This window comes from Dunckerocampus dactyliophorus, chromosome 15, assembly GCF_027744805.1.
Source record: "Dunckerocampus dactyliophorus isolate RoL2022-P2 chromosome 15, RoL_Ddac_1.1, whole genome shotgun sequence".
NCBI classification, from domain to species: Eukaryota; Metazoa; Chordata; class Actinopteri; order Syngnathiformes; family Syngnathidae; genus Dunckerocampus; species Dunckerocampus dactyliophorus.
In genome coordinates this window covers 4,161,125-4,274,931 of record NC_072833.1, presented here as the reverse complement: position 1 = coordinate 4,274,931, position 113,807 = coordinate 4,161,125, and the positions used below count along the sequence as shown (strand labels likewise).

The following is a 113,807-nucleotide window of genomic DNA, read 5'->3' as shown; positions in this document are numbered from 1 at the left end:
AATCAGAAAGGGGGTTCAGGTGTCCATTGCCTGTGTCTTTTTCAGCATACCAGTCTGTCCCTGATGTTTTTCCTGGAGAGAACTGGCTTCTATGTGCCCTTCTTGACAGCAGGCCATGTTCCAAAAGTCTTCACCTCATTGTGCGTGCTGATGCACTCACACCTCACAGCTACAATTCCTGAGCAAGCGCTGCACTTGTGGTGCCCGATCCCACAGCTGAATCAACTTTTGGAGGCGGTCCAGATGCTTGCTGGACTTTCTTGGCCGCTCTGAAGTCTTCTTCACAACAACTGAACCTTGAAGTTCTTAATGATCTGATAAATGGTTGGTTTAGGTGCCATCCTACAAGCAGCAATATCCTTGCCTGTAAAAGGCTTTTTCTGCTAAGCAATGATGACTGCATGTGTTTCTTTGCAGGTAACCAAGGTTAACAGAGGAAAAACAAAGATTTAAAGCTTCCAGTCTGTTATTGTCACTCCACCAGGATGACAGAGCCATCTCCTGCCTTTGTCTTTGTCAACACGCTCACCTATGTTAACCAGAGAATCACTAACATGATGCCAGCTGGTCCGTCTGTGGCAGGGCTGCAATGCAGTGGAAATGTTTTTGGGGGATTAAGTTCATTTTCATGGCAAAGAGGGACTTTGCAAGTAATTTCCTTTCATCTTGTCACTCTTCATCACTCTTCACTCTTCATCCTGAAGTATATGCAAATTGCCATCATGAAAAATGAGGTAGCAGACTATGTGAAAATTAATATTTGTATCATTCTCAAAACTTTTCGCCGTGACTGTACACGAACCAAAGGCAAAAATGACAAAATGTCAACACTAAGTAAACAACACCAAAGTGTGCACCAAGTATCTTTTTTGTTCTTGTGCAAGACCAGAGTAGCAAGCCAAGTGAACACAGCCTTATGATACGCTAACAAAATGGCAGATTTCAGCATGAAAAGAAAGTAGTCCACAACCACTGGGGTATCTTCCAACACAACATTGTGTATTCACAAAGGATTTAGCTCACTTTCTCAACAGCCCTAAGTGGTTCTCTATTCCCTCCCTTCTGCTGCTGTTCTCCCCGAGCTCCGGGGTGCATTGTTCTTGGAGACGAGCATCATACTGGAGATTTAGAACTTGGTGGATTAAAGCAGACAGTGTAGTCCCTGGTGGCTCGTGCCTTTTGTGGAGTAGTCCCAAAAATAAAGGTCCAAAGCCACTTGAGGATACAGGCAACAATTCATCATGCAGTGGTCAGTTGAACTGGGAAAAATGCACATACAGTATCGCCTGAACATGGGATAAACACACTAGACTAGGCTTTATAAAGACAAGTCCATCGCCATTTTTCTCCACTAAAATGTCAAGGTGACATACTCACCTTGGAGAATACGGCTGCTTGTATGTCACCGTGTTTGGTGCACGAGGCACACTGTATGTGCTAGCATGACATTTATCTCCTGTTTTTATGTAGCTGAGTGCTTGTTATATTCCAAAATGCCACACACACACACGCAAGTACACACACACACACACACACAGGTGGTGGTGGTGCGGCTAAAAAAAGAAAAGACCCTCACACTCCTCCATCACAGCATCCCAGCTGATCATGCCACCGCAAGCTGTTAAAATGCAAACAACAACACTGAGCACCTACAGACACGCATGTTCCACAAATAATGGTGTCTTGATTAAGATGCACAATAGTGTGAATGTCCTAGCGTTTACACAAAACAGTCTCTCAGCAAGTGTACAGCACATTCTGGATACTATAGCATGTTTAGATGCTTGTTTTTCAGAATGTATACAATGAAAAGATTCATCCATCATAGTTTGGATGTACAGGTCTATCCAAAGTGCGACACGGGGGCCATTTGCAGAACATTCTAAAAACATAATTTAACAAAAGCCTAAGAAAAACCCAAAAAACAAAAGCATTTTTTTTTTATCTAACAAGAAAATTCGGAATTTTATGAGAACAACATAATATTATTCGAAAAAATAACATCATTTCAGTAGCATAAAATCAAAACATTAAAGACAAAATATGTTCAATCAAAATATTAAGAGAAAAAAAGTCATACTCTAATGAGAATTAAAGCTGCAATTTTATGGGAATAAACGTTTAACATTGAGAAAATATAATGTCCACAAAATGTGGACATTTTCATGCTTGTCTCACAGCATTCACACACACCATATTATGGAATGCTTTTCCATCAGCATTTACACAAGAAAAACATCCAACAGCCTCAGCATTCATACAAACTATATTGGACGTAGTGTAGCATGCTTGTCTTTCAGCATTCACGCAACACATGTTGGACATACTATATCTTTTCTACACACAACATCTTTTCTGCGTACTATATAGCATGTTTGAATGCTTGTTTCGCAGTATTTTCACAACAAAACATTCTCAAAAGTCTCTCAGCACGCACACAACATATTTTCGACGTACTATAGCATGATGGAATGCTCGTTTCGCAGCATTTTCACAATAGAAGCATCCTCAAAAGTCTCTCAGCAGCCACACAACATATTTTCTACGCACTACAGCATGTTTGAATGCTTGTTTTGCAGTATTTTCAACACAAAAGCATCTTCAAAAGTCTCTCAGTATTCACACAATACATGTTTTGACCACAAAAAAAAGCTTCAATGCTTGTCTGTTAGTCTACGCACTGAAAATGCGACATGGAGCAAAAGTCCAAAGTGAAGCTGCACCATTACCGCAGTATTTCAACATTGGAGACATTCCACCTAAAGACTACTTAGAGTACCCTGTCATCTTGTGTATCCTGTAAGTAAGCTGCTTTCCTGCAGTAGTAAGGGATTAGGCATTTTGCTTCAGGCCTCTTCAACATATGACTTTGGTTATGGTTATTACTTTGGAGGCAGAGAATATTACTCATTTATTTTTCAGGGTATATATAAAAAAGGCAATCTTCCAGTGTTTTTTTCCTCATAAAAACCTAGTGGACTTTTTTAGATACCCAATCTAATTCATCTTTTTTTTTTTTTTACATCACAGTAAACGCAACATCTTTCAAGCTTTTCCCGTCGTTTGTGTCTGCACAAAAGCAAAAAACAGGAAGCGACTGCTTTCTGGTGCCAGCCGCACGCAGAGAGGCGCACGCAAATATGCAAACAAACACAGGCCAAAACAACTTGAGGTGGCAGACCGCGCACCGCAGGAAATGTAAGCACTATTCGCAGGGGACCCCGTCACTCAAAGTGGCATGAACCGAAAGAGAATAACACTTGAGCTCGCACAGATACATCCGACCACGGCAAACGCCGACCCGCACTTCCTGATGATGCTTACCCCTGCAAAGAGAGTGGAGGGCGAAGAAAATGGGAGGTAGTTGGAAGCAGAATGGGGCTGAGTAATGCATGCTGAAGGCTGTCTTTGGAAGCCCTTGGAAGGATGGATGTGTGGCAGCTTGGAGCTCGCCGATCTGTCTTGCACTGTCGAGGTTTGTAAATACCTGACATGTGACTGGGAGGACAGCAGGCTGGATGCTAAGCACGCCTGACTTGCACAACAAAGCACTTGGGATACAACCAGAACACACACTTTGAGACCAAAAAAATACACAAAATGAAAGCATTACCGTATGTTCTACAAAACAAGACTCACCATAGAACCGCTACATGTTTACTCAAGTTACCTCTGTTGTGTTTAAGGACCCGCTGCAGTAGTTCGCAGTTATTTTCCTGAAAGGTCATGAATGAGTAACTGGCAAAACGCAAGCCATCGCCCGCCAAGAAAGCACGCAACTTGCGGAAGCAGGGAAAGACTCAAGGTACTTGGAGCACGGCAAAATCTAAATCAAGCTAAGGTCCTGTCCAGCAGAGCAGTGAAGCGTACTGTACAAGCGTATTCACGGGTCAAAATGCATGCAGTGCAAAAATGCAGAGTACAAAAAGTTCGTACAAGTTGGCAGGTCTGCACTCATAATAAAAGTCCCCCTGCCTCTCTATTTGAGATGCACTGACCTACTGCAAAAAACGCTAGTCCAACTTCTGACAGGATTACTCTGATTTTTAAACAGGAGCTCCTGCTCATCAAAGATCCTCTATATCACAGCTCTCTACTGTTTTTAAAAATCCATCCATCCAACTTCTATGCCGCTTATCCTCACGAGGGTCGCAGGGCACATATAGACAAACAACCATTCACTCTCACATTCATACCTATGGACAATTTAGAGTCTCCAATGAACCTAACATGCATGTTTTTGGAATGTGGGAGGAAACCGGAGTACCCGGAGAAAACCCACGCACACACGGGGAGATGCCCAACTGAGATTCAAACCCTTCCCTGACTGTGTGGCCAACTTGTGGCCACCTTGCGGCCTGCTTTTAAAAGTGTGCTACAATAATGGTAGTCTCAGTAACGCTCCCAAGTTATGAACAGAACTTAAGGGACGGTCTGAGGTCATTCCTGGGTTGGATTTGGCAAGCGGGATATGTTTATGTTATGTTGGTTGTAGTTATACATTTGTCCCTCATTTATCATGGTTAATTGGCTCCAGACCTGACTGCAATAAGTGAATTCCTGCAAAGTAGAATTCAGTATTAATAAATGGAATATTTTTGTAGTAAGAGCATAGAAAACCTGTTTAGGACTTTCTAATTTTTAGCATTATTAGAGCCTTGTAGACATTAAATAACACCCCTATAGTCACCTTTACACTTGCATTACCAAATATAGTAAACATCATAGAAAATAAGCCATTTTAGGCATAAATAAGATAATATACTGTAGACTCACATGTTGGCATTGATAGCTTACTTCCTGGCGGCTATTGTCTCATCAATGTAACGTTACTGACTCCTTGAGACCAGCGTAGAATACTACTCTACTCCCGCTGTTTGTGGTTAAGGAGAGACTCACGATGCAATTCAGTTGCTTTGTTAAGAAGCAGAACACATGCAGTGAACATTCACACAGGAGCTGCTGTCGGCCACTCTCTACACTCCTAACCTGCTGCTAGCACTCAATCGTTCATGGTGTTAGATTTGTAAATAAATTGTTATTTTCATGTAAAACAACCCATTTTTGTGTTGTTTATGTTGGTATAGTTGTTTAGATATTCGAGCTGTTACAAAAAGCTGGTTTTCTCCCTTTTCTAGTCGGGAACTGATATTTTCCTGAAAGGGGCCGTCCTTTGAAAAATGGCTGGGATTGAAAGAGTTGGTGTTAAAAATCTCGTCTCGTGGAGCCAATCTCCTGCATCACCTCATCTCATGAGTTGGGTGTCTTGTGACACCCCTAGTAAAAACCTAAACAAGTCACGTGTTCCACTTTTACAGTACAAGTGAGAGTTTTAAGCCACACCAGTCAGTTGGATTGAATGGGCCTCAAATTAAAAGAGATAATTAGCCTCGCATGTTGCTCTCAATGTGTCAACGCGGTGGCCTAATTGCCACATCATGTCATTATGACGTCGACGTGCGGGGCGGGAGAGACGTTAGGTGTGCTAAAATAACTAATAGCTCGCTACACGATGGTGCCAAAATATCCCGAAACACCATCAGACCGCTCGACAACAACATACGGAGCCTCGACGCTTGACTGGTCGGATTAATGCAACGGGGAAGATTTTTCCTTCTGATTTGTGCACATGTCCCCAAAGTGGTTCCAAAACATTTCCAAGTTTTGCCGGAAATTAAAAAGCTGATTAAACCGACGGCGGGCAATTAAAATGCACAGCTGATAGTGAAAATTACATCAGCTCATTTAATACTTCACAATGTTTCTGTCCATTTTCACCCCTGTATTTTTTTATATATTCTTTATTACGGAATAAGCCATCTACAAACTTTATTAACTTTATTATGACAAATTCTTATCTTTTTTCTTCCCTCAATAAGAAGCTGAGAGATGGAGAAGGGGTGCTTCTTCCTCCTCCTTTTCAGACATGTTGAATTGTGCAAGAAAATACATGTGATGTACATTAAACACAAGAAAACGATGCTCAGTCTCTTTAAAATTAATAACATAGAAAAGGTTGCTTTTAATAAGTGATTCAGTGTTGCTGCTTTGCTTTAGCACGTCTCCACGCCATCTGTAGCTTCGCATGTGTTAAGGATGTGTTAGGATGAGTGCGTTTCACAAAATCTATAACCTGATATCTGCTCCTTTTAGACATTTTCTGTCATTTCATCACTCATGAGTGCTATTCGGCAATAGCTGTTAATGCTATTTGCGGTGGGGCGATATTTGGTGAGAAATGTTGCTGTTTAAAAGTAATGGTTACAGTTTAGTTCAGGGGTGTCCAAAGTGCTGCCCAGGGACCATTTGTGGCCCACGGCTGTTTATTTATTGGCCTGCGGCACATTCTAAAAATATATTTTAATGAGAAAAATAAAAAATAAAAAAACAAGAGCAAAATTTTTTAAAAATCAGCAGTAATTTTGCAAGAACAAAGAAAAAAGCGGTAATCAAAAAAGGAAAAGAAATTACAAGAATAATGTTATACTATAAGGAAAAATAATATAATTTTTGTGGCACAAAGTTGAAATATTTAAAATATATGTATAGCTTTTTTTCAAGTCATAATATAATGAAAACAAACAAAACAAAAAAATGTAACTCATTTTTGGAACATTCGGTTGAGGAAAAAAGTTATGTTACAAAAATAAAGTCAAAATATTATGGGAATAAAGTCATATTTATGAGAAGAACAGTGACAAAAAGAAAGTTTAAATACATGGAAAATTTTTAAAAAAAGCAACAGCAGCAGAAAGAGAAAAAAAACAGCTGTAATTTTACGAGAATAAAGACAACATTAAGAGCAAATATAGATATTTTTCTGAAACTTAGCTATGTTCTACTGCTGAACGGAAAAAAGAACGGAATAAGGTAGAAACTAAATTGTTTTTTTTTATGAAAGTCTAATCTTTCTTTTGGTGTAGTCCATGTTTAGATAGCCATAAAACACAATATTCTGTGTGCCTTGAAAAATCTGTCAAAATAGTCTAAAAGGCCCGTACTGAAGGGGTGAAATTTTGAAAAATGGCTGGGATTGAATGAGTCAAGAAGAAAGTTGAAATTAATTAAAAAAAAAATTCAAAGAAACAGTAAAAATGGAAAAAAAGAGCAAAGGCCAAAGTTCATACTAATAATATGCCTTCCCAACTATATCACACAGATGACATGCATTTTTTTCTTGAAATATATATAATGTTTTAGCATATCTACATGTTACAAAATATCAAAGTGGCCCTTTCATCCTTTCATTTTTCACTCTGTGGCTCTCGCTGGAAAAAGTTTGGCCACCCCTGCTTTAGTTTACTTCAAACATGCTTAAGACAGTCAGAGTACATGAAGGAACCTCACGTTTACACGTTTACACGTGCACGATTCAACATCTCCAAAAAGCAGTGGGAAGAAGAGCAGCTTATACGTCATATCCAGTGCGTAGAAAAGATATTTGTTGTCATTTTATCAGCCAGGAGCACACTTACAATACCTGTTCATGCTCTTGCTAAGTAAAAGTAGCACAATGTGGAGAAATTGATAGAAAACACATCAAAGACCCCCCCTTCTTTGTTGCAAGAACATGCTCCTCCCACATTTAGAATCATGCAAAGCCTGATCCAAACTAAAATAGGTTATTAACACTGCATGGTGCTAATTAACCTGACATTAGCACTAAACTGTCTGCATGCACGTGGCATGCACACGCATCCGCCATCTTTTCTTTAAGGACCAGCAGAAATGTATGTACACACGGGCCCCCAGGTATTAAATATTTGATAGGGGATAAACATTGCAGCGAAAGGCGTCAGGCTGAGTCAGAGAAAGAGAGAAGGAAAGGGGAAAGAAATAGAAGAGAGACGATATGGATTGTCATGTTTTACAGTAATCGAGGTTCAGAGGTCATCGCATGCTTGAAGTGAGAACACTCTCATTCAGCACATCGGGGGCCGGTGTTGGTCTTAACGAGGCCCTTTGACTCGTAATGCTCGCCGCGGCAATCAGGAGAGCCAACAAAAGCGGCTTGACTTAATCCACAGTCAATCTATGGAAGAGAACACTGCTTTGTAACGCTACCAACGGCCATCGCCTTCTATTACAGTACAATCATCTTATCAAGCCAAGAGGTCCTTGAATGCAACTGCGGTCATTCTAAAGCTGGGCGTCGTATTTTCTTTTTTATTTAATAGTGCAGATTTATGCAGGATGAATGGGAATAATAACCCAACAGGATGCCTTTTTAAATAGCATTTGCATTCATATGCGAGTCGTCCTCGAGTGGCTGATCACAATTAAAATTTTAATGAATTCTTTAACGCAGATAAGCGCTTCTGTACGAGGCTGATAAGAAATACAAAAAAGTGGTGGAAACATCCATCATGAAGGATTTGTTTTTTTTTTTAACAAAGGGGGCCCACATCTCAAATATTATTTTATATATTTCTGGCATTTTTTTTATTGTTTACCTGAATTGAATGTATTTTTTTTTATTTTGGATTGGATTGTAGTTTAGTTTATTTCAAATACCAAAAGGTGACTACTAGAAACACATAATGATTAATAATGCTATGCTGTGGTAGGACACACTAATCTAGCACACATGGGTGTCTAAAGTGTGGCTCGGGAGCCATTTGCGGCCCACGGCTGTCTTTTTTTTCCCACAATCTAAAAATATAATTTCACACAAAAACTGAAAAAAAAAAACATGAAAAAAAATCATTTTACAAAAATAAAGTCAATATATTAATAGAAAAAAGTTACAATCGAACAAGAAAAAGTTGCAATTTTACAAGAATAACGTCGTAGCAATATGCAGAAAAACAACACCATTTTCGTAGCATAAAGTTGTTAAAGCATAAAAATGTTTGGGTTTTTTTACAGTTGTTATATGAGATACGAACAAAACAAAATAAAGTTGTCTTTTTTGGAAAACTAGGCTGGGGAAACAGTTACAATATAATGGGATTAAAGTAGGGATGCACGATAATTATCGGTCTGATATCAGGGAATTATGAGGTCACACCGATAAATCTGAAACTTTAAAAATAGCTCTGATAACCGATAAAACAAACACTCCAATGAGGCGAGGTTACCCGTAGTGCGTGTGTGAGCAAATCAAGTACTCCTGTTTTGTTATCGTAACTTCCCCTGAGCTCACTCGTATACAAACATTCACTTTAAGAGGAACGACGTTGCACCAAATGCTCCGCAATGAGGGGGGAAAATACCGCTTTGAGCGCAAACCAAACCTTATCAGCCGCCTGAAACACCAGCCCTGCAGCGCTTGAAAAGTGCAAGAGGTTTTCCAGAGACCTCCGTGGCCTCACACCAGCTGCTCGGAGCATGTGTCCGAATATAGTTGACTTTGCTGGGCCACAGCAGGTGGCTCCCTCCGCTCGAGACTCTGGTTCTCCCGATAGTAGTGATGTGGTGGTGGTAATGTGATGATATTTGATTGGGACAAATCAACGGGTGCAGTTGGTCAAATTCTAATTTGTTGAAGTCCTTCTTACCTCCAGGTGTGCACAAACTACAGTTAAATCAAAATTTTAAAAAAGTAGATATAAAAAAAGTGATCGGTTATCAGTATCATATCGGTCTTGAGAAGCAGTTATCAGTTATCAGTATCGGTTTGGAAAAAAAAAAGATATTGTGCATCTCTAGGATAAAGCTAAAATATTATGAGAATAAAGTCATAATATCACAATAAATACATTTGCAAAACTTATTTAAGAAGAAAGTTTAAATATTTGGAAAATTTAAAAAAACCAGCAAAAACGGGGAAAAAAGAGCAAAGACTGAAGTTGATGCTAATAAAATACTTTTTCACCTATACAGTATCACAAAGCTAAGATACAGTTTGGGTTTTTTTCTTGAAATACAGCATATACTGTACGTATAACTTAACATATCTTACAAAATATCAAAGCGGCCCGTGCATCCTTTTATTTGTCAGCATGTGGCCCTCACTGGAAACAGTTTGGACACCCCTGCCGTATAATATCGACTATATAATATAGAAAATAATTTCCACTAATCAACCCATGGCTAATTTGCCACCTTAAAACACACAGTAGGTGCATATTTTGGTTTTGCATTAAAACACATGGTAGGAAGAAATAACAAGGATAAAAGGATGCTTAATTCACTCCATTCAGAGTTGTATTATCATAATGGCATATTTTAAGACTAAATATTTAACTATGCAACACTCTTTGAGACCAGAAAGGCTAATAAACAGTAAATAAAACACTATGAGCTTATTATCTTGGCGGGTAGAGTACTTTCCCTCAGGCGTGTTTACTATTTGTATGTGTAAAAAACACAATATAAATCAAATAAACAGCAAGACCTTACTTTTCTCAAACAGTGTCGTCTATTATTGGCATCGCCAACCCCTTTGAATTCATTCAAGGTAGAGACTTTTTTTTGAATCATGGTGATAGTATTCCTTGTTGTGAGCTAGGCTAAGGTAGTAGTATATTAAACTCATGCTATAGTTAACGGTTTTTTATTTTTATTTTGAATATGCTTCACATTTACACTTGTACTATACAGGGAGGAAGAAACGGGGCGTATTTTATCCTGCCCCAGCAAAGTTGATAAAAACATTGGCATGTCATTTTTATACTATAAATTTAGGATACCAGTCAAGAAATGTGACGCAAGTACGGTAGAAATGGATTGTACCACGTTATTGTCAAGACAGAGGGGTGTTTATTTAGCATTGTTATCATCGCGCGGGTAGAGTAGCTAAACTTTTTTCAATTTTGACTTGTATGGAACGCCCTCTCTTACAATCCTACCTCATAACAGCATCCTCCTGGTGATCAGTTGGTCTATCAATCCCTTCACACAAGATCCTGGACTAGCTTTTAGTGTACTGTCAATTGCGGAGCGGCCCAATCGATGGGGACTTCCTTACAGCTACCAGATGATGAAGCGTACAGTGGCTACATTTGATTTGTGCGTCCGTGTTAATATTTTATTTTCTGCTCGGGCACAGATAAAACAAGAAGTTGAGAGAGAGAGAGAGAGAGAGAGAGAGAGAGAATTAATTATTAATAAGCTCTTTATGTCCAGTCAAATCACAAAGCCTTTGTGAAACATAAAGGCTTTTTTGTAGGCTGCATGCAAACTAGACACAAAAAGACACAAAAAGTAGTGGGAGTCAATCAGCACTATGTGGAGCTCTTGACTGGAGCTCCTTAAAAACAGCAGGGCCCTCCTGTCATATACAAAATCTTTGAGTAGCGTTTTGGCAGTAGATCCTTAAAATCAGCAGAGCGCTCCTGTCGAATAGAGGATCTTTGACTTGTGTTTTGTTTTGCAGTATGTGCCTAAAAACAGCACAGCGCTAATGTTACATGCAGGATCTTTGAGCAGCATTAAGGCAGTAGGTCCCTAAATATAGCAAAGTGTTCCTGTCATATAGCATAGAGGATATTTGACTAGAGTTTTGGCAGTTGGTGCTTAAAAACAGCGATGTCCTGTCATATACGTAGAGCCTAGGTTCACAAAGGGGAACGCAGATTACCAACGGGCTGGTTTTGGCAACCTTTCGCATCAAGTGAGCCACTTTGCCTCTTCCAGTAAAGAGAAATGGTCTGGAGACGCATAACATGACACAGCATGATTCAACTTTTATGACTTTGAATCTTTTCAATTATGTTACAACAACATAATTGAACTAACAGAAGTGCAGAGTGCATGCTCTTATGGTATGGTTCAGTCAGACAGGATGTCTTTAGCTTTATGAAAATGTATTCCTCGGAAGAATTATGCTGAATAGTCCCGGGCCAAGATAAGAAGTGCATTATAGTGCCTAACAGCCACCTTGTTGTATCATCCATCTTCATGTGTATAACAAGGGCTTGAATCAAACACCGATTGGAGTGTTTTCTTATGTTTTGTGTGTGTGTGTGCAAGCAACCTGCACGCATGTGTTTACACAAGTGTGTGTGTGTGTGTGTGTGTGTGTGTGTGTGTGTGTGTGTGTGCGTGTTCATGTGTGGCCAGTCCACCTGACAGATGAGAAAAAGAAGGCCGACCGGGAACCAATTTCCCCCAGTCTGTTCCCAAAGCCTGTTCATTACCACAAGCAGCAGAGAACAATACTCCATAGCCCGCCAACTTCATTTGCTGCCATTTTCTCTCATTCTCTCCCTCGTGAAGCAACAACAGTGCGCCACCGTGACTCCCCGCAGTGCGCCAGCGAGAGCCTGCGAAGGAGAGATTGGTTGAAGCGAGCACGCCGCCGTTTCAGAGCTTCAAAAATGCTGCCCGGAATGTTTTCTCCCTGCCTCTATTTTTTTTTTTTTTTTCATCTGTCATGTTTCTAAAAGGGGGGAAAATGAGCCAGAAAACTTCACGTCTTTACTTTGTTGTTGCAAAAGCATGGCAACTCTGAAAGTTTGTCACAGAATAAACTCATTTGATGAGTGCTAATGCGCTAAAATTGTTTCGGATGAAAGGACTCACTTTTGCGACTAAAAAGCTTGTGTGAAAATGTCCTACATGTTTGAAATTAAAATTACCTTGTGATTGCCTGGATGCCAGTCTAAGGTGCACGCCCACTCTCGTCTCAGATGGGCTCCGGCTCGTCCTCTGTGACCCTGAATAGGATAAGTAGTAGAACATGAGTGAATATGCAAATTGAATGCGTATGTATGTGAAAATGTAATAGGTTGATGTAATAGGCCTGATTGCAAACAAAACAAAAATAAATCCTGCTTTCGTAGCAGCGCACATGTCATTTACATTCCCACAGAGACTAAAATAGATGCGAAGTGTGCAACCATAGTGCTGTAGTCTGCCTTGCTTGCATGAAACATGCATGTCTCATTTGGCATGACATGCATGTTTGTTCGGACTACAAACAAACAGATGCATCACGCGGAAAATGATCTTTTGCACGGATTCCTTTTCGGAGCTCACAGCTGGGTGAGTCACAGTGGCGGTATGTGGAATAAACCAGGCTTGTAATGGCCCCTGCTGCAAGCATTACCACAGCGAAGCATTGACTGGCCATTGTTTGTTTTCATGACTGTGCATAATTGCAATATGCACAAGAAACAAACATATCAGAAGTCTATCTATGTGATGTGTGTTTACTTTGCTACCACCTGGCTTGACTTGAATGGCAGATTTGCGAGGCTAATGCGCATCAGCAGCATTAGTATGCCTCAGGGGAACTGTGTGCACTTTGTCAAGAGGAGAGGTGATGTAAGGAGGGGGAATAAATGTTTGCCGTTTCCCCACTGACCTGGAGCTCACCATCCACCCCCCCAAACAGTGACACAGTGCCCCCTCTGGGCTGGAAGTGAAAGCTTATACTGTACAGCACACGGCACTCATTTCAATGTACCGTACACAATAATAGTTGGGAATCTACATTTGAAAAATGCTTATTTACCTTACACTACAAATAATGATGGTATATTTCATTTATTGCGTCTTTACCTATGTAAGCATACTCCTAAAGAGTGTTTGTACTAGACGGCCACATTATAAGCTACTCCTGCACAATATAAGCGACATTCACAGTGACTCAAATGTTCTACAGTTAAGAAAACTGTCAAGACAGATTTAGCATTTTCTTCTAGTGAGTTTCTGCGTGAGTTTGCGCAGGTGAGTGAATGCTGCCTTTTGACTTATATTTTCTCTAGCAGCGGGATTTGTTTCCAATATTACACAGCCTCTCTGACCTTTTCAGGTATTAAGCAACTTAATGACATCTCCTCATGTGTAGTTTGATTTAAAAGCTAATTATGACAGATTATGAGTAGTAAATAAATACAAATGTGAGCTGTCAAGCCCGCAGATGAATACAAGTCATCTCCAGATATGGGAAATGTTAGCACAGTGGATTTGATTCTTTTGTTAGAACAGGAAGAAAACAAAGTCTCCGTGTTATAAAGTAAACACTCCTTGGAATAGATCAAGCTTCTTTGGATAAGATTTGAACCGAGAAGAAAGGGAAAACAATTGGCGCTATCTTGTTTGGATAGACTGATAGTTACACAGCGGCTTTGCTCCAATATTTAAATGAGGCCTTTTTTCCTGGGAGAAATGCAATATTCGGCAGCACTTGCATCCATGAGATTATGTCTAAATTGCTGGACTGCATATAAAAATATATACAGTAGATGTAGATTGTGATGTTATCCTCAGGGTCCCTTTTGCGTCAATAGTTTATGTCCCCTACTTGGCAGAGTGCACCTGACCCCTAGGGACCCACATTGTGTGTGTGAACAAGCGTGTGCACGCACGTGTGTATGCGTTTGTGTCACCCCAGCTGTCTCCTCTCATCCATCCACCCTGTGATGACTGAACTTCACAGTGGATCTCTCTGAGCCGATACCTTCAGGGCTCCACCCAAACGGACATTTCAAACAATGCTTCCTGGCACTGGAACCACAGAAGATCTGCACAATGAGCAAAGGAAAGAAATCAAGTCAAATAAGAGCGGATGGCGCGCGTGGGTGTGCGCATGGCCACGCATGCAAAAAAAAAGAGCCTGCAGTTTGATACTAAGTAGTCAACAATCAGACACCACTTACACTGATTGTGCGCAATTCTGCTGTTGTGCACTCAAGTCATCACAAATAGTTGCTGTCAAGTGAAGCAGCGCTTTCACACAAAATGCATTGAAAATGACTACATTTGAGTACTGGTTTTTCCTGAGTAAGAGTTGCACTTTTTTCATAGTTTGGCTGATCCTGTGACTTAGTCATATATCAATAAATACATTTAATTTAACACTGTGGTGGTGGTTGTTTTTTGTTTGGAGACACCTAGTGGCTGCAATAATTCATTGAGTTGAGCTTGTGACGCAGTTAAGCAAACAAATTGAATGATACAGAGCATGCCGTGAGACAATGTGTCTGTAAGTAATGTGCAACTATGATTGCTGTGTGGATTGAGATTTTTTTTTTTTTTTTGACAGCACCAGCTGGAGAGCAGCAGGGTATGTTTATGCTTTTCCTAGAGAAGGATAGGGTCCATAAGCTTCATTTACAGACAAGGTAGGAACAAGGAAGGTAAGAACAATACAGTTTTTCAGTTTATAAAAAATAAATAAATAGGACTAACAACTATTTGAAACAAATTTGAAAACATTTTTTAACCAAAGTGAATTATTATTTTCTGTTTAGAAAATGGCTGGATGGATGGATGTTGCTTGTTATCTTCTAAATGAGCAACCTACATTACCACACACGTCACTGCTCGGTACCAAGTCAAATGTGCAGAAAAAAACATTGCATTCATGTCACACAGTTTGCAGAGAAAGTGTTTCAAGAATGCCATTTAAAGCCATCCTTTGACGTTTTCTAGTAGAAGATACTGGCTGTGCTCAAGCTAGGTGCAAAAGTATGCTTGAGTACGCTACGTGCACACCCTACTGGAGGTGTGTCTTACTGTCAACAATTCTTTCCACTGGTGATGATAAACACCAGAAATAACTAATCCGCACTGAAGCATGGTACAATAGAAGTGGCTTGATTGGACCTTGGAAACATTTCCAGGTAACATTAAGGCTTTCTCCACAGGAGATGGGAGATTTTGCATATTTAATGTGCTCATAAGCTCACAGGCGCTGTGTGTTCTCCGCACACAACAGCTCACCAAGTGTGAACCTATAACTTCCCAGACCTTTTAGATTGTTCTTGTAAAGGAAGTGTTGACAGCGCGCAACAATGCACAGCCGCAGTGGGTTTATTAACAACCCCCGTTCTCAGCTTCCCCCGAGGTGCCTTGGCGGGTTGCGGGAGGCGTGTATCTATGCTGAGAAATCTTGTCATGCATATGCATCAACGCACGACTATGGCTCTTTAAGTGGCTTGGTGTGCACCATAAATTACAAGGCAATATTCTCTACTGTATAAAGGTCTCTTGCACCATTTAAATGGTTTGTGCATCATTGATTTTTGCCGCAAGACTTTGTGTTTTACTGTATGAATGCTACTGCTGACATTAATGAATTCAATTCCTAGAGGTCACCCAATTGGTGCGGTGACTAATTACAACCACAATGCATTGACAGCATCTTCGCCCACAGCCTCGACATTAATTGGCCACCCGTCACGAGAACACAAATACAACACATCCCTGCATTTGCACTAATGACACCGCTCCTGGTGGATTTTTCCAAGCCGCGTAGGTGAAACTTGGTGCATTTGACTCGTCTCTGGCGTCTAATTGGAACAATCCAGCGCTCTCACGCGAGTTCAACATGTTGCTGCATCGCCTGATCCTGACGAGCGAGCGGCAAAACAACAATCAGCAGAACTCTATAATGAAAAGGAACTTATTCCATTTAATTAGGCAGCACCTCGCGGGTGTCTTATTACGCTGTTGAGGTCTAATCGTGAACACTCTCGCCACTGATGTTGCGTTTTCCGACGACGTGAATGAATTCTGAGTGGTTGGAGTCCATTAGGCATTAGGGACTATTTATAACCAGAATTACTTGCGTACTGGATCGTTGTGCGGTGCATAATTTACATTCAATCTAAAGCGGTACAGCCCGGTTTTGTACAGATGCAGAATTGAATACGTGGCTTTGAGGCCTTTCTATTCATTTCATGGCCGAAAACATTATCAGCTATCAGCCATTGCTTCTTCTGTTTTGTATGAACTCTCTAATAGTGCTTGCTTTTGAAATGTGTTCTTAACCTGTTAGGACCAGAAGCGTGGCGCGTCTGAGTGACGTAACCAAAAGAAATCACAGGACTGCTTCACAGCTGACAGGCATCTGGTCAAAGTGCATCATCCTGGTCATTATTGATAAGGTAAGACCAGTCAGGTAGGGTGAAGTTCATTGCCGGAGAGCCACTGACTCCTTTGGAGTTTGTTTTTGAAATGTTAATACAGGTTGCTCATGAAGAGGATAACAAGGAACAGAAGAGAATAATTCACTTTTGTTCAACATTTTGTTTTCAAATACTTCTTAATCCCTTTGATTATTTTGCTTATTAACTGAAAAACATGTGTGGTCTTACCTTCTATAGACATATGAAGGACATTTGCCCTATCCTCTTCCATGATTAAGTAACCTTCTGGTGAGCTTGGATATATCATATTTCCTTTCCATGGAAGGACGCAGTGACAAGCACCTTCCAGCTCACACACACACCCCTGCCCCTTCAGGATGAGGTGGAGTCGTGCGCTGCCTCTGAGTATGACGTTCCTCTGTATTTTAGTGTCCGATTAGCAGGAATAATAATGCCACACTTGCACTGAAGACATTACACGGGTTGTACAAAGTCATGGTGTATAAGAAATGTTTCTGTAACAACATACAGTATTATTGGCACCATGCAGTTCGTCAACTGCCAGAAACTGACAGGTGCCATGATCCAACTCACTCAGTCGGCAGGCTGGGCTTGCACACGAAGATAAGAGACACTCCTTAGGTTTCTGCACTGTATTTGATCAGGACATGTGCAGACATTCAGTGATTTTTACTTCAGAAAATGATTGGAATTATACAGACAGTACATTTATAATACAGTTCAATGGATGAATTGGAATATTTTTTTTATGTTATCGTCTCACCTGTCTCCCTGATCACACGTCACTGGGTAAGACCACAGATAGTATAATTCCAGTGTCAGTAACACTGGCACTGTTTTCGTGACTGCGTTCAAACACAATTGTTAAATAAACAAAGAGCCAAAACAACATTTTTTTTCTGTGTTTCTGTCGATTCATTTGCATATAAGTGGTTTTAAAATATGACTTGGTAAGTAGCAGTGCAGTAAAAGCACACTGAAGGATGCTAAGATGCTCAAACAGCACTGTGGGGGTGGTTTGGTTGTGACGCACCAACACATCCCTACAGTGACTGTTTCAGGCACCAAAACGCGTTGTTCTTCTATATTGTGTTTCTGCAAAGCAGATGCGCTACGACTGATCATCTCTGACACATACCACTCACGGCTCCACCAATTTCCTCTCACATTACCCTCCCCAATGGAGTTTACCAATCTTTAAAACAGGGGAGATGAGCCCGGTTGTGAATTAAGGATGGGATAAATCTTCTCTGCAGCCACATGCAGTGTGATATGATGGGTCTTTCATTTCTTGCCAGGAATCAAGATTTAAGAGGGGAGGAAATGGCAATAAGCAACACAACTGGTCACAGCGTGGGGAACAAGCGCAGGAAATGCTGCTTCAACTGCAAATACTACACAAGTACTACTACTACTACATTGAAAAGTATAATAAATCAACTAATTGGAAGAGAGAGACAATTTTACTTGAACATTTAGACATTTAGATGGTACAGCGGCTTGTAAGGAAGATTTGCATCTGTTACTGCCATGGCAACACAGCATCGCCTTCTTCTCTACACGTCACAATTGTCTAGGGAGGAATGCAATATAAATCAAAAGTTTAACAACAGCTATATTTAAGCGCTACGTCAACATAAGAGTACACCAATTAACATTTTAAAAGGTTAGCGCTTTCTCCATTGAGAACATGCACACACGTTACTCACGCTCTTCCATTCTTTATCTCGCTTTTGTTTACCGCACATCTTTGACAGCGTTTAAGATGGCGGGATTGTCTCATGGCGTGAAAGGGAGGTGAAAACGAAATGAAAAAGCCAGCAACAACAAAGCAAAGCGGCGTTTCGTCAAGGTTTCAGCATACAGTAGGTAGCAGAGCTCAATCAACGGGAGCGGGAAGAAGAAGACTCTTTAAAGCCTGAGCCAACAACGACTTCATCTAATTGCAGTCAAATGCTTCCAATAAGAACAAAGATATGCCAAGAAATAAAGGGATGATTCACTGTCTGAATTGTCATTACAGCGGATCCCCCGCATATTTGTGATTTAGCATTCAAAAATATATTCTTTACATTTTTTATTCATTTATTTTTCACCAAAAATGGGCAGTTTATTCCACAGAAAACATGTCATTCACCCTAAATAGGTAGTCATTCATAAATGCCAGGGGTGTCGCGAGACGAAAAAGACGAGACGAGATCCAATCCATGAGATTCGGTCTACGTTTAAGAAAAGTACAATGCAGAAATATATGACATTATATTGCAATATACTAATTATTAGAATCTACGTCACACTGTTCTGCACTCTGTGTGTATGCTAGTGGCCCCTCCTCCTCCCACCGAGACAAAGAGACTGTATGACAAAGGGGCTCACTCCGTTCATGCCGTTGTTTGATGGAACAAATGCACCAAGGGGCTGAAATGAATGCACAGAGTGAACTCTCTTTGGGCCTTTTTGGAGGCAAGAGACAAGGAAAACAGACACGCATGCACATGACAATATATTATCCATCCATCCATTTTCTATGTCACTTACCCTGATTAGAGTCGTGGGGGTATGCTGGAGCCGATCCCAGCTCATTTTATGCAAGAGGCAGGTTACATCCTGGACTGGTCGGCAGTCAATCGCAGGGCACATATAGACAAACAATCATTCACGCTATGGACAATCTAGAGTCGCTAATCAACCTGACACGCATGTTTTTGGAATGTGGGGGGAAACCGGAGTAGCCGGAGAAAACCCACGCACGCACGGGGGGGGGACATGAAAACTCCACACAGAAATGCTCAAGCGGAGTTTCGAACCCTGGTCTTCCCGATCTCCTGACTGTGTGGCCAACACGCTAACCACTAGACCACCGCGCGGCCGGCAACATATTAAGGCCGGCAAAATTATCAAGTCCATTTTTATTTACGGTGTGATTAATTAAATAATTTATTATCGTCCCAGGCCTCGTGCCTTTTCTGAACGAGAAATCTTGTCACGTTTTAATCTCGCAAGAGCCTGTGACACCCCTGTTGAAGACGCCATAATAGAGCATAAAATGTACGGGACGTTTGGCTAGCCTGACGACCAGGCTAAAGGCTACACCGTGACTCAGATTCATCTTTCATGATCAGTCATTGGTGGTGAAGGCCTATACATTTTAGCATCTTAAATGCGATAGATTATAAGAAGCGAGATTATAAGAACATGATGAAAAAGCCAGTAACAAAAAAGCGAAGGGGCGTTTCGTCAGGGTTTCATCATGCGGTAGGTAGGAGAGCTCAATCAACTGGAGCGGGGAGAAAAAGAAAAAGACTCTTTAATGCCTGAGCCAACAGCGATTTCATCTAATTGCAGTCAGGTGCTTGCAAAAAGAACAAAGATATGTCAACAAATAAAGGTATCATTCGCTGTCTGAATTCGGCCAAATTGTCATTAGAGTGGATCCCCCGCATGTTTAGGATTCAGCATTCACAACCCCACAAATGCACACATTTTTGATGAACTCATTCAATCCCTGCATTTTTCAAAAGACAACCCTTTCAGCACTGGCCATTTGAGTCAATTTGGACTGATATTTCAAGGGCCACAGAATATAGTCTTCTACGGCAAAATAAACATGGAACCTACCTAAACCTACCTAAAAGTCTCTTTCATTGCAAATGTTGATGAGATCGGAAAACGCCAACGCCAACGCCAACGCCAACGCCAAGCTGGCAGGAGAGTTTGGAGTGGGAGCCGTGTGCCAAAAACAAGACTTTTTCATGGGCTGCGGTGGTTTCGGAAGCTCCAATCCACACCAATACTGAACACCCGGGGGCGGGCGGTTCAATCCAAATATTGATAATATCAATACCACGTGGAGTATCAGTATTGGATTGATACTGGCATGATTTTTCCACAAATATATGTGCGCTATTTGTTGCGTTTGTCATGTTATTTTGTTGACAAGCTCCTTGGACACAAAGGGAGGGCTTGAAAGGATCTGAATGGGAGCCAATGGTGGTATTTGCTTATGTTTAGTTATTTTGCACTACTGACTTGATTTCACTCAAACAATTGTATGTAATAAAAGTGAATTGTTAGTCTTATTTTCTTTATGTCTTGTTAACTTGTTTACAAATATGTTTTGGTTTTTTTGTTGCCTAAAAGGCAAAAACACAAACTCATTCAATGATCAGCATCAGTATTGACAATACCCAATACCCTGTGTTTACTTGGTGTCAGATCAATACTAAAATTTGCAGTCTCGCCCACCCCTTCTATGCACCACTAATTAGGTAATACCGTATAAGGATGCCACAGCAATCACTGAGACGCTATTTCCCTCATTAAAATCCATTGGTATGAGGTTATTGTGTGATACGCGTTAGCATATACTGGCAGGGAATATAGAACATAGCATGACCACACACAAACACCTGTGTCCCTTCGTCTCCTGGTTGAAGTCAAGATGGCTGAACGGGACGTTTTCTTTCAGCGGCCTGCCAAAACATGTGTCACTGCAGCACCGGCATCACACATTGTGCCTCATTGTTGTGCGGCTGCCAGCGCTGGAGTGCTTTTTACTCTCATCTCCAAGCTGTTGAAAACATTCAGACACCCGCAGCACATGAAAGCTTTCTTATTCCCTGACACGGAGGAAGACTAAGCTTGGAAAATGTGGAGAAAAGAAGCCATTTAGCCCGGAATTGATTTCAATAGGAAGGCCTCCTGGCTAGCATCTTATTCAATAGAAGGCGACTGATTATAAGAGGGCAATTAGTGTCTGGCCATGCACAGGAGCAGCTCGCATCCAGTCCATTCCAGTAGTGATGTGCGATACCACTGATTTCCTTCCAATGCGATACTGAGTATAATTCAGGCTGGTATTGGCGATATTGGTACTTTGTACAACTACACCTAAAGTGTCTTGCGTCCTTTCATTTTTCAGTACACGGCCCTCACTGGACACCACTGCACAACAACAATAGATTCAAGTGTCTCACATGTGCATCACGTCCACGTTTTGGTCATTTTGAGCCTTCCAACGTACGAGCATCGTGGAAATCTACAAGCAGAGCGAGCCTATCCAGCGTGTCTCTACTGTAAATATGTCCTGCTCGATGGGAATCAGCGTAGAAGGCAGTTAGCAGCTGGTGCTTAGCGGGTTTCTGGCCAGCACACCCCCCGGCTCACTGATGAAGACAGATGGATCGGGCCACAATCCTGACGCAGGATGCCACAGACACCCCCCACTCACTCTCCTACCGTCCTCCAGAACCGCCACCACCACCACCACCACCACCTCTCTCATGGGCAGGCAGATTAGAGCCAAGCTTCCGATGATAGGAGCCTGCAGAGGGAGCAGCAGGCAGATAGGCAGGCATTTTCACGTGCACTTTTGAACCCGGTAGTAAACCATGTCAGGAGTGATAACAAAACACGAAGCCTGCATCCTCATGCAGCAATCAGCCTACGCTGGTTCACCACGCCTTATCATTCCCACGCCTCTCCCATCTCCACACTCCCAGGCAAACCATGGCCGAACTTTTCCAAAAGTCGGTTTTCATTTTCACTTTTGCGGAGGATCAAATGGGACAGAAGCAAATAAATAAATCAGGACTTCAATGTGTCCATAATTCAATAAATTAATGAATGAATTCCGTTAATTCATGAAATAAGGAATAATGACTCAAATGTGTCATTAATTCATGAATACACCAGTTCATTGAATGCAAACTTTTTCCACACACGTAGTGAAAAATGACATTTTTGTTGTATATTTCAAGGAAAAACTGCATCTCTGCTTTGTGATACAGGTGAAAAAGCTAATTATTAGCATCAACTTCGGTCTTTGCTCTTTTTTCCCCCATTTTTGCCTTTTTTTCCCAAATATTGAAACTTTCTCCTAAAATAATCTTTGTAAATTTTCTTCTCATAATATTATTCCCATAATATTTTGACTTTATTCCCACAATAATTTTTTCTCGTTGGAATATGACTTTTTTCTCATAATGCTTTTCTTTTTAACTTTCTTGTAAAATTACAGCAGTTTTTTTTCCCATTTCTGCTGTTGCTTTTTGTAACTTTCCAACTATTTCAACTTTCGTTTTGTAAATTGCCTTCTCGCGACTATGACTTTATTCCCAAAATAGTTTGACTTCATTCTCGTAACGTTATGACTTTTTGTACAGCCTAATTTTCCAAAAATTACAACTTTATTCGTTGTTTCATTTGTTTTTCATAATATTACATAGATAACTTTTTTTTTTTTTTACAACAGAATATCAGGGCCACACTGAAAAAAAATCAGAGATTTCGAGAATGAAGTCATAATCAATAGTCAAAATATTGATGTAATACTGAAGGGGTTGTCTTTTGAAAAACGTCTGGGATTGAATGAGTTAATATTAATCAACGTCTCTCAATTCCATTCACACCGTGTTGCAAACCAAAAGCCTGAACCGCGCCTGACACCGAAAGGCGCATTCGTTTCTAAAATGGCGTTCGCATCCTCTAAGCCATTCACGCAACAGCATTTCCCTCATGCCTTTTTTTCTCGTCTCATTCCGCTTTCAAAGCACTCCAAACCCGGCTGTCATCTCCCCCGTTCGATGGCAGGCGTCCTCCGAGGACGGCGCCAGTCAAAAAATTAAACTTCACTCATGACGCCACTAAAAACAAGCTGTAGCCTTTGAAGCCGCCAGGTGAAAAATCCCTAATAAAACTACGAGAAGACACAATATATGGGAATAGAGCAGGGAGATGAAAACGCTCTTCTTTTTTCTTTTTTTGGAAAAAAAAGCTTCCATTCTCCCTGGAGAGATTTGCAGAGCGAGACAAACACCTTTGGGTTTCTCTGTGGCTGTGTGTTCTCCAAAATTCACCCCAGGCAGCACAGCATTAATACCCAGCACCGCTCCTGATAATTCTGTATCATTACCGGTGAATGCTATAAATGGAGGATGTTTAGTGCTTGTATAATGGGGCTAAACGTGCTCTGCAGAAAGCCCGCGCTGGATGTAATGAATGCCCCAAGAAAAGTGCTGAATGTGTTTACAATTACAGCAGCTCATAATATTTACCTGCTCTTACAAGTGCATGCCTTCCAGCTATAGTATTCTTTTTTTACCTGCTGTTTTTACCTCTTGTTTAGGCCTTTGTTCTATGCAACTGCAGCCATCCCTCCATAATCTCTCCATTTGGAATAGATGATTCTACAAGGAGACTGTACAATTAACATGCGACGCTTTCCTGACATGATAATTGTTGCTAAATTACAGCCAAGCGTGTGTAATTATGATGAGTTGCAAGAGAGATACACAATTTACAAAGCAACACAATTCTAAAGCTTTGAAAGGCAAATTAAATGTACTGTAATTAGACGCAGTGGAATACAACGGACACTAAACTACTGTATGCGGCTAACACAAAAAACAAACACAAGTAGTCCAGCTTTGCAGTTACAAGATGGACGCCACAAAACACGTTAAAAACCACCAAAATGGCAAAATGTAGCTAGCGTGAAGCTAGTATGACTGCAGCTGAAATAAGACTGGATGTACCTGTTATGTATTCATTGAGTCCAAGTGTAAATAAAGTAATTTAAAAGGTAAACAAGTAGCAGGTGTCTTCAGTTATTTTACAACACCTCACAATTTACTTTGTTTCTAGTCAGGACAGGAAGTGAGTACATGGTGGCCATTTTGCAATGGAGAATCTGTGCCCACCTCATTGTTGACCTTTCATTTGCTGTTATCTGCTTCATGTACCTGTTGTTACTTGACATAAATAGTGGTTTTGTGGTAATTATCGCCGATTGCAAAATGCAGCATAGCAGGGATTCTCAAATGGTGGGTCGCGGGGTCTTTGAAAAAAAATTGTAGTGACCCGATGTCCATGAACGCACCTCATGTCTGGGCTATTCGCTTGCTACGCCTCAACGAAGTGCGTGCTTTGTTCATGGGCGAGTTGGTCAAGCTTGACCGGGAGGAGAAGATCGAGTGTGGACTTAAGGCGCCGTCTCACCGACACGCAGCTAGATACTGTAGCTACATATCGGAAAGCTCACGCTGTGTTACGCGGGGAAATTCCGCCCACAATGAAGACTACCAGGTACAGTCTGCTGCCGTTATTACATTTACCCTACTGAGTGTTGAATCTATGGAAGCCCGTTTCCGTCACTGGAAAAAAAAAATCCCAGTGGTAAATCAGAATTATGAAATAAAAAGTCGAAATGATGAGATAAAAAGTTTAAATTAAGATAGTCATAATTATGAAATAAAAAGTCAAAATGATGAGACAAAAAAGTCAAAATTATGAGATAAAAAATTGAAATTATGAGATTAAAAAAAAGTCTATGAGAAAAAATTATGATACAAAGTGCGCATGTGATGAAGGCTCCAGTGTGACTTTTTATCTCATTAATATGACCTTTTTAACTCAGTTTTTACTTATCTCATAATTATGATATTTAATCTCATAATTTGTAGTTTTTAAACTCAGAATTATGACTTTCTTATCTCATAATTATGGTTTACCATTGGGATATATTTTTCTTTCAGTGGCAGAAATGGGCTTTCATGCACTATAAATCAGAGAAACTGGACTCGGTTGATTTTTAACTTGTTTCACTTCTCGTCCAGGTCCATGTGCAAACGCTCTGATTCAACTCCCCAGAGATAACGTGGACTGAAAACTTTCACACACACACTTTTTTTCAAAAAACTTCGGAAAAGGTATTGTTGCAGAACTGATCATGCAACTTGTTTAGTGCTGGCAGGCCGTGTTATTTCGCACTACGTCAAATCCATACAGCGCTTTAAAGTGCTCGTGGCACCAAAACGCCGCAAAAAATAAAAATGCATATTTCCTGTGCTAGACGTGTGCTAGAGTGTTTAAATATTTACCTTTTTTTTTTTTTTTTTTTACAATTTTCGTCACTTTTTGCGGGAGGAGGAGGAGATTTCCACAATTTGGGTGGCCACTGAAGGGTGATGGTGGGAGATGATGGTGAAACCACTGGCATACAGCATTTTACAACTCCATTTCTTGTTATCGCCTTCATACCGTGATATTAAGCGCAATTTTTTTTACATACAAATCATATTCAACAGTAATTAGCTTTGATGCTAGCACTAACAGAACACAAGATAACATAATGTGATTTTATATCAATCTGAATAAAGATCTAATAACGCAAACACATCGTCTACATTGGACAGTTTATTGAACTTGTAAATGTGTTAGGACGCCATTTATGTATGACCTTTGTTTTTCTACACTCACAAAAACCATCAAACATTTACAATAATAATAATAATCATCATCATTTGCTGCGTCAACATTACATTCAAAGCTGTAAATTGTTATAACTACATTGTTTGTTCTTTTGTCGTTAAAAACACACTATTTACATAAATTGCAATACACATTTTTTTTCTCTTTTATATTTGGCTTACTTACATTAATCTTATGGCATAATTTACAGGTTCTCCAGAACTGATTCATGTGAAAATAAACATTCACAACCCCCCCCCCAAAAAAGAGACATACAAACAATACTAGAGCGCCCACTAATCCCACCTTTCTCAAAAATGCAGGCTGCTAAAATTCAGACTTGACAATATGATGCCGTTTGCTTACAAAAGTGAAACTGTACACATGTGACCGATGCATTTTTAAACTCCAATTGTCCAATAGAGAATACATAACAGTACTTGTCGAGAATGATAGACTTGTGCTTTAAATTACAGCAGATTAGAGCATTTTGGGGGTTCCTTGGCACCAATTTAAAAGGAGAATCTTGCTTTAAATTGTGCATTTTCCTTTGGCACAATACTTTAGTAGTAACCCGCCCCTTTAAGGTCATGCAGGCTCTGAAGCATGCAGAAAAAAGCTGATATTTGCGTTTTTGTTTGGTCCTGTTACGAAAAGTGCAAAAGTCTACGGGGGGGAGTGGGGGGGCCCAGATACCCTGAAACGTTGTCGCTGTAAAGTAAAAAGATTGTGAGCCGTTGCTAGTGTGGATATGACGAGAGCACGTTACTACACTTGAGTCAAAGTGCATGCTCCTCCTCAAGCACCATACAGTGTAGAAATGTACAAAAAAAACGTGCAAGATTCCCAATTAAGGCAAAACCAATCCAGTATATCCTCCTATACATATATTTCCCATGATGACACCTATCAAAAGTGTGTTGGTCAATAGAAAAACTAAAGAAAAAGCAGGTGAGTGCCCTAAAAGTGCAAATAATGCCAGTGTGTTCCGTCTTCCCAGCACCTAAAGCTGAGACACCTTCCGCGGTAGAGGCCTCGGTCGGGGCACCCGAGGGTCCGAGGTTCCGTCCAGCTTCATGCTGCCCGTGCGCAGCTGGTGAGGTTTGGGAGGCAGGGCTGGAGCGTCCGTCTGCGGGGGGATGGAGAGACTGTGAGGCAGCGGTACGGGCCGGCGGGGGTTGTTCCTCTCGTAGACGCTGTAAGGGGGCGGCGTCTTGTTCTCCCTGCGGATGGGCTCGTCGGGGGCCGAGTTGGGGGTGGTGGCCGGCTGCGCGGGCAGGTCGCCGACGGCGGGTAACTCGTTGCCCGACGCCTCGGAGACGCTGCAGCGGCTGAGGGAGGAGATGCCGCTGCTGTAGCTGCCGGAGAGGACGGGCGAGTTGGAGACCAGGCTGGACGAATGGCACTCGGTGGGCGAAGGGGTGAAGGGGGGCACGGTGGTCTACAAACGCAGACAACCGTTAGCTTTGCATTGCGGTGGGTCCTTAAAAACCGGATGGTTATGTCATATACAGAATCTTTGACTTGTGTTTTTGTAGTAGAACCCCAAAAATTGAGGATGATTTTGTCACATAAGGATCTTTGACTGGCATTTTTGCAGTAGGTCCTTAAAAACAGCGTATGATTTTGTCATGTAAAGGATCTTTGACTAGCATTTGTGAGGTAGATCCTTAAAAATGATCTTGACTAGCATTTTTATAGTAGGTCCTTAAAAACAGTGTATGGTTTTGTCAAAAAAGTGACTGGCATGTTTGCAGTAGGTCCTTAAAAACAAGAATTTTGTCATATAAAGGATCTTTGACTGGCACTTTTGCAGTAGGTCCTTAAAAACAAGAATTTTGTCATATAAAGGATCTTTGACTAGCATTTTTTAAGTAGGTACTTTAAAACAGAATATGATTTTGTCATATAAAGGATCTTTGACTAGCATTTTTTAAGTAGGTCCTTTAAAACAGAGTATGATTTTGTCATATAAAGGATCTTTGACTGGCATTTTTGCAGTAGGTCCTTATAAACGAGACAATTTTGTCATATAACAGATCTTTGACTAACATTTTTGAAATAGATCCTTAAAAAGGATCTGAAAAACGAGAGACAAATTTGTCATATAACGGCTCTTTGACTAGTATTTTTCCAGTCGGTCCTTAAAAACGACACAATTTTGTCATAAAACGGATCTTTGACTAGCATTTTGAAGTAGATCCTTAAAAAGGATCTTTGGCTCGTATTTTTGCAATAGGTTCTTTAAAAACATGCGATGATTTTTGTCATATATAGGATCTTTGACTAGCATTTTCGCAGTCGATTGTTAAAAAAGGTGTGATTTTGACACATAAAGGATCTTTGACTAGCATTTTTGCAGTACGCCCTTTAAAACGGGCTGACTTTGTGATAAAAAGGATCTTTCACTAGCAGACCACTCCTGTCATTTGAAGGATCTTTGACTAGCATGAATGATGCACTGACTAGACTACACGTGCGCTCTGCAAAGCTACGCACACACCCACACACACGCACACGCACACGCACGCACGCAACTACAAGTGTGACTGACAGTGCCGAGCTGCCACTCACACTTTCCGCAGCTTGTTTCCTTTTTCTTTTTTTCTATTTTGCTTTTTCACGCGAGCTGTCACCTGCGACCAAAAGCGGGAAGCTTTACACTTGTCGCTCGCAGAAGAAAAGCCTCATTTAGCCTCATTAAGGACTCCGTCTGCACTTCATAAACCTTTTTATATCACCTGAGAACACGCCTTCTCTTTTTGACAAGAAAATCCCCAAACCGACCTTTTGCGGCGACCTGGACATGAGGACGGGCGACTGGGACCTCATGTTTTTCGCCGCAGAGCCTGAATGAGATGGAGAAGAAGAAGGCGTAAAGTCAGATCTTTTCCTTGCTCATCCTTTGACCAGCAGCAGCTCCTCAAACACAGCACAGCAATCCCGTCAAACAGAGGATGAGCATGCAGTGTGACGCCCCTCATGTATGGAATACCTGCGTACGGTGGCCTGGGAGGGATGGGAGGGCATAGCAGCTTGCCGACAGGGTCAGAGAAGGACATGACGCCCTCTTTGACGCTGTCGAGGCTCCAGCTACTGGGCGTGGCTCGCACTTGACAGCACACAGGAGACACATGACGAGTCACAACACAAACAAGATGGACGATGCATGCACAAACACAAGGACGACTCATGCGGGTCTGTGATGAGCCGAGTAACGTAACTGTGTACACAATACAATCTGATATCGCCGTATCCTGCCATACTGTATAATACCTCCAACTGAAGTCAAAACAAAGTATTACAATTCACATAAGTAACTTCAATTGTGCACAACAATACTACCACTACTGCTACCTACAATAACATATTTGACATTACTATGAATATACATTTATTTATTATATATGAAGTACAAATGACACCAGAACACTATTACCAATAATACATTTTGTTCAATAATAAAGTTACACGTGTACATAATAATATCAATAACAAATACATATTATAAATTAGGAATAAATATATCTTAATACTAAAGTGAAAATGACCAAGAAAGAAAGTAGTGCACAATACTACGACTAATCATACATTTAGTTAAAAAAGAAACTATATTATAAAATAATACATTATAATATAATACTTATGATACCAATAAATATTATAAATAATACATTTTATAGTAAGATTACACAAGAAAGTAAGTAGTGCTACTAATAATACATTTTGTTACAAATAAAAATATAATAAAATAATCTGATAAATAATACATATATATATATATACATATATATATATATGATATGGTATAAATAAATATGTATTAATATTAAAGTGAAAATTACACAAGAAAGTAAGCTAATAAATGTAGTTAAAATAAAATATATATTCTAAAATATGTAATAATATAAGAAAGAATAAATGTACATTATAAATGAAATATATATTTATAGTAAAGTCAACATGACACAATAAAGCAAGTAGTGAGGAATACTACTACTATGTCATTATTATTAGTAGTAGTATTTCTCACCACTAATATGATGTTATATTATGAGTAGAATTAGAGCTTAATACTACTCATAATATGACATTATATTACGCAAGTTGAAAAATATACTTTTTACTTTTTGAGTGCCCCTCATTATTACTATTTCAAGCTCACTTTGGCGCAATGTGATGGGAAGCAAGTTGAATTCAGGTGGGCTACACTTGACAATGGAGATATGAGATGACGCCAGTGATGGATGTGTCATGTGTGTACATAAAGCATCTACGTTAAAATGTCTGCATTGCATTTGCAGCTTCTCCGTGAGTAAGTCGCGCGTTCTAGTTTTCCATACATACAGAACATGCAGATATACCATTACAGCGACAGCACAGTGTCGCTAAAGGTGTCAGGTTAGCATACTGTTCGCCGACATCTCGCTGCATTATTTTTGCATGCATTATCACATCGGAGACGGTGAGGACGAAGCGCTTCTTCCGCCGTTAACGCTAATTATCTCGCGGGAACGCTGTTCTTTTGTGCGCGCGGTTCTTCTATTTTCTGCACAGGAACGCTCCCGCTGAGCCGAAAGACGACGATTTCATGTTTATGAATGTCACATCACATGCATGAATCACCATCTAATGAGATCTTCCTTCCGATACGGTTTACACTGTCACACATTTGATGAAGAAATACCACAAATACAAGCGTGTGTGTGTGTGTGTGTTTTACCTTTGTCAGGAGCTGAGAGGTTGGGGTCACTGCGGGGTAAAGTGGCATCACCTATATGATGAGGAGCAGCCCTCTGCAGACACACAAAGAAAACGTAAATGCGCCTCGTCAATGACAAAAATAATTCTAATTCCCCTAAACGCTGAACCGGAGTGCCTTTAAAATCAATTTTACATTAGTAGCTAACTGTCAACAACAGAGGGAAAAAAAAATAACCTCTCGTGCTTCAAACAGCAGGTGAAGTGCGGGGGAGATGAATAGCCTTGAGAAGCAAACGTACATTTATTTATTTTTTCTCTATTCAGAGCTCAAGTGTGCACGGCCGCCCTCCACACGGAGCACAATCATTGTTCTGGAACATTTTCTGTCGCTCTGGTGAAGGCTATCCTTCATAAAACAGATCCATGTGCGCGTCTCAGCACGGAATGTCCTCCTTTACTAGCATGTTTTGTAGCCAACAAGCTGGCAATCTAGTATAATTATATAATAAACAGTTATTTATAGGGATGTCCGATATTGTCCAACTCTCAGTTTCCAATACTGATATCAGCCGATACCGATATGTGTGAGGAGATCTGTGATGTACATCACATATCTCCTGTGGTGATACACATGCCGTATCCATGGTGAAGCTAATGGATACTGTGACGTTTGTTTTAAAAGTCCACAGAGGAGCCATTTAGTACATTGTTTTGATCATCAAAAAGTCCAGGGAAGAAAATCAAGTGTCATAATTTTCATGTGGGCCTAGAACTCGCTGTATCGGGTTTCCACGTCACACTACAAATTGCATGTACACGGGAATTCCGGGGCCAAAATTAACATATTTCAGATTTGAATGGAATTTCATCTGCAGATTGATATTAAAGTGAATTTATATCCTACATAGCTTTTATCTTGTCCTGAAGCTCCGATCCATGAGTTTGAAAGGCTTACAGTAAAGCTGGACTTAACTCTCAAAGCACTGACTCGAGGCGGTCCAACACTATGTGTGGAAATCCGATGCAAAACTGAAGAGGAAGAAGCGATCTACTTAACAAACATGCATATGAATGAAAATACACCCGATATCGTATGAAAAAGGACACAGCGTCAGATTTTACCATCGAATCGTTACATTCCTGCTCGTGAGCATAGGCGCCATATTCAGAAAATGGATGGATGGAAGGAGCAAGCTAGCTTGCTATTAGCCAACGACGTCTGTTTACATGCTTGAGAGGCTGTTTGATGAGGTCATCATTTGCGTGCCGGCAAATATGGGAGCCCATAAATACGGGAGCTCTATGCAGCATTTCGTTTATCACCGGCTTCATTTTAGGGAAAACTTCCGATAGCGATATTCCATTTTTATACCAATCGGTGGGCCGATAATGTCGGACATCCCTAGTTATTTATCATATATTGTCTATGATTTCAATAAATAATAAGGTATAATAAAACCACTTTTAATATTTATACAGCTTAATAACTAGCGACTGTTTCATTTAATTCTTTGACTTAATTTTTTCATTTCTGTATTTTCACTGCTCACCTGCGTGGGGTCCAGAGGGTTGGGGAAGATGGCGCTGACGGGCCTCTCTCTGGGAGACAGGCAGGCGTTTTCTCTGGAATGCTTGTGTTTCTCCGCCATCTGCGGCGAACCTGCAGCAAGTGGGCGGCCGTGAGTCACCCACAGCGAGAAGATACTACAGAGCAGCGTGGAGGCGAGAGACTGTTTAGACCCGGCGACGGACGCCGAGGCAAGCCTCGCTCGCCTGCGAGGAGGAGTGGACACTCACAATGGATGGTGAACACAAAGAGAGCATTTCACAGCATCATGTGATGACACACGGCTGGCTCGGCTCCAGATAAGAACACACAAGCAGTAAGTCACCGTGGGCTTTAATGGCGAGCCAGAGGCCGCCAGCTGCTTTCAAAAAGGGCAGCGTCTACGCGTCCATAAACGTCGCCATATATTCGTACTTTTTATGACTTAGATCGGGCAGAAATATAGCGCGATAAGAGCGGGGCCGAGAGAAGAGAGCACTGTAATGAGGTCCGAGAGGTACAACGCCGCCGCACTCCAATCTTGCATCGGGCTCACTTTGTATTCACTGCATTTCTCAGCACCCAACTTTTCATTCTCGGTCCTCGTTGTCGTATTTCATGTGCCACCTGTATGGCAAGATGTCAATCTCCCCTCTAACTTTAACAGACGGGACCATGTGGAGGTTTAAAGGGTTCCTGTTTCCTGCACGTGGCTTGAAAGACAAGAAGTGAGGGTTTTTTTCCCCTCAGACGTTTTGCATTAAATTCACACAAATTTGGTCGTATTTTGTTTTGTGTTCCATTGAGGTGAAGATCAGGATACGGATGCAAATTAGTGGATTTATTGTTACTTTTGAGCATTACAGTCAGCTTGTATCGGGGCCAAGTGATGCTTTAAGAAGCCTGAAGGACAAGAAGTGAGGCCAATATTCTTAAAACAGACGTTTTTTCTATGGGGTTTTGCATTCAATTCACATTAGTTTGGATGTGTTTGTGTATTGTGTTACATTTTGGTGCAGGTCCAAATAAAGGCACAGTTTGGTGAATGTATTGCTACTTTTGAGCGTAACAGTCAGCTTGTACCGGGGCCGAGTGATGCTTTGAGCAGCTGCTGTTTCTTGCACGTGTTGAGAAAGACAAAAAGTGAGGTATTATTTTTTAAAAACAGATGTGTTTCTATGGAGTTTTGCATTGAAATCACATGAGTTGGAGTTTGGTTTTGTTCATGGAATTATTTTGATGATTTTTTTCATTATTTAGGCCGTTTTGTCAATGTTAAGTCACGGTATTGATGTTCTGGAGCAACTATAAGTCAATATCAGTCAATATTTCATTGTTTTTTTTTACTCAATTTGCATTATTGCCTATGACAACTTAGTAGCTGGTTAGCTAGTGCTCTTGTCAGCTTGTATCGGGACCAAGTGGGGGCAGTGACCCTCCAAATCTAGCAAAGCGAGCTGCGATCAAGTTCGGCAGTTGAGGCAGACTTTCTTGTGTTGTTATTGATGTTCTGAAGTGACTCTCTTCTGATTGGCTAAAATGGCCTCAGTGTACATTGAAACACAGATGTGATGGCGGTGATCCTTACCTCGGGCACTAGAGGGCGCTGAGCTGGTGACGTTGGGCGAGGCAGAGTGGTTGGAGCTCAGGCTCGAGGTAGATGGGCTGGGCTGGAAGGGGGATAACGCATCAAGCGTTACAGCTATACAGCTATTCCCCACATTCATGGAGTGAAATCAAAATATTGGTAGTCTCTCCTCCCCTCTGATCTGTCTGACTACTGTGCTCCAACACAACCAGCTCTTAATTTGACCATTTTTACATGCTCCATGTGCAGAATTAAGAGATGATTTTGTCGTGAAAGGTTTAGGGTTGGCAATTTCCAGCTAAATAAGCCTAGTAGACTTATTTGAGGTTCTTTTATTGAGTTCAAGTACCTGCATGTTGAAGACTTCGTCCGAGCTCTCTGACTGCCCTGTGATGTTGCTGACCTCGTTGGACGCCTGGGAGGACAGCGAGGAGGACGAGTAGCGGTTCACCGCCGGGTAGCTGAGCAGGCTGCATTGAAAAAAAACAAAAACCAACAGACATAAACATGCATTGTTGTGAAGGTATATGGAAAGAAACCAAAAAGAAGGTAGCTTAGAGACTCACCAGGATGCAGCGAGGAGACAGACAGGACAGAGAAGAAGACATAAATGGGAGGAAAATGTCAGATTAGAAGAAGATTATCACAGCTTCCTCTGAGAGAGTGGAGTTTTTATAGAGAACAAACACAAAAAGCTTTTGCTTGAAGGTTAGAATCCAAAAAAATAACAACTCAAAAGAGACAAAATGGGAAATGTCAGAGGGAGGCGGATGCCAGGCAGGCAGTATCTTCCTGTGGGGCGCTGCCCCTTGGGATCAAACTGTGGAGGCAGAATGTCGCGGGGAGACAGCGCGACAGGGTCACTGAACACATCAACACACACACACACACACACACACACTCTCAGGTGATGCTCAGGTGGTGGAGAACGGAAGGAGCACAAAGTGGCGCTTGAGGTGAAACAAGGACATGGAAAAGTTTCAAGCAAAAGAAGACAAAGGAAGTGATGGATGGTGGAATGTAGGGATGTCACCATCCACATTGTTTGGCTTCCGATCTCGATCCTTTTTGTTTTTTGATAAGAAGCTTTTGTTCAAACATGAATTTGCGGAATTGAATATGGTTATGAAAATAGCTTTTGAAAGCATTAAAAATAATGCAATCCAAGTATTTACTGTTTTAGTACACAGCATGACCAACAATATTGTTTGGCTTTTGAGTCAGGTCACTAATCCAATAAAAGATCCAATAAAAGTCTATCCAATAAAAGATCAAATTGGAAAAAATGGGCGTGCAAAATACTTTTTAGGGTAGGACTAATCATTTGACGTGGTTATACTGTAGATCAACCGGTGGTGTGATTTACAAAACATGACATTTTTTAACACAATAGTCATTTATTGACGGCCCCTAATATAAACAACCAGCGGTTACAGCGGCACTTCCCGTGCGAGCTCCCCGCACCATGACACAGCAGTCCGGGCTACCGCTGTAGCTAAGGAGCCGAAAACCCAACGTGAAACTAACTTCACCACAGTGGCGTCGCGTTTTCTTCTTGAACAAACGTCCCCCTTTTTTTTTGGTGTTGAACAAATGATTTTTTCCACTCCAAATTGTTTACAAAGGGGTTTTTTTTGTTATCCATATTCTTCATATTTAATTTAATTAACAGATGTAAAGTAAGAAAATAAGAAGGTTAAAAAAAAATATGAAAACAAACTTTTTTGTGTGTTGTTTCAGATCAAACAACAAATGATACACGGATTTAAAAATAATAAACTGATTACATTTTTCAAAAAGCCTATTTTCATTTGAAATGGTAAATCATTCCGCAGATTAAGATTAAAAAAAGAATTAGAAGCAATTTGTCTTTCTCAGTCCGCCCCACGTAAACAAAACTGGAACGAAACAGTGAAAACAGACTGAATTGTCATTTGTCATGAGTTAAAATGTCACAGATTAGTTTAAAAAAAGTTGTTCATTTTTATGAGCACATATGGAAGAAAAGAAGGAAAGTAAACAAAGGAAATGAAATCTTACATTTTAGTTTAAATTCTAATTTGTACATTTTAATTTAGTAAAATAGACTAGCAGTTCTCTTTGTGTTCCTTATGGAATGGAACAATGGAATAAAACCTTTCACATGGTCATTCAGAATTTGACCTTGAAATGTTGTAAATCTGGCAGATCAGGATGGAAAAAATGTGTTCTTTTGGTTTGCAATGCGCTGCAGTCCGATGTGTGAATCCAAACTATGTCAAACTTGCTGGAAAAGGTCATTTTGTATTAGCAGGGGGGGTCCTCACCTTCGTCTGGCGACCCCTCTACCGCCGTCCGGGCTGATGATGCTGGGCACCGAGTTCCTGCACGTGCGCGGGCTTCCATTGGTAAAGTGCACCGGGCTCGCACGCACATAAGCCGGAAACTCCTGGGATGCAAAAGCGGAATTTCACGTGATGTCAGACTTTCTTGTATGAGAATGAGTGATGACATCTGCAGAGGGTGCTTAATGAGGGGAACATTCCACTTCATTACTGTCAGGAAAACGGTGTTATGCAAGTGGCTTTCTTTGAGTCTCGCAAATAGACGGTCATTAATGAGAGTCCGTTTAAGGCACATTAGTGACGTGGCGCCAACCTGGATGCCCAGGCTGGATTTCATCAGGTGGAACTGGTCCACCAGCTTCTTGTGGAGAGGCCTCATGTCCTGGGGGACCACCTTCTCGTGGACAGCCAGGCCGTATTCCAGAATGTGAGCCTGCAAGACAAATCTCTTCAAAATCTTCCCGTGGTGCTCAAATATGCACTTATGAGTTTTCATTTGAAGGAAATTCACTTCAAGTCTCACAGGTTAGGATCAAAAAAGGATTCAAAGTGGTTTGTGTTTGCTTTGATTCCCTATGAAACAAAAAGGGAACAAAAACTTAAACCAATGAATTGAATTTAATATTTTTATATTTCTACTTTCAATTTCAACTCTGAAAAATCTCACAAATTTGGATGAAAAAAGGATTGAAATTGGTTTGCATGACATGTTACAAAAAAATGAAAAACTTCCATTATTTTCATTTAAATTGTACAAAGCTCACACATTAGGGTCAAAAAAGGATTCAAACTGGTTTGTGTTTGTTTTTATTCCCTGTGTAAACAAAAACGGAAAAAAAGGATGAAAATCATTGAATGAATTTTAATTTAAAATTTTGCATTTCAATTTCTGAAAAATCTCACAGATTAGGATCAAAAAAAAGGATTCAAGGTGGTCTGCATTTCACGGTTTGCCCTGTGTGAACAAAAAAATGAAAAACTGAAATTTCATTTTACATTGTCATTTAAAAAAGATCAAAACTGATTTCAAAGTGGTTTGTGTTTGTTTTTATTCCCTGTGTAAACAAAAAACGGGGAAAATAATGAAAATAATTTCACTGAATATAAAAGTTTGCATTTCAATACCGAAAAATCTCACAGATTAGGATCCGAAAAGGGTTCAAAGTGGTTTGTGTTATTTTTTTATTCCCTGTGCCTACAGAAATAGAACAAAAGAATGAAAACATAACAGAAACTGAATTTTACATTTTAATTTAAAACTATCACTTTATTTCAATGTGTTAAAATCTCCCAGGTTAGGATCTGAAAAGGATTCAACGTGGTTTGCGTTTCTCTTTTATTCCCCGCGTGAACCAAGAATAGACTGACAGAATGAAAACAAATTGAAATTTCAATTTCACATTTTCATTTGTTGTTAAAATGTTTAAAAATCACACCGAGTAGGATACAAAAAATATTCAAAGTGGTTTGTGTTTGTTTTTATCCGCTGTGTAAACAAAGAATAAAAACAAAGAAACTGAATATTATGTTTGAATTGAAAATGTTCCATTCTCGGAGGACTTTATTCAACTTTTCCCGCTCAAAGTTTCTGCCAAAGAGGTCACGATGATGCGCAGTGAAGTGAAACAAGCACTTCCCTCATCTCCTCCTTCCTTTGTTTCTTCTTCTCCTGACCTCCCCTGTGAGCACCCTTGTCACCCGCCTACATTTCAATATTCATAGTCAACATATGCTGCCTGCTCATCAACATGCAAACACGTGTGTCCTCTCACATTCCGCCCCTTGCTTGTTGCTACTCCATGCGCTTCATTGGGATTATTATATTTCTATTATACTTACAGGATGCAAAGGCATTTGGCTTGAGCGATTCCACAATCATGTGTCACCATGATTTGCTTTTTCAGGGATTCTAAACATTCAGCAGCTTGAGGTTTCATTTAAAACACTTGTCCCCCTCTCTAACGTGCCAGTTATAGTAGTACAGTATTTGGCTCAAAGTCCTTTTAAAGCCATTTTATTTTTATATTTTCATATTATACACACACACACACACACACACACAAATGTCTATTTTTTAAGAAGTAATACACAAAGTTAAACAAATATCACTTCTGCAAATGTGTTTTATTTTACGATTTTACTTTATTTTCAATATAAATTTCTATTTCGATGTAACCAAGTAAAAGTCAAAAATTGTTTTAATGTAACGCTTATATACGCAAATATTTTGTTCAGGTATCAAAATTCTGGTTAAACAAATTGTGACTTGTGAACATGTGACGTACTTCAATGGCACTATTCAATGTAGCTAGTGATGTCCGATAATATCGGCCTGCTATTGGCATAAAAATCTAATATCGGTATCGGGTTTTTCCCTATAATGAAATCGATCATAAAAAACTGCCGTATATAGATAGACCTACGGGTCTCGTACTTGCCGTCATCGAGGAATCCAGTGGCGCCAATACGTGGAAATACTTTGTCACATCCTGTGTTATTCCTCGCAGTCGGAACTTGGCTTGATATGTTGAAACCACGGGCGTAAGTGTGCTGCAAATAGCACCGACGTTAGCTAACTTGTTAGCTTGTAGCGGCGCCGGCACGGTCTCGTTGCCTCTGTTATCTGTCGACATTTTTACCCACGTCGAGGGTCACCAAATGTGGAGATGCGATTCACAACGAGATAGGAGTCGAGGTAGGTGGCACCAATCACTTTACTCTCCACTCAACAACAAGCAACAATTCTTTAGCAGTAGCTAAGTGGCTACAACAACCTCATGACCCGTAAACGGAAGTACACTTAAGTTTGGTTGGTAGGTAGCTAGCTATTTTATTAATCCCCAAGGGAAATGTCTAAAATGTCTTTGATTGTGGGTCACCGCAATGTGTTTGTTCACAATGTGTGTGATGTTACACATATCGGTGTCGGTTGATGTCGGAAACTGAGAGTTGGACAATATCGGCAAAAAAGGCAATTGGAACACATTTTAAATCCCTAAATATAACACACAAACCAAACTAAACTCGAATTGAATTGTTGTAATACATAATATGCAGTCATCAGTTACAATAATAATAATAATAACTAGATGATTGCAACGTCTGAAGACATTGCGTGTGAATGCCCGAGCCTAATGAGGTGGGGGGGGAGGGACAAAAATGAGCAAAAAAAAAAGGAATAATAAAAGGAAAAAAAGGAACACAATTTATATTCGACTCAAGGCTATGACATCATGAAAGTTGAAAAATGTTCAAGTAGCGGAGTAATTCAAATAAAAGGCAATTACAGTAAATAAGATCAAAGGAAAAGTAGGAATGTCGGCAAAAGTTGGAATTTTTTGTCATGTTAGTTTGAAGCCGTGGATGTGTGGAATGATAGAATGAGTTGAATCGGTTGAGAAATGTGCGAATGGTGGAAGTTTGAAAAATGGCCCATTCATTTTCAGTGGGAAAAATTCTGTGGAATTTTTGGAAAATCTGTGAATTAAAAAAAAACAACCTGAAATGGTCGCATAGGATTCCCGAACAAGCGAACGATTTGATGCTTGAATGGTGCAAATCAGTTGAAAAATGAAGGAGTTTGCGGACAAAAAACAGCGGAATAGATCAAATTGCCCGAGGTGGTTCACACAATAATGATGATGACATGAATTAGGGGGCATTTTTTTTCTTAAAGTCACGGTGATGTTTTGTAACATTAAAAAGAGCGCACACCATTGGTGGGCCGGCATGGACACACGTTAGCATTAGCATTATTAAGTGGACATTATTTGTACAAACTTTGCCTGGTGCCAAAAAAAGGAAAAAAAGATGTTTTGATGTTTTGTTGACGTCAAACAAGAAAACAGTCCCTTTATTGTGTATTTAATCTGCTGTTACCAACCTGTTCAAACATGAGCTCTCTCAGGCGGCCGATCTTCTCGCCGTCCTCGGGGTGATTCATCATGTAGTCCTTGACAAAAAAGGCCTGCGTTGAAAACAAAAATGTCTGTTATGCACCAACTTGGAACAGCGGGAGATGTTTCTGTCTTTCATGTTCAGCTGAATCCACACTGGGATGCAGTGACTGACTGAGAGTCCAAAACAAACAAACCAAAAACAATACTGCTCGTCTGTTGTCTATTCTATTGTTCATAACAAGTACTGTAATTAGCGCTGCCCTGGTTGCGCATGAATTTTTATTCTTACATATATTATCATTATATTTTCACCACATATTCCAAACGAAATTGTATATAAACTTATGTAGTAATATATTTACAATAACAATAGTCCACATTAAAAGAATTACATGTATTGATTTATTTCACTAAGTAAACACAATTACTCTTAAATAACAGCTGAAATAAAGTTGAAAATGTTCATGATACAAATATTCCAACAGCAAATGCTTGTAACTAATAATAAAAGTAGTTTTATCTACAAGTATGAAGTTGTACGTGAAAAATTAAATACAAACTAAACATAGCATGATGGCTGTGCTGTTCATCCATCATTACAAAAATATTAATTAGCGATGTCCATGTCCACCAAATTAATAAGATAGCATATTCAGTGATATTCAGCATATTCAAAACAAGGAAAATGTTTTAAAAAAGTGTTAAAAAAAAGGATTTAAAACATTACATATAAATAATGGGAAGGGGAAATAAATCAAGACGGCATCCCCTCCAGCACCTTCCAGTAGGGCCTCATACAAAAAATGAAGGGATGTGAGGCCACTTTGATACATTCAAGATGCTAAAAGCAATCCAATGCAGGTCAATATATGCTAAGCTGTCTACAGTCATGGCCAAAAGTCACAAATATTCATCTTCACAAAGTCTGCTGCCTCTGTTTTTATGATGGCAATTTGCATATACTCCAGATTGTTGTGAAGAGTGATAAGATGAAATGCAAAGTCATGAAAATTAATTTAATCCCCAAAAAAAACATTTCCGCTGCATTTCAGTCCTGCCACAAAAGGACCAGCTGACATCATGTTAGAGATTCTCTGGTTAACTTGAGAGACTTGACAAAGACATGGGAGGACAAGGACTCATCGTGACTCAGTGAGAGTAACAAACTGGAAGCTTTAAAAGGAGACTTGTGCTTGGAATTGTTGTTTTTCCTCTGTTAACCGTGGTTCTCTGCAAGGAAACACGTGCAGTCATCATTGCTTGGCACACAAAGGGCTTCCCAGGCAAGGGTATGGCACCTAAACCAGCCATTCATCAGATCTTAAAAAACTTCAAGGAGAGAAGTTTTCTTCAAGTGTTGTGAAGAAGGCTTCAGGGCGAGTCTCAGAAAGTTGACTTAGCTGCAGGATCGGGGCTCCACCAGTCGCAGGCAGGGGTGAGTGCATCTGCTCGCAGTGAGGCGAAGACTTTTGGAAGACGGCCTGGCGTTAAGAAGGGCGCACAGAAGCCACTTCTCTCCAGGAAAAACATCAGGGACAGATTGGTATTTCTGCACAAGACACAGGTCCTGGACTTCTGAAGACTGGGATAAAACCATTTTCTCTCATGAATCCCCTTTCTGATAGTTTGGGGCATCCGGAAAATAGCTTGTCCAGAGAAGAAAAGGTAAGTGCTACCATCAGTCCTGTGTCATTCCAACAGTAAAGCATCCTGCGACCACTCATGTGTGGGGTTGCTTGTCAGCCAAGGGAGTGGGTTCACTCACAACAACACAGCCATGAATAAGGGATGGTACCAAAACGTCCTCCCAAAGCAACTTCTCCAAAGGTAAAAGTGATAACTAAGTGGCTTGGGGAGCAACATCTTACAAAACACCTCAAAACACTGAGGCAGCAAACAAGCAAAAGGTGGAAAACACAGTCTGAACACGCCTGCAATAAGAGTGGAAATGACAGCCATGAATGTCAATTTTAATCCGCACGATTTTGCCATCATTTGCAGCACCTTCCACAGCTGTTAATGGGAAATTAGCAGATTGATGCACGGCTTTAAAAAACAAAAACAACACGCACGTCTCTCCCTCTAAAGCTACCATGTCCGCGGAGGGGCCTCTCAGTGGAAAAGGTGGTTGCTATGCGACACCGAGTGAGTCCACTCGCTTAGCTGAGGATGAAACATTTTACAAGCTGGTCTTTTTCCTCACGCCGTGCTCCGACTTGGGAGATTTTTGAAGAGGATGCAAACACTTGGGCGGGTAATACGGCCGTCCTTGTGCCGTATATTCCCGCTGCTTACCCGGCGCCATGCATCACTGGGTCCGCCCATATGTCACGCCGCTAAAAACCCTCCAAGCTTATCCGCCATTTAGCCGTACCTCTTGGTAGCGGGCCAGCCCCCCGTTGACGGCGGCGTCGATGACCCCGTTGAGGCACATGGTGAGGGGGTTGACGTTCTGCATCTGCCGACTCTGACACTGCGTGATGAGCGTGCGCAGCTGCAGGTTCTTGTTCTCGATCACCTCGATTGCGTTCTCCAGCGGGCTCACCTCCACCTGTGGAGACAGAAATAATATACTATAAATATACACCTTTTTAAAACATGATTCATTATTGGATTGTTAGAAAAAATGTTAATATTTTATTAACTATGATTGCTGTGGGTTGTAATGGGAAGCAGTCAATGGGCCACAACAGTAATAACAATAAAGCTAATCATTTATTTTAGATGTTAGTCCAGGCTAGTTTCTAGTGTTTTTTAACCGCACTTTTGTGTTTATCGCTCACCTCGATTGGTTTCCTTTTTTTTTTAGTCTAAAACCTAAAATTCGAGTGGTGAAAATGTATATTTTTTTGTGTAAAAACGTGTAAAGAAGCCTTCTTATAGCTTAGAATTCAAATATAAAACGTGTAATTCAAAAACTCATGTAAAAACTTAGCAAACAACACAAGACAAGTGTAGTCAAACCGTTATTATAATACAGTGGAACCTCGGTTAGCGCCTTTTTTGGTTAGTGACAAAAATACGACAAAATTTGCATTCATCTTCCGCTTAGCATACGATATGGCACGCCTCTTGTCATGTTATTAATTAGGGATGAGCCGACGAGTATCCGTTACAGATAATGCATTTTTTTGCCGAATGCGAGCATGAAACGAGTACATCTCGTCATTACCCGTAATCGTGCCGAAAGAAAACCCTCATTGTGTACTCAGACTCCACGCCAATCACACACGGCGACCGCCCCTACCGAGACTCGCTGTGCAGGCTGGCGCTACAGAGGAGTTGATCGGTGCCTCATTCACGTACCCGGTGCAAGCAGGTGTGGCCTTGCCCGCTGCCTCCGCTTCGTTAGGTTTTCCTCAGCTCGCCTCTATGTCGGTTTGTATCTAAAGTTACTTGGTAAACTTGTTGGGTAAAGTACGCGGTGCATTCGACAACAGACTTCAGTCACTTACGCAACTCAACTGGGGTAGCATGGCCGCTTTTTTCCTTGAAGTGTGTTTTTGTCTCATTCCACGAAGTCATCATAAAACAGGCGTGCTACCAACGATATCAGAATTTTGTTCATTTTCAGTTGGCAGTACACAGACGGTGACAGTGACGTGCATTGACTGGCCACAACATTAGGTACACCTGCACAGCTGCATCGAACATTCTGCCTGTATGGCTATCATACTACATTATATGCATAAGCGCAGTCAAATATTACACCCCTCTCAATACGTTGCAATCAAAACTTGTTTCGTAACGTACTCGTGCGTCAGTCGCTGACGGGTTGCTTTTGTTTTCGTCTGCTTGCTTATAATTTGGCTGGTGATGTAAAGTTGGAAAACTTTGCCTGTGGTACTCAACGCAAGCACTTACAATCACGTGACGACACACGGGGAAGATTGTCGATCATCAATCGGCTTTTACCTGACCGATTGTCACCTTGTAAAGACTCGCAGGCAGTTTGAAGTCTTCGCTTTGAACGTGATTTGAAAGGGAGCGTCTGTGCGGCTGCATGTTCCCGCATCAGTGATGTCAGAAGCCTCCTAAGTGTTGAATCACTTTTCGGCCACTTGAGGCAGTAAGCAATCAATGTCTTTAATGTGTTCCAAACAGCTCCAGATTGAAGCAGCGTTAACAATTGATATGAGCTTGTCTAACTTTAATTGATTTAATTGAACGCCAACTTCAGGATTGTGCTGCGTTTATGATCAAGTGTAGTTTAAATTGCCCGACTTTAAATGCATATCGCAGGGCGATTAATGTCTTTCCAATTAACACAAAGCTGTCTGCTGCGAACAGAGGAGTCATTTGGGGGCCACAAACGCAACACGATGTGTGCCAGGAAGTGGGTATCATCACCTTTCCCATTCATCTTGTGACAAGTGCGGCCTGTTTAAAGATAAACTGCAATGCTTGCAACAGTAAAATAGTATTGGGTCACTTGCATGCAGCCTTGTCGCACCGACGGCTTAATCCTCTCCCTGATGGAGTTTTTGCCACTTCCATATTTCATACGCTATTGCACCGCCGAGCCGTCATTGCTGCTTTTATAAGCCACAATTTCACAGCGCGCTAAACACTCTAAATATGCATATGCACAGATCAACACAATATGTTATGTTGCACGGAAATGCATTCAGCGACAAGAAAAAAAAAGCTTTTCAGCCGAAGGGGGGAGAAAAAAAGTCAATTCCTCACAAAAATTGGACATTTGTCATGACAGCAATTAGACGTTTAGCACGCCGTCCAAAAGAGGCAGTGCTGGTGATTCGATGTAGCCAATAAGCCCAAACTCATGACCGAGGCTGTTACCATTGTTCAATGCAACAGCTTGGATCAATACGCCGCTATTGGATGACACTCCTCTAACCTGCAAAAGTGGATTACAGCGTCGTCCCGTTGTTCAACTCACCAGCTCTCGCTTGTCCACCTCGAACCACCGTGAGATGCCGGGAAGACTCTGGACTAGGGTCAAGGTCGTCCTTTCCACCCACAGGCTCTGCAGAGGCGCACGCAGCAATTAGCACCGTGCGCTTAGAATAATAATAATAATAATAATAAACAATGACAGATATGCAGCATGGGGAAGCCAAACATTCACTTGTAGTGTAGGAGGAGGTCACATGTCACATCTTATATCTGCTATCATCAATTGATGTTTGCCTGCTCGTCGATACTCCGCCCACAAGGTCGCTCTGACAGCGTAGTGGAAGCGCTAGCAAGTGCTTGCTACCATGCTATTGTAAACATAATGAATGACAAAGATCATAAAACACATTTTACAAAGTATTGCAGTGAAAGGAGGAATTTATAATATGGTCATAGTTTTTTTTATTATTATTAACATATTTTCTTAGATCTTTTCTTAACTGCGTCCTATAGACCACAGAAAGTGCACAATTGCAGTATTTATGGATTTAACAAAAGCCTTCGATACAATTAATCACAACATCCTAATTACAAAACTAGAAAGGTGTGTGATCAGAGGGTGAGCCTTAAACTGAGTTAAAAGCTATTTAGCAGACAGGAGGCAACATGTGAAGCTAGGGGAATATACATCTGCCAGCTTAAATATATCGTGCGGCGTACCCCAGGGGTCAATACTGGGACCACAACTGTTTTATCCATACCATGTAAAGTCACGAAATACCTAATGCTAGAATAATTTGCAGATGATAAAACTGCATTGTGTTCTGAAGCTCACAGATGAATTAACTTTACTAAAAAGATGGTTTGATAAAAACAGTAAAACTAAAATAATGCGATTTGGTAAGTGCAATAAGGATACGCATGCGCAATTACAAATTGACGGCATGGACATTGACAGCGTGAACAAAAGTATTTCTTGGAGTCATAATAGATGACAATATGAACTGGAAATCTCACATTAAAAATACACAACAAAAAGTGGCAAGAAATACATCAATACTAAATAAAGCAACATTTGTTCCGGACCAAAATCACTCCATACGCTCTATTGTTCACTGATATCACCATAACTAGCTTATTGTGTGGAGATATGGACAATAACTACAAAAGTACACTTCACTCCCTAACAATGCTACAAAAAAGGGCAGTGAGGATAATCCATAATGCCGCTTATAGAGAACATACAAACACTTTATACCTAAAATCACAATTATTAAAATGAGTATTAACCCTTTTAACGGCCATTATGTGGAAAAAAGAAAGTAAAATATTAACAAACAAACACATTTTGCTGCATGCTTTGACTGGGAAAAGGTGGTGCCCTCTGGTGGACAATTATAAAACCTGAAAGCCAATCCTCCAAATTGAAATTTTATCATGCAACAGGAGTTCATTAGTTCATGCTCAGAGAAATGTGGGATTAAAAAAATGGCATTTTTGTCTGTAATAGTAAAAGTGTCACGTTTTGCCATTACTGGGGCTTTTTGAAGGAATGCAAATGACAACCGCGTCTCATTTTGAATGAACATTCCTGTGGCATACAAGACCTGTTCACACTGATGACGACGAGGTCTTCCGACTCATTCGACCTTTCGTGATTTAATGCTATTTAAGGTGACAATATGAACCTCTATATGAACCCAGCAGGCACACATTAGATTACATATTGAGATGACGAATCTTGCCCCGTGCAGAAGCACAATGAGACGTGCAGAGTGTGTTTCAAGTTGCTAAGCTGTGCATCCCGGTTCTTGACAATAATTAGTGCTACAAGAGCCAAGATGAATAATACATGTGCCACACAAATACCTGCACCTGCACAAGATGCACCAGCAACATAACATAAAAGGGCTCATTGTCATGAATCCCTACAGTATATATAATATATTAGATATGGATATCTAATATAGTATGCATCATAACGGCGTACCTTGAACTCGTTCTCCTTGTCTTTGGTGCCCTTGTGAAAGGGACGGTCGTAACGGAACCTCCAGATGTGATTGAACTTGTAGAAGCTTTTGATGTTGTCGGGCACGCCGTCTCGCTGCAGCACGTCCTGGCTCTCGGGAATGGGGGTCACGGCGTAGATCTGCAAGTCTGGACGCGGGGCGTTAAAGAAAGCATTACAAGGAAATCGCAAATTCAATCAATGGTGGCGTTGCTAGAAGATCATAGCACTTACTAAGCGTCCAAACGATTGGCTATGTCGTCATCTAATACCATATACAGCCACAAGGGGGCACACGTGCATCATCAAATCACTCCTTATTGTGACTTAACGGAATTACCAAGATTTTCTAGTGTCTTTCTTTTAATTTTTTATTTAGATATGTTAATTTTTTTTAGGTTCTCATCTTTTCTTTCTTTATTTATTATTTATTTGTTAATCTAGTAATGTTATTTTAATATATATGTTGTAATTATTTTAATTTTGATTATATATATTTTTATTTACTAGTAATTATATTTTATTTATATGTTTATTTTGGGGGGGGTTCTAATTATTTATATTTATTATTTATGTTTGACAATTTTAGTTTTGAATATAAATCATTGTATCATTTTTTATTTTGTTTTAATATATATGTTTTATAATGATTTTAATTTAGATTGTATTTTTTAAAGAGTCTAATAATTTATATTTATTATTTATGTATGTCAATTATATTTTTGATTCCAATCATTTTATTTCCAATTATATTTTTGTGTTTTATTATTGTTTTATTAGTTTTATTTTTTGTGTTGTATTTATTTTCCAGTCATTATTTATATACATTGAGTATTCTAGCAACATATGTATCCAAATCATCAACCGATGACGTGACAACACCTGCACATAGCACATGAATGCACACGTATACGAGGATACACTGCGCGTCCGCCTGGTAGATGGTCTGGTCCGGCTGGTTGACGTGCTGCATGGCGATGGCATGCGGGAACTCGGTGAGCATCCTCTGCTGGAAGGCCTCCAGCCTCTCGTAGTCATGGCCGCGGCACACAAACTCCTTGTTCTGCAAAATGCAGCGAAGGCACGGTGGGGTTAGTTTGACATCTAGTGGCAGCACGCTGCAACTGCACATTGATGAAACGGCACTTAAACTAAGATCTGTGAATGTCACCTCCCACACTCAAGGACGCTTGTATAAGGAAAGTTAATTCTCCCTGTGGGCTTATTGCTTCTTTGGCAGGGGGGCAAAGGTCTTCAAGTTATTCTCACAAAACATATGGAGAACTCACACTTTGTCAAAGTCAAATTCAAGCACTTTCAAATACTTAAACTCCAAATGTGCAGTCATTTATGTACGTTATTATCATGCTCCCATTTATGCTATGAATGAATTATGTTTTGTCACAGATTTGTTGTAATTGAATAGAATAAATAGCTTTATAATAGAAATGCAGTATCTAACAGAGCATCCCCAATTAAGTGATCCTAGGGAATTCGCTGCCATTCATTTTTTTCTATTATTTTTAAGCCTTTTTTAATTAAAACAGGTCAATTTGCCACAAGATATGATTTTTTACATCTTGTGGCAAATTGACCGGGAGGACGGGAGGATGGAAGCACTCTACCACCTGAGCCATGCCACACTTCAATGCACCTCAAGCAGGGTACTAATCCTGTTAATGTGTTTGAAAAATCGTATTCTATATGTTAAAAAAAAACGTATTCACCCTTAAGAAGAAGGGGAACTTCTTCCCGTAGAATCCGACCCTGAAGAATTCCGGCTCGAGCCTTTGCTGGTCCATGATCTTGTCATAGAGAGAGGCTTCCATCATCTGTTCACACAAATACAAAGATAAAGCAAAGACTCCATATATATATATATATATATATATATATATGAATTAAAAAAACAACACTGAATAAAAACAAAACTAACTGACCCTCATCTTGCTGAGGTTCCTGTAGTCATAGTAGGACTCATACTGGTCCGCCAGCTCTCTGCACAGGATGATGCCGTTCTCCCAACACTGTGACGGCACACAAATGTGAGTCAAATTTTTCGCTTGCCTCAACCCTAAAAGCCCAAGCAGGGGACGCTCGTTTTGCCTCACCTTGCCTCTGTCAAAGTTCTGCACAATGGTGAGGTGCAGGAACTCTTTGCGCTGCCACTCACTCTGCATGGGGTAGTTGAGGAACTCCCGCAGCGGCCTGTCCGACCACTCCAGGAGCTCGTCGTACAGCAGCAGGGTGTAGGACGCCTCTGTGAAGCAAATACACATGTCACATTTGCGGGAATATCAGTGTGCCTGCGCGTGATAGAGGTCACCTGTGTAGTTCTGCGCCTTGAGATGGAGGTCGTAAAGCTTGTGGATGTAGCGGATGTACATCTCCTCCTTGTTCAGCTCTGTTTTGTAGAAGTTCTGCCCAGAGAAGACACACCATGAGAGATCTTGATCGTGCTACTTGATCTGCATCTACTCACCAGCAAACTGACGGTGCATCCTATTTTCTTGCCATCGACTTCACCCAGCTTCATGCAGTCTCTGCGACCAAATCATTCAGTTTAGCCGTGATACAACGACTGTTGGCTTTATTTATTTCACCTGTAGTCCAGCAGCCTCTCCATTAATCGGGTGACGGTGGCGATGAGGGAGATGCCGCTCTCCCTCCAGGTCTCGCGCTCGATCTTCTTCAGCAGGCTAAAGAGGTACAATATAGACACTTATTATTTATAGCAACACATCAGAGGACGGCAGTTGCCATTGTGTCACCCTGGCACCATCATTTTGTTTTTGCTAAACAAAGACGACACACAGAGAGAAGAGCATCTTACCTAGGGTACGGACCAAACAGAGGAATGCTACTCCAGGCAGGAAAGCGTAGGCAGGATAAATTAATACGATTAATATCAGCACACACACTCACACTATGGAGTTTTATTTTTTCTTTTTAGGAAAAATTCAATGAATATTCTAGTTGACTTTATATATTTGGGCAGGTCATCCAAAACCAGAAGGTTGGCGGGTCAATCCTCGCACTGTTGTTGGGTCCCTGGGCAAGACACTTCACCCACCTTGCCCCCAGTGCTGCCCACACTGGTGGTGGTCGGCGACGCCGTAGGCGCGAATTGGCAGCCATGTTTCTGTCAGTCTACCCCAGGGCAGCTGTGGCTACAGATGTAGCTTACCACCACCAGTGTGTGACTGACTGAGGAGTGAATGAACAATGGGTTCACTTCACTGTGAAGCACTTTGGGTACCTTGTCAAAGGGCGCTATATAAAGTCAATCCATTATTATTATTTAATTTTTCCATAAAAAAACTGAAAAAAACTCCATATCACACAGGTTAGTGTTGGGGTTAGTGGATGCTCATAATAAATAAATGATTCATATTGGTCAGATCGCCTTTCAAAACTCCACAATTACGGAAACAGCAAGGGTTTGCAAACATTAGCTGCAAATGCAATCACAGCTAAAGCAATGTAATGCTTATGTACATTTTATTAAAATATACTGTTAACATATATAGATGTATATGATGCAGAGTGGTGCGGTAATGGTGACTCACTATGAACGAAGCAGCAGTTAAAATACACAATGCAAATTTACACTTTGATACACTGAAACCTTCATGATATTTACACTAAATCCTGCCCAAGATATGGGATACACACACACACACACACACAGACACACACACACACACACACACAAACAAAGCATGCAGAGCACAAACCTGGAAACACACGGACTGATTGGACCAAGACCGGACAAAGACGAGTGTGTGTGAAGATGACTCAAGATGAATGCTTACCTTTTTGACCATGCATCCATTTATGTATTTCACATCACCACTTAATAAAGAGTGGCACCCACACCCTTGTTACTAGGGGGCTTATTGTTGCTAGGATACCAAAAACCTCTTCCTGCATCCTGCTAAAAACCTTCCATGTGCATGTTTGGAATCAAGATTATCATGGTAGTTGTCGGGCATTGTTGGCACATGCCCCGCCCCTTCTCCTTCCTGATTGATCAGTGCTAATATTAATATGATATTGTCCCGTCTAATGCAAAGTTGACTTTTTAAATGATATTTTAACAGTAAAGTGTGTCCCTAGAGCTTGTTTTATGGGCATAAAATATGAGAAAATGTATCACTGCGCTCAATTGTTTAAAAAAAAAAGGCTTCACTACACATCTTAAAATAAAGCTCTGCCAACAAACCACCACTCGGCTACAGACATGCGAGCTGTAAGTTAGATCATTTGATTTTTCTTCAGCAAATAGGCCTAACCTAGCATGATGTGAGTATAATGTTAGCACTATAGCTTACTAACATCTGTGTCCTCCTGTCGTATTTGTTACTGTTACGTTGTCGTACGTGATGTATGGCATCTGTTACGTTGACAAGTGTGTATGATATGAAAAGTGGATAACAGTGTTTCCTGGAGCCACGCAGGATTGGACAAGCTCATTAGCATTAAAGCTACAGACACAGAAAACGGCGTGTTCCCAGTCAGGCTTATTGAAAGCACTATTACAATATACTCTGGTGGAATCTCTGAGACGCATTTCAAATTAATAAAATATGGTATCTTTAAAAGCAAACCCCCCGCAAAAAAACATCGGTAGGCCCTCTAGCGGCAGCAAAAGGGCCCAACACGCCTTTTCATAACTCACATGCTGTTGAAGAGCTCCCTGTACGTCTCGTCTCCTTTGCCGTCCGACATCAGGCTGTCCAGCTTGTCGATCAGCTTCGCCTCCACCTGTTCAAAACAAAAACATGTCCCACCGCTTCCTTCTTAGCCGTTCAAAGTGATTTCATGCCGTCGCTCGTGCGTGAGGAGTTGCGTACCTGTTTAAAATTGCCGCTGCGTCTTTGCTCCCAGTCCATCATGTCATGGAAGATGGGGATCATCACATTTCTCAGGTCGGGCTGCGGGACGAGCGTCACCTCCAGAAAGGGGCCGATCATCGCCGGGATGAAGCTCAACTTGTGCTCCCCTGGAGAAGAATTTAAATATTATTACATACAGGATTTTTCAGACTATACGTCGCTCATTTTTTCATGGTTTGGCTGATCTTGTGACTTCTAGTCAGGTGCGAATTATATATCCAAATAACGTTAAAATGGGGTGGTAGCTGGTTATTTGGCGACACCTAGTGGCCGCAATAATCCATTGGGTTGCACTTGTGAAGCAGTTAGGCACACAAATTGAACGATACAGAGCATACTGGACACTTTTTTGTTCCTGAATACTTTTTAATGCCCTTCTCCCTTGAAGATGTGTCTGTAAGTAATGTGCAACTATAATGACCTGTGTGGATAGACACACTAGGACACTAATTATGAATGTGTTGTGTAATTATGCATGTGTGCATAAATAATGAGACATTCTCGGATGGTCTCACCTAAATTCTGCCACATACTGAAGATCTCACAGCCCATCATCACCCTCATGTCTCCATACCTGAACGGCATGGTAGCAACGGTAATGGTTTAGTTTATTTTGAACATGCTTAACAAAGTAACATGAAAGAACATCACATGTTTACATTGCACACTTCAACGGAGCTTATCGAAAGTCACAACTTACTTCTCCAGAGTCTTCTTCCTCTTGGAGGGAGAGAAAGACTCCAGCTGAAGGCAGGGCTGGTTGATGAACAACACAGACAGGTAGAAATAGGAATCCCACACCTGAAAAACACCCCAAAAATTCACGGATCAATTGCAGTTTGTCCGCTTTTATTTTGAAATAATCTCCCGTTTACCTTGTAGTCAAACTTGTCATTGAGGAAGTTTTTCCTCAGGGCGTCGGAGAGGTAGAGGACGGTGGTGATGATGACACTGAAACACAACATTTTGCAGTGAAAAGACTGTAATAACACAACCAGCCACCAGGCGGACAGCGCGTCTTACTTGTTGGTGACCAGCCGCATGACCGTCCAGTCTTTAGGGAACATCTCAGGCCGGATTAGGATCCTGAAGACGGTAAAGATCTGAAGAAGGAAGTCCTGGATGAAATAGAATACAAACATCTTTACAGGGCGGTAATCGAAAGCAGGCAATCACTGTTATTTCCAAAACGTGAAAAAAAAACTTTACTATTTGAACTTTAATACTTGGGAAACATGATCAAGCCAAAAGGAATACGTAGCTGTCTTCCACCACAAGATGATTTATGAATAAGTATATTGCACAACACGGCAGCAACAGAACCAATGTTGTAATAGTTGAATAGTAAATAAATAAAACAACCTTTTTGTTGAAATGTGATACGGTAAATCTAAATAATATCATATATACTGTGTATATAAATATTTGATTTAGCAGCAACAGAACCAATGTTGTAGTGCAGAGGTGGAAAAAACCACATTTTTAATATATATATTTTTATCAATGAAATAAGTTATGAATATTAAATAAATAAATCTCAGTGTTTGCATTGTTTTTTGTGTTAAAAAGTGTTGAGGTAAATATAAATAAAATATTTATTTTATTTAGTAGCAACAGAACCAGTGTTGTAATAGTGGTGAAATAAAAATAATAATATTTTTAATATAAATACATATTTTAATGAATTAAATAAGTTATGAATATTAAGTAAATAAATAAATTATTTTTATTTAAATAAACAATAAATACATATTATAATGAATAAATATAAATATAATTTAAAATAAATAAAATATTATAAAATAGAATAATTATTTTAAAATCATATTTTTAAGATGAACATACTTTTAATTTAAGAAATACATTATGAATAGGACCACATTATCTCAGCTGTTTATTTTTAATTCACCTCCCTGAAAGATTTCTGTTTGTTTTCCACTTGCATTGTGCAGGTTATAGGTCACATTGAAGGTGGAAAAAGTTGTGAGATGTTTTGTCTTGCTGTCATTTTTTTACATCACAAAAACCTGGCATTTGAACAGGGGTGTGCAGTGAATACTCATATCATATACTGTATGTATCATAAATACAATAAAATGTGTGACGTTAAAATGAGCAAAAAAAACACATGCACAATAACATTGTTTCTCAGCATTAATAAATACTTTGGGGCACAACTGTGTTAGTGTGCGTGCATTCCCAAAATAACCCAGTCAATGAGTAGAGAGTGAGAGGTCGTACCCTCAAGTCATCTTTGCTGCTGAATGCCTGCAGCAGCTGCTGGTAGTGTCTGTCACTCATCTGTCGCAGGAGCGCTAGCAAACACGCCACAAACTCCCCCTGGCAGGATGGAGCACACACACACACACACACACACACACACACACACACACACACAATAAAAACATCATCATCATCAAACGTTCCATGTGTGCACACTTGGTTGTGTTTTGCTGCACACTCGCTTCAAGGACATGAAGTGTCTTAAATGTCTGCCCTTAATTAACTTTATTGGACAGCTGCAAGATATGTGGATACTTTTGAATCCTCTCCCCTCCCTCCTTCCCCCTCCTTGAGTATCTTTCAGGATGTAGCGATGAGAATCTCATCACAAGCCCCCGAGTGTATGTTGTATTATAAATCTTAATTACTGCCATTTGTGTTAATGTTGTTGGCACAATTATAGTCGCCGGTGCAGCAGCTCCATTTAAAATCCATAATTACTTGCCAAAGCCCAAAACAATTTGGATATAACGCGCGTACACACACACACACACACACACACCCACACACACACACGCGCGCGCACACAGACATACAGTGACATCCTGGAATTGCAGTCTCATCGCAGGCCCAGCAGGCTGTGGTCGGTTGCTGATTTCCAGGATGGTCCTTAGCAACACTCCCAGCAGGCTTTCCACTATCAGGTCCACCTCCTCAGAGGTGATTGGCTCCTGTAAAGCCAAGGAGATGCACACATGCCTAAAGGAACATTTCGGGGGAAACTTTGTGTAATTGTCAATGTTTCATTAATTAGACAAATAATCATAATATTTTCACATGTGTAATGAAATCATGCCAAATAAATAATAAAGTACAAATAATGGGTAAAAAAACGTGTGTGTGTGTGTGTGTGTGTCTCGTCCTGACAAGACAGAGGTTTTGGAGAGAGCGATAATGAGAAGGAGCTGCAGGCTGGCACAATGGCTGTCACCGCTGTCGCATCTCTTTAAATCTGCTGCCCGTCTGCTCTGTGTGTGTGTGTGTGTTTGTGTGTGTGTGTGTCCTTCACTGCATGCTCGAGTGAGCGCAAGTGGCACCGTGCCCACTTGCTTAAATTGATGGCTCTCATTAGTGAAGTGCACAGCAGCCCTGGTGCATCGCCGTGACACGACAAACTGACCGTAACCGCTGCAGAAAATAAAAGCTGCTGTTGCCAGGATATTACTGGAATTCCTGCAGCTTTCATGTGATTTTCCCGTTACGATGGCCGGGATTCACTCGTGCACCCTTAAACCCAAGATGGGGAGCCATCTTGTTATGCTGAGATGCTTTATTTGTTTTTAAAACTGCATGACGGGCTACTTGGTAACACTGTGAGGAAGTGAGCTATGCATAGCGTCTATGTGCTATCTTCATCATACAGACCCATCATGACGATGATCTGGTTTTGTGTCTGCAGATGACATTCATCACATTGACTGGCAAGTGCAGTAAACATTCCTGTCTAAAATGCGTAATACTCACAGAAGTGCCATTCTCCTCCTTCTTGATGAGCGACAGCATGCTGGTGAGGATTCGCGCACACATGACCAGGTCCTTCTGCTCCTGCATGTGGGCCTGCAGGATGCGCAGCACCACTGGCAACAGGATGCACCTCGATTCTGCAATAAGAAGAACACATTTAGTCCCCACAGGCACATACTGTATGAAGAATTGTTGTTACTATGGTGATATCCAGCAGAACAGCGTGTGAGTACTGAACAGGTGGTTCACCTGGGTTAACGTAAAGCTGGCTCTCCACCGTCTTGGCAAGGCACTGCAGTTTGACGGCCTCCAAGGGGCAGTCGGCGTGGAGGATGGTAGGCAGGCTGCCCAGCGTCTCTCTGACGAAGCCGGCCACCTCTCGCACCGTGAAGATCTTCAGGAGCTCGCCGTAGACCGCCGGGAAGGTCCGCAGGAAGACCGCCTGTGCAGGACGGGTTCAGTTATGGATGACGATTACATTATAATCAGAAAATACGTCCCTAAAAAGTATCCTTCCTTGGCAGCTGACAGCACTGAAGCTGCAAATTAGCATGGAAATTGTATTTTACAGCAGCCTTCCAACAAAAGGGGAGTCAGCAGATCACATAGCACGAAATTAAAATGTTAATAGATGAACCACTGCCAGTATTTGTTACAGATTCTTGCTTCGCATTTTCCTCCATCATTTTTTACTTTATACTTGTTTGTGTTTGCTGTATATTCCCACTTAACTTGACTTATACTCATTTCATTTTTGAAATTATATTTATTATAATGACAGTACTACATTTTATTGACCCTTGACTCTTCCTCAATTACTTTTACATTATTCTTTTATTATTGTGGATTGTGGTCTTATTCCTTTCCCAAATGTTCACACAAAAACAGTATATTACACTTCTAAACACAATGTAGTTCATTCTAAAAAATAAAATAATAATAATACGTCCCCCCCCCCCCCAGACGGCTGTTGCTAGAGAATATCACATTTTTAAAAAGTCTAATCTCATTAATTATTTAAATAAATACATTTACATAAGAATGTGAGTCGTTGTAATACAAATAAATAAATAAATAATGAATTACAATTTACAATAATAATACAAACAGACTAACAATAATAATAAACACACCGAGGGGGCATCAGGTATTCCCCCGCACAGTATTAAAATAGAATTTATATATGAATCTAATTCATTCTAATAAAATACATAAACATTAATAATAATAATTCAACAACAATAGCAATAATTATAAACAATGCAGAGAGAGAGGGGAATAATCTGGTATCCCCCCCCCCAGACAGCTGTGCCTAGTCTGTAATTTCAATTATTCCTGGCATCCTCATCTTGTTTGCTTTTTTTTTTTTTTAAACTCCTCTCCCTCTACTCTCGCAGTTCCCGTTGGGAAAAGCCAAAAAGCTTCAACACACTCCAGACCCTCTAGTAGCATGAAATTACTCAATTATGCCAGAGTGAGGAAATATGTGGAGGGAATAGTTGACACACACACACACACACACACACACACACACACACACACACACACACACACACACTCTTAAATTCAACTCTTATGAGCTATATTTGTTATCATCATTATATTTATCCAAACAAATGTACCTTTAGTTGTACCAGGCATTAAAATGGATCAATAAACTGAAGAAACAAGGCTGGTCTAATCATTTTTTCCATACACAGTATCAACACACACACACACACACACACACCTGCGTTTGCGCCACCGCACTTGTGCCTTTGTTTTCCTGCGAGAGGAAGAAGCGGATGGACATGAAGAGCTCGTGGATGCAGACGCGGAACTCGTCCTCGCTCTGGCCTCCTGTTGCCAAGGAGAAGAGGCGACGGGACTGGATGATGTACTTGAAGATGTACTCGCTGGCCTGACGGGCAGCAGGAACACAACACGTATCGCTTAACTACACAGACAATAACACCAGATGGTAGTCGGCTAGAGTTTTCTCACCTTGAGGACCTGCTGGATGTGATCCTGATGTTCGGCATCCACAATGCGGTCCACGTACCACTTGAGAACTTTGATCAGGTCCCTTAAAAACACATGGCAGTTCACTTCCTGCTTATTTTTACTGGTGTGTGCATATAAAAAGCTGTCAAAGAGCATTGTGTAGCTGTGAAGCCAGAAGGTGCACAAGCAGGTAGCACAATTTTCTCGTCTTACATCCACCAGGGGGCACCCTCAGCATTGTGTTCACACCATAAAATCTCAGTGCTTCCAGGCTAGTGTGTTATGTCATTGCAATACAGTATGGTTATATAGATATACGGTAATGATATATGATCACATGACGTATACCTGTATGACAGAGCCCCTGCAAAGTGGCTTTCAATGTAGGTGTCCATCACTGGTTTGAAGTGCTGAAATTTGCTGTCTTGCAGAAGGTTGATGATGTGAACCTAAGACAAAAAGGCCCAGAAAGTACATGAATACTGTTTCATAATACATAACATCATAATATGACAAGTTTTATGGTCAATACAGAGCAGATGAAAGTGTGTAGCGTCTGCACGCGGCCCTGTCAACCCTCCCTGTCCTTTTTCCTTTTTTTGGAAGTGTCAATTCGCCAGTGGGACAGCATTGTGGTCATTCTAGGCTGCGTTTGCACTTTTGAACTGAAAGTTTAATTTAATAGAGGTACTTGGTGCACTTACGGTACGGTTCCCTTGGGTGTTCATGTCATCAAAATGAGATGAATCAGTTTTTCTAATGAATTAATCATGATTAAATCACCATTTGTAACTATGTCTGAGATATGCCCCTTCTTACTGTGTTTTAATAACAGACAGAACATTTCAGTCACACTTTAATCATGTTACTATGAGGGGTTGCGTTCAAAGACACCACATAATTTAAGTTGACTGCACGTTTTGATCTGATTTTGTGGGCTTTCCGAGTGTACAATACTTAAATGCAGCAAATCGTGCTTCCGCATTAAGAGTAAGGCAGTGCGCTTGAACGCGTCATTAAGTGAACAGCGCCGCGCCACCACAGAGAGAACAGCGCTAAATATGATCCTGTTCTGACACACAGAGACAACAATGGAGGCGTTTATCGCGTGTATGCGTTATATGAGCCAATAAGTGAGTTTAATGATTCGGTTTCCCATCAAGAGTGACTTTCTTTTGAGAATAAAATCCACTTATCGTTTTCTCTTGATTTAGACCAATGGTTCTTAACTGGGGTGGGTCACCGATCCATTCTGTGTGTCATGAATGACATTCAAATATGTAATATACAACTGATGTATTACTTACTTCTAAGTAAAACTGAGCAATGTTTTAGTCATCGTCGTCCTTCGTATATGTTGATTACACAGCATTAGTTGTTGCACGCAGTCATCATGCTCGTCCTCATTGCCTTGGCAAAATGCCTTCTAACTTCCTCTAAAATGCACTTTGCACATGTAATTATGGGTATCAAACGCTCAAAAGATGACAGTAATTAAGGAACGATAAATACATACAAGAATGACAATGACCTCAATAAAAGTGTAAAAAAAAAAACCCAATAAATAAATATAAAAACGGCCTTAAATGAAAGTGTAAAAAATATCAATAAAATAAATACATGAAGGAATACAGAAATTAATATAAAAATGACACTGGCTTAAATAAGTGTAAAAAAAATAATACAAATAAATAACATGAAAAATTTAAAATTATAAAAATATAACAATAAATAAAAATAACAAAAATTTAAGTAAAACTGTAAAAAAAAATATGAATAATATAAATAACAGAATAAATAGACAAATAATAATAAAAAACAATACAAATAAGAATGACTTAAGTAAAAGTCTAAAAAATAAAAATAAATACAAAGAAAAATGCCTTAAATAAAAGTGTAAAAAATATGAATAAAATAAATAAATAAATAAAGAAATAAGTAAATAAATAAATATAACAAGTGTAATAAATAATACATATAAATACAAATAAAAATTACTTCAATAAAAGTGTAAAATACAAGAAAAAGTTAAAAAAGTAAAGTGAACTTAAATAAAAGTGGACCACGACTTCATGACCACTGCCAGGTTGAGACCACTTGAACTCCTGATTTACACCACACATGCACGCATAATAAAGACGTCGTGATGTTCAGAATTTGGAGTGTCTGTGAATGCGCCTCGAGAATGAGGAAGTGTTTTTCCGAGGAGACATGTTCGTGAGTTGCTATAGTCGTATAGCAGCACGGTTGTGAGTACACTGCGCTGCTGTTGATGTGTTTGTGTTAAAGTTCAGGCCTGTGGAGGTGGAGGTGTGCTTTTTGCTTTCTCCTGGTGTTTGCTCGGTGGCCCAATCTCCCTTGACTTGTGCAAAAAGTGTATAATGAACACAGGAAGTGAGGAAAAATATTGTTTGCAGTGACATAAAGAAGGGGTACAATTAAATAAGCTCTGCTACTTCCCTGTCAGACATGTTGAATTGTTTGATTTCCTATTTGGAACTGTTGTATTCTTATGTAACTTGTACGCGTGTTGTGTTGGAAATAAACATTCATGATGACCATGAAAATAAAGTTAGAATAGAGAGTCAGACTCTCTGGGAATGCTTTAACTAATAAATAATAATAAGTAATTCATTAATGTAGGTTAACGCATTATTTTTGACAGCCCTATTTAGAATATGAAATGTACTTACATTATATGGTCAATGTGGTCATGCTGCCTAGCAACAAGCAGCCTCACAAACAGGTAACCAGCAATGATGCATCACTGTTTCATTTTTTTGTCATATAAAAACAGATGGACACAAAATGGAAAGCTGACAAACGCGCCAGCTTGCCAGACAATTTCATCACGCTGATCGCCTCATCCGACATGTGCCGCCGGGACAAAAGCTCGATCTTCTGGCCAGCGTGGCGTGACCGTAGCGGGATTGCTTCACAGGGCTCTCAGGTGTTTTTTGGAAGGACTTACCAGCGAGTCAAACACCTTGAGTCCATATCTCTGTGAGCTCTCATCCAGAATGCCGAAAAGTGTGTCCAAGGTATCTTGCAGAAACTACAAAATTGGAGAAGAAATGTTCAAGGTGTCAATCAAGCAACCACCAATCGATCCCTGGCTGTGACCGCGGCCGGGACGCCTACTTTGACAATCTCCGAGCCGTCGATCTCCTTCAGCTTGGAGAGGCTGTCGTTGATCCTCTCCGGGTGCGCTCGCCACTTCAGCAGGTCCAGCATGTCGCCTGAGTTGAGGAGTTTTAAAAAACACGTGTGAGGTGACAACCCACCAAGCACCATCACCACTTTCGGTCGGGTTAGTGCGAGCGATATGGCCCTCAGCGGTGAAAAACATCACCGCAGTCTTCAATTACGCCGCCCAAAGTGACGGGATTCCAAACAAATGTTGACATTTTTAAGTTGAGCGGCAAAGAAGAGATAAGAAGTAATTTCCCGGAGTCCCTGCACATGAATAAAACATCACTGCTGCTGAGTCTTTTAGCTGTCTCTTTAAATTCTTTTTTTTTATGCAAATGTATGTACAAAAATATCTGTCGAAAACATGATTTATACAAGACCTGGCAATCAAGCAAGCCAACATGTGCGTTCATTAAAGCGATACTACGTTCCTGTTAACTTTAATCCAAAATGACAGAACAACGGACTTTTCCCCTCGCACAAACGGTGCATTATCACGCCTGGCAACGACAAAAAACATATTTTAGGTAACTGCTGTCATCATTTGGGTTGAATTTTGCTGTCTTGTCTCCCCGTTATCCTCATTAGTACTTTCTTCAGCAGCCCCAAACAAGAGAAAGCTTGTTGGGGTAAAATAAAGTGTATATTGTTATGACAGTAATCCCTCGCCGCGTCGGACTTCAAATTTTGCGTCTTCACTCCATCACGGTTTTTCAAAAATATTTGAATTAATAAACCATGTTGTTTCATGGTTGAAAACGGCCTATTATTAATCCAAAAATATGCATATTTAACCAAACTGTATTTACTTTTTGCCAAAATTAAGCATTCTCAAGCATAAAAATGGCTAAATAAACTAAAATACAAATATAAGGCAGTCAGCGGATGCATTCAAAGATGCTGTGATCATATGTAGTGTTCTACATTATTATTGTTACCATTCGGTGTCAGTAATGTTACTGTCATGTTCGGTGAGACACACAAGCACCAGACTTGACCGCCAGGACAACAGGCTTTTATTGCAAGTTTGAATGATCTTTTTACAGTAACCGCTAACATGGGCTACTGCTGCGTCCGTAAGCAACGGCAGAAACAAACTCAAATCTGAACCCCTGATGTTACTTCCTGTCCGCCCACCACTCAGCTCCCCTAGCACTGGAACAGATTTACAGCAACTCACACAAGCATGAGTCTTCAATGGCTTATTTTCTGTTATTATATCTACGATATTGACTAATACGAGAGTAAATCTGACTATGGGGTGTTATTTCTTGTCTAGAGGGCTCTAATAATATTTTTTTAAACGTATTTAGAAGGTCATAAACAGGTTTCTGTGCTCTAACAAGGAAAATATTACATTTATAAATAAGGAATCCTACATCGCGGAAATTCACTTATCCCGGTCGGGTCTGAAGCCAATTAACTGCGATAAACCAGGGATTACTGTACTTCACTACAGTAGGGGGAGCCCTAGAGCTGTGGCACAACATCATTCCTTACTCCTGCTTAGGTGTTTACAGAGTATTTTGCAAAAAAAGAGCCAAAAATTGAGGTATAAATGTATCTTTTTATAGAGTTCTAGTTCATAGTGTGTTATGCTGAAAAATGGAAGCTATTCCCACCTCCCCCCTGCACATTCACAGATTTATTCACACACTTTTCCCCGCTCGGAGAACATATTCACACTTGCTGGTATTATTTTCCCTTCCAGCATATGTCAGTATGTTTGTGGCTATTCGGTTCACTGAGTGCTTTCATCAGGCCGACACACACAAAAATGCAAATCCCCAAATTTAGTTGTTTTTTTTCTTCTTTACCGTTTTGTGTGAGCTTGGTGGAGCAGAGGAAGCTGGTGATCCAGAAAGACTCCTTGGTGCCTTTCAGTGTCTGGTTGTTGGACGGGATGTTGGCCTTGGAGAAAGGCAGCTTCAGATAACGTGTGCAGTCGGCCAAATTGGTGTTCTCTTCACACTAGAAACATGAAGGGAATGGATTTTTGTCTCATGCAGGACAACATTTCTATGATTGGACCTTAATTCTGAATAATTGTTTTGACAATATGACATAATGTCCACCCTGTGGCTGCTGCACACGGTAGGCTGACATTATTGGATGTTATATCATTATCCTGCTGCGAGTTGTTCTTTTCTTGGCCTTCAATGCTGCCAGTTGGCGTTATACAATCACAGAAGGGGAAGAAGCTGTTGTTGTTTTATTGATTCAGCGCGCAGCTAGCTTTAGCGCTCGGCTGAGGCTGCTCGAGCCCCAAAGCTCGCACACGTCGGACTGCAGCTTCAGCATCTATTTTGGGTCTGAGAAGAAACTAGGCCACGCGAGTTTTCGTTCGGCTCTCCGCAAACTTTCATCTGACATTAGCGGTGGGCCCCAACGCTTCTCAAGTCAAGGAAAATGGTTTGACAATGCCGCTGATGGCCTGCAGCAGGCAGGAGGGTACAAAAAAAAACAAAACATGAAAAATCAGACATTTGGTCGCTGTTGTGCCCCACAGCTGACAAATGAATCAATGCAGCCTGCGCGTCATTGTGCAAGGAGGTTCACGCACACACCCTTCTTGCCTGCAGCTGACGACGCAGTCTGCAATTACAGCCAAGCAGGACATTTTAAATGTTTTATTTGCGTCTGTAATATAAACATGCTGAACAGACATGGGGCGAGCTTTTAAAAAGAAATTATACACAGCTACTAGTGTCACATACATGGCTTTTTGACAGCCTGTGGCGCCAAATAGAGACAGGACAACATGGGACACACTTAGGAGTGAATCACATAATCACACAGTAGCAGGACACAAATAGCTCCTTTAAGAGGCTGCTATTTCGTACTTGACGACACAAAATGTGGCAAAAAAAAGACATTGTTTTGTAAAAAATGAGGATTTTTCTGCGGAGGACAAGCAGGCCGTACCTTATGGATAATGAGCTCATGCGTGCCATCTGGCAGAGTCCTTCCGTCCTCTTGCATCAGGGGGACAAAGGAGTAGCCGAACAGCTTCTTCTCCCCCTTCTCTTTAGCTAGATGCAAAACAAACAGGAATTAAATATGCAGAATACATTTACGAGCGTTTCTGAAGACAGCAAGTGAATGCACCACAAGTACACCTTTAATACCCATTTTTGGCATTAAAACGCAACCCCCGCATTGTGATTTATGAAAAATTAGCACTATGCCGGCCTCCATACTCCTAATCAACACTCCAAAGGCAGGTTGAGCCCAACTTTTTTGGCAGTTTGGTGTCACCGCAGGTCTAAATAGGGCTCCTAATGAGAAGCCCTTGGGTGTCGATACGGGCGGTGCCAGCAGGAATAAGGCTGCAGCATCTCCTGCGCGCAGCCACGCAAATTTGGCTGCAAACACAGCACGAATGTAAAGAATCAAAAGTCCTCATTAATGATTCATCTCATTAGCAGGTAAGAATTTGGGATAAACGTGTGGCTAGGATGCTGAATCGCTCTTCTCCCTTTACAGCTTCACCTTTTAAGCATGATTATTGTGTGCATGAATGTGCCTGAGAAATAAAAACAAAAACAAATACATCAAAAATGACACCCTTTTTGACCGTATGCTGCTGCTTACTGGAGCAATGTCGGAACTCGAAGCGAACGTGCGACCCCCGGAACATGTCGACGGGGATGGGCAGCTTGATCTGCTCCGTCCAGCGAGGGCTGTTGTTGTGGTACAGCACCAGGGAGTGGTACTCGTCCGCACCGGGTTCACCGGAACCTGCGGCCACGTGACTCTGAAAGGTACAGAACAACAAAAAAAAAAAAATCAGTTTCATGAACTTTAATTGTTTTCTGTTCCCTGACATGGAAAAAGCCGAGAAGCAAAAGCGCCTGAGATGAGCAACACACCGGAGGTAGGGCTCCCGCTCATCTGGGTCAGACATATTTAAATCTAAAAGAAGACGCATCTCAAATGAGGAGCCATTAAGGGGCAAACCGAGTTAACTAAGGACTTAATTGGGAGTGTTTTCAAGCTGAAATACGTAATAATAAGCATCCAACAGGGCATTGTGGGTAAAAAAAAATGTCATAAATAAGTCAATTATAGGTTTCTGTACCTTGAGGATTTGTCCATCAATATCCAGCACGTAGATGGTGATCTCCACATTACGGGCGACACTTTTCCCACCCTTTTCAAACTCTCCTTTCTCCAGTGTGATGTAAAGGTCATTTCTCATCTCTCCTGCGGAAAAAAAAGGCCGGTATTGATTATGCATACAAGTGTAGCATTATTAATGACCTGCTGACAGCTTGGGGACATTTCTTTGCATCCTGACACAGGACGCGCAGCATTTACATTAGCAATATTTAATCATACTACTGGATGCTGGTCCTTTTTTAAGCACATTCAAATGGGATCTAATGCAAGTGTAAAGTCAAGGATAAATGGAGCCTAGTAATGTTTTTATGGTTTATTTCTAAGGTCAGACATTTGAATTTAGTGTCTTGAATGTCTAATAGAGACACTCCAACAGGCTAAGAAATCTCAGTAATTGCCTAATGGACAAGGAAGGTTAAAATAATCACATTGAGTCACGTGTACATAACAAATTCATCATCTGGTAGAGTATCTGAGGCACATCTTACACAAGTTTAGAGACACTTTCTCATTCTATAGAAAGCAAAAGTGTCTCCAAACTTTTGACTGCTACTGCTATAGGGGTGTGTGTGTTGCCTGGTGGACAAGGGAGGACATGGTTGAAATGACCAAAGAAGCAAATCAAATGGAAATGTACGCCATTTTTCAATACAGTACAGCTGAATGTACAGTACCAGTCAAAAGTTTAGAGACACTTTCTCATTCTATAAAAAGCAAACGTGTCTCCAAACTTTTGACTGCTAATGCTGCTACACAGTACGTGTGTGTGTGTGTGTGTGTGTCATTTCAGCACCTCTAGGGTCAACATTGATTTGGCATCAGTAACCATGGCAACAACAAGCATCCTATAGACTCCCTTACTTTACACACACACACACACACACGGAAGGACGGTATAGATCCCATTTCCTTGGGTACAGTGGGTAAAAGGGGGAAAAAAAGGTGTGGTGTTGGGAAAATGATTCAGTCATTCACAGACGAGAGAGAGCGAGACGGCTTCCTTCGCCCGGGGGCAGACGTCTACGGTCAGAAATGGAGAGAACGTTAAAAAAAAGGTTTGTAGTCAAGCAGAGACAAAGAGAGCGAACATAAATCTGTGTTAGTGAGACGCTGGGGGACCCACGGTCTGCGCTGGCTCTTTATCTGTGTGACCAGACAGTGCACCTCACTTAAAGTCATAGAAAGACAAAAGAAGACTGCGTTTCACTTTTTTATTTAGCGCTCACTACATGGAGAGAGCATGGAAGCTGTAAGGCCTGAGGGCTCTGCATCATCTGACAGGCAGCTATCTACATATGAATATTTAATCAAGTAAGTGTAATTTAGCTCTCATGCGCCGTGTGAGGTTGTTACCAAGGCAACTGCTGTGGATATTAAAAGGCTGGACAACATACAGTACACAGCATGAAAGCCTCGATTGCTGTTTGCCGTGAAGGGTATATAATATATCCTTTAGGGAGCTTAATGCCTCGATAGAAGGTGCTGTAGTTGTATTGTAATATGCTCTTCAACTGGCGGCCGCATAATGACATCATGCTAGCACACAACTTCAGTTTCTTCCCCACATTTGCATGCAGCTGAAACGTAGCATTCGTGTACCATAGGCTTTTTGCAACACATTCCTGATAACAGTACTTCTGTCATATCGAGGAGTTTTGGCTAGCGTTTATGCCGTAGGTCCTTAAATTAAAAACAGCAGAGTGCGCCTGTCACATACAGGATCTTTGACAGGTGTTTTTGTAACGGATTCCTAAAAACAGCAGAGTGCTCCTGTCATATCGGCGATCTCTGACTAGCATTAATGCAGTAGGTCCTTACAAACAGCAGAGCGCTCCTGTCACATAGAAGCTCTTTAATTATAGTTTTCGCAGCACCTTCTTAAAAACAGCACAGCACTCCTGCAACATAGAAGATCTTTGACTAGCATTTGTGCAGAAGGTCCTTAAAACAGCAGAGTGCTCCTGTCATGTACAGGAGCTTTAACTAGCGTTTTTGCAGGTCCTAAAAAAACAGCAGAGTGCTTCTGTCATATACAGGATCTTTGACGAGCATTTTTACAGTAGGTCCCAAAAATAGCAGAGTGCTCCTACAACATAGAGGATCTTTGATCCCCATTTTTAAAGTATGTCCTTAAAACAGCAGCGCGCTCCTGTCATATACTGTACAAGATCTTTCAGTAGCATTTCTGCAGTACATCCATAAAACCGACAGAGCACTCCTGCAACATAGAGGATCTTTGACCGGCATTTCTACAGTGGGTCCTTAAAACAGCAGACTGCTCCTATATTTGGGATCTTTGACTAGCGTTTCTGCAGTACGTCCATAAAAACAGCAGAGCACTCCTGTCTCATGGAGGATCTTTAACTCGAGTGTTTGCAGGATCTTTTGACTATTGTTTTTACAGTAGGTCCTAAAAAACAGCAGAGAGCTTCTGTCATATACAGGACCTTTGACTAGCACTTTTACAGTTTGTACTCAAAAACATACATAGAGGATCTTTGACTCGCATTTTCGCAACAGGTTCCTAAAAACAGCAGTGTTCCCGTCATATCGAGGATCTTTGACTAGCATTTAAGCAGCAGGTCCTTAGAAACAACACAGCGCTACTGTCCCGGAGAGGATCTTTAACTCAAATTTTTTTTTAGAAGGTCCTTAAAAACAGCAGAGCACTTCTGCAACACAGACAATCTTTAACCCTCATTTTGACAGTAGGTCCATAAAAACAACAGAGCAGCAGCATGTGCTTAAAAACAGCACAGCAGTCTTGCAACACAGAGGATCTTTCACTATCACTTTTACATCAAGGCCTTAAAACAGTAGAGTGCTCCTTTCACATAGAGGATCTTTAACTCGAGTTTTTGTAGGAGGTCCTTAAAAACAGCAGAGCGCTTCGGCAACATAGAGGATCTTTGACCCTCATTTTTACAGTAGGTGCTTAAAACAGGAGAGTGCTCCTTTCGCATAGACGATCTTTAACTCAAGTTTTTGCAGGAGGTGCATAAAAAAGTCAGAGTGCTCCTGTCACACAGCATCGACATTACCTACAAAATAAGAATAAAAGTGAAGTACTTTTCTGAAACTGCATTGAATAGCCCTGCTCTATATAGTGTCCGTTTTCCACATGATATTTGGGGCTCGCACTATTTTTACAGAATGGTAACTTTCAAACTGCCATTCATACCTAAAGTCATGTGGTAAGTCGCTTTAAGTGGATGCAATGTTAAAGAGAAGCAGACATCCAGAAGGGAAAGTGATTACCCGCAGTAGCCTTTTCCTAACCACACAAGACATAGTGTAATGCTCAACCCGCACCACATGATTAATGCGCTCGTTTACGGGCCTTGTGGTATCCCACCTGGCATGATGACATCAGAGAAGCCCAGCTTCCTGGTGATGGACACGCCGCGAGTGAACAGAACCATGTACTCCCGCCTCAGCTGATCGATGTCGCCGTGGAGGAGCTGGAGAGCCACTGCCAGCCCTAAAAATAAGCAGAAATACATGCAGGTACAGGTTTTAAGTCATGTGGCCAGCAGGTAGGGTAACAAAGCTATTCAAACAGAGTCGAATGATGACCATTTTACATTATATGGCGCCTCAAAGAATGCAAATCTGGTTTCACAGATGCAATCAGATGTTTGGCCGTTATTTCGCGCCCTGAACGAGGACACCAAAGAACAACAGCAGGAAACTGTCGCACAAATAAGGCAAGATCTAAGAGGCCTGCAAACACAGAACAACAGCTTCAACAAGATCTATGATGGGGTCATAAATGGAGGTCATAAACGTTAAGGAGGAAAATAAAGTACTGCGTTAGGATACCAAGGCACAACGGACCAATGTCAAGGTACTACAGGATGATAATCCTGCCTTGCACTCTGCTACTATGGAGGAAAATAGAGCACCATGCAATGACATCAAGGTACTACAGGATGATATCAAGGTACCACTGGATGATAATGCTGCCTTGCGCGCCACTCTTGAGGAAGACAAAGAAGCAAAGGAAAAAATCATTAAGCAAATGAAAAATACAAATGAGGAGATGGATCAGAAGGCACGAATGAACGATGTGGTCCTGCCCAGGGCAACTGCCAGGGCAGTCCCGAACAGAGAACCAGATGAAATGGATGTTCCTTCAACAAATTAACAAACTGCCAATTTCCTGTAATCTAAGGAGAATGACGTAGATATTGACACCATCGACACTTGCGTCATCAAATCTAACTGCATATTATTTTTTGAATAAAATAATATAGTTAATAACATATAATTTTCAAAAGTGATATCCATTTGCATAACATTTGATGTTGTTATTTGTGTGTTTTTTTTTTTTCATCATTGCGCCTGAATGTTTCCCGCGGCCCAGTATTTGGGGACCCCTGCCTTACAGCATGCTTGGGGATATAATATGCTCTTTTGCTCATTTGAAAATACAGTGTTCCCTCGCCCCATCGCAGTTGTGCGCTTTAGCACGACGCAGCAAAGTCTCTCTCTCTTCTGTCTGCACCGCCCATTGTCTTCTGCATCCTGATTGGCTGTAGACCACTGTCAATCAATCTCCTTCCTGCCGTCTCTTGTTGTGGTCATGGCTAGCAAACTAGCTAACCGCGTGAGCTGCTTGCTAACCGCCAATACTGTTTATGTGTGTTGGGTTATTTTTGGAAATCGGGCCAAATCCTACGCCAAAGTGCTTTAAAAAGGCTGGCAAAACATACGTCTTTTATGTCAAAATACAGCAATTCTAATAATATACTGTACATGGTCATGGTTTTATTTGCTGCATTAAGGAACCTCACATGATTACACTGCACAATTCACCATGTCCCAAAAGGAGCAGAAAGAAGCAGAGCTTATTTGTCTCTAAAAGCCACTGCGGGGAAACAATTAGGCAAGCTTCATTGCTATTCAAGTTTGTTTTATGTAGATGCAGAGGACAAAAAAAAGAAAAAAGAAGCATCCTCAACCTCCTGGCCTCAGCCCACCCTGCCTGCCTCCTCTCACAAACAAGTCCAAAACAAAACGGCTGAGCTGTCGTAGCATCGCCTGCTTGTGCCTACGCTCACACGGAGGTGAGGGCTGAATTAAGTACCTGCACGGCCTGACTCATACAGTATGTAGCTTGCACAAACATCCTTATGAAACCTCTTTCTGTGCGCTGGAAGACGCCATGGTTTCTCCTTTCCTCCTCACCTTTAGACACCCTTTGTCTAGTTTAGGCTGCTAATAAGAGATTTCTGGTGCACTGCCAGGTCTCTTTAAAGCAACACAAAGATGATTCACACAACACAAGCCCCAACAACACTTATCTCACACCATTGCACCCTTTTTAATCGGCTCCCTGACACTAAGTGTTATAAATCGAGGCTCTTAAATTATGCCGGGAGTTCTGCAGCTCCTGCACAGACCTTTACCGAGGCTGGGAGGAATTTGGGAAGCAATTAGGAATTCCTTCAGAAAATGCGTCCGAAGAGATGCCGAAATGCCAATTAAAGTGGGGAAAAAATATTGTATTATTACAACAGTTTTTGAGAAGGTGACATTTTTGGTCATTAGAACTTCAAGTGTGTTTTTTTCCCCACATTTTCACACTTTAGAAAAATAAGAACGCATAAAAAGCAATGCTGCTGCCAATTACTAACCCATCTAGGAGCCTAATAAGAATAATAAGCAATAATGCATTTTTGGATATTATTGTAGCTTAAAAAAATACAAACTTATGTAAACTTACATTTAATTAAAGTTGATTAGAAACGCCAAACATATGTGATTAATATTTGATTGGTATATTTCACACTGAAGTAGTTTAAGACGGACTCTTCTAAAGTGGAAAAAATATATGAATACATCCTGTATTTCCAGCAGTTTGTGGGAAGCTGACATTTTGGTCATTACGACCTGCACTGTCTGTTTCTTCCCCCATTTTGACACGATGGAAAAAATAAGAACGCACAAGAAATAATATCGCTGCCAAGCTTAGTGCCTAATAAGAATAATAAGCAAATATTGTATTTTTGGAAATGATTGTAGTTGTTTTTTAAAAATAAAAAAGACATGCAAAGATATGTAAACAAACTGGTCATTTAAAAAATCATGCATGTAGTTTAAAAGTGACTCTTTTCATGTGGAAAAAATACATTCATGTATAGTATTTTTACAGAAGTTTTTGGGAAGCTGATATTTTTGGTCATTACGGCCTCTAGTGTGTTTTGTCTCCCATTTTGGCACTGTAGCAAAAATAAGAACGCTCAAAAAACAATGTTGCTGCCAATTACTGACCCATCTAAGCGCCTAATAAGAATAATAAGCAAATGAAATACATTTTTTTAATTTAAAAAAATCTTATTTTTAGTTACGTAAACAAAGTGGTCTTTATAAAGTTAATTAAAAACTCAAAAAATATAATTAATATTTGGTGCTGAATATTGATGCTGAAGTAGCTTGAAATTGAGTGGGAAAAATTAATTAATACATAATATATTTACAGCAGTTTTTAGGAAGCTGACATTTTTAGTCATTAGTACCATTTTTTCCCATTTTGACACTGTGGAAAAATTAAGAATGCATGAAAAGCAATGTTGCTGCCGATCACTCATCCATCTAAGAGCCTCATAAGTATAATAAGCAAAAAAATATATATTTTTTTAAAGACCCCAAAGTTATGTAAACATGCAGGTCTTTAAAAAGTAAAAAACTCAAAAAATACAGTTAATATTTGTTATGTACATTTCAGGCTGAAGTAGTTTACATTTAAAATCACCTAAAGTGGAAAAAATATATGAATATATAGTAAGTACATTTACAGAAGTTTTTGGGAAGCGGACAGTTTTTTGTCATCAGGGACAAATGAGGCTATTCCGTGGAAGAGTTACAGTATTATAGAGAACTACAACACACTCCCAGTGGCTGTGAGCAACATATTTACTATTTTTTTACCATTTAATATAAACTGTGAATTCTGTTCAGGCTGTTTTTGAACAAGCTCCCATTCACTCAGACCCCAGACGGCCGTTTTTAAAGTGCCAGCAGACCAACTGCATGTATTGCGTCGAAGTCCAGAAAGCTTTCGTGTGATTGATTTATCGCTAGAGACCAGGGTGGCAAATTGAGGATATAAAAGCATGATAGAAAAATTTGGTACATACAAAAGCGGTCAACAAAAATATGGCTTCCTAGCCTTTTCTCTCTCCTCCTCCTCCTCCTCCTCCTTCTCCTCGGTGACAAGTGTGTGCCCATCAACAGCTTTTGTACCAAATAAAACCGAAATCTGATTTTTGGTAGCTGATAAGGAAGCAGGAAGGTGGTTACTGCATTCTTCCTTTTTTAGGCTGCTATCACAAATTGCGCCGTGCATTACACAGGCAGTGGAGGCGGCGTCACGCAGTATCGGTCCTACAGCTCCGATAACACACACCAGTGTGACATTGAGCATAATTGCTGCATCCCTCCAATGCGTTTGAGGGATGGCCAGTGATAAATTACCATTCTGGACGTCTTGCGAAGTAATTATTGGTCCTCCGGGGGACGCTGGAAAAGAGACGCTGACTAAGTAAGATTCCGTGTCAAACTTTTCTAGCGTGAGGACAAATGTCCTTGTCTTTGAGGCTCAGTCACTGTGTGTTCTTATTGGAAAGAGCACACGAATGTTTGAAGGCAGCGAAACAAAGCTTTCATATTTCACACCCTGCTTTTTTTCCTGTCGTTTTGACGTCTCCGGCCGACCTGTTGCCACGGGAAACTGCTGATGCTGTTGTTCGGCGTGGCGGCGCGTGTGCGGCTATTTATATAAACGGTGCCTTTTTGCAACTTCTGTAGGCTTCCTGTAGAGACGACCATGTGAGGCTTATTTTAATTGCTCCCCCCCACACACCTCCCTGAAAGAAGAACTGAATGCCCACAAAGTGCGGTGACTCAGGCCGGACCGGACATGGTACCAGACTGATGATGATGCAACACGGCTGCAGCGCTGCCACACTTCAAACAAGTCCTACCACTTATTAGTAGTGGCGCTTTAAAAAGGGACGTTTTAATGTCTATTTTAATAAAAAAAGTAAAAAAATATTATAAAGTTTATATTTGGAACAGTGGCTGCACGGTGGCCTAGTAGTTAGCATGTCGGTTTCCTCCCACATTCCAAAAACATGCATGGTAAGTTAATTGGAGACTCTACATTGTCCGCAGGTAGTGTGGATGATTGTGTGTCTATATGTGCCCTGCGATTGGCTGGCGACCAGTCCAGGGTGTACCCCGCCTCTCGCCCAAAGTCAGCTGGGATAGGCTCCAGCATACCCCCACGACCCTAGTGAGGATAAGCGGTATAGAAAATGGATGGATAGATATTTAAGTCAATACGTATTATATGTATCTTTCAGGACTTTTAATATGTTATGCAGTTTACAAAGTGAAGTCAAACACATTTAAATCTGTTTTTTTAAAATACGATCTCATTTTGCTGAAAGACTTACCTGTGTTGGATCCAGACAGGTTGTACCTCGAATTGGCCTTTTTGATGATGTTCTCGTGGATTTGGTGCCACTCACTTTCTGTGTTACACCTGCAACAATACAAGATGGGAACCAAATTACACTTTCTGTGTTACACCTGCAACAATACAAGATGGGAACCAAATTACACTTTCTGTGTTACACCTGCAACAATACAAGATGGGAACCAAATTACACTTTCTGTGTTACACCTGCAACAATACAAGATGGGAACCAAATTACACTTTCTGTGTTACACCTGCAACAATACAAGATGGGAACCAAATTACACTTTCTGTTGTCTTTTTTGTGTTCTTGTGTGCAGTTTGGTTATTATATAAATAAAATTAAAAATATCAAATTTCACAATGGAAGACTATAAATAATAATGATTATAAAATTATATTGCTATATATAATATAAAAATATTCTAAAAATTATTTAAATGCCGTTGTTGGTTTTGTATGCAGTTTTGTGAACACTTTTAACACTGGTTAAGATTACACACACAATTAAAAAAAACAACCTAAAAATATGAGGCAAATAAAATATTCTAAAAGTGTTTTTATTATTTCTATATTTTATTATTTCATATTAAATATCAAACAACCTAAAAATGTAAAAGACATAATAAAATAATACAATTATATATTAAAGTAATTGTATTTTTTTGTTTTGTTATGTTTTGATATTCATCTAAAGTGAATACCAAAATATAAAATAAAATAAAAAACAATTAGAAAAATATAGAAAATGTATAAATAGAAATTGTACACATAAAAAATACAATACACAAAAATGAAATGGGTGAAATCATCATTTATGATAACGGTTTCTCTGGTTGGTGTGTTGGCGACTGCGTGGTTCATATCAGCTAAACAGACAGCTGTCGCCTGTTTCCGTGCACTTACGCGTAAACCTTGAGCAGGTGGTCATCCTTGGAATCTGCCGTGAGCAGATCGGCGATGCTTACGATGGCGCAGCCAAACGGCCGGCGGTACTGAACGCTACACTGGTTCTTCTTCTCTCCGGCGCCCATTCTCCCTGCACACACACAACAACACATCCTAAACTATGACGCTTCTCTTATGAAAGCCTGCTAAAAGTGTGACGCCTACCTATTCTTATCATGTGCACAACAATGTAGACATCTTTCCGTAGGTCGCTGCTTCCCAGATCCTGGAACGGTACAAGATGTTAGCAACACTTTTGCTACATTCGTTTAGGCTTTTTGCCGATACTCACCACAAATAGTGTGCACTGTCTTTCCGTCTTCTCTGGGGACTTGGGCAAGCCGCTCTTATTCAGCCGGACAAAGAACCTTTCACTACGCACGGAAGAAAGAAATTCGATAAATACAAATACGAAAAGTTGTGAAGAAATGTATTGTGGCACAAATGAATGATTGTTTTTTAGCTCCCGGGCGCCCGCTCAAGTTGCAAAGCGGTATTTTGTGCGCTGAATCCGCTGTCGTCCATTCAAATCAGCACGGTGGCCTCAAATGACCACAAATTTAAGTGCATGTCGGGCAAAAGCGGAAAGGACGACCACTGCCCCCTTTGCCCGAAAAAGAGCCAGCAGAGGCATCCTGCTGGGCCTCTCTCGCTCTCTCTTATCCCGGCTCGGCTAATCCAGTTAGGTGACTTTCACAGTCGGCCCGATAAGCAGACGGAAAACCTTGTAATGCACCAGCGCCTGACAATGAGCCAAGTTGCTGACACGGCTACAGCAGTCCGAGCGACTCGCACAAGGACACACAAAGCATCCTTAAAACTTCTGACTGTGTGTACTTTAACAGCTATGATGAGCCTCTCTAGTGAGATTAGCTCCGGTGCAGCAGTTTTGTCTGAACTGGATATGACTGACAGAAGATTTATCCAATCACCTTCCACATTTTATTCTGTATTTCAACCTTTTTGGAGAAAAATCAAGCGAGTTAGTTTGCATTAAGTAACTATCAGATCATTTTAAAATATATAATAATAAAAAAAAGGTTGTATATACAGTGGATCACCACATTCAGCATTCAAGGCTTTGCAAATTCGCAAAGCCATAATTTTTCTAAACAAATATGCTGTTTGTCCCACAGAAAACACATCTCACTAACCATACATCAGTAATCATTTATAAATAAATGATAATACAGGTAAAATGTACGACATACAGGTTAGAAATATGACAATTTCTACATGCTTATGTCTTCTTTATGCTTCACTGATAATGTTTGGACACCCCTGACCCAATCAAGTATCTATCTATAATTGACTGCAGCTGAGACTTTCTCTTTGGCAGCATTGAAGGATTTGTTTCATCATCAGCATCAAAATCACTGTGTAAATCCAAAATAAATTCAAAATTCTTCAAAAATCCTTGACGATGTTTAGCCATCCTGCAAATAAATCACGAAGGGACCAAAATGAATGTGACGTTCATTCCCCTGATGAGTGTGCGTACACATCCGACTGAACATGTCAGAGAATGTTCACACGTGGTTACGTGATGCTCGCTGTGACTTTCCACACCATTTATCCCACCATACGGATTCCTGTGCATCAGACGCCGCACCTTGCATGCTTTCCTCCACCTTAATTAGCGCCTTATTGTCGCAACTGGCGATTAACAGCTCCTCATGCACACACATGCACATATGTCCTCTCCCAGTCCTCTGCCAGCCCCTCCCTCACAGCTTGTTGATCTACTCCTCCCCCAGCGGGACCTTATCTCGCTCTATCAGGGCCCGTATTAACACAATATGAATGGCTCAGTTCCCGCCCCTCTGGGCCCCCTAGGGTACTCGGCGTTCCCTCTCCTGTTATTGATAATTGCATTTATGGGGTTGGGGGGGGGACGGGGGGGTTGACACTTGTTCTATGAACTGGCCCTGTTGGCTGTCGAGGAAAGGCTACCTAAAAGTTGTGCAGTCGCGGTTATGTTAGCACAACACACCACTGTGTTCATTATCCCTCAGACACAAAGGAAGCAGCCGTGGTGCAAAGGGGCTTCTGGTGCTGGCGTGGTACCGAGACAAACGGGTCGGACCCCCATCTGGTCCATGACACACAGAAAGCACCCACACCAGATTCAAGCAGCGCCATGGCTCCCGGCCAGACGGGCCGAGATGTGTAAATGTGCGTGTCTGTTTACTTGCAAGGCCAGACAGTGAGAGACAACGCTGGCGCCGTGCCATTTTTTTTTCCTCAAAGACAAGCGATGCGACGGCCATATACACACACAAAGGAGGTTTGCATCCCAGCTGAATGCATCAAGCATGAGGATGAAACCAAAGCTTCAAATTATTTCAAACTATTTCCAATTATTTCCAATATCCACTTCTTGGTTACTGGTTGCTGATAACCATTAGCATGTAACCGCTTGAAGGGGCGTGCCTCTATACAGTCCTGACATGTTCTGACAGGTTGCAGGGGTAGGGTTGGGGGCAAGTGTGGCTGGAGCACACCGTCAACCCTTGACCAATTACAACAGAGTAGGTGTGGTCAAGGGAGGATCTCGATTTATTTTTAGCAGCTATAAGAGCAATTTTTTAATGTTTTACTGGCATGACGCCATAATTCCTCATTTTGTGCACCCCTCATTGAGATGGAAAGTTTTCTCTTGCCATGGAGGAGGAGAAGAGGAGGGTATCCTTCAGGACAAGCCGAGGACAATACCTTCAATAGGTAGAAAGGTCTGAAAGTGGTACAGTACCCTCGACCTCAGCACTCTCCTGCCTCATCTACTTCTTCTCAATAAACCACACGATAAAAGCAAGTTGTTCTATTTTTGTTCATTACCGTTTCATTTAATTCTTGTATTTACTATTTTATTACTGTCAGTGACTTAGGTGCTGATTTAGGTAGAAGATTTGACATCAAAACTCGGCTTACATCACAGGACCACCAGAAGTGGGAATAAGGGGTAACAACCTGTGAATTAATACAATTAAAGTGGAGAATTTTCATTAGAAATTTTATATTATTATTATTATTATTATTATTGTTATCATCAATATTATGGGGTGGATTTCCGATCAGCCAAGTTACCACAGTGACTGGGGAACTGTGAGGGTTAACTTGTCCTTCTTGTGAAATGAGAGACAGAAAAGTACTCTAAAATCCACTTCAAAGGGCATTGAAGGCGTCTTATCATTAAAGCATTCGCTCTCTTGGAGTGGTAACACGACAGAAAAGGAAAAAAAATAGAAATAATGACAGTGGTTGAAAGATAAAATGCTTTTAGCGCTGGAACTAGCGCTGGATGCTAATTACCCACCAAGTGCATAAAGATGTGCACAATACAACACCTATACAAGTCCTTACCTAAGTGGCCGATTCTCCCGCCCATCATATATGTGGAAGAAGACCTCCAGCTCCTCCCCCAGATTGGCGCTCATCAAGCTCTTGACGTGGACAAACAAGTGATGGGTGCTGGCGGGCGTCGGCGTTTCCTTCTTGCGATGCCGGTGCTCCATCTGCATTTATTATAAAAAGGAAAATGAAAAATTGGGATTTTTAGCTGGCGCTTAATCAGAGGTGTCCAAAGTGCAACCCGGGGGCCATTAGCGGGCCACGGCTGTTTTTTTGTCTGGCCGCAGCACATTCTTAAAAGATAATTTAACAAGAAAACTTAAAAAACAAACAACAACAAGAGCAAAAATAAAAAATCATAATCATAATAATCTAACAATAAAATGTCCGAATTTTATGAGGATACTGTTGTAATATTATGAGGAAAAACAACATCATTTTAGTAGCAAAGAAAAAACGTTACGCTAAGTCGTAATATTATGAGAAACAAACAAAACAACGAATACAGTTGTCATTTTTTTATAAAATTTGGTTGCGGAAAAGGATGTAATGCATGAGGGCAAAAAAGTCAGATTCTAAAGAGAAAAAAAAAGTTGAAAAAAGAAGAAAACCTACATTATTGTTCATAAGTCTTAATATTATGAGAAACAAATTTTAAAAATTGTGTTTTGAAAAATTAGGGGAGGGAAGTTGTAATATTATGGGAATAAAGTCAAAAATATCATTGCAATAATACCACAAAACGAAAATTCCCAAAGATTATTTAAGAGGAAAGTTGAACTATGTGGGGGGCGGGGGGGGGAAACAACATCAAAAATGGGGGAAAAGGCAAAGACCGAAGTTCGTCCTGATAATGCACTTTTTCACTTATAATCACAAAGCATTTAAAAATTATACATGTGGTTCACAAAATATCAAAACGGCCTTTTATTTTTCAGTACGTGGCCCCCGATGGAAAACGTTTGGACACCCCTGCGCTAAATCAATGGCTTTAATAGACAAAAACGACAGAAATGAGCATGAAATTGGACAAAATCCAAAAGAGAGACGGCATGTGAATATTTTTACTATTGTTGACTGTAGCTGGACTACAATGAGCTTTTTGAAAGGCTTAAATGGTCAACCTGAGGCCTTCTAGGTGAGACTACACTAACTTCCTTTCACGCATCACTCCTGCAGGGGATGTTTATGCACCACTTGTCACCTGGGGCCACAGAGGACGTCTGCATCCATCTGTGCATGTGGGACATGTCATTTCCAAGACTTGTGTGTTTGAGCATCCTCCTTCCTTCAGGTTGTGTGAGTAATCTCAAATCATTCCTGGAAACAAAACAGCCCACGATAACACCCCCGCCAGTCCTTTCCAGCACACGTGATCCTCATCTCTATTTAATTAATCCACTCCGCAGTGGCGCAGGCCAGCGCAAAGACGCTGCTGTCCACAACAAAGATCTCGCTGACAACACAGGCGTCCTTTTGGGATTGTTGTGGGCGACCATTGTGTGTGCATTTTTCTCAGGGAGAATGCACCGACGTCTCTTTATCTTGTCAAAAGTGCCCATTGTGTGATACTGTTGTACGACGGTAAGATTTTGTTTGGGCCCACAACAACAAAGAAACAGATGGATTAAGTGCTTCAATTAGTCCTGAGAGTGGAAGACCAACTTGTGTGTGTGTGAGATACAATTTTCCTTACACTGTATCACAGTGGAGAGGTGGTTGCCATGGGAACAGCACATCTCTGAAGATGTGAAGGAGAAGAAGCAGGGGAGCACATAGAAGTGAGGCCACCTCTAAAATCCACTCTGGCTTTGACTGAACATGGGATGACGTGACCTTTGACCCCTCTCCATAGCTACAGTAGACCGGGACATGATCCAGTCCAGGGACTATATGCAGCATATGGTGAGCCGCTCTCTAAAGAGCAGCGGGCTGAGGAATACAGCCCACGAAGAACAGAAGCAGCGCTCACCAGTCTGTACAGCTCTGTCACGCTGATTTCATCCGGGTCCACCATGCTGAACTCCTGTCTCGGGACCAGGTCCAAACCCAGCTGTCTGCAGAGAAAAAGACAAAGTGAGGAAGTAAAACAGGGCCCAGATAACATACATAACATACAAACAACTGAGAGGAAACACCACTATTATTATTTTTAGTAGTCATAGTAGTAGCAGTAGGAGTAGTAGTAGTACGGGTCTAACATGTCGCCCAGGGGCCATTTGCAGCCAGCTGCTTGTTTTTTATTGGCCCGTGGCACATTTTAGAACTAAAATTAAACAAAAAAAAAAACAGCAAAAATGGGGAAAACACTCCAAAAACAAAAAAATGTAAAGAGAAGCTAATAGCTAATAATAAAACAAAGCTTTTTCTTTAAATATAAAATATATGTATAAATATCAAAGTGGCCCCCCGCACCATTGTTTTTCAGTATGCGGCTCTCAACGGAAAAGGTTTGGACACCATGGCAGTAGTATATTTTATATTCAAGAGCGGTAGTTTCGCTTTTCCTCAATTCAGCGCGGTTCTGATGCGTCTTTTCCAGGAATGACTTTCATCAAGCCGATGATTGGTTCAAAAATGCCTTCGGTTTCCATGTAGAAAATTATTTTTTTGAGGAGACTGGATTTGTTATTTTTTTTTAAATAACAGTGCACTCGGGGAGTTTTTAATTTTGAAAGGTATTATTTTTATATTATCTCATTTTTATTTTAAGCCAGTTTTTTTTGTGGAAGTTTTAGCTATTTTCTATCCAACTTGATGGTCTAAAGTGGCTTACAGTTATGGCTTACAGTGCATGAGACAGCTTGTTTTTACAAAAACACCAGTGCATTTGTGGATTTTTTTTTGTTTTATCTCATTTGTTATTTTGCATTACTTCATCAATGTTGTATTTATTTGACATTAATACTGTATTTACATGTTTTACATTCAACTTGATGAATAGCGGTTGAAAGGTTGGGGGCTATAGCGCCACCTGTTGTGTTGGAATTTGCTTAGCAAAAAGGGGTTTCCATGCAGACTAGAGATTTTAAAAACGCCAGTGCATGTGTGGTTATAGCCTAAATGTACTTTTACTGCTTTATTTTCTCCGCTTTGCCATTCCTCCGCAGCCTGTTTCCACCCTAACAACACAATCTATCCTCAAATGTCATCCTCCCAGAAAGACACAGAAGACATGTCATGTAGACTGCAGGGTCCAAAGGGAGACACAGAAGTTTTTATTATTTATTCAGAACCTTGCAGCAGTGAAGGGAGGGTGAAAAACTACAACAAAAAAGCGCGGTTATTAAGAGTTTTCTACTTACTCGTTGCCCCAGTCCAATCGGGCTGTGATGTGCTGTTTGACGTCCCTCATGCGGTCGTGTGTGAGGTGGCCCACCAGCACCTGCCTCCTCAGGTCCAAAATTTCATTCATCACGTGCCAAAGCCGGTGGAACAAATCCCCTTCGTTCTTCTGCGGGATGAGAGGCGAGAAATCGTATTACTTCAAGCCAGATCGTGGGAAAAAATCTGGCATTAATATAAAACATTTCATCTTCTCATGACCGAATCCCAATCTAGAGCCACTTTGTGCAAATTAGCCTCAGTGTCCTGCTGTGCTTTAGCCACAAATGCATGCACTTTGATGTGTAAGTATTCATCAGCTCACTTTAATCAGCGCCCCAGATAACTTAATGGGTCACAAACACAATCAATCCCGCTAATGAATGTGTGTGAAATGGCTTTTTGGTGATTGCATTTAACACGGTCAAAGACAAGCTCCGTTGTGGGAATCCTCCAGCAAACGCTTACCACGTAGAGCCTCTTCCACATGGCCCCCCAGTCCCGCAGGGTCGACGTCATCTCGGTGATGACCGTGTCCTCCACGGGGATGACCGTCTCAAATTGCCTGGAAGGGGACAAACCTCTACTGAGACATGCACACGTGCACAAAGGCAAGCCTGCAAAAGATGCACAACATGACGTACCCTTTATTCTTGACATGGGCGTTCTTCAGGTGGATGTAACTGGATGGGAAGATACCCTGTAAGGCACAGAATCAACGTAGGGTCTATCAATCACGCCGCCATTACAACCGCCAGTTAAATGTTGCACCTACCTTGACATTTGGATTCTTCAGAATGAATCCTCGGTACCAGCCTGCAGGGACAAAGTTACTTAATTACCTCTGCAGGCAGTCTCCACCAGAGAAAACATTAGAAGATGACATTTGTGCTCTGGTTTCCTCATTTTGAAATGTTACACTTTATAGCCTGGCCACAACACAGGGGTCAGTAGACGTGTAAGAAGTCATTCTTGAACGCCTTCTCACGGAAATGGAGCGGGACACTGATACATGCACACAAAATAAACAGGGGTGTCACAAGACTCGAGACGAGAGGACACACGAGCTGGGTCTACGAGAACGAGACGAGATTTTAACATTCATTTTCGGAAAAATACAATGAAAAAATATAGACTATCAAACTACGTTACACATTTCTGCACTGTGTGTGCACGCTAGCGGCCCAGTCAGGAAGAGAGTTCACTCTGTGCATTGGTTTCAGCACCTTGGTGCGTTTGGTGCATAGAATAACGGCATGAACAGAGTGAGCCCTTTTGTCTGTCATAAAGTCTTTCTGACTTGGTGGGTGGAGGCAGGGCCGGTGGCATACACACAGAAGAATGTCACGTAGTAGAAATTCAATTGGTAGAGTGCAATATGTTGTCATATATTTTTTCATTGTACTTTTCTTGAAAGTAAGGTGAAATCCCGTCTCGTGACACCCCCATTGTTCAGTGTATTCATATTTTAGCTTGACATGGGATGGCAACACGTCTGTAAGAGGCAGCTGACACGTGTTTATTTGCTGTCAAATGCTCCGTTTCTCTGCAGGCAGATTCAAACAAAACCCGCATAAAGAGTGACGCGGCGCGTCAGCGTAGACACTCTGCAGTCGCTTTGAAGTGTCATGGACGTGAGGCAGAAACATTAGCTCGTCTCGGCTGCTGTCACGCAGCATCCTCACTGCTCTCGCTCCTCCTTCCTGGGCAAAGCATCCCTGCTGGCTGGGCTATTGTTGACTTCCTGCCAGGTGTGTTGCTGCAATAGCACATCCTAGGCTATGTGTGTGTGCGAGCAGGAAGCAAAGTGTGTTTCTGTGCAGCAGAATAAAAGTGACGAACGCCAAATTTGAATGACACGTGGAGGAGAAAAGCAGACGCGGCGTGGGCTGCATGGCTGGAAAACCAGTCAGCTTGAGATTTTTCCATCAGTGCTCATTTTGTGCATTTTGTTCCTTCTTTGGTGAGGTCTTTGTTATCACGTCGTCTCAAATGCAACACTGCAGCACTTCATTGGACGACATTTGACGTACGGTGTTATTTGCAAAGGGGGAATGGGGGGTCAGGCACGTGTTGCTACTCAAGCGGAACCAATTACTTTTCCTCCCTGCTTTGGTTCTCACATCATCCCCACAGAGAGCCGTGGCAACATGCTATATGGACACTGCACATACGGGAAGTGAAAATAGACTTTGTGGCTATAAGAGCGTCCACTCTTCTGGGAACATTTCTACAAGATAAATTCTACCTACCTTCACATTTCTCCAAGATCTGCACCGTGTCGCCGATTTCTAGCGGGAGGCCATGCTGGACGGTACCTCGGAAACTGGCCAGCACTGTAAAAAATATCCATATTTGAAATGCTTCATTGAAAAAGGACAAGGCTACAATATGAGCATAAGTGGTAATCATTGGGTGCCACAGAAACAATACGCGATAATGGGATGCAAATGTGCACAGGAGAGGTCATTATCATGCATTTATGGAGGTAAGAATGTGGTCAAGATTAATGTAAAGCATGGAAGGACGCTCCATGCATATGAGGAAATGCATAATTTATTTGGAGATTAATAGTAGGGTTGTGTTGGCTGTGAACCACCAACATGAATTAAGATTGATCCCACTGTAAATGCACCAAAACCAGCCAAATTTGCTATGATATGCTATTCTATGCTACGCTATTCTATGCTATGCTATTTTATGCTACGCTATGCTACATTTTTGTTAAAGTGTTATGTTATGCTGTTATGCTACGTCATCCTATGCTATTATGTTATTATGATGATAATCAGTTATATTATTTTTTGTAATATATATATAAAGATATATTATAATATAATATTTATTAATATACATGTTTTTTTTTTTAAATGAACGTGTTGTGTTGTGTTGTGCTGTGGTGTGTTATCCTGTGCTATTCTGTTATATTATTATTATTATTATTATTATTAATCAGTTATATCATGTTATGCAATATATTATTATTGATATAATAATAATTATTATTATTATAATTAGTATTATTATTATTGTTATTATTATTATCATCATTATTATTATTATTATTATTATACAATATTAATTATGTTATTATGATTTACTCATGATTTAAAAATCCACCCTGACTAATGACACATTTTTTATGTATATTCTGTTCTTTTTAAGTTTCAAATAAAGAATGTAAGAATGTATGTAACCTGTTTTGGATATTAATGAACATGAAAGTACAAGAAAGTATACAGGTATACCATGACGGGACAAAAAAGGCAGTTATTGCTGTATTACAGAGCAGCCATTACCTATAGGCCTATTTGATTTGTTTCTGTTTTACCGGTGATGAATGGTGTTTCTTCATATTCAACATACACACCTTAAACCAAACACAGGGCACAGCGATCATTGCACACACTGTTTAAAGTCTTAGCACGGGTGTTTTGCAGCTCCATGCATACAAACGAGCCATTCAGCGCGGCAGTGTAAGCAAAATACGGCTTTACTTGGAATTTTTGGAGCGTGTATCCCATCCCAGTTCACCTGAACACACGTTCCAAACAGCAGGAAAAAGGATTTCTTTGCATTGAAGTTGGGTTGTGTTACATTTTGCACTGTTGACTTATAGATTGACACCAGAAAAAACGTAAATATTCTTTTTAAATGTATTCTGCTGGTGAACTGATGTTTAAACTCTAGTCTCCATGCGTAATTTACTTAAAATGGGAAGCTGAACAAAAGTCACATGGTTCGAGAAGCCGAGACAATCAACACATGTTGAAACTACAAATGCATGATTGTAGATAACCACAGTGTATCCCAAAGGACATCCTCCACTTGTCTTTTTGAATTACACTGAATATCTGATGTAAACATGTCACAACTTCATCAAAATTGAAGGAAAGAGCTGCATGTCCTTGTAATAAAACAGCAGCGAGACGCTCTCTGTTCTGTCTTTTTTTTTGTTTTTTGTTTTTTTTACATTCAATCTTCCCGAGCTCCTTGTTATCCCAAAAACACCCCGGGGATTTGTCACCCGTGCACATCTGACTTTGTAATCCTTCAAAGAACGAGCACTCAAAAAGCACACACAGAGCGGCAAATACGTTTACTCTGGCAAAAAGTGTGCCTGATGCATGAATTAAGCAGGAGAAGTTAATTATTCAGCTGCAAGTCTGTTGCACGTCAATCCACACGACTGCATGCACGTCCTTAAATGACTGCTGTCTTGTCTATTTCTGCAGGTCCAGGTCCCCAGTAAGGTGGAACTAGGCGGTTTATAATCACTAAACAGAATCCAAAGGCTAAGAAATCATTCAAACAGGCATCAATACACATTGAAGTGACTATTTCAATAAATGAAACCACTCAGGACTTTGCTGTTCTTGACCGCCATTGAAAAAAAAAAAAAAGATGTCCACACAGATAAAGCCAAAAGGCAAGAAGGGAGGTCTTCTCAGCAAGTGAAGGAATCCATGCTGACAAATGCAACATCAAAAACAGAGTCGAGATGCAGAAGCTGATGAGTCACAAGCGATGCAGAGATGGTGGTCTGACATGGATGCGCCGTGTCACAGGGTCCGTGCAAGGTTAATGTGTCAGCGCTCATCTCCGTCACGGTGGCATGGCGCTGTCACTTTGGCAGCTCACGTCAAGGTTGCGATGGGGGATATGGTGCATTCCAAAATGCAGTATATGACCAGGACAGTCTCCTTTTATGCACACCCTCCAGGATTTTGCCATGTTGCCAGCAAATTCAACCGATCCCCACAAATTATGCAAAGCGTCACAGTTTTGTCCAATCCCTGGAGCTTCCCCACACATTTTCGATCAAATTTCTCCCTGAGCAGCGCTCAAACGTGTGTCGACTGTCAAAGCAATCAAATGTGTCCCTGCATGGCCCACCTACAGCACGTCCGCCTCTTTCTTTACATTGACAGCGATGTGGATGTGTGATGATATTCTGATCAAATAAGCCTGAAAGCATTTCAACTTTCGCCATCAACTTTTTGAAAAAGACGTTTTAAGCCGCAACAAGCACACAAAAAAAACCCGCAAAATCCCGGCGGGACTGATGATGGGTTATGTGCACTCAGCTGTTGTAGATTAGCTTGCCTGATGCACACTAATCTAGGTCCCAGCTTGTTAGGTATGCATGCTAGGTGGCAAAATCTGCAGTAACACCTCAAGTGTTAGCAGCGGGCGTGCAAAACAGGTTGTGGTTTAGTCTGAATACGGATAATATTCGTGTTGTTCCTGCTGGAGACCCCAACTGCTATGCTGAACATTTTAGCATGGGATTAAAAAGATGATGCATGCTTTTTAATTGGGCAGTGATGTAAGTTTGCACCAAGTCTAGACAATAAATGGAGGTATTGAATAATGAAAACAGTCATTATCTACAGGCCTCATCCAGAAATATTAACCCAGCATATTTAAAATCACTTTCTGCATCCGAATCCCACTTGTGTTGTTTCGCTGCAGTGTTGCATGCTCACAATTCAGCAGAGGAAGTGGAGGCCTCCTTTCTCAAATGCGTCTAACAGGTGTTCTCCACTTCCACTCGCAGTCGAGCCTTGTCAAACCACATTAAGTTTGGTGTGCTCTCTCAGTGCATCTAAGCTCCTTAGAAGAACAAACACAGCCAGGGGGCTTCCAGTAAAAAAGCGCAACAGCAGCGCTCCTCCTTCAAATAAAGCAGAAGAGCTCCTTCAAAGCCCATTCATTGATCGAGGCAGGTATGAGATGATCTCCCCATAAAAGCTTGTCATTGTATTGTGTTGCTGCAAAACTCAATTTTACAGGGTGGATTTGAGAAAATGTACCATTAAAGTGCATTCAAAAAGACGATGATCAAGATTCCTATTAACGGGCATTTTAACCTCATTAGCGTTCTTTTCCCAGACTGATCTGACAATGATTCCCATGCATAATCCCCTCCCACGTGTTCATTATACAGCATTTATATCATTAATATGCTAATTTGTTCGCTCCGCAACTGGTGGCACTCCCCTGGCCTGCACTGCTGCCAAATGCACGCTTCATAAATATTTAACTAGTATCTGGGAATATACGGATGGTGTGAGTGTTATGAAATAAATAATCACTAATCAGATGATGTTGATGATAAAAAGGTGTGATGCAATGCGATGCTACATTATGTTGTGTGAATCAGTAATCAGATGATGGTAATGATAAAAAGTTATGTTGTTATGTAATGCTAAACTATGCTAAGAGGCGCTACCTTACGCTACGCTAGGTTATGTGAATCACTAATCAGATGACGTAATGATAGAAAGTCATGTTATGCTACTATGTAATGTTACGTTACACTACCTCAGTACGCTATGTTACATTACACAACAGTACTACGAGATGTTGGGTTACGCTGCTTTACTATGTTATGCTACATTAGTACCCTATGTTACATTACACTACGTTACTATGATATGTTGGGTTACGCTACGTTACGATGTTGTTACGTTACACTATGTTAGTAGCCTGTGTTACATTACACGATGTTACTACGATATGTTGGGTTACGCTACGTTACTATGTTGCTACATTACGCTACATTAGTACCCTTTGTTACATTTACACTACGTTACTATGATGTTGGGTTACGCTACGTTACTATGTTGTTACGTTACGCTACATTAGTACCCTATGTTACATTTACACTACGTTACTATGATATGTTGGGTTACGCTACGTTACGATGTTGTTACGTTACGCTATGTTACTACCCTGTGTTACATTACACGACGTTACTACGATATGTTGGGTTACGCTATGTTACGATGTTGTTATGTTACGCTATGTTAGTAGCCTGTGTTACATTACACGATGTTACTACGATATGTTGGGTTATGCTATGTTACTATGTTGTTACGTTACGCTATGTTAGTAGCCTGTGTTGCATTACACGATGTTACTACGATATGTTGGGTTATGCTATGTTACTATGTTGTTACGTTACACTACATTAGTACCCTATGTTACATTTACACTACGTTACTGTGATGTTGGGTTACGCTACGTTACTATGTTGTTACGTTACGCTACGTTACTACCCTGTGTTACATTACACGATGTTACCACGATATGTTGGTTACGCTACATTATGTTGTTACATTACGCTACGTTAGTACATGGTGTTAAATTACACTACGTTACTACGATATGTTGGGTTATGTTACGTTAACACGTTATGTTACATTACGATACGTTGCAACGCTGTGGTATGTGAATCAGTAATCAGATGATAGCAACGATAAAAGGTTATGTTTCACTACATTACTACGTTATGTTACACTACGCTATGTTATGTTACACTACGTTACCATGTTATGTTAATTTGCAACGATATGTTATGTGAATAAGTAATGCTACATTACTATGCTATGTTACGTTACGCTATGTTACTACGTTATGTTACGCTACATTATGTAACGTTATGCTACGTTACTATGTTATGTTATGTTATGCTACATTACTACGTTATGCTACGCTACATTACGCAATGCTACATTATGTTACATTATTAATTTACGTATTGTTAACATTATGTTACGTTATATTAATCAGTAATCAGATGGCGGTAATGTTATGTTATGTCATCTACAGTATAATGTTATATGTAATGTTATCTGTTATGCTGTGTTGTTATTTTCAAACGTGCCGAACAAAGTCACATTGACGTGCATCGCGTTTACAATTGCACAATTCAACATGTCCGAACAGGAGCAGGAAGAAGCAGCGCTTATTTACCCCTACTCCTGATGGTCTCCACAAAAAGGAAGCGGTACTTCTTTCCCACCGTTTTAACTGACAGAGCTGAAATTCAGCTGCGCTAAAAGAAGCTAAAGCTCCTTCACTTCCTCATGCGTCGCCCGCTGTGTTGTGTGCATGTTCCCTGGCCACGTTCCCCCCGCTCAAGACCTGACACATAGCGCAGCCAAAACCACCAGAAGGTTACTTTTAGTCCAGGGATGTGACTTAAAAAACATTCCCATTCCAAAACCAAAACTAGCTGAGCTATGCTTTGTCTACGCCAAACGCTGCTAACACTGTTTCCCAAATCAAAGGGCTCTGGGCATTTATCTCGCACGCTGTGGTGGAGGAGGGGAAAAAATGCATGCCGCAACTGTAGTCGCCTCATGGATTGAAGACAGCGAGAGGGAGTGTGGTTAGCAACAGGAGGACTTACTCTGGAATCTTTGCGTCCCACTGTATGACACACTCTTGAAGTCGCAACAGTTTAATAACGTGTTAAGCCTTTCACAGATTAATAGGGGACAGAAGCACATCAATACCGCATAATTGCTGCAGAGTTCAAGTTGTAAAAAGTTGACAAAGTGCAGAACAGCACTTACTGGAGCCACACACACGAGCATGGACAAACACAGCTTACAAACATTTAGGCTGCAGACACACAAAACGGCCTGTTCTCAGCTGGACTTACCAAAGCAATTTTAAACTGCCAAAATCCCAGTCTCAAGGCTAGATTTTGGGCAACAGACTTTAAATACACGACTTTGAGATCCCTCCATCTTTTCCAGATATGCGTCCAGCTTAGAGACGTAAATCTCTTTGTAATAGACGATACGACACGATACATAGTTTAAAAACAGAACGATTCGATGCAGTGCACAAACGATACGATTCGATTCGACTCGACGATTCATGTTTGTTGACGTAGACATGAATCTTGCATTATAAAATAAAGATGCCAATTATATGAAAGTGGCACATCATATCCCCAAGCATGGTGTAAGGTACCGGCAAAAATAAATTCACCAGAATAAGATGTCACACAGACCAAAAAAAGACTTGCTGATTTGATGGGATCAATATTTTTACATTCTACAGTACACTTTAAATCTCTCTGTTTATACCTGTTGCATTTGGAATATTTCAGTTTTAACATCTCTTAATGTTGCTAGAAATGGACGTGGAGCCACCGAACTAAGTTCTGCTGTAAACTGTGTGCAACAACAATAAACATTGATCGATCTCTCTACACTGTGGTTGTTAAGAACCGAAAATGGTCATTTGCTGAATTTGCAGCATAAGGAGGTCATATTTACTGAAAGCAAACACTATTTCAATCGCTCACACCTCTGTTGGTCTGGCTGCTCAAGTTTTGCGCCCTTCTGGTAAAATACCAAAGACGTTCCAAACGTTTGTGTGTGTTTTTTGGGGTTTTTTTTGGTGATGTGTTGAAAATCTTTCGCGGTGACAAGCTAGCAGGTGCGCAAGCTATGGAGCATGCGCGACAACCCTTTTACCGGCAGCCCAGACTCTCGTGTTGTTTCAAAGACACTCTCAACCGACTGCTTCTCTCGCCATACCCGGTGCATGTCTCCACTATCAATTGATCGAAATATTTATGGCCGATTCTTATCAATACAGGAGGCTGCTGCCGGTGCAGTCGAATCGTTTGCTCGTCAAAACGGACATCCGGTCGCATCAGTTTATCCTTCACAGCCCTAGTCCAGCCCCCATCAAACTCCAAGCTTTTTCACCAGCTGCAAGCTTGCAAATAAACTTATAGATTGCCAATTGACGAGCACATGTCTTTACAATCTACAATCATATTGGCCTATAGTTTGGAGGGAGCTTTGCAAGAAAAAGATCTTCATTTTGACATTCAACTTGGCACACAGGAGGGAAAAATGCATGCACCCACAAGCGAGGAATAGGCAGCACACAAAAGCTAAACCAGGTGGACTGGTGGAGCGGAACGGGCTTTCATTTGCCCGTCTTCATTGCCAGCTGCCTGGTTTCTTTTCACCTCATCTCTGCGCAGGGAGATAGCGACCTAACCACCGTGGCGCAAGAACTTCTATCAACAATAAGTGTTTGAAAGCAGAGTGGCAATTGCAATGTTATTACTTCTCGATGATGGGCTGCAAATATCATTCCAGCAATGCTTATTTTCTCTCAATAGTCATCTAAACTTGACTCTTGAAGTGGACATGGATGGACAGCATAAATAAGGTAGATTACATAGAAATATAGGTCAGCACATCCGCAGACGTTAATCGGTATCAGTGTAAAAGCATGCACGGGATCACTCACTGATGCCAAAGTTGAGAAGATTCCTAATCCGCTTGATGGAGTTGTTATCGCACCTCAGCTGTCGTGTCATTTCCTCGTTTATCGCGCTTAAGTGGTTGCTGACCCGACCGTGATAAGTGAATTTCCGTAGGATTCCTTACTTATGAATGGAATATTTTCGTAGTTAGAGCACAGAAAGCCTGTTTACTACTAAATACATTTTTTACACTATTAGAGCCCTCTAGGCATGAACTAACAGCTGTATAGTGACGTTTACACTCGTATCACCCGATATTGTAGAAATAGCAACAGAAAATAAGCCATCGAAGACATATGACTCGTGCTCGTGTGCGTTACTATAAATGTGGTCCCAAGGGGACCTAGAAAAAAAAGGAGATGGACAGGAAGTGACATTTGGGATTCAGAATTGAGTTTCAGCTTTGTGTGGGTAACAGCAGCAAAAGTCTGATCTGTGATCTGTGATCTGTGATCGTCATCGACAGAGTTATTCGTACATCTTTACTTCTTTCAGTCGCAGCAAAGGCTAAGGGGCTCCACACGGAAACGTTCTCAGGTCTAAAGAAGCAAAGTACTTTAGCATTTCAGCCTTGCATCCACACGGAAAGGGCGTTCTGGGTGACCTGAAACAGTATTTTTTGAAAACAGTTTCCAGAGTGGTAAAATCTGAAAACGACGGCTTGTCGTTTCCGTGTACACAAGCAAACCGCTTCTTTCAAGAAACGATGACATCACCGACTCTTCTCCGTCACGTCACTTATAATATCTGAATATTTTGACTGGCATGACTCACCCCAGTCAACATTCTCCTGATATTTTCTTGTCTCAAACTCCAAAATGACTCGCAGAAGTAATTCCCCTTCGTCCTAAGTCGAGACGAGCCTCGGAAAGCGGAAGACGACGGACTTATGCACGTGCGTTCTTTCTTCTTCTAGTGTTTGGTGGATCGCATGGTTCTGTCTGTGTGTCTGTTCACAGCGCCACACGTAGGTGTGCCTTGTGTATTGCATCGTTTTCTCCCAGTGATCCGTTCTCGTCTGGATGCAACTATTTACTAACTATTTACTACGCCGGCACAGTGGACGAGGCCTAAGAAAAGACACCCAAGAATAATCCTACAGATGTACTTTAGCGCTGTAAGTGTACAGCATGGCTAGCAGTAAATGGCTGGCAACGAGCGATGTGAGTAGAAGGATAGCTCGGTCTGGGGATGCGCAAGTGCTGCCGGCACTGGGGAAGCATGTATTCTAACATGTACTGTGACATTTTGAAGCAGAAACTGGGCTGCGTCTCAGTTTTCCAACATGATAATGAGCCCAAACACACCTCCAGGATGACAACTGCCTTTCCGCCGACCCATCCCTTCCACCCCTGCAGTGAGAGCGATGGCGGTGACAATTAATATGGAAGAGGCTGCAAGAAAGCAAAACATCTGCCTGCCTCTCTCTGTCTCTCCCACCCAGCTGTTAAAAGTGGGCGTGCCAATCAAAAACATTCTGACTCACAGCAACCTCTCCGCTTCCTTTCGCTGAGTGGGTGGGACCGACCTCCACCTGCACTTCATGCAACACATTTGCATGGAAGTTGAGTGCATATTAAAAAGGCGCACTGGGTGGATACCCTCAAGATAAGCCTTTTTTACTGCACTCCTATAAGGCCTGGTGGTAATTGAATGGAGTGAGGTTCCTCAGGCTGGTAAATTTAGAGTTACAAAGAAATGTTGTGACATTGCATGTGTGCCATAATCAAAGCCAAAGGCGGTCCAACAAAATATTAGAGTGTGTGCCCTTTTTTGGGGGTTTTCGCCCAGGCAGCACATATACCTCCAATAAGGCTGGTGATAAATGAATGGAGTGAGGTTCCCTAGGCACAACGGTGCTTTAACAAGTCAGCATGATGTTATTTTACATTTGCATCAAAGTTAGGTGAATATTAAAAAGGCGCAGTTGGTGCATACCCTCAAGATAAGCATTTTTACTGGACCGTGAGGTTATTATTTACTTCAAGGTCGCACCTCCTCCTGGTAAGTCTTTTGCATTAAGTCAAGGACAAAGCTCCCACAAGTTCCAGTAGAGTGCAAAGGCCGAGACAGACACACAGAAGTCGCAGGGAATGCAGATGATGAGTGCGAGACGCCATACTTTTATGACATGTTTCCATGTCTTGTCAAATATGGCACGTCTGCCGCCAACCACCAAGAGTCTTATTTAGCCTTGTTTGCCGCAAACAAGCTCAAAGACAGCAAAAGGGGCGGATGAAAGGCGCATCACAAACAGCTGAGAGACACAGAGACGATCCCTGCGGATGACAATCCCAAATTCTATGTAGTCGTTATCCCATACATCCTGGCCCAGTAGCCTTCATTCAGCACTCCTCCCGAAGAGATAAAACAAAAGCGCTCAGTGAGAGGCAGACTGTATAATTGTGTGTGTGTGTGAGAGACAGTGAATGAAAGGACTGCAGTGTTAGCGGTCCACGCTGAGCTGGAGGGCCGCTGGGTGCAGGTTCCGATGTTAAATGCGCACTCAGATTCGCCGCGGGAGGCCCGAGACGTTGGAACAACCGCACGCAAAGTGATAAGCGCACTGACAGACGGTGGTAGCCTCAGAGCACAGCCAGGGCCATTGAAGACACACACACACACACGCACACGCAGAGGATCTACTCAAGGACACGCAGATGGCAGGTGCTACACAAATACGAGCCAGTGGAGCGCACCTCATTATCAGCGAGGCCCGTCGGCCGGTTAGCTCATGAAGGCGTGCTAGAAACTTGCAGTTTCACTTTGGCGGTGAAAGGTTTGCCAAGCGCCGCCACAAGATGAGAATATATAGTTGATGACCGGTGGTAACTGAATGGCGTGAGGTTACCACAGGTTGACCACAGGTTAACCTGCCGTATAAGTAGGTATATACCTCTACAGTATATACCTACAATAAGGACTGGTGCTAATTGAATGCAGTGAGGTTCCCCAGGCTGGAAACATTAGCGTTAGAGACAAGGCTGCTTTAACATGCGTATAGAGTAGTTCTCAAAAAGAATAAGCAAGCTGGAGTCACTGTATTTTGTTTTGTGCATTTAGATGTGAAAAATGTGGCCATGAGCTTCAGGCTAAACAGTAGAATAGAATAAATATTATTGTTGGAAACCTCATGTTGCTGGATGGATAGATAGCGGCTAGACCTTTCATGAAGTGCTTTTGTGTGCAATCACCTTCAAAAGGTCAACCTGCCTTACAAATGTTATCATCAAATATTCATCGTCCCCATTTGACCAAGAATGCAGGGTCTTTCCCTTTGATGTCTTCGGTATCTTCGTGGAGAAAAGGTCATATTTTCCCTGGTAAGTAACTAAGCAAGGATGGTTATCACCAATAATCGAGGTAAAACTTCCCAAAACAGTTAATTCCCAAGAAGACCTGACCTGAAAGAGGCATTGAGCAAGTGTACCGAGTGTACGACCAACAATAAAACATGAGTTCTGAACACTGTGACTCCTTCCCCAAGCTCAGGAGGGCTATTTCTTGTCAAGCCAACAATGGAGTGATGACAAAGTAGCGCCTGTAGAGACGGGCAACCGGAGCAGGCGGGCCTAACTCTCAGAATAAAAATAAAAGATATGCATTTGGCATATGGAAAATGAATGAGTGTGTCTGTATTGGCACTGACTGCCATTCTTTCCGGGTTGGATTGTGTGGTTTGGTCTGCAAGAAGTGGAGATCAATAACGGGACGCGCTGACACTAAAAATGGAGCACAATGCAATGATTTCTGGTCATACGTTGTTGCAGTGGCTTTAAAGAGGAAACGTGCTCGCTTCCTTTTCAGTTCTTCTGTCCGCTTACTTGCTGTTTGCTGTCAGGAAATGCAGCCGTTGACTGATTCTGAACAGCACACATTCAGATTCTAGAGAAGTCATGTAAGGATACCCTTGCAACCTTGGAAACATTTCGTATTTACATGGCAACATGTCATTTGTATGTGTACATGGTCGCACATTTACAATTACTCTCTGCTCTCTGTACTGTACTTTAAATGTTGCATTCATTGAACACAAATGTACTCTACAACAGAGTTCTCAACTGGTTTTGCTGTGGCACCCACCATCATTCTTTATTAGTGCTACAACTAACGATTATTTCCTTAGTCGATTAATCTGAAGCTTGTTGTTTCGATTAATCCAGTAACCGAACAGGAACTAGACCAAACAGCTAGTGGTTTGGTCCGCAACATATAGAAAAGAGGAAAAAATGTCAATCACTTTTTTTCCCAAAGTTAAGGCTGACGTGTGTGAAGATCTTCTTTTGCCTAAAACACAAAGACAATAGTTCTGCTTTCATGGGTGACTTAAGAAATTACAAATATTCACATTTGAGAGGCTGAAATCAGAGGGTGCTTAAATCAACAAACGATTAATCGAATGGCAAAATTGTTGTCAGTTAATTCAACAATCAATTCGGCATTGATTCATTGATTGTTGCAGCTCTACTCTTTAATAACAAGCAGCTAGACAAATTCTTCCATTCAAATTTCTGAAATATCGTGTATTTCATGAAAAGACATCAAAGTGCAGTTTGTATCCGGTGTAGTGCAACAAAACACTGTGTACCAGCACAAGATTGGCAAAGCCGCCGCATCTCGTGGCGGTGTAGCAATCAAAGGGCGCAGACAAGAACGCAAAGGTGAATTCACGGACATCAGGATAATTTTCTTGTGATTTTTTTGCTGAAAAAAACCCACCAGTTGAGAACCACTGCTCTCCAGTACAGGGAGCGAACATGCTGTGAACCATTTTGGAGACTTTCTATTGATCTCTATTGTTAAAGGTGGTAGTTATCAAAATGTAACGAGGAGGAGGAGTGATGACAATATAGCCATGTGCTCATGTTTGTGTTGGTGATCGGCAGCGCCCCCCGCCCCCCTAAAGCTGTAAACATAGGGGAAAGACTGCAATGTATGGCATTAGTGCGTGTATATGTGTAGTCAAACATTCCAGCAGAGGTGGTTCAGCTGTTGTCTAGGCTATTTTGCTGTACCCTGCATGCCACTGGCTGGTGCATAGCGGAGGATTGTTCCAGGGGGGTGGGATGGATCGGGATGAGCTGTATTGGAAAGCTTCTTCCTAGAATCCCACTGGACTGTTCCAGAGGGAGTGAGAGAGACGCCACTCAAGCCATCTCGCAGCGTAAAAATAATTAACCAATACTCCACTGCCACTGAAAATCCCCCGTGTCTACTTTGAATTTTGTTTCAACTTCAACTCAGAGCCGCTGTGCGCTTAATCTTGCCCATTAACGAGACCGTGACTGCATGAACAAAAGAGGCTGCTCTCCAATTTGTTTCGTAATGCCTCTCTTCCTGTCAGGCACCCCTGAATGCGAGAGATTCCCAATTCCTCCTCCCCGCACGTCCTGCAAGATTAAATTGGAGGAAGCGGCGCTCCAGCGCCACACCAGCTACAACTAGGCTAATGCTGCAGCAGAAGCAAGACAGAGCGCTTGGGAGCTTGTCAAGCTGATACCTACTGCTCAGCTAATTTGCACATGCCAGGGTCCAACACAGACAAAATCAATGCGGTGGAGTAAGACACAAAACTGCCCCAGTTTCCCGATTTAGGTCAGTTCAGTGCTAGCACCAAGGCTGTCTGTAATTAAATAAAAGCATTCCACAAAAAGTCCGCAGGAGGGAGATGCAGATGAGGAGGGAGGGACGGTGAAGGCTGGAGTGATTAATTTCATCTTTGTTTTTCTCCTCCCACCCAAGCAGAAAAAGGTAACCTCATTTGTGTGCCCTATTCCACGCCCGCCGCTAGCTGGAGGGAAGAAAGCATAAAAATAATTTTTAAATTCTAATGAGCTGTGGTGAGACACAAACATCGCCCCTGAACAGACTCAACTTGGTGACAGCGCATCCATTCATTCCATCCTGATGTAAGTTGCTTCCGCAATAAAAGCACAGCAATTCCTCAATGATAAGAACCCACCCCATCCAATTTACCAAAACATTTGGGACATTTCCATCCTTCCACAGAGTCATGACCTCAACACCATTCAAAGGAATTTCCCCAAAACGCACTCCAAAATCTTGTAGAAAGTCTTCCCAGAACAGTGGTGCAGTTCCAGCTTCCTCCATAGCAAAATGCTTATGATTACATAAGCTGTGCTTTTCTACCTGCTAGGTACTAAAAAGTGCTTTGACACTGTTACCACATTTACCTACTGGTGACTCAGCATCAGGAGCAACTGGGGTTTCTGTACCTTGCCCAAGGATACTTTGACGTGGCCACGGGAGGACAGAGAGTCGAACCAACTAAGGTTGGGAGACAACCACTCTACCACCTGAGCCATGCCGCCGAACGTTATGTACTTCAATGTAACTACATTAAGCATGTTCAAAATAAACTAAACCACGACAATAATGGCCAGGATTCCAATTCCAGGCTCTTGTTCTTAACCGGATACCTGGTGATTTACAACCAATCCCCTTGCAGGGTTGACCTATCTGCTGATCGTGTTTTAAAAGCTATTATTAACCAGAGGCTGGGAGAAATGATGTGGTATCAAAACATTAGGTTTCTCTCATAAACTAGTGAGAAAGGACAAACTGACTTGAAGATCTATCAAATGAAGAGAAAGTCAATACAATCATCCACAAATGTGACCCACTGGCACCCAGTTCATATTCCGAGGTGGCGGTGATGTTGAGGTTACCGGTGCATTAGGGCCCTGTGCAAAGAGGATTATGGCTTTGCTCCAGATGAGGGTCCCGGGGGGAGCTTACGGGTGACGCATCATCACTGATAATGTCTGGAAACATCCACTAACAAATCGATGTCTGCCAACTCAATCATTCCCATTACTGTGTTCACCGCTGATGTGAGGAAATGCCAAATGTAGCCTTTGATATTTTGCTTCAGGAAAAAATGCATATCATGTACATATGAAACGTATAAGGAGAAGAGCAGAGTGATCCATTTGCAGGCCACTATTTATAGCAATTCCGCGCTCATTAGGTCACAGCAGAAGGCCCAAGCTGGTCGGAGGAGTGGGGCATCAGCTCGGGTATGCTTACATGTACAGCATCTCACAAGAGAGAATATACTTCTCATGCTTCTCATTTTTATTACTGTGTATCTTATATGAGGATAATACAACACAATTTTAGACAATATGTTTTCAGTGGAAAGTAAATTACGTAAACTGCTATACAAGCTGTGCGTTGACTGCTCTAAAGCATATACAGTCATCCCTCGTTTATCACAGTTAATCGGTTCCAGGCCCGAAGTAAGATTTCTTCTTTATAAATCAAATATTTTCACAGTTAGCACATAGAAAACCTGGTCACGACCTTCTATATACATTTTTTTTAACATTATTAGAGCCCTCTAGTCATGAAATAACACCCTTACAGTCGCCTTTACACTTGTATTACCCAGTATACTTGTAGTAGACATAATCAAAAAAAATAACACATATATGACATAAACACGACATAAAATAGACTCCCACATGTTAGCATTGGGAGATTTCCTTGTTTTTGTTCCTTTTTTACTTCCGGTTTCTGTACAGTACTTCCTCATCAGTATAACATTACCCACACCTACCGACCAGTGTAAAATACTGTCTATCACATGTCTTTAAATGCGTCTTATGAATGCCTTATATTTGTATTTTAGTTCATTTAGCCATTTTTATGCTCGAAAATGCTTACTTTAGGCCAAAAATATGTAAACACTTGCTGAAATATGCATGTTTTTTGACTAATAATAGGCCGGGGTCAAGCAATAAACAGCAATGATTAACATATTTTTAAAAAACTGTGATAGAGTGAAGATGTGAAATTTGAAGGGATGACTGTACGTTTACTTTCAACATTATCATCCCTTGAGAAGATCTACTGTGGAGATGTGGAGGTTCATTACTTCAGCATGTCAGAGTATATGTTGGAATTCCCTCAATGAAGTGCAGCTGCCCCCCTCGTGTTAGCAGCACTCACGCAGCCCCAAACCCCGACACAACCACTACCAAGTTATTTAGACAACAATGCCGTGCCGTTAGTTAGTTACTACACCAGCTGTACGCGGACTACTCAAAAGTATACCCAAGTTTAACTTCTACCGTATTTGTCAGGTGCCGTACATCCTGGCTATGAATAATGTGTGTCTTTTTGTCCATTTCAGCGAACCACCGAGCTCTTAAGGTGTGAACAATGACCACGAGGGCCGGAGTCCTATTTCAAAGGCACAAATCACTGACTTTTAAAACGAGCTTTTAAAGCGTCTTCCTTCAAAAGTGCTCAGAGACTGAAAGATGATAGCGGGATTTGGCCAGCATCAAGGTCAGAATGGAGTCACTGACAGGTCGTTATGTGTGATAAAAAATAGGTAGCGGGCCACATGAGCCAAAAAGATTTCCATTATCGATCCATTAACAGTGAAGATTACTCAATGCTATTTTTACACATCCAGTCCCCTCGGGGAAGAAACCCCCGCACGCGCATAACACTTGATCAACAAAGCCATCTGTCGTCAAACAGGATCTGGCCATGAATCCCAGTGAAACGTTTGCTAACTGGCACACGCTGGATTACGTCCATGCCCAGTGTGTGTATGGATAATATGCGGCGGGGCCAGCTCTCAACACAAATTGCTTGTTAGCGAGAATAGCCATGGGGCCTCACACGGAATGACAACCATCTGCAGCTGAAGGGTTGTGTTGTGGACATACAGGAGGTAACATACATGCTAATATTTAATATTAAAGAGCGCCATGCGTTGGCTAAACAAAGGCTCCCACGGTGGTTTCCTTCCCCACTCGCCCACACAAAGGGGATCCGTTTCAGCTACTTTTAGACGCAACACTTAGAAGCCCTCAGACTCCCTCCCTTGAGGGCGGAGAGTGATTGAAGTCGGGAAAATCAAGACACCAGGTGGACGCTCAGAGAATTGAGGACCACCACTTGAAGCCAATGTGGATGGATTTTTTTTGGGGGGGGTGAGAGAAAAGGGATACCATCGCCTTGAGTGACATCGCCACAGGGGGTGATATACGATATGCGATCTGGTGAGACATCACTTCCAAAAGCATGTCAGGCGGTTTATCTGTGAACCCAAACTGGGCGAATACGTCGAAGACGTCCACAATCAGATTAAGACGCCTACTTCTGTCAAAAAAGTAAAGACCTCATTCAATCAACCATCAGACAAACAAAACTTCAAATAAAGCAGCCGCTCAGATGTTAAAGTGGATTCATTCATTCATTTATTCATTTTCGCTTATCCTCACTAGGGTCGCGGGTATGCTGGAGCCTATCCCAGCTGCATATATAGACCAACAACCATTCACACTCACATTCATACCTACGGACAATTGAGAGTTGACAATTAACCTAACATGCATGTTTTTGGAATGTGGGAAGAATCCGGAGTACCCGGAGAAACATGCAAACTCCAAACGGTGATACAAACCCAGAACTTCCACATGCACAATTAATCAATGATTAATCGACTATCCAATTCATATTTTTCCATTTCCTTAGTCATCCATGAAAGAAGACCTACTGTATTATCTTTGTGTTTCAGGCAAAACATGATATTCACGCACACCGGAAAAAAAACACGCACGGGGAGAACATGCAAGCTCCACACAAATATGTCCAAACAGAAACACAAACCCTGATCTCCCAGATCTGTGTGGCCAACATGCTAACCACTAAGCCGTTATTTGGCCATCACGCAAATGTTTTACTCTTTTGAACGCATATTGTTTTGCGGAGCAAAATGCTTTACTTCAGTGGCCCCCACCAACTAGCCGGAACTACTTTCCTCAACACCAAAACGCCACCAGAACTCGGTTCACGGCACTATCCCTCGCTAAAGGTTTGGCCACCCCTGGTCTAAGGTCTAACCGATTACTCGATTAATCAAAACAACAAGCTTCAGATGAATCGACTAAGATAATAGTAGTTGCAGCCCGATCAAAATAACAAAGCTCACCCCTTATCCAACGGACACACGAGTGGTTTAAGCCTATTAGCCTGCAAGCGACAAAACCATATTCTAAGCAGGCCCGCTGGATGAAGAGTCACCAAGTCACCACGTTAAGGAAATAGGAAGAACGCAGAATGCAATCGCTCCTTCTTCCTCGCCAGAGTAAAGCTATTTCAATAAGCTGTGCACTCGTGTGCAACAAAAATCAATTACAATCGGGTCCGACACTCCTCACATTGACTGGTGAAGGAATGAAAAAGACATGAGGAAAGCAACCGAGCGACGGCGGACTTGCCATGAAAAGCCCCTCTTGTGCAAAGGGGTGGGGAGGAAGTAGAGCAGAGGTGAGGTGGACGGACACGGAGCCAGAGGATCGTCAATGTAGAGGAGGAAAAAAAAAAAAAAAAGAAAGGTCAGAATCGCTGCCGAGCTGTGAGAAGAGTTGTGCTGGAGACGAGAAAGCAGACATGACGGAGCGGGATCGATATCACGACCGTCACAGCTCTTGAACTTCCAGTCAATGTACACAGCCAATATGGCAGCCATTTAGGGGATGAGTGCAGGATGCTTTACATGCTTTACAATGCATTAAAAAGTCACTAGTGCTCGACTATTGACTTGTGCTTACACTGCATTCACCATTACACTCCTGACTAAATACATGGTGCATGAACAGCTGTGGCTGTAGGCAACCTCTTCTTGTGCTTTTTTCAGGTTATTTGCTTTAGACTGCTGACTGTCCCGCACATACAGGTGAGTGTTTTGGTGACATTAGCTGCCGCTTGACTGATGATCACGTCGTGAACCTTGGAAACTCACCATATTTTTCCTCATAATATTACGAGTTTATTGTCATCAACTTTTTTTCTCGTTAGAATACGACTTTTTCTCTTAACATTATTACTTTTTTTCTCAGAATATCCCAGCTGTTTTTTCCATTTCTGACCTTTTTTTTTTTTTCTAACTACTTCAACTTTCTTCTTGTAAATCTTCTTCTCGGATTAATGACTTTATTGCCGTAATATTTTGTCTTTATTCTCGGAACATTGTAACTTTTTCCGCAACCTGATTCTCACAAAAAAAAAAAAAATTAATGAAAATATATATTTCTATTTTGTTTCGTTTCTCATATTACAATATTAAAAAATTATGTATTTTTCTTTAATATTTCAACTCTATGCTATTAAAACACCATTATTTTTTCTCATAACATTACGTTATTCTCATAAATTCTTTTTCTTGTTAGATTACAATTTTTTCTCTTAATATTTTGACTTTATTCTTGTAAAATTATTGCTAATTTTTATATTTCTGCTGTTATTGCTTGTTTTTTTTTAGTTTTCTAGTTAAATTCTTTTTAGACTGTCCCGCAGGCCAAGAACAAAAAAGCATCCATAGGCCACAAATGGCCCACGGGGAGCACTTTGGACACCCCTGGTCTGTAACTTAATCAAAATTTAAGATAACAGTACAATCTTTGCGCCAAGTAGTGTTTCAAGCACACCACAATTTGACGTTATCCAAATAAAACTATGTCTAGAGGACATAAACAGCTTACTATGCTCGTTGTCCATTGCTAACTTCATTTAACAGCATTCGTGTCCACAAAAAGGACAATTTTGCGCCGAGAGAGGCATGAAAAAAGCCGTTTCCAAATCCCATTTCAGCGTAACACGCCCGCCTCCAAGGAAAGGAAAACATGTTCCAATAGATTTGACGCGAGGCAGAGTAAGTCGCACAACAAAGACCCGCCGCGGTTAAGAGTCTGCCGAGCATCTGTAGCGCTTTATCATCTTCAAGACGTCGTGAGATTCACCCAGGACGCTGCCTGCACGCACACACATGCATGCGATGGCCTACAAATAAACACACGCGTTACGCCAGAATATCTGGGACAGATGCATGTGGATTTGGAGGTGAGGATTGCAGTGGGGAGATAAAGGAATCGGCTGGAGGTGGAGAAGTATCAGGAGTCAGAGTGTGAGGTAAGGGTCATGGCGGTGTAACCTGCTCGCGATGAAAACACTTCACGAAGACAGAAGTGGGAAAATGGGACAGGAAGAAACAAGAAGCAAAAGGAACTGCAGGAAGTACAGCGACCAGTGGAAACAGGAAGGTGTGGACAAATCAAGTCTGAAGACGTTAGAGGCCTTTTCTCCGTCTGTGACATTAATCCCCGCAAACCCAGTGACCCAAGCTGGACCTGAGGGCTTGCTAAGTGAAACGGAACCTTCATGCAGAGCTCACGCAGTGTACGATTGGAGTTATTTGCACTGTCTATTTAGGTCACGCCCCCGTACGCATGCATGTTTAGGGCTCTGCGGTGGCTTAAGCACGCAGGTGCTCTGGGAATTTCTTCCTTTCTGTTTATTATTATTATTCCGGCAACTAAATCACTTTTTTGTGGGCTTTAACATGCATAAAAACATACTCACCTCACAGCATTTTGCTGTGGACAAATGCATATTTTTCACAACATTTTGGCCACAAGCAAACTGAGATGTTTGTCCTTAAAAACGGAGCTTTTGAAAACAAGTCAAAAGAACAAAGTTATTGAAGGATGCCAATGAGTTTCCTTCGTAGAGTGGCTGGACCCTAAGAGATAGGGTGAGGAGCTCGACCATCCGGGAGGGGTTCACAGTAGAGCAGCTTCTCTTTCACATCGAGAGGCGCCAGTTGAGGTGCTCGGGCATCTAGTCCGGATGCCTCCCGGACACCTCCCTGGTGAGGTGGTCCGGACATGCCCAGCCGGGCCAGATCTAGGACACGCTGGAGGGATTATGTCCCGGGAACGCCTTGGTGACCTCCCGGTGGAACTGAAAGAGGTGGCTGAAGACCAGGAAGTCTGGACTTCCCTACTCAGTGCTGCCCCCGCGACCCACGATCCGGATCAGAGTACTGAACCACAAGGAACCACAAGTGAGAACGCAGCCCTTATCATCATGAACGATGCATACTGGCATAAGCCAGGGGTGTCCAAACCTTTTCCACCGAGGGCCACATTCTAAACGATGAAAGGATGCAAGGGCCACTTGGATATTTTTCTGCGATATACTTGTACCTGTATATACACGTACCTGTACTGTAGGTGATGTAGGGGAAAGCACGTTGTTAGTATGAAATTCGGTCCTTGCTGTTGTTGTTTTTTTTTCAAAATCTTTAAATTTTCTTCTTAAATAATCTTTGTAAATGTTCTTATTTTCTTCTTGTAATGTTATGACTTTATTCCCATAATATTTTCACTTTATTCCCAAAATATTATAACTTTTTCAGCATCCTAATTTTCCAGAAATTACAACTTAATTTTCTTTGCTTCTTATGATATTACGACTTTAATCAACATATTTTGTGCTTTAATATTTCAACTCCCTGCTGCTAAAATGACATTATTTTTATTCATATTAATAGTTTATTCTTTTTTTGTCTTAATATTATTATTCTTATTCCCATAATACTATAACTTTTTCCCCCCAACCTAATTTTCCAAAAATGACAACTTTATTTTGTTTTGTTTGTTTCTCATAATATTACAACTTTAGAAAAGAATGTCTTTTTTCTTTAATATTTCAACTTTATGCTACTAAAATGACGTTATTTTTACGCATAACATTACGACGTTATTCTCGTAAAATTATGACTTTTTCTCATTAGATTATTTCTTTTTCTTAAGATTTATTCTTGTATAATTACAGTTGATTTTTCCAATTTTAGCTGTTTTGTTTAGTTTTCTTGTGAAATTATATTTTTAGAATGTGTCATGGGCCAATGCAAAACCAGACGCTGGCCCCAAATGGCCCCCGGGCCACAATTTGGACACCCCTGGCTTAAGCAGAACTAGTACTAACCGAAGCGAGCTTTATGGGCGACATGGAAGCCTTGAGGTCATTACGATTACACTGGGTCAGCCACACGAGCGCCCCCACAAATCAATCTACACTTCCTTTATGGTCAATACAGGCTTACAGCCACGGGGTGCAGACAACTGACACTAGACCTGCTCGTGTGATCATTTTTGACAATAAATGAGCATGCAAATACAAAAAAGAAAAACAAGTGTCTCTTGGCGTGTTAACAGTACCCCTCACCTGTCAATCACAGTGATTGTCACCGGCAGACACCCCTTCATTTATAAAAATGGCATGCCAGTCACATTTCCCCCTCGGCCCACACAGATGACAAACACTTCTGCAGGAGAATTACTGACAGTTAAGCCGCTGAATTCCTAATAGGACACATCCCATTAACCTCTCTCACGCAGGGATCACGCATTGCAGCTTTTTAAGTAAGAATCCATTCCTCTGCTAATTCTATCACTTTGGTTTTTTTGTACTTCTATTGTCTTGAACCCGCGTGATGAAACGAAACCAGCAATTGGCGTCTGTAAAAATAGCCGGGAATCACTCCCTACAGCAAAGCGAGGCAAGGATGCCACTGGAGTGGAAAGGCAAGGAAAGCCCACGCCGCCCCTGCCCCCCAACCCTGGCGGCCTGTCATAACATTATGCACGGCTGTGGACTAATAACGCTGTTGCTGCATGCTTGCCTGCGTCACTAGCGACAATGGTGTGGAGGACAATTTCAATTCATCTCCTCTTTAAGCAAACTGGCTTTTTCGGCTATAATCCAATTTGAAGTGCATAATAAATAGAGCATTGCTTAATTGAACCATGCAAACAAAGCAGCAATTGGGGGAGCCATGTTGGTGCAACTTGTTAGCTACAATGCCAGAGTGGATCATGCCATCTAAGCTGTGACGGAGGAGTGATCTGACAACAATTTCAACAGCAGAAGCATGTTTGCCAATATCAACAATATATTTCATACTCAGTTTTTACTGACTAGATACCCTACATTTATTTATACATTACATAATGTGATTGGAGGACAAGGGCTGCCATCTTTCCAGATGGAAGCGGCAGGCGAGGAAGCAATTACAAGCCCCTCCCCCAAGCCCCTACCCAGAAACCTCGGGGTTGGCTGCATTATGGAATCATTGCTTATAATGCCGGAATGGGCCTGGGGGTTAACCCACTCCAAAACAACCTGCTAATCCCCGGCGGAGAAGAGAGGGAGAGTTGGGGGTGACGGGCCAGAGCGGGTGCCCCCTGACGATGAGCTGACACGTGCCGGCAGGAAGAAGGGGGGGTCTTGACATTCCCGGCAGTAAGTCCACGAGCTCTTATTTCCAATCATCAATCATTGGTGACGCAGACCAGCTCATTAGATAGTTTCATTATGTGTCTGCACTGTGATGAGCAATGACAAGCCTGATTGGCTTCATCAAAGGGGCCTTAATGAGGGGACGCCATGTAGCCTTAACTTATTTTCTTCCCCCTGATAAATGACCATCCGTCTCTGCATTCACGGCCTCCCTCTCTCTCCATTTAGGGATCACATATGAACATCATCTCATTGATCTGGCAAGAGTCTTGCTCCAGGTTAAAAACCAGTAATGCACGTTCATACCAACTGGCCCAGAGTCCATTCACATTTCGTCCACGGCAGGAGCGTCCAGCCCGCCCCTCCCGCACGTCGGTGAGATGAATCGACATCAAACGGCAACGTTTGCGGCGCTCCAATTAAGAAGCGAGCCGCCCTGATCTTTATCTAGCTGGTCCAAGATCAAATGCAACTTGGAAAGCCTATCATATTAGCTAAACGTACAGGCAAAAAGAAGAAAACGGCAAATGTAGCAACTTACTTGAAAGTATATTTACATACTGAACAGTCATTGATGGGGGTGTCCAAAACCTAGGCCTGGGAGGAAAATCAATTAATGAATTAACCACACAATAAATAAAAATGAACTCGCTAATTTTGCTGTCCTTATCTCGTTCAATATCAAAGACGTATTGAAGTTACACGTTTTCATAACGCGGAGCGCCCGATCCCAACAACGTATTTATACATCTTTTACGTTTTTTTTTCACAAGAGGCTAAAAGGGGTGATGATTCAACTCCCCACTATACATTTCATTTCCGAGCAATTTGAAGCCATCGATATTAACTGCATTTGATAAGAGCTTGGCAGGGATCGTGTGGACGGTCGAAACACACATGACAGGAAGGAGGAAATGAGAGAGTGGAGGAGTGTAGCGTGCAGAAGGTTAGGCACTGTAGGGAAATGTTAACGCATGCTCATGCGCACACGCGCACACGCGTGCACACACATAGTTTAGTTCCAAATGTGAAAACTGTAAATAGTTCATGGTGTTATAATTGTAAATAAATTATTTTCATATAAAACAACCCATGTTTTGTGTTATTTATGTGGTGGTACAGTTGTTCAGATATTTGAGCTGTCACAAAAGCAAAAAATATTTGTCAACGTGAAAAGTTATGCTTGAAATGTATGTAATCCCTTTTCTAGTCGGGAACTGATATTTTGCTGAAACTTGCGTATGTTCTACTGCTGATTACCAAATATCGGAAAACGGTAGAAACAAAAATGTTTTTTCTGTTCAAAGACGGGAGTCTAATCTTTCTTTTGGTGGGTTCCATCTTTACATAGCTATAGAACACAGTATTCCGTGTACCTTGAAAGTAAAAATCGTTTAAAACTGACAGTACTGAAGGGGTTGCCTTTGGAAAAATGGATGGGATTGAATGAGTTCATATATTTCGTCTCATGGCTTCCAAACAGAGAGGAGAGATGTGCATTGGTTTCAGCACCTAGGCGCATTTGTTCCATAGAACAATGGCATGAACGGAGTGAGCCCTTTTGTCAGTCATACAGTCTCTTTGTCTCGGTGGGCGGAGGCGGGGACGCTAGAATACACAGAAGTGCAGAAGAGTGTGACATAGTAGAAATTAAATTAGCGTTGCAGTATATTGTCATGTATCTTTTCAATTTTTCATTGCATTTTTCTTAAAGGTAATGTTAACATCGCGTCTCGTTCTCGGTGACCCAACCTCGTCATTAAAGTACAACACGTTTACACTTGCAAAACGCATCTAGGGCCCTATGATTTGATGAATTACTGAGCAAAAGTGGCCAATGATGTATTGCATCAATAAATGTAAGGATTTTTGCATTTCATGAAAAGACATTTTATCTGCTGTCACAAAAGTACGCCCTCTATGCTGGTAAAGTAATTGTAAAAGGTTAAAAAATGGAATTTAAAAAATGTAAATGGAATAAACGGAATTTGGAAAAAATAAATTAAAAAATTGGGGGGGTGGGGATTTCATAGGGCCTACTCAACATTTCCGAAAAGGAGTAGGAAAAAGCAGAGCCTAATTATGCAAATGCAATGGAATTAAATCAAATGCATGCAAATTCCTGGAAGGGCAACAGCTGTTCTGACTGGTATGAATAAATGAGGTGTTATTCCATAACCCCCAAATCGGGGATCAGGGGTCAATTCAGGATTAGCCGGATTAACATTTGTTCAAGCACTCCCCGCGGAATGTGCACAACTTGAAGACCTGCGAATGGGATACTGAGTCATGACACAAATGTTCATGTCAATAAGCTATTTTCAGGTCAAATGCCTTAATCTGCATCAATTTTAATTACTTTTTGTTTCTTTTGTTTAATGTTACTACTGTATAAACAACAATAATATATTCAATAATTATTCACACTCCTACCGTCAGGCAGACGCTACAGGAGTTTGAAGTCCAGGACCACAAGCCTGGCAAACAGCTTTTACCCACAGGCCATCAGGCTTCTCAACGAAGCACTCGCACACGCCGCACGCAACACACGCACACACTCATAGCACTTTATTTATTTATTTATTTATTTATTTGTATTATTTACTTGTATTAATGTCTCTTCTGTTGTTGTTGCTTAATTTATTGGTATTTATGTTTATGTTTCTTATGTTCTTATTCTTTCTTGTGTTTTCTTTCTTTTCTTGGGAGAATGAACAGAATAAGATTTTCATTGCATGGTATAACTGCTGTTTTACCATGCACATGACAATAAAACTCTCTTGAATCTTGAATCTCTTGAATCTTGAATAATATATAGTAAGACTGCAACTACTGCTAGTTGTTTTGATTAACCGAGTAATCGGTTAAGCCCCAGACGTACCACATCAATATGAACCAAACACAAACGGTTAGTGGTTTGGTCAAAAGATGAAAACATGTTGATCGCTGTTTTCCAGAGTCAAAGCTGATGTGTGTGAATATATTGTGTTGCGTAAAACACAAATACTGTATAATAGGTCTGCTTTCATGGATGACTAAGGAAATTAAAAATATTCACATTTGAGAAGCTGAAATCAGAGGATCTTTACATTTTTAAAACCAAAAATGATTAATTGGATACCAAAATAGGTGTCTATTCATTGGCTAATCAGTTAATCATTGATTAATTGTTACAGCTCTATTATACAGTATTTTACAAAAGAGAGGACACCCCTCACATTTTATAGTATATCTTTGTTTAAAGTAGTCAGTGTACAGCTTGTATAGCAGCATGGATTTACTAACCACTGAAAATGAGTCAACACACAGCCATTCTTGTCTAAATACCTGCAACCGATCCACATCGTTTTTCACTTTCGAGCCAATCCCGATACTTGAATTTGGATATCTGCTGACACCAATACTAATACTAATATTGTTATCATTGTACGAATGACGAGGAGATGGCCGATCAACAGTCGCTTCATTGCAACTGTCGGCTGCGAAGCCGCCAAAAGAATATCAGCAAACGCGGCTGTCTCCTCGCATGCAGCACCGGGCACACACACAGACAGTCGAGACAACACAGAACTCTTAACATCGCACGTAACTCCCGGGTCGCCGCATTATCGTCATTGTTGATTTTATATGAGGCTGGGACAAACTACTCCCTACAGGCAAGTATGATACCGTAGCGACTAGGCCTGTCACGATAACAAATATTGCTGGACGATAATTGTCCTACAAATTATTGCCGATAAACAATATTACTGACATTATTTTGAGACCATTTTTTCATGGCTGTGAACGCATTAGTGTGTGTGTGCGTGCGCGCCGTGCATGAGGAGGACAGCTGCAGTGGAGATGCGTGCGTGGAGACAGCTACGTTCGCTGATGCCCTTTTGGCTACGTTTGCTGATATCCTTCTAGCTCTGTTTGTGTGTCACAGTCAAGCAAGGTGGTGGTAGTGTCATGGTCTGGGTTGGCACGAGTGCTGCTGGCACTGTAGGGTAGCAGCGGTTCATTCCAAGGAATTCCAACATGTACTTGTGAAGCAGAGGATGATTCCCTCCCTTGGGAAAGTGGGCTGCATGGAAGATTTCCAACATAATAACAAGCCCAAAGACACCGAGATGATCACGCGCATCGCTGAGGAAGCTGAAGGTACGGTAATGTGCTTACAAAACTGTGATTCCATTATGTAAACAGTCCATAAAAGCAGCGTCTAACTGTAAAAATAACCCATTACAATAAGCTTTGATTGATCGGTCTGCTCCTCGTCACTCAGCAGCAGCACTGGCAGCTCTTCACCTGCTCGAACAGAGCTGCCAACCCACAGCTTCTCATGTCACACATCTCTTTTTTGTGGGTTTCACAACAGGAAAACACCCGGGTTCCTTCCTCTAAAACAAAAAAAAGAAAAGAAAGAAAGACAAAAGATGTGCTGCGCTGCCAGAACATGACTTAAAATTTCGTTACTGGGGGGAAAGGGGGATGTAGAGATCTTAATCCAATTAAATGCAATACTTCCTATTCACTACTGAGGCCTGCTTCTTCCTACTCCTATTCGTATTTATGGGAAATTGTGCAAGTGTAAACGAGTCATGCTTGAAAACCAGTTTATGACCTTCTAAATACGTTTTTTTAACATTATTAGAGTCCTATAGACATGAAATAACACCTCTATAGTCACCTTTACACTCATATTACCTAATATAGTTGATATAATAAGAAAAAATAAGGTATAAATAAGACATAATATAGGCTCACACATTAGCATTGCGATAGATCCTTGATGTTCTTCTTTTTTTACTTCCTGTTGTGTGGCTGTTGTCTCATCAATGTAACATTACTGGCACCTAGTGACCCATGTGGAGTACTAAATATCTAAATAATATAATAAATAATACGTCAAATGAGTCTTTTGAATGCCTTATATTTGTATTTTAGTTAAATAAGCCCATTTTATGCTTGAAAATGCTTAATTTAGCCAAAAAATATATAAAATGGGCATATTTCTGACCAATAATAGGCCGTATTCAACCATGACACAGCAATGATTTACTAATTAATTACAGTCGTCCCTCGCGACATCGCAGTTCGGGCTTTCACAAAGTAATTAATTAATAAATGATCATTGTCTCGTGGTTGAATACGGTCTAATAATCGTACATAAAATGCATATTTAAGCAAATTGTACGTATTGTTGGCCTAAATTAAGCATTTTTTGGCATAAGAATGGCTAAATGAATCTAAATGAACTAAAATACAAGGCATTTACTATGCACACAAGCAGGAGTTTTATTTACATCTTATATCTTTACTTTTATTTTGTCTCCTATATTGGGTAATACGAGTGTAAAGCCATTTAAAATACATTGATGGGACTATAGCCACCGCAGGAAGTACGCTGTCCAGAAAAAAACCCAACAAGGAACTGCAAACGTGTGAGTCTATGTTATCTTATTCATGACAAATACGTCCTATTTTCTCTGATTATATTGGGTATACTGGGTAGTACAAATGTAAAAGGGTGTTATTTAATGTCTAGGGGCTTTGATAATGCCAAAAACTAAATTTTGAAGATCGTAAACAGGTTTTTTATGTCATTACTAGGAAAATATTGAATCCTACTTTGCGGAAAAGCACTTATCGTGGTCGTGTCTGGAAGCAATTAACCGCGATAAACGAGGGACGACTCTAATATATGTTTGCAAAACCGTGACTGAGCTGTGAAATCCGAAGTGCACAGTGGCTAGGGATTATTGCATACTTGCTAACACATGACCACGTGGTCAATGACAGCTACGGTTTCCTTTCCACTTTCTCATGCACTCCAAATCATTGTCAAAGTTTTTAAATGACTCATTTGGTTTATATGAGTACAAAGGTCTTAAAAATGCCACACCTCTGACGACAACAATACAATTTTGGCCTTTTAATTCCATTACGGAACCAGACGAGGCCAAGGGGACTACTTCGTAGTTCACTGCGCTTCACTGATTTTAGGTCACGGTGGTAAAGGTGGCATCAAAGCAAGGGCAGGGTGGTCTGATGCAAACCAAAAAATGTGTTGATGTGACACTTTCTCCTGTGAAATGGATTATTCCAGCGTCCCACACACACACAGCAGATCTCAGGAGATATTATTAGGAGACATTTAGGTTCCTCACATCTCTGTGATCATCTCATTGTGAAGAGGTGGAGGATGTGGGGGGGGCAGCAAATAGGAATTCTCACCACACAAGCCTGTGTTCCACCCCCCCCCCTTCTCTGTTTCCTACATTTGGTTTGTTGTCACTGTTTGATTCCACAACCTGCAGCAATGCACTAAGAAAAATACAACTCTTCCCTCATTTATATTTAAAGAAGTGTCAGATTTAAGTGATCTTTCTGCTTATTCTGCTTATAAGTGATAAGCTTATAAGTGATAAACATAAAAAAGGTATGGGAGATATACATATTCAAGCTGCATGCAAACGAAGAGAGGCTGCTTTGCAATGTGGCAGTCAAGGTCTCATCATCAGCGCTTGGATGCTTCCCCCATTGTTGTTTAAAAAAACATGAAAACACCCTCCCGTAGTAAACAATCAAAGCCAGACTGATTCCTCAAAGGCAAACGATCACGTCAGTGAAGGCACCACGCGTAGTACACAGTCAGGAATATTATTTTAAAAATCAATGAACTTACCGACGCCGTATTTTTCCTGCTCCGTAGGTATCCACATGGTTTTGTTAAGTGAGGGGACGGAATAGCAGCGAAATCGGTGCCGTCAGAGGCATTCTATTGGCGTGCTTTCCTCCGCTCCGTAGTAGGAGTCATTGTTTGGATAGAACACGGCGAGAATGCGCCGCTGCTACCGCCGCCGCAGCTGGTAGCGGTACGGAGACTTGATGCGTTCGCGTACCCTCGGGAATCCGGCAACTACCCAAGTGAGATTTATGTGTTCAAATGGGCTTACTTTTTTCACTTCTTTGCATTCTTTGACTCTAAATGCCTCCACTAACTAGTATTTTTCATGACTGTGCCTAAGAGCGGCTTTTATGTTTTTTTCCAAGTATCGCTATGGAATGTATTAAAATGTCATCATTTTAATACAAAGTAAAAGGGTATACGGTGATAAAGTTTCTGTTTTAAGTAAATGCAACACTTTATTTCTGAAATTCAGCACAACTATTTTAATCAATCTGAGAGTCTGAAGGATCGACATTGTCCGAGCTGTATTGAACGCAGCCCGTAGCGGTGCATTGTGGGGCTTGTAGTAGCAACTTAGTGACGTCAATGTGGTTAGGTAGGCCTCTTTTTAGCCCAAGGCTACTTAGAGAGGCACCTCAAATTGAGGAATAAGGAAAATGGAAAAGAAAGAAACAAATAAAGACATACACACACATTGGTTTAGTGGTTAGCCTCACAGTCTGGAGATCCCGGTTTGAGTCTCTGTAGGAACGTATCTGTGTGGCGTTTGCATGTTCCCCGGGTACTCCTGCGCACTAAATCATGAATGTTAGGCTAACTGGAGACTCTAAATTGTCCATGGGTGTGAAGGATTGTTTGTCTATGTAGGGGGTACCCCACTCCGCTGAGGTAGGCTCCAGCTCA

At 41.2% G+C, this 113,807-nt stretch overlaps 1 protein-coding gene across 3 annotated transcripts; it reads right to left on the bottom strand.

Annotated features, from left to right (window-relative positions):
• Nucleotides 1–22,087: 22,087 nt before the first annotated feature.
• Nucleotides 22,088–113,067, bottom strand: dock4b (dedicator of cytokinesis 4b). 3 transcript variants are annotated; one of them, XM_054800404.1, is made up of 53 exons: nucleotides 112,899–113,067; nucleotides 83,265–83,348; nucleotides 81,788–81,828; nucleotides 81,657–81,712; nucleotides 81,481–81,577; nucleotides 80,994–81,142; nucleotides 79,661–79,745; nucleotides 77,701–77,852; nucleotides 74,630–74,711; nucleotides 74,503–74,563; nucleotides 74,296–74,428; nucleotides 73,367–73,455; nucleotides 68,260–68,385; nucleotides 64,864–64,988; nucleotides 64,377–64,539; nucleotides 63,708–63,814; nucleotides 62,600–62,753; nucleotides 60,732–60,829; nucleotides 60,562–60,645; nucleotides 57,939–58,039; nucleotides 57,591–57,672; nucleotides 57,337–57,507; nucleotides 55,857–56,049; nucleotides 55,608–55,744; nucleotides 54,680–54,814; nucleotides 54,102–54,200; nucleotides 52,884–52,978; nucleotides 52,736–52,811; nucleotides 52,561–52,661; nucleotides 52,376–52,434; nucleotides 51,819–51,967; nucleotides 51,644–51,729; nucleotides 49,796–49,822; nucleotides 49,566–49,661; nucleotides 49,445–49,505; nucleotides 49,289–49,382; nucleotides 49,074–49,222; nucleotides 48,903–48,989; nucleotides 48,690–48,794; nucleotides 47,884–48,025; nucleotides 46,945–47,111; nucleotides 44,998–45,084; nucleotides 42,469–42,645; nucleotides 40,079–40,162; nucleotides 36,509–36,628; nucleotides 36,178–36,299; nucleotides 34,221–34,341; nucleotides 33,872–33,953; nucleotides 32,288–32,397; nucleotides 30,757–30,829; nucleotides 29,029–29,145; nucleotides 28,821–28,882; nucleotides 22,088–27,474 (listed from the first exon to the last, which is right to left on the bottom strand). In XM_054800404.1, exons 1-53 carry the CDS (start codon nucleotides 112,933–112,935, stop codon nucleotides 27,037–27,039), a joined length of 5,928 nt encoding a protein of 1,975 aa, XP_054656379.1. In that variant the 5' UTR covers nucleotides 112,936–113,067; the 3' UTR covers nucleotides 22,088–27,036. The 3 variants fall into 3 exon arrangements, with proteins under 3 accessions (XP_054656379.1, XP_054656381.1, XP_054656380.1); XM_054800405.1 differs by having other exon boundaries at nucleotides 22,089–27,474; nucleotides 34,221–34,332; nucleotides 112,899–113,066; XM_054800406.1 differs by lacking the exon at nucleotides 49,796–49,822.
• Between the last annotated feature and the right edge of the window lie 740 nt (nucleotides 113,068–113,807).

Excerpts from the sequence above, each read along its gene's own strand:
- dock4b (XM_054800404.1), bottom strand. The coding sequence starts at position 112,935 with ATGTGGATACCTACGGAGCAGGAAAAATACGGCGTCG. Across the intron at positions 79,746-80,993 it reads CGATTGGACTGGGGCAACGA|ACAGCTGGGTTTGGACCTGG; the intron begins GTAAGTAGAAAA and ends TTTTCTCTGCAG. Across the intron at positions 54,201-54,679 it reads TGCAATTCCAGGATGTCACT|GGGGAGTTTGTGGCGTGTTT; the intron begins GTATGTCTGTGT and ends CCATCCTGCCAG.